General features: G+C 38.4%; 7 protein-coding genes and 1 pseudogene across 12 annotated transcripts in view; 5 read left to right on the top strand and 3 right to left on the bottom strand.

Annotated features, from left to right (window-relative positions):
• The first annotated feature begins 9,057 nt into the window (after positions 1–9,057).
• Positions 9,058–12,762, top strand: LOC115410450 (carbonic anhydrase 4-like). Its single transcript, XM_030122106.1, has 9 exons — positions 9,058–9,209; positions 9,471–9,605; positions 9,692–9,718; positions 9,814–9,984; positions 10,254–10,402; positions 10,479–10,574; positions 11,335–11,413; positions 11,499–11,662; positions 11,746–12,762. The coding sequence occupies exons 2-9, from the start codon at positions 9,533–9,535 to the stop codon at positions 11,932–11,934; spliced, it is 948 nt and encodes a 315-aa protein (XP_029977966.1). The 5' UTR covers positions 9,058–9,209; positions 9,471–9,532; the 3' UTR covers positions 11,935–12,762.
• An 8,146-nt stretch (positions 12,763–20,908) lies between these two features.
• LOC115439414 (carbonic anhydrase 4-like) lies at positions 20,909–24,937 on the top strand (annotated as a pseudogene).
• Positions 24,938–27,422: 2,485 nt separating this feature from the next.
• Positions 27,423–47,897, bottom strand: mmp25b (matrix metallopeptidase 25b). Its single transcript, XM_030122102.1, is given in 12 exon segments — positions 27,423–27,764; positions 27,767–27,915; positions 30,785–31,078; positions 36,287–36,439; positions 37,071–37,153; positions 37,412–37,496; positions 39,801–39,980; positions 40,123–40,415; positions 45,496–45,640; positions 45,755–45,887; positions 47,557–47,666; positions 47,785–47,897. Coding segments are annotated over 11 exon segments (1,731 nt in total). The 5' UTR covers positions 47,665–47,666; positions 47,785–47,897; the 3' UTR covers positions 27,423–27,656.
• A 3,106-nt stretch (positions 47,898–51,003) lies between these two features.
• Positions 51,004–59,142, bottom strand: pax10 (paired box 10). 3 transcript variants are annotated; one of them, XM_030122226.1, is made up of 9 exons: positions 58,947–59,142; positions 58,699–58,703; positions 57,921–58,136; positions 57,503–57,694; positions 55,648–55,730; positions 55,339–55,495; positions 54,910–54,985; positions 52,935–53,067; positions 51,004–52,831 (listed from the first exon to the last, which is right to left on the bottom strand). In XM_030122226.1, the coding sequence occupies exons 3-9, from the start codon at positions 58,024–58,026 to the stop codon at positions 52,733–52,735; spliced, it is 846 nt and encodes a 281-aa protein (XP_029978086.1). In that variant the 5' UTR covers positions 58,027–58,136; positions 58,699–58,703; positions 58,947–59,142; the 3' UTR covers positions 51,004–52,732. The 3 variants fall into 3 exon arrangements, with proteins under 3 accessions (XP_029978086.1, XP_029978087.1, XP_029978085.1); XM_030122227.1 differs by lacking the exon at positions 58,699–58,703 and having other exon boundaries at positions 58,943–59,142; XM_030122225.1 differs by lacking the exon at positions 58,699–58,703 and having other exon boundaries at positions 57,921–58,142.
• A 5,853-nt stretch (positions 59,143–64,995) lies between these two features.
• On the top strand, positions 64,996–72,486 carry LOC115410545 (prostasin). The gene is made up of 6 exons (XM_030122224.1): positions 64,996–65,272; positions 65,427–65,542; positions 65,714–65,793; positions 66,904–67,175; positions 67,809–67,969; positions 71,919–72,486. The coding sequence occupies exons 1-6, from the start codon at positions 65,227–65,229 to the stop codon at positions 72,171–72,173; spliced, it is 930 nt and encodes a 309-aa protein (XP_029978084.1). The 5' UTR covers positions 64,996–65,226; the 3' UTR covers positions 72,174–72,486.
• Positions 72,487–73,551: 1,065 nt separating this feature from the next.
• Positions 73,552–83,149, bottom strand: mapk7 (mitogen-activated protein kinase 7). Of its 4 annotated transcripts, none has more exons than XM_030122219.1 (7): positions 83,052–83,149; positions 81,194–81,474; positions 80,942–81,107; positions 78,132–79,690; positions 76,938–78,040; positions 76,250–76,380; positions 73,552–73,895 (listed from the first exon to the last, which is right to left on the bottom strand). In XM_030122219.1, exons 2-7 carry the CDS (start codon positions 81,468–81,470, stop codon positions 73,748–73,750), a joined length of 3,384 nt encoding a protein of 1,127 aa, XP_029978079.1. In that variant the 5' UTR covers positions 81,471–81,474; positions 83,052–83,149; the 3' UTR covers positions 73,552–73,747. The 4 variants fall into 4 exon arrangements, with proteins under 4 accessions (XP_029978079.1, XP_029978077.1, XP_029978078.1 ...); XM_030122217.1 differs by lacking the exon at positions 83,052–83,149 and adding an exon at positions 82,938–83,045; XM_030122218.1 differs by lacking the exon at positions 83,052–83,149 and adding an exon at positions 82,938–83,045 and having other exon boundaries at positions 78,135–79,690.
• A 2,650-nt stretch (positions 83,150–85,799) lies between these two features.
• Positions 85,800–87,818, top strand: vkorc1 (vitamin K epoxide reductase complex, subunit 1). Its single transcript, XM_030122228.1, has 3 exons — positions 85,800–86,107; positions 86,478–86,587; positions 86,822–87,818. Exons 1-3 carry the CDS (start codon positions 85,920–85,922, stop codon positions 87,031–87,033), a joined length of 510 nt encoding a protein of 169 aa, XP_029978088.1. The 5' UTR covers positions 85,800–85,919; the 3' UTR covers positions 87,034–87,818.
• Positions 87,819–116,633: 28,815 nt separating this feature from the next.
• LOC115410538 (uncharacterized) overlaps positions 116,634–126,004 on the top strand; it is a 16,667-nt gene continuing 7,296 nt past the window's right edge. Inside the window, 20 exon segments of the mRNA XM_030122215.1 lie at positions 116,634–116,673; positions 117,314–117,334; positions 117,461–117,623; positions 117,712–117,980; positions 118,773–118,995; positions 118,997–119,322; positions 119,797–119,959; positions 120,044–120,312; positions 120,420–120,565; positions 120,651–120,969; positions 121,828–121,990; positions 122,075–122,343; positions 122,451–122,596; positions 122,682–123,000; positions 124,109–124,271; positions 124,365–124,633; positions 124,741–124,963; positions 124,965–125,290; positions 125,746–125,908; positions 125,993–126,004. The exon segment at positions 125,993–126,004 is cut by the window's right edge and continues 269 nt beyond it. Coding sequence (XP_029978075.1) covers positions 117,598–117,623; positions 117,712–117,980; positions 118,773–118,995; positions 118,997–119,322; positions 119,797–119,959; positions 120,044–120,312; positions 120,420–120,565; positions 120,651–120,969; positions 121,828–121,990; positions 122,075–122,343; positions 122,451–122,596; positions 122,682–123,000; positions 124,109–124,271; positions 124,365–124,633; positions 124,741–124,963; positions 124,965–125,290; positions 125,746–125,908; positions 125,993–126,004 — 3,794 coding nt within the window. The 5' untranslated portion in view covers positions 116,634–116,673; positions 117,314–117,334; positions 117,461–117,597.

Here is a 126,004-nt window from a genome sequence, read left to right as displayed (position 1 = left end):
TTCTAGTCGTTAAAATGACCAAAATTACCCACTATATCTGGCTGTAAAGTGGAGTTAAGAACTTTAACTAAAAAATCCAGAATGTTTTGGAGCAGAACACTGAAGTATGTGACTTCAATGAAATAAAAATCATCAGTGGTAATGAAATACACTTTCCATATGGTCTTCCTACACTACAGCAGAGTCAGCATTTCAGATTCTTACCCCGCCCCCTGAAGGGGAGGCAAGGGGTATTGTTTTGGTTTGGTTTGTTCTTGTTTGGTTGTTAACACTATAACAGCAAAAGTATCGGTTGAATTCATACCAAACGGGTTATAGATTTGCCAGAGACCCAGAATAGATGCGATTACATTTTTGGAAAAGTAGGTCAAAGTTCCAATTTTTAATTAACTATTAAAATCTTTTTTCCCATTTACTTATGGATGGCTGAAATGTATATGCAGTCTAAGTCTATGCTGACATCAGCGCATGCATAGACATGATGACATCAGCTGGATCGATGCCAAAATAAACAACACTACACCAATTGTATTGGTGTATTAAGTGTTGGTTATGGTCTGTCTTAGGTGTTTGTTTGTAACATATGTGGCCCATAGTGTTCATTCAGTGTGTGTTGCTTGTGCCAGAAAGTCTGTAATCTGCATGTTGAAACTGTTTTCTTATTCTTGTCTTTCCTCCTCTATGACCTCCTCTCTGCTCCTCTCTCTCCCTGACTTTTTCTACTCCTAATTCTCTCTTCTGTTTACACCCCAGTGAATGCATGTTACTGACTTGACTTCTTTCCCTGGAGTCTCGTGCTTCATCGCCTCACAGGTTTCCCAGGATCATCACAGTTTTCCCAGGATCATCTCTGGACCTGCTGCTGTGGTCCTGCCTACTCTCCACCTTCATCGTCATCACTCACTTATCCATATAGTTATGATAGTGTTTTTATACAGTTCCATAGATGTTCTAGTTCAGTTATCTGTGCATCAGCTGCATCCATGCATCTCCCCCGACCTCCCCCTCTCCCTCGGTCCACTCTCTCTATCTCTATCGCCCTCTCTTTTCTCCTCCTTTACTTTCTCTCTTTAAACCCAACTGGTCAAAGCGACGGCCATCCTTCAGGAGTCTGGGTCTGCTCGAGGTTTCTGCTGTTAAAGTGGAAGTGTTTCCTCACCACTGTCACCAGTCACAAGTGTTTGCTCCTGGAGGATCTGTGGGTTTCTGTAAACTGCTTAAAATTTGATTTGATTTGATCTGTCTCTCCTTTATGTGAAGCACTTTGTAACATGTTGTTTTAAAAAGTGCTATATAAAATAAAGCTTACATACTTACTTACTTACAATACATGTGAGAGGTGGGGTTTGTTGTGCCTGGCACCACTTGTTCTACATCATGTTTAATATATATATTAGCGCTGTCAAATGAACGCGTTAACACAGAGGACTCCATCATCATGATTAATCTGATAAAGAATTTTAACACAATTAACCCGTCTGCAAGCAGAATGGACTCTGAATGTCTCTGGCAATGCATTTTGGGCAGTTTGTCCAAGTATAGTTAGCATCGCACTTGTGCAAATGGGCAGTTGATCCGGGTAGTGACAGGCAGCAGAACCAACCCATAAAGATGGAAGACGCTAAACAATGAGTTGGCTCTCTCACTGGGAAATTTGAGTACACAAAATAACAAGACTGCAACAGCTGTTTGAAGTTGTTTATTGAAACTGTTGAAATTGTTTAATGACGCGCTAAAGCTATACTGTATGATGTGGCATTTTTATATTTTTCTGTTGTCATCTAAAATGCTCCTAATAAGCATGTGTCAAACTAAAAATGTAAAAGAAATCCACCAGGTTTTGAAACTCAGCAATGTTTAATTCTCATATATTTCTGACAAAAAGTCTGAGCAATCATTTATTTGGTCGGAATAAAATAATTGTTCGAGCCTCGTTGAGCCCCTGTCAATCCATCCATTACCGCTGTCCTGCATCCGTATGGGTACCCTCTGAATCTGAAGTTTCACTTGCGCTGCTTCTCCTGTCAGACCGGCAGTCTCCTGTCTAGGGTTGTGATATGACTCAAACGCACCTGTTGAAGGGAAAAAAACAGGATCTTATAACAGACACACAACAACCTAAGGGGAATCGACAGACGAGAACCTGAGCTGCAGCAGTCACAGTGTGTTGATGAGAATGAAGGTATGGTGATAAGTACAGGAGTCCGGTTGTTACTTGACTCCACAGACAAGTTCCACTCCAAAGCCAACGCGGGATTCCGCATACCTGTACTTGGTGCCACACAGTGTAGGATATGATCGGATGATAAACTGTTATGGACTATGAAACCTCAACTGTCCACAGACAGAGTTCACTTCGTGCACTCACAGTACGGCCCACTCAGCCCACACCGCTAAGCCGGACTTTGGATTTACTAAAATGCTTTAATTACAATGTACTTAGAGATTTAGTTTTATTACATTACTATAAAATGTTAAGTATATTCACTAATTTGTAGACATAGTCGAAAATACGAAAAGTTTAAGTTGAATGGATTTAAATCACTAAGTTTGTTAGTCATGAACACACCTTTTTATCTCTGCATTGCATTATGGGTATTGGGCATGTTGTTGAAAATGTGTTATTTTTATGTGCAGGGTTCAGCGGGGCTGTGTGTGTTAGTGTTAATTTTGACTTAATGTGTGTATGGCAATGTTTATGGCCCTTTATGTGTTTGTTTTAATTTTTGTAGAGCTACACCAATGAGTGAGAGTCATAGGCAGAACAATGGGTTTCCTGTTCATCACTATATGCATCAGTGTATTGTATGCTGGTGTACTGTTAAATGCATCTATCTATCTATCTATCTATCTATCTATCTATCTATCTATCTATCTATCTATCTATCTATCTATCTATCTATCTATCTATCAGTATAAAAAGAAAATAAAACACCTACATCAACTGAAACTATCATGTGTCGTTCCATTCAAATCAAATGTATCTGTACATCTTCTGCTGTTCAAACAGTAATTTGTTGTCAGTTTGGATCTGAACTGGATGTGAACTACCTATATTACAGAGCCAGATTAACCCTTTATCGGGCAAGTGGACTATCTTTGGTAATTTCCACACATTACAAGACAGTGACAGCAACAGTTCTAAAATCATGTTCCTTCACCTTACGTGTGTTTCTGTATTTTTTATATTTACTCTCTTGGTTTTTTTTTTTTTTTTTTTTTTTTTTTTGGTTGTTTGTTTTTTTTTTGCCACTTACAGGTAAGGAACCAAATATGCTAACGTCCATTGTCTGTGATTTCACATAAAATGAAAATGTTGAAAAATTTCCCCAAAGTAATAAAGTCTTGTCAGGTCCTCCAATAACACACTGAGTTTCAGATTATCTCTATGACTGCCCTATAAAGGTACAACCAGATACTAAACTTCCAGTGTGTCTTCACAGACCTGGATCACGTAAAGTTTGGACTTCTGAGTTCAGACAAACTACAGTTATTGCATTTGGACCTAAACACTCTAATCCCACAGCAACTGTAGATTGTGGGCTGTGGCCCAGAAGTGGGTGTGTGTTTAAAAGAAAGAATTTTAATGTTTTGTTTTATAATAAACAATATCTGACATTTTGACACACATGATATACAGACATGCACTGAGTGAAAAATAGCCAAAAAGTGTACACTGCCTGTGTTTATATGCAAACTAGTATTGGTTATGAGGTGTATTCCTGTTTTGATTGCATTCAGCATGGGGTGCATACATGATGTACAGACAAATCTGGACGCTCATATCCCTGTATACATGATAAATACCTCTACACTGGTTACTCATCATTGCTGCTGTTGGTGCAGGTGCCTGTGATGTTTACAACATAATGTGATCATTAAATTTTAAGGTTACTGTGGCTGTTTAAAACTAGGCCACTTTAGTTTATTACAGATAAAGCGCTATAAAATGATAACATTGCATAGTGGAGTTGTCTTACCAGTGTTCATGTGCTGCCAAGGGGAGGAGATCAACAGATAAAAAGTGTTGTTTTTCTGTCACTGTTATCAACTAAGATGAGGTGGAGGAGGAGGAGGAGGATACACAGCATGTCATGATGGAGTTCAGTGACTGGTTTTAATGATAAAAGTATCATGACGTGTCTGTGTTTGGACTTGAAATGGTCAGCTTACTGATGCCTTTTCCATGTGGTCTGAGGTGTATATATATATATATATATATATAATATTTTTTTTTTTTTTTTTTTTTTTTAATTGTATTACTAAAAGACAAAACTCTGTGTCTCTGTTACTGCTTCCGTTGCCTCCATCATGTTTGTATTTCTTTCATGTAATTTGCAACTCTACTGTAATCTGCAACTATCAGTAACTGGGAAAAGGTATGTACATGCAACAATATGCCAGACATAACTGGTATATGACTTCAGTGAGAGTATCCAGGTTTCTCAAAAGGTTCTATCTGGAATTCTGAAATTGAGATACTTTGCATTGCTGTAACACTTCTGGGTCACTGTAATGTTGCCATTAAAAAGCAACTAAAACTTAGGTATATATATGTTTGGAAAGAAAATTCTAAACTGAAACCTATGCTGTTATTCTAGATGAGTATTGTTCTTTTACACTAGAACTGCCAAGATGTAGACATGGCACATCACATAAGACTGTCCACATTCACATGGTTAACCCATGAGACCCAATGCTTCTTCTGTGGCAGTTCCCAAATGCATTTCTCTATCTGTCTATTTACTCATTCTTAAGTGATTTATCACCAATTTAATATTATCCTCTGTATTTCGAATTTTTTCAGTGTAAATCATATATTTTCCTGTATTTATTTTACTGATCATGTTGATGTTCATTGAAAACTCAGATTAAAGTTATGATTTTTTATATCATAATCAGACAAAACTGAAGAACAAGTGACTTTTTCAACACATATATCATTAATGGAACAGAAACAAGCATCTCCATCCAAACTCCATGGGTTTTACTGATGAATCAGTGTTGTAGTAGATGACGGTGTTTCCATGTTCACTACGGAGCCTCTGAACGTCCAGATGGTGTCATATCTGATGACTATGAAAAGATGACAAACTGTAATTTTACAACCAATTATTTATAGGTATTGAAAGAATTAATGGATCAACAGGTATTAAACAGTTACATCAGTCGATGGTTTTGGTCGATAGTGGCTGTTTGGGTGTTTATGGGTTAAATTGTCAAAATCACTGATGCTTAATAAACTAGTTAAAGTTCAATATGTCTGCTTTATGCATGTGTGCTTATCTGTTGTATTGGGGTCTGCATTATGGTGGAGAGGTTTGCACGTCTGTTGTTGAAGAGGAGAGAGATAAATCAGGCCACTTACAGCGAGAGATTTTGGCTTAAGTAACATCAAGAAATGACAGGCTCCCAGCACTGAACCAAACAAACTTTACCTGAAAATCTCACACACTGAATCTTGTTACTCCTAGATGGGACACGGTTATCCTTTCCTGTCAGACGCCTGAAGAACTCCCTGAAAATAATCCAGTAAAACTGTCAAAACTCTTCAGCAAGAGCACTGACAGAAACTACCAAAGGAGGTCAAATTTCTCCCACATTAGCTTCTCTTCATCCGCTCTACAACAACCTTCTCCTTATTTACAAAGCCTTTAATGACAAATCTCCATCATATGTTCAAGGCTTATTTGGTCCTGTATAATCCAGTAGAATAGTTCACTCTCTGGATGCAGGTTTACTTGTGGTTCAGTTTCCAAAAGTAGAATGGGAGGCAGAACCTTTAACTATCACTTCCTCTCCTGTGAACCAGCTCCCTGTTTGTGTTGTAAGACTAGGCCTCAGGCTTTACTTTTGCTAAATTTATAGTTATGCTAGCTTGTGTAAACTGAATCATTTCATGGTTCTGCCAGGACCACTTTTGTCCAAAGAAAGTTCATTTCATCAGCTTGGGCTGGTGTAATGGAAAAAAAAACAAACAAAAAAACCCCCTCTAAAATCCAATATCACAAATGAAAATCACTGAATAAATCAGGCACCAAAGTCGTAAAGTTAGCCTAGTTGAGCTATTTTATTTATTGATTTTATTTTATTGGTTTATCTAATAGGGTCCATGCATATTTATGAAAATTGCTGTCTAACAAATATGCCCATGTAAATATGCCAGAATTAGTAAAAATAACTACTTTTCATCTGCAGTCCCTATAGGCAGGTGACAGAACAAGACATAAAATAGCCATCATTAATACATCACACTCGTTTGCTATAAATTAAAAACGTAAAAATACACATAATAATGATGACATGGACATCATCAAAACAAACAAACAAACAAACAAACAAACAAACAACAAATAGACATAGGATGATCACAGGGGCATTAGTCTATACATTCACCTCTATACTTACATACAACTTAACAGAAAAAGTGTGTGGGTGATGAAATTTATGTCAATTAAAAGTGAGTGCATCTCTGACTCTCTTGGAGCCACTGTTTTAAGTGAGTTTTAAGAATTGTATGTTGGTCACTCTCTTTTTTTCATAGAGAGCTGAACCTAACTTCATGAAAATTAGTCACAATTTACACATACTGTATGTGGAAAATCAAAGAAAGTCGCAGTTTGGGAGCAAAGATTTAAAGTCCTTGAGTTAAACAGATAAATAAGATTGCATGTTTGCGTCACCAACACCAGAATGGTTACAAACATTTTAACTTACTCTACAAGAACAAGATGAAAAAGTATTTAAAAAGTGAAAGTCACTTCACATTTGGTCGGGTTGAAGCAGCAGAGCACCTTCAGATCTTGGAGAAATCTGAAGCACAATGATGTCCCCTCTGCAACCTTCAGGTGTGTTGTCTTTATTTGTATCTAACAATCAGACACTTCAACAGTTTTACTTGACTTGTACAATTATCTGTTAAATTGATAAATATCATGTGTGCAAATGATCACATCATTCAAACAAAATCAAAAATGTAACTTGTCTCTTACTATTGACTGTAATACTGTTTTGTTTTTGTTTTTTTCACATTAGGTCAGGTTAGGTTCCATGGGCCCAACTGGAAAGGGGCGGGACTTCAGCTGTCTTATATAGCGCCAATAATGAGATTTGCCAACTGGAGATGTAAAAGGATCAATAAGCAGTAATCAATAATGGGTCCATGATGCTCACTAGTGTTAAATATAGCACTTGAATAGAGACTGGCACAGTGACCAAACTACACACATGTATACAAACAAACACACAGGAGAGAGAAGAGAGAGAGAGAGCGAGAGAGAGAGAGAGAGAGAGAGGAGAGAGAGAGAGAGAGAGAGAGAGAGAGGAGAGAGAGGAGAGAGAGAGAGAGAGAGAGAGAGAGAGACTTTAGTGTGGATATCTAGCTGTACACCTTCAAAAAAAGAATACTAAAAAATACTAATGTTGAAATAGATATTAACCCTTTCATGCATGAATTATGAGAACCTTAATCAAGATTTTTTTACTGAGTGTTTTTATTCCTCTTAAATTGGCATTAATTGTACAGCTTTTTATTTTTAATCTATTCTTGTATTTTATTCTTTTATTTAGGTTTTATCTATTCTTCTGTATTTTTATCCATCTATTTTATTATTATTATTATTATTAATTATTATTTTTTACAGTTCTATATCTTTTATTCTTTTCTTGTATTTCCCTCTGTTATTTATTTATTTATTTTTTTCTGGACAGAACTTCAATCCACTGGGCTTTATAAAAAGTTGGATTGGATTGGATTAAAAAAAACAATGTGTTTATTATTATTATTATTATTTTATTATTATTTTTTAATCTATTTTTCATGGAGTTGCAAAAATGTCCTCTCAGCTGGACACCATGCGTTTAATTTTTGAAGCAAAGAAACATGTATTTACTAATATGCTGAAAACTATGAAATAAAAACATTTTCCATGCTGCTAATCTGATGTTTTGTCACATTTTAACATAGTCTAATACTGGTCATTACTCACTTCATGGAGATAATGTGGAAGAAAAACAATCCTTTTTGGCATTAATGATAGTCTAATAAAAATAATAAGCAATTACTTTACACTCAAACATGTAACTGCAGATCAATTTTATCAAGAACAGCAAAGTTACAGTAATGGTATCAATTGCAGTGTATGGGACGATGCATGAGCATCCAATGTGTTGGCTGATATGAAACTAAACAACAAAATCCATGAATATACAAGAGAACAGCTGTAGAATAACTGTCCATGGAGTGACCACTATGCATGAAAGGGTTAGAATACTAGTCTGAAACTGTCGATGAACTGAATTAATGATATTATATAGGTTACAGCAGTAATCAGAGACAAAAAGTTCAGTTTGTCGTCTCTTATGTCCTCATGCATGTTTTTGTTTGACTTCTCCAACAGTTGAGAGGTCTTTTATCAGTGCAGCTGGTTATTTAAAGTGACGAGGGCTGTTTGAGATGATCTGATCTCCTCATTTTCACTTCCACCTCACATGATGAACAGAAGCATTTTTATTGACTCTGCAACTGTATGTCTTCATCATTAACTATTATTTTCACCTGAAACATTTGATCAGGATGTTCAACATGGCTGTGACATGTATGTAACCTAATTTTTATTTATTTTTTTGGTCGTCTTCATGGTAGGGATTAAAAAAACAACTATTAGCATCTTAACATGTCTTGAATCCAGGGAAATTGGTTTAAAAAAGTGAAAACTAAGACCGGATATTGTAAAAATGACATTCACGTGTGTCTGATTGATCTATCATTCTATCTGTGTTAAAGATAAATCTCACAGTACAAACATTACACGGAAATACCTATCAATGTACTTTGTACACTCAGTCATCCACCTAACCTCTTTCTTGAGATAACATCATGCATTAACGTCACTCTGCACTGGATGTTTATCAAGAAGGAAACATACATACAGTACTTGTTTTAAACATTGTATATGTTCACATGACAGACGCTGCTGTTTAAACTGACAACATAGTCACCCTGAACACCTGCACAGTCCTTGAAACCCTGAAATATCATAAATATAGTATTTGGACATTCTTCTTGCGGGTATGGTCATACTGAAAACTTATGATTTGGTGCCCAGATAGAGGCGGGTTCAGGGCAGATGCAGGTTGGTTCAGAAAAAAAAGAGGGAGGATGGGACTCCACAGGCATTAGTGGACACAGGACGACAGGTGTGCTCAAGGTAAGACTCTGACCTTCAAAGGAACCTGTTTTTTAGGAAGATTTTAGCAATTATTGGAAGCATTTTAAAATGTGATATTTGTTTATAGTGTGAATAGCCTGCTTATTTCATTGTCATTCAGCTTTTTGCAGTGTAAATATTATTATTTTTCTTATTGGACATTTTTATTCATTTGAACAGAACAACCTGAGTGAAGAGCAGGTTTTTGATTCCAGATAATTAAAAAATAAATAACTCACATTGCTTTCTTTTTTCTTGTAGCGTCCTATTGGAGCAGATCTTGACAAAAGTATCACAATTTAGGCCTGAAGCAAAATTTTCCCATGAAGTGGTTTATAGTTGCACTTGTTGTGTGCGCAACAGCACCCATGGTGTTTGGAGCCACAGGCAATGTTGGTGAGTATCAAAAGTAACGTTTTGTTTTAATACATGATCCCGATGAATGAATAAATCAATAACAAAATCATCCTCTCGTCTTTCAGAGTGGTGTTATCATCTGCCGGAGTGCAGTGAGTGCATCCACATTTTTTTTGTCTAAAATCTGTTGAGTGTGATACAGCTTAACATTCTGAAAGAGTTTTTTTTTTTTTTTTTTTTTTTGTAGATTACACCAAATGGCCAGAAATTGCTCCCCAGCACTGCAGCGGCAATCGTCAATCTCCCATTAATATTGTGTCAGCAAACGCCACAGGTGACTCCAGTCTGTGGGTGTTCACATTCTATGGCTTTGACAGCACGGCCGCAATGACAAAGATTGAAAACACTGGAAAGACAGGTGAGGAGTGGGTGAACACATCAGTCCTGCTGGAGGATGCCAGATGCTTTGCTCATGTTTCCAAACTGAAAAGGAAATAGTGTTTTTAAAAGGTTTTTATTTTGTTTATTTTTTTAAGAACATTCAAGTCATGTTTTTCTTGGCTCCATATAAAGGATGAGACTAAACTTACCTGGATTTCAGGGCCTTGTCAAAGGATCTGGGTTAATTTCTTTTCTCATTTGATGTCAGATTTTAGGTTTTACTTTTCCCTCTTGTTTTTATTTCAGTCAAAGTTACCCTTGCTGGTGGTGTTGGGGTTGAAGGAGGAGGCTTGTCTGAACGCTATGACAGTCTGCAGTTCCACTTACACTGGGGTAACGGCTCCTCAGTCCCTGGTTCAGAGCACACTGTGGACGGCAAACGCTATCCCATGGAGGTAGAGAAGACTTCTGCAAATATGAGCCACAAGTAATTTTTTCTGGGTCTCATTCCTGTTCCTTTTTTCCCCTCAGTTACACATTGTAAACCTCAAGTCCTCCCATCATGGAAACACAACAGCGGGTATCGCTGATTCTACAGGACTTGCTGCTCTTGGTTTCTTCATTGATGTGAGAAATGATGCATTTATTTAAATATTACATCCCAATTTAAAGCAGTGGTTCTCATCTGGTGGGTTGTGACCCAAAAGTGGGTCTAGATCTTACTCTGGCCAAGAAATAATGTTAACAAACCAATTCTGTGCTTTATTTTTTTTTAAGGAGTGGAGTACTGTCCATTCACACTCCCAACAGTAGGGGGCAGTAATGCCTATTAACACCAGACATTTCACAGCTTAAAAGAAGAATTTTCTGTTATCATGATGAAACTCTCGTATGAAAATGACTACATCAGATATGGTTTTATCTACATTGAGGACAAAAACCTCTGTGTATTTAATTCTTCAATAAGTGACTGAATACACTTAAAATTTCTTAAGTCTGTGCACATTTTTGGTTTTAGTTCAAATGTACCCAATTTAGTGTTCTAGGGAATATTTCCATATTTAGTATCGCCACCTGCTGGTCAGTTTTGTTTATCATTAAACTTGTCTTTTGTATTATTTCAGGTTTTAAACACCATATTTTATTAGATTAATTTGAGAAGTTTAACTGCTCTCAATTTGTCATTGAGGGCTGACGGTTGGTCCTGAAGCCAAACCAGTTGATAACCACTGATTTTAGAGCAACAACATGATTAGGATACAGCTGCATAAAGCATCTGGTCAAAAATTAGAGCAATATTAAGTACTTGAGACAACTTATGAGAGAACCTTTTCCCATCACTGAACTGTGAGGATAGATGTCAAATAACTCTATGTGCCCCCTTCAGGTCATGTCAGGTAATGCAACTGGCCAACCTGAAGCCTGGAGAAAATTGACTTCCTATCTGCACAACATTACATTGAAAGGTATGGATGAGTTTTTATTGGATAATATTTTGAAGTCAACACCTTGTCAGCTGCGGTCCTTGTGAAGTTGTGGTTCTTTCCTCAGGTCAGTCCGTTGCAATTAGCTCTGCAATTACTCTGAATCAGCTCCTGTCTGGTGTGGATCGCACAAAGTATTACCGCTACCTTGGCTCGTTAACCACACCAACCTGCAATGAGGCGGTGGTTTGGACTGTTTTCAAGGAACCTCTGAAAGTCTCCAAAGATCTTGTAAGTTACTGTACTTTGTACCTTCAAGAAGAATGTGCACCTTATCATCACACAACTAACCGGCTTCAATGTCTCATCTCCAGATTGACCTCTTCAGCACAACTGTGCATGTCGACACAACCGCCAGCTCACCTCTTATGATCGACGTCTACAGAGGGATCCAACCAGACCTGGCTGTCAGGACACAGAGTACTACAGGATCTGGTTCTACCTTCAAACCCAGCTACACTCTGGGGATTGTCACCCTGATTCTTGCACTTGGGAGGAATTAGCTGCACAAAAAGGGAATAACACTGACACTGATGTGGTTTGTCATCACCTCATGAAGTCGGTAAACTCACTGTTGGTGCAGGTATTGCTTAGTTTCACCACTGCTCCCTTTTTCCTCTTTTGATCATTTTTTCCCTTTGTGACTGTTTTGAACTTGTTTGAACAAACCTACATTCAGGGGTCTAAGTGATATATTCACTTGCGTGTAATTTTACTGACTAGTTACAGAATTTGTACTTTAAGATTTATGGACATCACTGATTAGGGTTTGACTGTGATGGTATTTATTTGCTTTTATTTACACATTTGTCAGAGGCTTAAAGTTTCATCAGTTAATATGAAGAGTTGTGGCGGAACATGCCTTTTTTTTTTAATTTTATGTATTGTTTTGGACAAATGTAATTAGAGCCACTTTAATGTACTGCCCTTAAACCAGGTACAGGTCCCTGAGGTGGGTCCTATCAGGCCTAAATAAGACGACCCACTTGGGGGAACTAAAGCTGTATTTTCATGTTCTGCCCTATTGCTGTTGTGTTGTACCTCATGTATTTGTTTGTCATTTTCATGTGATGATGAAGGAGCTAAGACTTAGCACCGGAAAAACATAAAACAACTCTCATAATGAAGTGTAGTCATATGACAAAACTGAATGCTGTAAATTAAATCTGTGCTGTCTTTGTTTGATGCGATGAAAGACTGAGGTGCCACTCAGTTAAATGAACACTATTTATGTACACAATTTATACCTTGAGCCTTGTATTGCACTACTTGAACTTACAAGGACTGTGAACTTGAATATGTCAAAATTAAAATATGGTACCAAAACTTTACTACTTCTATTTTTTTGTCTTTATTTCCTACCACAGACCAAAATAGTTAAACAGACTGTTGTGGATACTCCTCTGTTTGTAGACTACCATTGTGAAATTGCTTCAGTTCTATTTCATCCTTACTGACCACCAGAGGCGGTGCTTCAAGCACTGAATGATCATTGTTGTACATGTGCAGGTTGAGTCTTAATGACAACAAAGCCACCTGTGACCTCCAGGTGGCCCATGGGAGTCTATATAATCACGTGATACCGAAAGCTCAGTCCCTTTTCTTCTTCTTCTTCTTTCAGGTTAACTGAGTGCATGAATGATTGTGCTAAGCTGTTAGCTCTGTGTACATACCACAGCTTTTCTCATGGCTTCCTGCTAGTAGCCTCGTGACTGGCTTACGGTTGGAGCTGCAGGTGAGTCTCTCCCGTTTCCTGGTCAACCTGAGTCCTACGGGCTGACCGCTACCAGGGTCAGTATACAGCTGGGTCGCTAGTCGCATTTCCTGCTCAACCTGACTCAATCTAGCTGCTTGTTGGTTTCTTGTATTCGTTTACATTATGCTCAGAAATTTGTGCTGCTCAGCCTGTTTGGCCCGGCTCCCACCTGAGAATTGCATGATTTGTGCCCCCCTGCCTTGGAGTGGAGCATCTCAGGGAGGCGCTCTCAGAGAACAGGATTATACCCTGGTCAGAACTAGGTTGTTTAGCTGCATTGGAGCAGCCTACTGACTGCACAATCGCTATGCAGCTAAGCCAATGGCCGCCAGGACAGTCAGCATGGCTGAAGTGGCCAACTGCACAGGCACATTCGGTGCCCAAGAAGAGAGCCAGACTGGACAACACTGGGGGGTTGTCCACATGGCTGGATAAACTCACATCTGAGTTGGCCCAAATGAAAGCCCTCCTCCAGTCTTTCCAAGCTAATGCCAGCCGCAGCATAGCTCCTCCTCCTGACAAGGCCCTGAGGTCTAATCCTCGTTGTCCACAACTGCAGTGTTGTGTTACAGATGACCTGCTATGCAGGGCCTGTGACTCGGGAGCCTGTATGGGCCAGATTGAGAACTCCCTCTCCCTTTTGATGTTGGGTCTATCTTCCTCCTTGGAGTCAGTTCCAGTGGATCAGTCAACACAGACCTTGGTTGATGCACCCCTACAGGCGTTTGCTCTTATGACAAGAGAGCTTGGATGCATGCTCTCTACACTGGTCCAGACTTGGCGCCAGGTCTGGCTGGTGCAGTTGCTACTAACTGAGCCCTGTAGGAGAACCCTGAGAGCTCTGCCTGTGGTTCCAGGGGAACTTTTTGGCTCTGTTGCACTTGAAGCCCTGGAGTGCACTGCACAGGCCTCCCATACAAGTTAGCAGCAGTAGTCAGGGCTCCACTGACACAACCGTCAACTTATTGGCACTAGGGCAGCTGCAACTTCCTCTTGGAGGTACTTACTGCCATCTGCTCCATTTGTTGAGCCCCAAAGACCAGCTCCAAGACCAGCTCAAAACCAGGGAGACCAGACTGGATTTTGGACTTTGTGCCCATTTAGGGCTGTACAACCTGGTCAGCAACCCCCCAGGCCTTCAACAGGCCTGGGGGCCCACAGATGAAGCAATAGGGCCAGTAGTCGGATATTTTACCCCGGGACTGCTCAGCAGCTGGGCTGCCCACACCCCAGATTGCTGGGTGCTGTCAATCTTGTCCCAGGGATACCATCTTCAGTTCTGATGCCAGCCCTCTGTCCCTGGTCAGATCAGGATGACAGTCTTCTGTGACCCGGTGAAAGCACGGGCGCTGAACCAATTGTGCCTGTTGAACCAATTGTGCCAGTTCTAGATCTCAGGGGCCTGAATGTGTTTTTAAAGGTGATACTCTTTCACATGCTAACCACCAGGGAAGTGTTACAGGAAATTTCCCAGGACGACTGGTTCACATCAATCAACCTGAAAGATGCATATTTCCATGTCCCAATTGCACCACATCATTGGTGGTTTCTTTTTCTTTGTGTTCCAGGGGAGGCACTTTCAGTTCAGGGTCCTCCCATTCAGGCTCTCACTGTCTCCCATGGTGTTCAACTAATGTGTTGCGGCAGTCCTTTCCCCTCTACAGGCACAGGGGTTGAGAATTCTACCTTACCTAGATGACTGGCTCATATGTGCAGCAACCTGCGACCAAGCTGCCCGGGACACTCAGATGGTGCTCAATCATGTAGGCTGCCTGGGTCATAGGGTGAATATGGAGAAGAGCAATCTCACTCCTTCACAAGAAACGGTGTTTCTTGGCATTGCCCTGAATTCAGTTTCAATGACTGCTTGCCCCTCACCCCAGCAGGTCAGCAGTATTTTGGACCTGCTCCCAGCATTCCACTGTGACAGGGCACCGCCTTTTGTGCTGTATCTGCACGTTCTGGGAATGCTCATGGTCGCATCCAGTGTGGTGCCCCTAGGGCTGCTTTCACTGCGACCACTTCAGATGTGGTTAAACAGCCTGGGTTTGGAATCTGCACAGCAAGCACTGGTGAGATCTGACAACACCACTGTGGTCTTTCACATCAATCACGAGGGAGGGACCAGGTCAGGTAAACTGTTGCCCTTGACTCAGCAGCTCCTGACCTGGGCGACTACACTTTACCAGCCTCCAGGAAGCCCATCCCAGGATCACAGAACATGCCTACGGATTTTCTGTCTCATCAGAAGCCGCTTCCAGGGGAGTGGAAGCTTCATTACATTTGGAGAGTGTTTGGCAGAGGGGAAGTGGACCTCTTTGCCTCCAGAGAAGCAGTTCACTGTCCCCTTTGGTTCTCCCTGTCAGACAGCTCCAGTCCTTTGGGCTGCGATGTACTAGCACACAACTGGCCCCAACCTCTCCTCTACGCTTTTCCACCACTCACCCTTATTTTTCCAACTCTCCTCAGGATTCTTCAGGAGGGGCACAGGGTCCTTTTGGTGGACCCCTTTTGGCCAGCAAGGACTTGGTTTCCTCTGCTGTACAGACTTTGCTCCAGCCTGCCAATGCACCTCCCCTCCAGGAGGGATCTCTTGTCGAAGCTGGCGGGTCTAATTCTCCACCCTGACCTGGATCACCTCCAGCTCTGGGTTTGGCCACTGCAAGGCCTGGCGCCTTCTTCTCCTGATATGATGGGGAAGAAGGGTGCATGATGGCTAATGCACGGGTGCCATCCACATGTGCTGTATATGCTAACAAATGGCCACTTTTTTGAGAAATGGTACCATGGTAAAAGACAGGACCCAGTACAATGTTCAGTTCCTGACATACTGGCCTTCCTTCAGGAATTATTGAATCAAGGGTGGTCTCCATCCACCTTGAAAGTTTATATGGCAGCCATTTCCTGCTGGCTTCTTGGGCTGAATGGTTGTTGTTGTTGTTCAGTGGGGGGACAAAGAAATTTCACTGTTCTTGAGAGGTAGTAGATGTTTGCATCCACCCATGCGCTCTCTGGAATCGGCATGGGACCTTTCTCTGGTGCTTGAGGCCCTTCAGCCCCCCCCCTTTTTGGGCCCCTAGTGTTGGGGTAGGCCTCAAATGGCTCTCACTGAAGACTGCGTTCCTTTTAGCAATGGCTCCTGTAAAATGAATGAGAGAACTACAGTTTCTTTCTATAGGTGAGTCATGTTGCCAGTGGAACCCTGATGGCTCTGGTGTTACAATGTGGACTGATGCATCTTTTATTCCTAAGGTGGCATCAGCAGCAGGTCACACCCAGCCACACCAGGACCTCCTTCGAGCCTCTGTGCCCTGTCCATGTTCTTGAGGCATACATTGCTTCCACAGCATCTTTATGGGAAACAAATAGTTTGTTCATTTGCTACGCTGGCGCACGGAAAGGTCAGGCTCTTTCTAAGCAACGCCTTGCCCACTGGATTGTGGACATGATTGCTAAAGCCTACACCTTACAGGGTCAACCTCTGCCTACTGGAGTGAGGTGGTACTCAACAAGGAGCCTAACAACCTCATGGGCAGAACAGAGTGCCATTGAGTGTTATATGCAGGGCAGCCTCCTGCTCATCTCCAACACTTTTGCAAGGTTCTACAGAATGAATGTGGCCACACCCCATCTCCATACAAGGCATCCTTCAGCAGCAACCTTCTACATTTCACTGAGGTAGGTATTGCTGTAGTTGTTGTCATGCAGATTCCTCTTGGCCTTTTTGATATACATTATCCAGTGCTTGAAACACCATCTCTGGCGGTCAGTAGGGATGAAACAGAATGAGAGTTACATATGTAACTATAGTTCTATGAATCCCGGATGACCGCCAGAGCGCTTGGTCCCTCGGAATCCTAGTGCTCTCGCGAGATGATTAAGGGACTGAGCTTCTGCTATCACATGACTATATAGAGTCATGTGGGCCACTGGAAGGTCACAGGTGACTTTGTTGTCATTAATACTTGACCTGCACATGTGCAAGAATGATCGTTCAGTGCTCGAAGCATCGCCTCTGATGGTCATCCGGGATTCACAGAACCGTAATTACATATGTAACTCTTGATTTCATCCCTATTGTGGCACTTTGATTAAACTTGGGTCATCACTACAGCGGCAGCTTTTGAGAACTTGACGTATAATTTACAAACCATCGCCTGCCAAAAGCCTACTTACCTTACTTCCCTATAACCGATGGCTGTCAGGATGCATTTGTTCCTCATTGTGCTTTTTGACAGTACAATTATTTCACACAGAAATACAGTCACCACATCTCGCTTAAACACTCCCACATTATAATACTGAATACATATGAAAAAATGTGGCTTCTGTCAATAACTTTTAATAGACTTTGAAAGATTTAATTATTAACTTCAGGTATTATCAGTGGCACATCCTGAGACGATAAAGGCCTCTTTGATGTTAGCCTTTTTTCCAAAGCAGGAACTTAAACTTTACCTGGGAATTGAGGAGAAATAAATGGGAATGTTTCTGCCTGGGTAAAAAAAACTTGCCTCGACTGCAAATTTTACCTGAAAAGCTCCTACAAGGGGGCTAGGATTTTCAGATTCCGGGCAATTCTCGAGGGTGCTGACGAACACTGGTGGAAAACACTTGTAGTGATCAACACCCACAATGTTTAAGCCAGTGTACAGCTGCAAACTGGTTTATTCAGTTACTACAAACTTCACTTTATTTATGTTTTGATCATTTGTACTTTTGAGCTTATTCAGTTCACTCCTGTAAATGCATTGCAATAATCTGTTTCTGGATAATTAGACAAATATGCTCAAAAGAAAATCAGTGGGACTTGGAGTCAATGACTTGAATACATTTCCCAGAATCCTGAAGTTCTTTTACCCAGGTAAATAAAGGTTTACCTGGGTAAAAGGGGCTAATGTAAACTGAGTTCAACATAAAAATAAAAAGTGTGAAATTTTATCAACAGTGATATAAAACAACAGATTCCACCAAAGTGCATGTGTAAAGGTAAAAATATTCAATAGAATCCCATCAGCAACTTCCAATAAATACAAAAAAAGCAATTGTTGCATGAGTGCATTTAAGATAAGTGCTAAACAATAAACCAAAGGGAGAATAAAAATAAAAGTGCAGAAAATAAAGCTGTAATCCCATCTTCACACACTTCAAGCAAGTTCCAGACTCAGACTAAGGATCAGAGTGTAGATCAGGAGGAACCAGCCGCTCTTCACAAACCCACATGAATCCTTTAAGGAGCAGGTGCAGTCGCCACCAGGCTTTCTGGGATTCCTCAGAGCCGAGGTGGATTCAAGAACAGGACATCTGAGCCAGTCCACAGTGATGGACTTAGGTGTAGGGGTGTAAGAAAATATCGGTTCTGCAATATATTGCGATATTTGATTTCACAATACTGTATTGATATTTAAAATTACTGTATCAATATTTTTAGGTATTTATTCAAATTCAAATATTGTGGAGGTTCAATTCTGTTTTTTTTTTTTTGTTTATATTTTATTTATTATTCTTTAATGCTCTTTTATTAAATAATGTTAGTTCCTTTGTTGGGATTGCACAAACATAATGTTCCGATGTTAGTTCTGAACTAATAGAATATGAACATTTGAACAGGATCTTAAACTGTAATGTCTGTAAACCATAATTTAAGTTTGAACACAGGAACATTTTGTGATATAGCATTAGATCCTGTTGTGATCAAATAAAAAATATTTAGTATTTGTTCATATTTCTGGTGCAATTTAATTCTTCCTGGAAATAATCATTTTTTAAAAAGAAACAAATAAAAAAAATGCCTTTTTAACAGTATCATGATATATCGTGATATATCGTATTGTGATCCTAGGATTGTGATTTTTATCGTAATGCCAGATTCATGCCAATACACAGCCCTACTGAGGAGTGATCCAGTCCTCTTCCAGATCTAGTCCTCCCCTCTTCTGCACCCAGTAGAGGTTGTCCTTGAAGAAGTAGGTATCACCTGAAGACCAGCAGCAGCACTGTTATAATTATCTCATTTCTTTTTTTTTTTAATCAATTTATTTTTCAATTTTACATCATTTTATTTGCTACATTTAAAGAGGAATATTTTACCATTTATTTTACACATTTTCTCACCACAGCTGTTGTTTTTCGAATCATCCAATCAGTTTATTAATGATGATATATTACTGAATACTAAACCACAAGCTGTCTGAATGATTAGCACATTTAATATCTGAAGTACATTTTTATGACACTTCTTTTAACTTATTCATATGTGTATGTTTTTATCTTTTCCTCTCACTGTTTTATTCCAGTCTTATTTAACAGATATTATTGTTTTAACCCATATCTGGTATGCAATTTCTTTTATGGTGTTTTTCATTATTTGCTTTTTACTTTTACTCTCTGTAGTCAGGGGCACTATAAAGAAGAGAAAAGTGATGATTCTAAGGGCTTGACAAAGGTCCTAGAAAATAGATCATTAGTATTTTTTTCCCAAAATTATTTACCTATCACCATAAAAGACTGTTTGCTACACAAAATACTAATAAACCTTTTGTCTTTGCATTAGTTTTGATTTCTATTTGACAAAAGAAGATAAAATCTAGTCAGAAATGTGTGTTCTACACACTATATTATGATAATGCATTACTATTATACATGATTTACATGATGATCCATAGATAAAGCTAAAACCACCTATGTTACTCGTTGGACACTGGACAGTTTTAGTCATGATGTTATTCTAAGGGAATTATTATGTGATATATTATGAAATATACCAGCCAGGACAATGTGGATGAAGAGAAAAAATGACATTTATGCACATCCAAAAAGTAAAACTGTATTTTATTTGTATATCAATGTAAAAAAAAATGTAATCCTGTTATCATTTAAAAAATGTTAAAATGTAAAAGATGGCTCGCACCTTTATTGTCAATCACACACAAAATCCTGAAATCTATCGAAAGCAGAATATCGATTCATACAGAGTGTTATGAGTTTAGGGTTTGCATGGTTTGAGGCATTGAAATGGTGAAGCCCAAAGTGATATATTTCATGGGGCTCCACCTCCCTGGTGGCTCCTGTATGTATTTATATGTTTTGTTGTGTCAAAACTGTGGTGGATGATATGATTCAGAGCTGCTAACCTAGTTATTTCTTTCTTTAAATAGGATTTTCTGTACTGTTTTCTTATTTGTGGTTGAAAATATATGTATCACCCACTCAAAGGATGATCAAAAATTAGAAAAGTCTGAGTGATGTTAAAAATAAAGCATTAACATTGGACAAATTACCCACATAAAGTAATATTAGACATTCTAATGTATTTTTGCTGCAAATGCAATTACATGATTCAATCTGTGTTTCTTTCATTACATGGTAAGTTCCCTAAGAATGTATTTTTGCATGTCCTAATAAAATATTTAACTGTTTTTTTCCAAGAACACTGATCCCCTTTATGTTCACAGAACAATGTCTAACGGTTTAACTGACTGTCATGTGATGAAGGTGAAAAGGGTGAAATGAAAGATTTTTGTGGACACAGGTAAAAATAAATGTTTCTTTGACCTTGATGATTTTTTAGTCATAAAAAGCTGTGCAGGTATGGTCATACTGAAAACTTGTGATTTGGTGCCCAAGATAGAGGCGGGTTCAGGGCAGATGTTGGTTGGTTCAGCAAATAAAAAGAGGGGGGATGGAACTCCACAAGCATTAGTGGACACAGGGGTCAGGTGTGCTCAAGGTAAGACTCTGACCTTCAAGGGAACCTGTTTTTTAAGGAAGATTTTAACAATTATTGGATGTATTTTAAAATGTGATATTTGTTTATAGTGTGAATAGCCTTCTTATTTCATTGCCATCCAGCATTTTGCAGTGTAAGTTTTTTTCTTAATGGACATTTTTATTCATTTGAACAGAACAACTTGCATGAAGTGCCCGTTTTTATTTATTTATTTATTCCAGATAATTTACAAAAAAAAAAAACAAAAAAAAAAAACACATTGCTTACTTTTCTTGTGGTGTCCTATTGGAGCAGATGTTGACGAAAGAATCTCAATTTAGGTCTGAGGCAGAATTTTCCCATGAAGTGGTTTGTAGTTGCACTTGCTGTGTGCACAACAGCATCCATGGTGTTTGGAGCCGCAGGCAGTGTTGGTGAGTATCAAAAGTAACGTTTTGTTTTAATACATGATTCCGATGAATGGATAAATGAATAACAAGATCATCCTCTCTCTTTCAGAGTGGTGTTATCATCTGCCGGAGTGCAGTGAGTGCATCCACATTTTTTATAGTCTAAAATCTGTTGAGAGTGATATATCTTAACATACTGAAAGGTTTTTTTTTTTTTTTTTTTTCATAGATTACAACAGATGGCCGCAAATTGCTCCCAAGTACTGCGACGGCTGTCGTCAATCTCCCATTAACATCGTGTCATCAAAGGCCACAGGTGACCCCAGTCTGGGCGCGTTCACGTTCCATGGCTTTGACAGCACGAGCGCAATGACAAAGATTGAAAACACTGGAAAGACAGGTGAGGAGTGGGTGAACACGTCAGTCCTGCTGGAGGATGCCAGATGATTTACTCATGTTTCCAAACTAAAAAGGAAGTGGTGTCTTTCAAGGTGTCTTATTATTTATTTATTTATTTAAAGAACATTCAAGTCATGTTTTTCTTGGCTCTGTATAAATAGGAATGGGAAGATTATCCGATACGCCGACGCGCGTGCACGGCCCAAGTGCACCGGTAGAGAAGCTGCGCGTGAATGAAGTTTGGAATGATATCGTGTTGCATCGGTTATTGAATGTTTTATATCGATAACATTCGATCCATTCAACAGAATATATATATATATATATATATATATATATATAATATATATATATATATATTATGTATGTGTATATATATGTATGTGTGTGTATATATATATATGTGTGTGTGTGTATATATTATATGTGTGTGTGTGGTGTGTGTATATATAATTTTTTTTTTTTTTTTTTTTTTTACTTGCATTTAAAGTGTTACTCTTTATTTGAGTAGGTTTTCTTTTCTTCAAATCACGTTAATGTGCGCCGCGGATGTGTACACTGCACACCACGGTATGAGCTCCGCGGATGGTCTGTGGCACGAGCGCCGCGGATGAACACTGTAATCTCTGTACCTGAATCTGACAAGACTCAAAGTGAGGTGAACACCAGCATGTGGTTTCTGAACGTACATTTTACTACATCAGCTGCATTGAATACTGCTGTACATACCGGAGACACCTCCTTAACAGCGACATACATATTTAACAAAATAAGCCTTGATTGTTTGTGAAAATTTGAACCTGATTAGACCTCTGACTTTTTATTTGTTACTTTATTATTATTATTATTATTATTATTATTATTATTATTATATAATGTTCTATACAAATACTGTTCAGCATAAGTTTGATGTTGATGCTCAGTCTGGGGAAAAAAAGTGTTTCTCTGTGGAATTCTTTAGAATGTATGGCCAGATTTTGATTAATAAATGAGGGGAAAAACAAAAAAAAAAAACTACATATCTAACAGCACATCCCAGAATACCTTGCGCAGGTGTCACTTAAAGTGACAGAACCTTTTTGTATTCCCTACATTACAAATGGATTTGGCGAGGGGAGCAAGAAGTTGAGTATCAAAAACATACAGAAAAACAACTTGGGAAACAAAGTCCTAACCTTTCCACTGACTGCATGTGTTCTGAAATTACACAAAAGCCACTTTGTAAAAAGTCACGGTCTTATTTGATCAATAAATAATCAAGCCCTGGAATTGCACTGCATTTTTTTTTTTTTTACCGGAATGAATTTGTTGAATCAGAATGTACTTAATCGCTCTGTATCGTGATTTTGGTTTGTATTACATCACAAGATGCCACACATATATCTTTAATATATTGGATTGGAGATGCTGTATCGAGATGCACATCATATCGGCCTTACAACTAAGATTCCCATCTAGTTAAAGGATGAGACTAAACTTATGTGGATTTCGGGCCTTGTCACAGCATCTGGGCAAATTTCTCGTTCATGTCGAATTTAGGTTTCATTTTCCCTCTTGTTTTTATTTCAGTCAAAGTTACCCTTGCTGGTGGTGTTGGGGTTGAAGGAGGAGGCTTGTCTGAACGCTATGACAGTCTGCAGTTCCACTTACACTGGGGTAATGGCGCTTCAGTCCCTGGTTCAGAGCACACTGTGGACGGCAAACGCTATCCCATGGAGGTAGCGAAGACTTCTGCAAATATGAGCTACAAGTAATTTTTCAGGGTCTCATTTCTGTTCCTTTTTCCCCCCAGTTGCACATTGTAAACCTCAAATCCTCCCATCATGGAAACACAACAGTCGGTATCGTGATTCTACAGGACTTGCTGCTCTTGGTTTCTTAATTGATGTGAGAAATTATGCATTTATTTAAAATTACATCCACAGTTTAAAGCAGTGATTCTCAACTGGTGGGTCTCAAACCTGTTTTCAGTGGGTCTAGATCTTACTCTGGCCAAGAAATAATGTTAACAAACCAATCCTGTGCTTCACTTTTTTATGAAGCAGAGTGCTGTCCATTCACACTCCCAACAGTAGAGAGCAGTAATGCCTATTAACACCAGACATTTCACAGCTTAAAAAGTTTTTATTGTTATCATGGCGGATCTCTGGCATGAAAATGACTACATCAGATATGGTTTTACGTACATTGAGGACAAAACCTCAGTGTGTTTAACTCTTGAATAAGTGACTGAATACACTTAAAATTTTTAAGTCTGTGCACATTTTTGGTGTTGGTTCGAATGTACCCAATTTTGTGTTCAAGGGAATATTTCCATATTTCGTATCGCCACTGCTGGTCAGTTTTGTTTATCATTTAACTTATCTTCTTTATTATTTCAGGTTTTAAACACCATTTTATTAAATTAATTTGAGAAGTTTAACTGCTCTCAATTTGTCATTGAGGGCTGACGGTTGGTCCCGAAGCCAAACCAGTTGAGAACCACTGATTTTAGAGCAACAACATGATTAAGATACAGCTGCATAAAGCATCTGGTCAAAAATTAGAGCAATATTAAGTACTTGAGACAACTTATGATAGAACCACATTAAACCTTTTCCCATCACTGAACTGTGAGGATAGATGTCAAATAACTCTGTGCCCCCTCAGGTCATGTCAGGTAGCAAACTGGCCAACCTGAAGCCTGGAGAAAATTGACTTCCTACCTGCACAACATTAAATTGAAAGGTATGGATGAGTTTTTATTGGATAATATTTTGAAGTCAACACCTTGTCAGCTGCGGTCCCTGTGAAGTTGTGGTCTTTCCTCAGGTCAGTCCATCGCAATTAGCTCTGCAATTACTCTGAATCAGCTCCTGTCTGGTGTGGATCGCACAAAGTATTACCGCTACCTTGGCTCGTTAACCACACCAACCTGCAATGAGGCGGTGGTTTGGACTGTTTCAAGGAACCTCTGAAAGTCTCCAAAGATCTTGTAAGTTACTGTACTTTGTACCTTCAAGAAGAATGTGCACATTATCATCACACAACTAACCAGTTTCAATGTCTCATCTCCAGATTGACCTCTTCAGCAAACTGTGCGTGTCGGCACAACCGCCTTTTCACCTCTTATGACCAACGTCTACAGAGGGATCCAACCAGACCAGCCTGTCAGGACACAGGGTACGGCTGCACCACACCTGCAGGATCTGGTTCTACCTTCAAACCCTGCTATATCGGGATTCTCACCATGAGTTTGCACTTAGAAGGAATTAGCTGCACAAAAAGGGGGCTGACGCTGTTGTGGTTTGTCATCACTTAATGAAGCCGGTAAACTCACTGTTGGTGCAGGTATTGCTTAGTTTCGCCACTGCTCCCTTTTACCTCCTTTGATAATTTTTTTTCCCTTTGTGACTGTTTTGAACTTGTTTGGATAAACCTACATTCAGGGGTCTAAGTGATATATCCCTTGCGTATAATTTTTGACTAGTTACAGAATTTCTACTTTTAAAAACTATGGACATCACTGATTAGAATTTGACTGGTATTTATTTGCTTTTATTTACACATTTGTCAGAAGCTTAAAATTTCATCAGTAATGAGTTGTGGCAGAACATGTATTTTTATTAACATTGTACGTTTGTAGTATTCATTCATCATTGAACCCGCTTTATCCTCACTAGGGTTCCCGGGGTCGTTGGAGCCTATCCCAAATACTTGTGGGCGATGGCAGGATACACCCTGGATATGCTGCCAGTATTTTATTATCACTTTATTATTATTGTTGTTATTTGGACAGTGCAGTTGGAGCCACTGTAATGTACTGCCCTTAAACCAGGTACAGGTCCCTGAGGTGGGTCCTATCAGGCCTCAATAAGATGACCCCTTCAGGAACTAAAGCTGTATTTTCATGTTCTGCCCTATTGCTGTCGTGTATTTGTCATTTTCATGTGAAGACTTGGTACCGGAAGAATGGAAAACAACTCTCCTAATGAAGTGTAGTCACATGACAAAACTGAACACTGGAAATTAAATCTGAGCTGCTTCTTTGTTTGGTGCAATGAAAGACTGAGGTTTCACTCAGTTAAATGAACACTTATTTATCTATGCAATTTATACCTTGAGCCTTGTATTTCACTACTTGAACTTATAAGCACTGTGAACTTAAATATGTCTAAATTAAAATATGGTACCATAACTTTACTACTTCTTTTTTTTTTATCTGTCTTTATTTCCTAACACATACCACAAATAGTTAAACAGACTGTTGTGGACACTGCTCTGTTTATGGACTAGCATTGTGAAACTGCATCAGATTTCATCCCTGTTGTGGCACTTTGATTAAACTTGGGCCAACACTATGAGAGCAGTTCTTGAGAACTTGACACATAATTTACAAACCATCGCCTGCCAAAAGCCGACTTACTAAAGAGGGTGTGCATCTCAGTGACCTTACTTCCTTATAACTGATGGCTGTCAGGATGCATTTGTTCCTCATTGTGCTTTTTGACGTACAAGTATTTCACACAGAAATACAGTCACCGCAACTCACTTAAACACTCCCATACTTACAATACTGAATAAATATTAACTAAATGTAGCTTTTGTCAATAACTTTTAATGGACTTTGAAAGATTTAATAATTAACTTTACGTATTATCAGTGGCACATCCTGAGAAGATAAAGGCCTCTTTGATGTTAGCCTCTTTTCCAAAGCAGGAACTTAAACTTTACCTGGGATTTTTGAGGAAAAAATTGGGAATGTTTCTGCCTGGGTAAAAAAAAAAAACAAAAAACTTTTGACTCCAAATTTTACCAGAAAAGCTCCTAAAAGGGGGCTAGGATTTTCAGATTCCTGGCAATTCTCAAGGGTGCTGAAGAACACTGGTGGAAAACACTTGTAGTGATCAACACCCACAATGTTTAAGCCAGTGTACAGCTGCAAACTGGTTTATTCAGTTCCTACAAACTTCACTTTATTTGTGTTTTGATCATTTGTACTTTTGAGCTTATTCAGTTCACTCCTGTAAATGCATTGCAATAATCTGTTTCTGGATAATTAGACAAATATCAAAGAAATTCAGTGGCACTTGGAGTCAATGACTTGAATACATTTCCAAGAATTCTGAAGTTCTTTTACCCAGGAAAATAAAAGTTTCTGGAAATGTTGGTGGGAAAGGGGCTAATGTAAACTGAGTTCAACATAAAAATAAAAGGTGTGAAATTTAATCTACAGAGATATAAAAGAATGGAATATAAGAAAGTGCATGTGTAAAGGTAAAAATAATGGTAAAAAGGTAAAAAATAGAATCCCATCAGCAACTTCCAATAAATACAAAAAAAAGCTATTGTTGCATGAGCTCATCTAACCCATAAAGACCCAAACACACACCGACCAAAAGCATCTGTTGAACTAAAATGTTAAATTACTGTTGATCCACTAATCCTATCAAGACATGTAAATAATAGGTGTGAAAAACAGTTTGTCATCTTTTCATGGTCATCAGATATGACCCATTTGGATGTTCAGAGGCTCTGTAGTGAACTGGAAACACGTCATCTTCTACAACATTGATTCACCAGTAAAGCCCATAGAGTTGGATCAATGACAGTAGATGGTTTTATGTTTAGCCAATGATATTTTTTCTGAAAAAGTAACTTTTCCCTAATTTTTCTGATTTGATATAATAACCTTTGAATTTACTCTGAGTTTTTATGAACATCTACATGATCAGTGAATTAAATATGGGAAAATACATGATTTACACTGAAAAATCTTCAAATAAAGAGAATAATATTACAACAAATGGCAATAAATCACTTAAGAAAGGTTAGATATAGAGAAAAATCTTTGGGAACTGATAAAAAGTATGACTGGGTCTTTATGAGTTAAGATAAGTGCCAAACAAATAAACCAAAAGGAGAAAAAATAAAAGTGCAGAAAATAAAGCTGTAATCCCATCTTCATACACTTCAGGCGAGTTCCAGACTCAGACTAAGTATCAGACTGCAGATCAGGAGGAACCAGCCGCTCTTCACAAACCCACATGAATCCGTTAAGGAGCAGGTGCAGTCGCCGCCAGGCTTTTTGGGTTCTTTGGAGCTGGGGTGGATTCAGGAACAGGACATCTGAGCCAATCCACAGCAATGGATTTAGGAGTGACCTCTTCCAGGTCCAGTCCTCCCCTCTTCAGCACCCAGTAGAGGTTGTCCTTGAAGAAGTAGGTATCACCTGAAGACCAGCAGCAGCAGCAGCACTGTTAGAATTCTTTTTTTTTTTTTTTTTTTTATCAATTTATTTTTCAACTTTACATCATGAATCTTGAATTAAATAAAAGACAATATTTAATGCCAAACAGGTACACTTTTAAAAGTTATTTTTACTTATTATTTTCATGGTTTCTATGGAAGAGAGCAGTTTAAAAAACACAAAGAAAATCTGTGGGAAAAATACAATAAAACCTCAGATTTTAGATGTGATTCTAGATGTGATTTTAATCCATATTTTTGGAGAATAAATGACAGGTAATAATTGAAGGTAAAAGCCTTTTTTGCTCAGGTAATAACTGTACCACCAAACTCTATGATCATGGTATCCCTAATCTGTTCATGTTATGCATCAACATATTTATGTCAGGTGAAAGAGAGTAGAGAAGAGGCTGGAGGAGGTAGGGAGGAGAACCTGGAGGAGCTAGAGAAGAGGCTGGAGAGCTGAGAGGAGAACCTGGAGGAGCTAGAGAAGAGGCTGGAGGAGCTAGAGGAGGAGAACCTGGAGGAGCTAGAGAAGAGGCTGGAGGAGCTAGAGGAGGGAACCTGGAGGAGCTAGAGAAGAGGCTGGAGGAGCTAGAGGAGGAGAACCTGGAGGAGCTAGAGAAGAGGCTGGAGGAGCTAGAGGAGGAGAACCTGGAGGAGCTAGAGAAGAGGCTGGGCAGCTAGAGGAGGAGAACCTGGAGGAGCTAGAGAAGAGGCTGGAGGAGCTAGAGAAGAGGCTGGAGGAGGTAGAGGAGGAGAGGCTGTAAATTCACAGGTGAGATTAAATAATGATGGATATGTTAGTCATGAGCATAACTTTGCAGAATGTATTAAATTCTTGTATTCTCTTATATATTCAGATATGTATTATTGTGTCAATTACTGATTTGTTTTTCTGACTATGATTGTTTGCTTGTTTGATCAGCTCTACATGATGTGTAATTATGATTGCAAATGCAAAACAACATCACCTTTCAGCAGTGTTGGGAATAACAGCGTTAAACATAGCGGCGTTACTAACACCGTTATTTTCCAGTAACGGGTATTCTAATGAATTACTATTTGAAACATTACAACGCCGTTACCATTACCGGCAGTGAAATGTGGCACGTTCCAATGCACTGATATCTACCAGCTGTTATCTGACCTGACTCGCTCAGCCAGGCACGAGAGCTGTGACGTTCGCCTTCATGCTTCACCTGTGTGCCACATGAGTCTGAGTTGTCCACGCTGCCTTTACGTGAACAATTAATGACATCTGCGAGTTTGAGTTGTCCGCACCACACCCCATTCACTTGAACACAGCTACGTGTGCAGCTAATTTAGGGGAGGAGTTATCAGTGAGAGTCCGACTGACTAGACTGAAGACATTTACTGCTGTATCAGGGAGGAGGAGATATAAACGACTGAAAAAAGGAGATGAGGGATTAGTGGAGGAGCATTTCTTCCTATAAATGCAGGTATAAATTTATGTGGTAGAAAAGGGCCCTGGTGGACCCCAGCCTCACCACAGTTATGGTATTCTACCTGTCTGCTGTTCTGCTCTATGAAACTGGCCTGTGAATCACACTCAAAAATCAGTTTCCTTTTACATATTTGAAGGTTTTCTAAAAAGTAACGCAATAATTACTTTCCCTGGTAACTAATTACATTTATGAAGGAGTGATTCTGTTACTAATCCAATTACTTTTTTGGGAAAGTAACTAGAAACTATAACTAATTACTTTTTAAAAGTAATTTGCCCAACCCTGCCTTTCAGGAGTGCTGCCGTGGAGCACTTTTGTGTCCCCACCAGTGTCACAATCAAACCTACTCTCTTGCATAGAACAGTGTCTCACTAACGGTTTAACAGATCGTCTTAAATGTGATAAAGGTGAAAAAGGGTGAAATGAAAAGATTTTTGTGGCCACAGGTCAAAAATAAATATTTCTGTGACCCTGATTATTTTTTTTTTTTAGCCATAACTGCTAATGATTAAAAGAGCATAATAGAACACATGGAATATTGTGATTTATTTATTCATGTTCTCATTTTTTTTCATGTTTCTTTTACCTTCTTTTTAGTCTTATTTCTTTTCTTTTTTTAAGTCATAGTACGAACTAAGAAAAAGTCTCCTGTCTCCTGTGTATTTCTTTGCAAAACAAACATAATTAAATACTTATGTCTATTTATTTATTCTTCTTTCGGTTTTCTCCTTATTTTTCCTTTATTTTTGCTTATTTATTTTTCTTTTTCGAAATTTATGATGTAAACTAAGAATTTCATAATGTATTTGAATTCCGATTTTCTTTTTCTTTCTTTTCTTCTTTTTTTACATGAACAAAAAAAAAAATATTAAGAAGTTTCTTACTGTGTATTTTCTCTCTGCAAAACAAAAATTGCATGAAAAATAACATGTTCATTTATTCATACTCTGATTTTTCTTTTGATTCTCTCTTTTTTCTTTTTTTTTTAACTCATAATGTATATTGAAAATTAATCAATTTTTTTATTTGTTCTTATTTTTGCTCTGGTTTTCTTTTTTATAATTTAAACATGAAAACAAACAATTTAAGTTTGTTTCTTGTATTTTTTCTCTGCAAAACAATAACTAATATGTGTTGACTAGTTTCTACTCTACGATACCATTTTCTCTAATCAGGCTGACAGTCGCCTTTAATACATTCTACACGGTTGATTTACGTTCTTTAAAATTTCTAATCTCAACACTGATCGGTTTTTATTTATACATCACTGACAACACATTCGTCAGATATGTGTTTCTGATGCCAGTTCCCTGAGATAACCTCTCCGCGGTCTTGTTTACCTGTCTACTCACGACATCGGCATGTTTCTGATCTAAATCTCACCTTCTCCCCAGCTGATGACGTCATCCATGTCAGAGGGCACACCTTTCCACAGACTGTTGTCTCGTGGGTAACCGGGATCCAGCCGCCGCGTCACCTGCTGGTCTTTACGGCTCTCGTCAAACCTCCAGAACTCCCCTCCGCTGAACAGGTAGGTCTTACCGTTGTGGTCCCAGATGAAGGCGGCGTCCACTCGGTCTACCGGGGCCCCGCTCTTTGAGATCATGCCCCAGTCGGACAGAGGCCGTGGGTAGCCGCTCATGGCCACTGTGTCCTTGAACATCCAGTACTGAGAGCCTGGAGAATAACAAATGAGAATAATACATAACTACTACGCTGAAGTAGGGTTTAATTTACTTTTATCCCAATATTTAAATTTGTATTACTAAAATTGTTACTTTAGCTTTAAACGTAAGTGGAACTGACATTATTTTTACTTTGCATCATTGTTCTCTTTCCCAACATAAAAAACAGAGCTGAACTTTGATGTATAAGGTGAAAATACATAAAACAGGGTTCGTACACATTTTCAAGGTCAAATTCAAGCACTTTTCATGCACTTTTAACGATCATTTTCAATTTTTTTTCCAGCTTAGCACCTTAACACTGGGGTAAAATGCATATCTATAGGAATACATATACGCATGATTTTTTTTTCCTCACTTTTTTATCACAATGATGTACATTGTATTATGTTAAAAACATCTAAAATTATTCATTCTTCATTCATTTTCTGAACCCGCTTTATCCTCACTAGGGTCACAGGGATCACTTGGAGTCTATCCCAGCTACATAAACATCTAAAATTATGTTTCATAAAACAAAAAGTTTAGAAATTAAAGAACAACACAAGGTTTTATCTAAAAAAAAGGGAAGCCACTTGGTTTTTCAGACACACTTGCACTGAGGCAAAAATTAAGATAAAAATGTACCTGAGTCGACCTGAGAACACTCGGCAATTTTATTTTATATTTTTTTTATAAAGTTGTATTTTTCAAAATGTATCATCTCTCTGTAAGTAGCTTTGACTTAGCATCTAATTTGGCAGAGATAATATTAAAAATAAATGAATAATTTACATCAAAGAGTTAGAATTGCGAGCACTTTTAAGCACTTCAACTAAAATTCAAGCACTTTTCAAACCTTGAAAACACAACATTGAAATTCAAGCATTTTCAAGGATTTCAAGCACCTGTACGAACCCTGATAAAAAGATGATCCTTCATTTATGATCACTATGTAAATATGCTAATATCTTTAAATGTCATACAAACATTTTTATACTTTTAAGAGCGTTTATTTCTACCTGCCTTTCTTTTGCACTGTGATGCATATTGCTGCTGTAAACTGTTAAATTTCCCATGATGGGATCAGTAAAGTTTTATCTTTGTCTTTATCCATTTGTGGATATTATGGAATGAGAAAACCGTAAGGACATTCTGGACAATGGAGAGAGAAAGTAGTCCTTATTATACAGTAGTGGAAAAAAGACACTCTTAAATATCTCAAATATTATCATGAAATATTTATGGATTTTTTTTTTTTTTTTTTGTGGCTGCATCAAATAGACACAAATGCAAATGAATTCTTATTGTCTACTGTTAATAAGAAAAGTAACTAAATTCTTGACAGTTTCGACATGCCATGCCCTGGATGTGTCATTATCTTGCTGAAACATCCAGTTTCTGCCTCGATGGAACAGAACATGAGGGTTTGGAGAATGGAACAATACTTGTCACGGTTCGATGACTTAAAAGCGATTCTTAATAAAATATATCACAAATGTATGGGTGTCCAAAAATCCCTACTACTATAGTTGGAATCATTTTTTGATAACTAAGTTTACATACATTTTGTGTTTTAGCAAATCCACGTTATGTTATATTTTATATGCGTGCAAGTTTTCTTTGATTAAATGAATTTTTTTTTTCTCCAAAGTTTTTTTTTTTTTTAATTGAATTTTTTATTGTAACAATCATAACTGGACAATCGACAGCTAGCCCATCAGTACCACTATTCTGGGACTGTCAGGGCATAAAACTACTGGTCTGACATCAATAAAGCAATGCAGCTAATTTTTAAAATATACAGTACATTCCTTCTCACTTCAAAACTATGTATTTAGGACTCAAAACACCTGCTATCAAAATAGATGGATATTGTGGTGCCAGAAACCAGTATTTTAATCAATATATTCAGTTTATGTTCAAAAGTATCCATCCTGGTGGAGGTGAAGATTCTTTGGCTGTATTCTAGCTGCATTTACTCTGAAACAGTACATTTAATAATGATTCTGACACTTCTACATCAATCTCACAGGTGTTCCTTTTTTTTTTTTTTTGAGCCCAAATTTATAGAGTAAAAACACTATTGATGAAATATACTCATTCATTTTCAGCTGGTAGGAACAGGTTCATAGGTGTTAAATTGTGGTTGAGACAAAGCTATTCTCAATATGATCGTTTCTCATAGACTGTGTTATTATTATTACCTGTCTGTGCTTTCTTGGGTTAATTTTTCCCATAAAACCTCCCGTGGACAGGTGCAGGACAGCATTTAACACACACTAAATACAGTGCATCTGGTACTTATTCATAACGTATGTTGTTATATTCATGTCAAATAAATATATAAATCCAAATTTAATTCTTCTGTAAATATAGTTCATGAATATACATGTTTACATAGCAGGTATACTTAATAAAACAGCTGTCTGTACCTTTGAATGTTTGTGAGTGATGAAGTTATTAAGGTAAGTAATCAATGCTGTGTTATTGATGTCGTTTAATTCTCTTTTTTGTATAGTTTGTTTTCTATTGTATTGTTACATCTTATTAATATTAACCCATAAAGACCCAGTGCTAGTTTTATAGCAGTTCCAAGATGAATTTTTCTCTTTATTTAGCCTATTTTAAGTGATTTATTACTATTCATTTTAATATTAGCCTCTATATTTTGCATTTTTCCACTGTAAATCATGTATTTTCCTATATTTAATTACCTATATTTGATTTAGTTATTCATGAAAACTCAGAGTTAATTCAAAGGTTATTATATCAAAACAGAAATTCCATACACATTAAATGTATCATTAGAGTTAATTTTATTTATTATTACCTCCGCCAACGTGGGGTTATGTTTTTGTCGGCGTTGGTTTGTTTGTCTGTCTGTTTGTCTGTCTGTTTGTGTGCAAGATAACTCAAAAGGTTATGGATGGATTTGGATGAAAATTTCAGGAAATGTTGATACTGGCACAAGGAACAAATGATTAAATTTTGGTGGGGGGGGGGGGGTACAATGCTTCTAGTTTTCATCTGTTTTGGAGTTTTAGTAAAGGTAAAATTATCCAGGGGATGGATTTTTATGAAACATTTAATACATCTAACTAAATCTATCAGTTGAAAGCACATTTGATTAACCCATAAAGACCCAGAGCTACTTTTGTGTCAGTTTCCAAATGAATTTTTCTCACTAGTTAACCTTTCTTGAGTGGTTTATCGCCATTTATTATAATATTATCCTCTATAGTTTGACTTTTTCACTGTAAATCATGTATTTTCTGATATTTATTTTAAATGTTTATGAGTTAATTCAAGGGTTATTATATCAAAATGCAGAAAACTGAAGAAAAAGGGACTTTTTTCAGCAAATCTATCATTAACTGAACATAAACCCAGTGTGTCCATCCACTGTCATTGATCCAGCTTTGTGGGTTTAACTGGTGAATCAATGTTGTAGAAGATGACGGTGTTTCCATGTTCACTACGGAGCCTCTGAACGTCCAAATGGGTCATATCTGATGACCATGAAAAGATGACAAACTGCATTTTACGTCAATTATTTACATGTATTGATAGGATTAGTGGATCAACAGGTATTAAACAGTTTCGATCAGTAGATGCTTTTGGTTAACGGTGGAGGTTTGGGTCTTTATGGGCTCATTTCTGTGCAATAATTCCCAATCAGAAGTCAAACTCCATCAGTCATATTACAAACAGACTCGGTCCATTTTCCACTAATGCAAAGTGAGCCACAAATCTCAGTCCCTTTTGATAATAATAATTTGATCATTCTTTTGACACTGTCTTGACTCACACTCATTCACTTACTGTTGAACATTTATTAGGATGTTTGGAAATAATTGTGACATGATGATTCTTGAAAAAAACCCAAAACACTGCAGTTAATTCATTATTTCAGCTCAAATTACTCCACTCCAGTCCTGACTTTTTCTTGAATAAGTTACAGGCCAGACTGAGAAGAAGGGATGTTTATTTACAAATGAAAGAAAACATGAACGATGTTGGATACAGCGTACAATGACACACAGGTCATAGTACATTTTATATTTGACAGCTTCATTTTTTTGAAGTGTTTTTCTTACTTTGGGTTGGAAATCTATGTATCATCTACTTAACAAATGGTCAAAAAGGAGGAATGTCTTATCTATGTAAAAAAAAACAAAAACAAAAAAAAAACATAACATCTTTCAAATCATCCGCATAAAGTAACATTAGATATTCATAACTCAAGAGTACAAACACCCAAATAATTCATGAGTGCAGTTTTTATCTTCAGTCCTCTGGTGGAGCTCAAATCTAAAAATGATAATGTCACTTTAGACTCACTTTCATGTCATTTTAATATTTTCTTTCATTTATCCTTTAACTATTGTTTATTGTTCTTATTTACTACTGACTATAGTTACATTACATTACTTTTACTCAGTCATCTACCACTATTTTTGGTTCTCTTCACAATTATTTTCTTTTACTCTTGTGACATCAGCTCGTTTTATTTTTATATCGTCCTTGTCTTTGATTTTCGTGCTTTTATTGTTTTGTTCCTCTTTTCTCGTTATTTATTGCTACAGTTATTCTACGTTTTGGTTTGTATCACTTCTCTTTTTGTGTCAGTTTCTCCAAATTTTTATCTGAGCTTCATTTTGTTACAGTTTGGCCTAATGGTGGCGCTGTTTGCAGTTGTAATCATTGAATTATCTCTGAGCCTCCTGTTTTCACTTTGTCTGCTCTGAATACATAAAATACTTCTTTTATTTTTTGTTTGAATTATATCTATTTTTTTGTAGTTAGATTGTTTTTTCTGGTTTATTAATGAAGGATCAGATCACCTTAACTGCACAGAAACAGCCATTAGAAATATAAATGTAGTAAGATTAATGTTTACTTATACCAGAATGTCTTTATTTCTACTTGAGTCAAGAATACATCCCCTTCAGCCATGTCTGGTATTAAAAATTAAATTGGATGTTTGGTATTAAAGATCCAATTGTGGAAATTAAAGTGAATATAGTTTCTAAAATCATTGCCCAACATGTAGGAAGCTTATTTTCACCTCTATTTTTGTCTAAAAGTTTTTGTTTTATTATTATTACTATGACGTAGTTTATTGTAAAAGTCATTTTCACACCTCCTACCCTGGCTATGAATGATTTTAGCCAAAATTAGATACAAACCGCAGCTATGCAGGGTGTTTTTTTCTTACCACTAAAGAAGATGATGGTGCTGTCGCTCTTTCTCTCGTACACGGCGTCGATCTTGATTGATCCCGAAGGAAGGCCGATCCAGAAGTTTCTGACCAGAGCTGGATTGAGGGAGATCAGCGAGCCGTCCCGTTTCGTCCTCCAGAAGTTCACACCTTTCAAGTAAAATAGCGAAAATCTGACTTTTAACCCTTTCATGCATGAATTATGAGAACCTTAATCACAATTTTTCCTCCCTGTTTTTATTCTTTTTTAGGCATGAAAAACCCCCGGTGTGATTAACATTTTTATATGAACTTATTTTTCATGGAATTGCAAAAATGTCCACTCAGATGGATACGATACATTTAATTTTTGAAACCAAGAAACGTGTATTTACTGATCTACTGTGTGAAAACTATGAAATAAAAACACTTTTAATGCTGCTAATCTGATGTTTTCTCATATTTAAACATACTCTAATACTAGTTATTACTCACTTCATGGAGATAATATATAAAAAAAAAACCATTTTGTTAAAGACAAAATGCTAATTACAATCAGCAATTGATTTACACTCAAACATCTCACTGCATATCAGGTTTATCAAGAAAAGCAAAGTTACAGGATGCAAAAGTGTCCACTGTGTTGACTGATATGGAACTAAAACAACAAAACCCATGAATATACAAGAGAACAGCTGTAGAATAACTGTCCGCTGTAGTGACCACTATGCATGAAAGGGTTAATGTCAAAGAGAGAAAGGAGAGTGTGATGTGAGTGTGAATATTCTGTTGTGTTCTTTACCCTGGAAAAAGAAGACTTCTCCTCTGATGTTGGCCACTGCGTCAAAGCCTCCCTGACATCGACCGTTGAAAGGTGGGTTAGGCCTGAACCAGAGAAAAATCAGAGATGTTTTTTCAAATTTGAGTAAAAAAGGTGTAGTTTGATAAAAGTCCACAAGGTGATGCAATAGAGCCAACAGTCACATTGTATTGATCAGAAGGGCTTTATCTCCATCTACTGTATAACTCTGTGCACTGATGCACCACTTACAGTGCATAGCTGCAATATGAGTGTTTTATTTCCCCTGAATGGATGCTACAGTGGGGTTTTTTTATTTTGACGTTTCCTCTGGTTTAACTCACATTTGTGTCGGTCTCGGAGGAGGCGGACTGGGCAGGCGTGGGAGATCAGGATCAACACCGCCACTCGGCCTGCCATCCTTCACACCTAGAAGAAAATATAGTGACAGGACACAAAGTTGAAGAGGTGATGAAAGCTGATGACAGCACCAGAAGAAGAAAGCAACCCACATTATTCTGAGCAGCCAGGGAGTCTGAAACAGGATGCACACATTGTCTCAAAAAGACATGAGAGGAAGCAGTTCAGTGAAATAACCTACGCAAACAACTATAAAAAAAACCCAAAAGTAGTAGTAGGATGGCAATGTGATGCACACCTGCCAAATGACACAGATGCCTATTTTAACCGTACACTTTAAAAACCTGTTGAGAATGACTTCAAATGAATAAATAAATGTAACCTTCCATTAATAAAATATACTATAGCTAGATTCAACATGAGTAAATATGAAATAAATGTATTTAAATAATTTATATACTGAATGTGAACCAATGGAGTGGACTTTCATGTGGAAAATGAAATGGAAATTCTTTTATTTTACTAATTTTAACATAATTGGCTTCAACAATTTTGATTTTACCTCCCAATTTTGCATTTGTTTATGTAAGATCATTCCACTACAGTTGACTGTCTTTACTGGATGATTCTTTAAAAACTAAGAATTAACTGCATTTTTAGTTGTTTTTTTGTGTGAAAAATGAATAAAATTAAATAGAATTGCCTTGCTGCAATGCAAAACTGAATGGAATTGAACTGAGTAATTGTATATTGTACATTAGTGCATTATTAATAATTTTTTTATTCTTCTGTTTTATATGTTGCTTTTATGTAAAGCACATCACTATACTACTATAAAAAGTTACATACAAATAAAATGTATCATTGTTATTAATTTTATTTATTATTTTCATCTGTTTTGGAGTTTTAGGAGAGGTAAAATTATCCAGGGGATTGCTACTGGATTTTTATAAAACATTTAATACATCTAACTAAATCTATCAGTTGAGAGCACATTTGATTAACCCATAAAGACCCAGAGCTACTTTTGTCTCAGTTCCCAAATGAATTTTTCTAACTTGTTAACCTTTCTTAAGTGGTTTATCGCCATTTATGATAACATTATCCTCTGTAGTTTGAATTTTTCACTGTAAATCATGTATTTTCTTATATCTATTTTAAATGTTCATGAGTTAATTCAAAGGTTATTATACCAAAATGCAGAAAACTGAAGGAAAAGTAACTTTTTTCAGCAAATATATGATTAACTGAACATAAACCCAGTGTGTCCATTCACTGTCATTGATCCAACTCCATGGGTTTTACTGGTGAATCAATGCTGTAGAAGATGACGGTGTTTCTACGTTCACTACGGAGCCTTTGAATGGGTAATATCTGATGACCATGAAAAGATGACAAACTGTATTTTACACCAATTATTTACATGTATTGATTGAATTAATGGATTAACAGGTATTAAACAGTTTAGATCAGTGGATGGTTTAGGTCACCAGTGAAGGTTTGGGTCCTAATGGGTTAACCTTTTCATAAAGTTAAATCTACTTAATAAAATAATCACTTGATTAAATAATTAGTGACCATATTTTTCACAATACAGCCTGGTCAGATGCAGATTTCAAGAAAACCACATCATATTATCATAGAGCAGGGGTGTCAAACTCATTTTAGTTCAGGGGCCAATTCAGCCTAATGTGATATACAGTGGGCCGGACCAGTAAAATATATAAATAATAGGATAAGAACTTCTAAATAATGTCATCTCCAAAATTTTCTCTATGTTTTTTGAGTGAAAAAAGTCAAATTCCATAATGAAAATGTTTACATCTACAAACTGTACTTGAACATTACATGAACAAATATGAACAACCTGAAAATTCCCAAGAAAAATAAGTGCAATTTTAACAATATATGCCTTAGTTTATCATTTAAACAACATACAGATCACAGTGAATCTACAAATACACACAACATTTAGTAACAGGCAGAATATTGGTAAAATTCTACATACTTCTCCTAAGATATTTCAGGTTGTTGATATTTTTTTAGATTATTCACATTTTTTGTAAAAGGCTAGTCTGTAAATGTAACCATGTTTGTGTAATTTTACTTTTTTTTCACTAAAACAAAGACAAAAATGTGCAGTTTTCATTATTTATAAATTATTATGATAGTGTTTTACTGATCTGACCCACTTTAGATTAAATTGACCTAAAATGAGTTTAACATTCTTGACTGTTAATATCTTCAGTGTCATTTTTGCATTTCATAAATTCATCCCAGGGGCCAGATGGACCCTTTGGTGGGCCGGTTTTGGCCCCCGGGCCGCATGTTTGACACTGTGTCATACAGTGAACATGAAACCAGGCCACTGACCGTAAAGCTGCTGAATGGCTTGGCGGTCGTCGAGGGACAGCCGGAAGTTGTATACGTCCCCCACGGGACCCTGGTAATATGGCCTCATGATGGACGGATCAGTGGACGAATGAGACAGGCCCAGCGCATGGCCGAACTCATGCACCGCCACTGTGAACAAGTCAGTGGTGCTGCTGTCACCTGAGGAAGTGTTGGTGGATCACATGAACAGAAAATGGAGATTAGATGTTATTGACTAGTCAGCAAATACAAGCATGGATGAATTAACTAACAGGTTAGGGTTAGTGATTACCCATCTATCATCTGTCCAATCATACAATACCTCTAAAGGTCCAGATCTCATGATCATCAAAGTGTGTGTCACCCGCGATATCGCCCCCGCTGGGGAAGAACGCGTGGGCCAGGGTGCCACCCTGTCCGTCAAAAGGGTAGCCGTCGTCATGCAACAAGCGGGCAAAAGACACTCTGATGTCGCCTCCGGTGTTCACCCCCCCGCTGTCAGTTGCCACCCGACGAAAAGTCAAGGGGGCCTCATCACTCCAGGCTTTGAAGGCGTGTTTCAGGATGTTGTCCACCATGGAGCTGGAGATGGAGGAGTATGGGTAGCTGTGGACACTGCAGACCAGAGGAAACTGTATTAATGATGATGATGATGATGATGGTGATGATGATAAGGATAGACATTATTTCAAATGTAAGTAAGAATAAAAGATGAAGGTGAACAAAAGGCAAAAAGAAATCACCAGTTTAAACAGAACACTCCAATATACTGAAGGAAATATGTTTACCAAAAAAGAAAACATGTCACACAATGTACAAACTAGTTCATTGTGGCTCTTTAACAACACTTTATGTCCAAATAGGAGTAGGAAGAAACAAGTTTATCTTGCCCTGTCCTCAATTTTACATGACTTCAGCTAATGTATACAGCCCATATAAAGAAGAGGACAGTCATTAAAGTAAAACCAAGCCCAAAGTTTTGTGACTTATTAGTGTTTGTCTTAACGAAGTTTAGGTTAGATTTTCCCCCTGTAATTGCTCTCTTGCTTTAGCTCTATGATTTTAAGTTGTATAATAATAATAATAATAATAATAATAACACTGGTCAACAACAAATTTATTGTTTAAGTTTTTTGAGCTGATTTAGGATAATTTTGGTGTGCTGAATCCAAAAATCACATTAATTTTGCTCAATCAGGTCAACTTTCTGAACTATGCTACATATTGGCTTTTTAACATTTTTGCTTACATTTATGGGCATTTTCAGCATCATATGATACAAAATTCTTTCATATTTCTCGTAATAAACGAGTTCTGAAGATTTTACTTTTGCCAATTTATGATTAATGTTTTTTTCAATATTACAGGTGAATGAAATGGCTTCGAGTAGAAGATCTTGCAAAAATAAGCCTGACGTATTCTGCTACATCTGCGGTGAATACACCATTGTACCTAACAGGAATCCTGTTAGAAAATGATTTTTTTTTCTCTTAAAACCTATTTTGGGTGAGAACTATATAAAAAATCAACTGATAAAGTCACAAAAATGTAATCAATTTTGTGAGAAGACCAAATTTTTCAAAATCAAATTAGCAAAAAAACCTGACCTGATTGAGAAAAACAGATGTCATTTTTGGATTTAGCGGTGCAAAATGGTCCTAATTCAGTTGAAAAAACCTAGATGACTTGCAAAAAACATTTTTTGTAACCCAGTGTATATAATAATAATAATAAAAAAAAAAAAAAAAAAAAAAAAAAAATAATAATAATAATAATAATAATAATAATAATAATAATAATGACAATAATAATAATAATAATAATAATAATAATAATAATAATACAAAATCCTTCAGTCTCTTAGATTTCCTTGATTTTACGTTTTCTCTTCTTTACCATTAAATTGAATAACTGGCTTGTAGAGGTTCAACCCTATTTACTTCTCTTTTGGCAAGTACAGAACATTCTTTTCTTGTAAGGATTATTCCACCAGCGATGCAGTTCACCAATTCACAAAGACAAAATAGCTCCAATACAAATATATAATTAAAAAAACATTAATTAAACCTGATTACATTACTTACATTAAAACTAAATCTCATAGTACACAACTCACTGGGGGATGTCATCTCGAACTTTTGAAAACATTAGTCAACATTTTCACCATTTTCTGTTATTTTATAGAGCAAGCAATTCATTGATTTGTCAAAAAATAAAAAATAAAAAAAGAATAAAAATCAACTGATTAATCAACGGTAACCAAAAAAAATATATGTGCATACGCTATAGTAATCTGATTTATGATCAATTTCATTGTAACAGATTTTAACAGAGCAATAATTATTATCAATGTAATTTTTCTTATTGGTGGAATATGTAGACCAAAAAAACAATAGGATTTGGATTTTACACAACTTCTTGGGCTGTTTCATGTCGAGAATCAGATGATGTAAATCAAGCTGATTTACTCAACTGAAGCACAAAAAAAGCCTGTTCTCTTAGTAGGAAGTAGGAGTAAGTAGGAAAATTGCCACACTTCCCCAAAAACTAAGTTCCTCTTTAATCTTTTAACCCTAAAACAGTTGTTGGGACCTAAAGTCTTTGTCTTTAATGAAATTCATGGTGCAAAGAAATATTCACCCATAGTCAGTGCTCTGTTCTTAATGATCTACTACACCAGGGCCTATTCCCTTTGTGCTGACATCTGATGAGTTCGATCTTATTTTTCTTTTACTTTGACAGTGCTGTAGTTCTGATTATACTATTTTAAATGTATTATTATGTTTATTGTGTTGTTTTACTTGGTATTTTTATTTCACTGTTTTTAATTGTACAGCTGTTTTATGTCTTCTTAATCTATTCTTGTATTTTAGTCTATCATTTTGCTTTTTTATTCTTCTGTACGACACTGTTTTTAATTGTGCAGCTGCTTTATGTCTTTAATCTATTCTTGCATTTTATTCTTTTATTTTGGTTTTTCCCCTGTAAGTTGCTTTGGAAAAAAGCATCTGCCAAATGCATAAATGTAAATGTAAATAATTATAATCAAAACAATTATGAGCTTTATGGCAATGCACAGGATAGTGATGTTAAGCCAGTAAATATGTACATCTTATTCTCTCCGGTTCTCTCCAGTCTATATTTCATTCATTTAGATTTTGCTTCGGTATCATTTTACACAACAATGATGACAGTCATATCTGAAAAAATAATAGGTGTTTTGATAAAGAAATGACACTGTTATATTTTATATTACTGACTTTGAGCCATGTGACTAAATGAGTTACATGTAGTATTTCTACTTTCAAATTGTAAAGACCAAAAAAAAAAAAAAAAAACCTGACATAAAAGTATCATTACAGAGCTGAGAATAAAGAGCTGGGAAGTTCTGCCAAAGACAGTAATGTGTGGGATCGTAGAGATATGACCTGAATTTATTCACACAAACAGTCCAGTGGATTTATGTGACCACTAGAGGGAGTAGTGAGTCGGCCTCCCATGGTGAGGAAAACTAACACCATGGGTTCTTAGAGCAAAGTATCAGAAACTGACCAGATGGGATGAGAACTGTAAAGCAACTTTTAGAATCAAAGAAACTGACTAAGTGATAAAAGTTAAAAGCACTGTTGTGTTGTGAAGTTTGAATCCAACGCTTATGATGGTATACAGTTATTATGTGATATTATTATCTTTGCTACCGTTTGTTGATTGTTCAGACTAAACTGGACGATTTTGGACGATTCCAAACAGATCTTTAGTGCAGCTATTGACAACACAAACAGTGCAGAAAACAGGTGATTTATGGTTTTACTGTGGTTGTTTTCTGTCTAAAAACAGAGCTAAGCTAATAGAGCATTAATGTAAACTATCAGCTGATGAAGTTTGTGAAGATTGTAAGACACTTTTATTTTAACCGACTGTCAAAATAAGCAGCTGAGATTTTTAGTTTGAAGAAGGAAACTTGATGATACCATAATATAGATGTGTGGAAACCATGTCCTAGGTGAGCTAATGCTAAATGCTAGGTTATTGACACAGTGCAACAGTAAACTTCATCAAACAAAAAAAGTTTACAGTGAAAAAAAGTTTACAGTCATAAGTTTTATTGTATTTCTGTTTTTTTTTATTTTATTGTATTTCAAATTTCATCTTATTTCTTGCACTTCAAAAATTCTATGCATAATCAAATATTTTAATGTGCGCTGCTTTTATTTTATTTTATTGTATTTCTCTCAAATTTCATCTTATTTCTTGCACTTCAAAAATTCTATGCATAATCAAATATTTTAATGTGCGCTGTTTTTTATTTATTTTATTTTATTGTCTTTCTCTCAAATTTCACTTTATTTCTTGATGTATAATCAAATCTTAATGTATTTTATTGTATTTTTTCAATCAGTGTGAATCACTTTGGGCTACAATTTCTGTATGAAAGGTGCTATACAAATAAAGTTTATTATTATTATATTATTATTATTATTATTATTATTATTATATTTTATAAGTGGAACCATTAACCACAACTACAGTGGAGCAGCCTGTCAAGAAAACATAACATATTTTATTAAATAAACAGAAACTATAAAAGTCTGACTAGACAGGCTGGCAAACTGTCAATTAATGCTCAATATAGCAGAGAAAACAGCCCACGACGTACAGAGGAAAATATAACGCACTGCGTATTTTTAATCCCCCTCAGCCAAATGTAATGAAAAATTCTGTTGAAAGTTGCTGTCCTATAATTTACATTAGATTGTCTTTGTGTAAATGTGTGCAGATATATCAATGCATTCTTCAGATAATGCGATTATGTCGTTGAAAGGAAATGTTGCCATTTGACCTTGAAAAAGTAAGTCAAGGTCACCTATTTTCAGTAGGCTTCTGCTCCATGCCAAGATGCATCCACAGTATAAATGTGTGCAGATATTTCAGGGCATTCTTCAGATCATGTGATTACATCGGTGAATGGACAGACATACAGACAGAGGACAAAACGATTACAATACCCCTTCAGCCTGACGTTGGCCGAGGGGTAAAAATTAAGGATGGACCAGATCACTTATTAGAGATTACAAATAAAACTAATGAGAGAAGAATCACTCCTGGAAAAAAAATTGAGTGTTTTTAGAGCGAAGTTCAGTGTAAGAGTATGAATGTGAGAGTGAACGAATGATGAATCAATAATGTAAAGCTCTTTGGGTGCCTTGAAAAGTGCTATAAAAATCCAACCCAATCCATTATTATTATTATTATTATTATTATTATATTATATTATTATTTATTATGCAAGCCTGAGTGTCCACTTTTTTAAAACATGCTTTTACTGGAGATAATATCCTAATTTTATCTTATTTTTTGTTTTTATGTACCATTTAAATTCTCCTATCTTCTGTGTGTTAGTTACTACTTTGTATTTTATCAGTTTCTTTTGTGAAGTACTTTACATCCTTCCTACATAAAGATTATTATTAACATTATAATTACAGCTTTAAGATACTTCAGTATTGGCTTCACGCTGGAGCTGAAGTCTTAAGCCCTTGGTCTACACCGTCCATTTCCTGCTATTATTATTTTTTAATGTTAATATACTGCTTGACTGGCTACATAATGAAAACTATAAAAAGAAATCTGGTAAACCTGCAGCAGCTGTGAATGATCTACAGTCGTAATGAGTCATATGTGACAGGAAACACACCTCCATGTGAGATCTTTCTTATGCCATTTAAGGCCAGACAGAGCATATCGTTTCCTCCTCCTCCTCCTCTTCAGCATGTCCTCACTCCCCACAATATCAGGCAGAGAGCATCGTGGCTTGGACATGAGATCTAGAGTTTCTTGATCTGGTGGGAAAATGACCACATACATTATGTTGAAACACAAGTGGTAATCACAGGATGGCTGCAATCTCATGTGATGCAGGATATGTTAAAGTCTAAAAAAGTGCATTTTCTTACCGATCCTCCCCGTCTCTGGGATACCACCGAATCTCTGCATGACCCGAATGGCTTTCTCAATTCCCTCCTTTGTCTGTAATTTGCTTGTGCGTGGGTCTGGAGGTGGAAGGTAGCCATACCTGCTCAGCCAATCCTGGGCAGAAAACATGGATATTTAGTCTGTGGTTTCTCAAAAACAACTGACACCAACTGACACCACAATAAAATAAAACAGTTTCCTTTTGTGACACATCCTGTTGCTGTCATTTCACCGTTAAAACCTCAAAACCGTAAACCAAAATGTGAAATACCAGTGTCTCAGTAATGTAAATATACACTCATGTCACATATACACTGTCTCATGATTTCAGTCGATGCAAGGTGACAGGATTTGTTCTCTTCAAATGATTACATACTTGGTGCAGAAGTTCAGTAAGATCGTTCAAAACCAGCAAAAATCAGGTCTTCTGAAACCAGGCTCCACCCTGCTTTACACGGTTGACAGGAAAAGGTGTGCATAGCCCCTTAACTGTTGACTTTGGTGAGGTTTACACCATAAAGTAGGCTCACACAAAGGTCATTTAATGCTCTACACAGTCCTTTCTCCTATACCAACCATTTTCAATAATTCTCCCATTTTCATATTTTGACTAATAATATTTTACATTGAGCAGATTAGCTTATTTCCAGGTAAAGCCAGTTCTATAACATCCTTCATTCAGATTCAACATACAGAAACTTAATTTTTTTTCTCTTCCAGATTTTCAGAAAGAGAACTAAAACTTTAGTTTTTGCTCACATGACATATGATGTACACACGTGTGGTGTTGCGCAAATATATGACCCATTTATAGATTTATTTGAGGAAATGCGATTATCCTTTAAAAAAGCCATTGTAATGAATTCACTACAATAGTGTGTATGCTGATAAAGTAATGCATATTCAGGGCTGTTTATTTTCCTCAGTCATTTAGACTGATGGAAAAACTTTCTAAATTATGCATAGGATGTCTTCTGTCTGAACACAAATCTATGCCCTATACCATTATACTATGTGTGACACTCGTCTTAAAATCTTCAAAGACCTGCTCGACCACTGGTGACCAAAAAAAAAAAAAACATCTACTGATCTAAAATTTCTAATCACTTTTGAACCATTAATTTGATCAATACATATAAACAAGTAATAAAATGCAGTTTCTAAGGTTTTCAGATTTGATTCATTTGGACATTTACAGTGAATATGGAAACGGTCATCGTCAACAACACTGATTCACCAATAAAACCCATGTAATCTGATTAATGACAGTGGTTGTAGACGCATTGTTTTATATTCAGTTAATATATATTTTGCTGAAAAAGTTAATTTTGTTTCAATTTTCTCCATTTTGATATAACAAAATTTGAAATGATCTTAAGCTCTACTTAAATTTACTCCAATCAGTAAATTAAATATAGATAAACACCTGAGTTTCACTGAAAAATGCGGAATGCAGAAGACAATATCATAATAAATGATGATAAATAAATTAGAAAAAGTTAAACACAGAAAAAAAAAAAAAAAATCAATGTCTTTAAGGGTTAGTGTAAAGGTATGCTGACAAATGTTCAGTTTGACTCACATTTTTAACCTTAAAATACATGACATTAAAAGGAAAATTATTGCAATAAGTTTTTTTAACAAAAAAAAAACTAATCAATAACCAATTTTATGTTGACCATAAAGACATTGATAGAGTCATTTTGAGATCAACAAAATGCTCTAGATCCATGTTAACATCCAACACTTGTAGTTCCACATGTTTTGGTGCTTTTGTACTCACCACTGCTCTGCTGTACTGTTGTTCTTCAGCTGATGTGCTTCCCGTTAAGATCAGAACAATCCACATCAGAGCCAACTCCATCCCCATCACTGCAAAAATCCGCTCCATCTCTGTGGAAGTATCACAAAACTGGGTTCTTTCACTTCTCCAATCGCTGCACCCTCCTTCCACCCCTCCCCAAAGCCCCCAAATAGAAAAGAAAGAAGTAAAGAATGACACAAAGCTCACCGTTGTTTGCGTCTGCTCTGTGGTCCTCCTGGGACTAGGCTGGGCTCATCGATCAGTCAGCTGTGTGTCTGCCTTCCCTCAGTGCAACATGTCCAGCCTTCAGGGGTGAAAACTCATCACCGCCTCCACGCATCTCTGAACACGCACCGGTCATTGAACGCAACACAAGCGCATCCACTCTGCACACAGGTCAACGGGATCATCTGAAAAGTGTGCACCCCTGTTATCCTCCTCCATCCGGGTGAATATTAGACACGTTTTTATGAAACTAGCTAAACTCGTCATAGCTTGATACCACTTTGCAGCGTAGTAGGGGAGACCGGGTCTGGTTGTAACACTGAGTGCGTTTACATTCACACTAAAACTCTGATCACCATCCGATTTCTGGAGTTATCCGATTATTCACGAAATCATGTAAAAACATAATCTGATATGCCTTATCATCTGATAATAGACTGAAAAGGAAGTGCATGTAAATATGTCAGATGGGATTATTGTATTTACTTGATTTACTCCCAGTTATCAGATTTTTATGGTTATGTAAATGGACTCTGAAACATGTCACAAAAAAGAAAAGAAAAGAAATCATCTCACATCAGAACACCAAATAAATAAGTACATAAATAAAAAAAAAGAAAGAAATGATGAATGAATTAATTCATTCATTAATTTTGGTAGAAGTTTAAAAGAGACCAAAAGGATGTACAAAAAGAGAAAAATGACATGAAAAAAACTCACTGGTGTTTACAACATTAATTCAGTATAAAGACAGTGAGTGCAGTTTGAGTTCTTGTTTGACAGATATGATAAAAGATAGAAATTGTGATAAAAAAAACATATATATTTAACTTGAAAATATACTTATGTGAGTCAGACAAAACACTGGAACATTTCAGAACTGTTTTAGCAACAAAATAAACTCTGAAGATCAAAGAAAATATGTATCATAATAATATATATTGTGATTATATAAATATATCACTAGCAGTAATATTTATTGCCCAGTTCTACCTGTAATTAATTTGCATTTGAGTGAGAGCCCTCAAAATGTTACACAAGGATGGACCGATATATAGTCTGAAGTCAAGATGTCTTGATAACGTTTCACCGATGGCAGTGGTTAACCCTCCGGTATCCGGGTGCGCCTTTTAGGCACACTTTGCACTTTGTGTTAAAAAACTTCATATTATTTTTCACAATTTAAATAAGGTTAGAATTCAAAAGGTGTTCATTTTTGCATGATCTTTAAAATTCTGGCCACCAACTAAAATTTGCACAATGTAAACAAAAGAAAATTACAAGACAAGCATCTGTCTCCCAAGTGTGCCTAAAACGCACTATTTCTTCCATTTGATATGTATGATTAGGGCTGATCTTGATTTACAAAAATAAAATCAAATTAGAGCAGAAAGATAAATCAATATATATTTAATAGTTTGATTTATAGGTGTGCATTTTACACACATTTGGTGGCAGATGCTAGTATTTTTGAACATTTGGCCTAGTGCCAAAAATAATGAGGCAAATTAACCAATGTTGTAGTTAATCATTGACATATGCCAGGCTGCAAAAATCAGATAATATGTGATCCACTTTTTATGTAGTATATTGAAAAAATATATATATTTTTTGTGTTTTTTGCATCTAAAAAAATGGTTTGTTTACATTACAAACATGACATTTAGGGTTAAAAAATGTGACAGTTATTGAGTATTTGGTATTTTTATTTATGGCTCAAGTTGATGAAATAGAAAAAAGTGTAAAAGAATTAAAACAAACTGAATGAATTTTTTTTTTTTTTCACATTATTCCACAAGTGTGCCAAAAAGGCACACTTGGTGCTTAGTAAGGTCCTTGCTGGACGGGATACCAGAGGGTAAATATTTACGAGTTGTGTTATTTTAAAGGTTTTTTCATTAGAGTTAGCTTTAGCATTAGCACTTAGCACATTAGGAGCAATGAGCTGCCGTTGAAGGTGCATGACAGTCAACTCCAGATCTCAGTTGTATCTTGGACTGACAGGAAATTTACCATATGCATACCTGTATTTGATGGTGGGGGCACAGAGAGTTCAGGAAAACTCAACAAAGAAAGATCCTGGTCTGACTCTGAGTCACATACTCAACTTTCTGGCTGTGTGTCAGAAGTGCTGACCACCACTGTGCCACTCAGATATATGGTGTTCCTTGGAGTGCAAATGTGCTTTATTTCCTCTAAGTCATTTTTGTCTTTAAAGAAGTGTCTGTTCAGAATCTTCACATTCACCATGTAGGATCAGAATCTCCCCATGTAGACATACCCAGTCTGCCCTCATCATTTAAATGTTTTCACTTTTCATAGACCACAGTGGTTTTGGTTATGGTATTAAATTATACATTGAACTCAAATCAATGAACCATAAATGCTGCTGTTATGCCCATAGAAGTAATTGAGGTCTTATACAATCTTTGACTCTGCATTTATAAATATTAATAAATTGTTCACATGGTCAGCCACCTTTTCGATGAGGTACATTTTCCAGCTGTGTATTTGTGGACTTAAAAACAAATGCTTAAATGGATATATGACCATCTCTGAGAAGATGTTCTCATTGGATTATTGTATCTGTCCACGAAAGAAAGCCCAAACTAGTTTATTTGTGTTTCATATACTCTGTTAAACAAATGCAGAGTATCACATATCAGCCTATCAACACACATGAATATCAATATCAAGACTGAGTAAAATGAGCGGGAAATGATTCAAAAGAAGCACCAGGGTCTGTTTCATCAGTAGGTAGTTTGCCAGTGTTGCTGATCTAACTCTGTAATGTGTACAATACATTTAAGGGAAACTGATGATGCAGCATTTAGTTGGAGTACATCGGCATCTCACATAGCATCTTACAGCCCCATTATGCTCGTGGGTCTGTGCTCATTCTCTCTGCAAAGTATCAGTGGTATTATCTTTCTCCTCCCTCAATCCCTCCTCCCCCTCTGCCTCCTCTCTCGTCTTTAATTTCTGTCTATCCTCCAGGGTCCAAGTGAGTCATGCCATTAGCAAAAAATGCTGCCCTGCTAATGGTCATCCAGTTTCCGTACGTCCACTTCACATTGCCGCACCAGTGGAACAACATGAATGGGGATTTTTATGGACGCGCCTTTATGAAAATGTGTGAAAGCTGGACAATCGTATTTCTTATTTCTAAATATAGCATCACAAATAAAGACAAAGTGTATATTCATGACACACAGTTTTATTTTCATTAAAGGGATCCAAGGCCTTCACAAAAGGGTTGACTCTTGGTAGCTATACAGTACTAACACAACACACACGGCAACAACAGAACCAACACGGAGGACTTAATGTGAACAAGTGAAAAGACAAATAAATAAGTTGATAATTAGACAGTTCATATGAGATTGAACTGAGATGCATCAACAGAACCAATAGTCAAGAGGAACGTGAGCAGAGGTTCAAACCCTGCAAAGTACAGCAACAGTTCTGTACAATACTTTATTCGTTTCTGCGAGTAGCTGATTGTCTAGTGGCTTATTTTGGTCATGCACAGTTAAAAATGCGATTGCTATTGTATGCACAGTGTCACAGTTTTCCACTTGGATCTCCTCTTCCTCCAGCTTTGATTGTCAGTGTCTGCATTTGATGGTTTGAAGGCAGTTTTTTTTTTGGTTGATGTGCAACGATGCTTGATTGTCACTAGCTGATGGATATGTTTTTTAGTGGTATTAAAGAAAAAGAACCTGCCAATCCAAGACTTTTACTGCTTAATTCTGTCACGGATATGCTTCTATTATTAATAGATTTAATAAAAAACAATGACATTGTATCTATAACAAGAAAAAAATAAAGTTGCTTTATTGTAGCCTTTGGCAAGAATCTTTAATACTTGGAAATGTGTATTTTCATGTTTTGTTTAGTTTATCAGATGATATGATACTAATATCAGTACAGTGCCTCCCTAATTATTTACTAATAAATTTGTGCTTTCATGATGATTCGAGCCCACAACAAGCTACATTCTTCCTTCTCACAACCTCTTGCAATATTCCAGTTATCTTCATCATACACAGATGTCTGTACAAAAATACGCAGTTCAGTCTCAGTGTAGCGTTGCTGGCAGGATAGGCAGGATTTTACACTTTTTACGGTACATCTTCCATTTTAGTAAAAGTGATTGCCTTGAGCAAATCTAAAATCTTCACAGTAGTTTATAGCCTCACACAGCTTTATGCTTAGGGAACAAGCTATTATCACAATATCATAGAGCTGCTCAAGTAACAAGAAACTGTGGTTACACTTCACAGTACAAACACTGCTGCATTTACTTAGTACCACTGGATCACATTATGACATGTAAAAGACTAGAGTTAAATCATGATCTGCCAGGCAACATGACCTAATTGCTGGTTTTATGTAAACAGTGATAGATTTAAGTTTACTTAATTAACACTAGTAGCCTAATGCTTCTTTTTTGGATCAAGTACAAGCCAAAACATATGTTACAATAAAATAATACAAAAGTAGACCCTCAACCTTCGATAAGTGTGGGATTTCCACACAAACAATAACCTAAACCTGGTTTTTAGCCTCCTCTAATCCTGACTCTATTGTAATCCTAAACACACCTCAGCCTGCTCCTATTCTGATACTGACCTCACCCCTACAATTAGCACACTATCCCAAAATAATATGGCAATCTAAGCAAATACCAGTTGACCAGAGTACCGTCAGTGCAACCAAAGCTGCTCTTGGCTGAATTTGTAAACATTAATGCATATCGGGGTCTGCAACTCATCCAGGCCCACCTATACAGTAGCTCAGTCCCCGTGCTTCCTTAAACCCCGTGTGTCCCCCATATTGTTTCTTGACACTTTATTTTTTTTTTAAAAAAACATGCCTTTTTTTCCTTCTCGGTTTTGTCTTGCTGTTCAGCAGTGATGTCTGTCGTTCACTGTAATCTGGCCCAGTACTGACCCAGGTCTGACTCATTGCTCTGCTGCTCAGCTCCTGGAACCTGGACCGCACTGAACCCCAGGTGATATGAGACCTGGATGTGGAGGATAGAGAAACACAGAGCTGGTTTATCATAACTGTTTTTTCCTATATTCTGAGGGGTTTTATCAATCAGCATGAGATTCTGACGGTCTTACCAGTGTTGGAGTTGGCTGAGGGTGGGGTCTGCAGATGAGGGGAGGAGTACGCTGATGAGTCAAAGCTGCGTGGGGCAGAGGGGGATGGAGGCAACATGCAGGAGTAAGAGGAGGCCGACTGAGGAGGAATAGACTGAGAACAAACAGATAAATGCAAGAAGAGAAAAGGCATATGTTAGACTGACTTAAAATAATATAGCATACTGTCCTTTACAGTAGAACAGACTCTGAACATAAGAACTGTAGACAGTTTATACCAGGGGTGTCAAATCAGGTTGTCAAGGGCCGATCCTGCATGTTTTAGATGTATCCCCTCTTCCAACACACCTGATTCAAGTGATAAGCCTATCATCGAGCTCTGCAGAAGCCTGATAATGATTGTCAGTGTGCTGAGAGGGGACATATCTAAAACATGCAGGATACCGGCCCTTGAGGACTGGAGTTGGACAACCCTGGTTTATACTGTAGGGGCAGATGCAGACTGACGGCATGGCTTCAGTTGACCACATGGAGGTGCTCAAGTAGCGCTGTATGTAAAAGCAACAGGAGACGCAGTATTCCACCTCACAAAATGATTTAAACTTGCTTTCTGGTCATCATGTGAGGCTTGTCGGCACATTTTTTCTTCTTCCATGATGCACATTATTAGAAGAATTTTGATCCATGATTAGGTAATAATCATCTTCACTGACGGTAATGCATAGAAGAGACCATTTAAGACTTAGACATTGAACATTAAAATGGATTGTAATTTCATTTTCAGAAAATAGCTAAGTCTGCTTAAAACCACAGGTCCAGCAACTTTACAATATAAAAAGCCTTTTTTTGACACCCCCCTCTCCCTCCCAAAAAAAAAAAAAAAAAAAAAAAAATCAAAACTGTGTTTTTACCATGATGTGGTGAATGTAGTTATGATCAACTGGTATTTTAACTTTACATTTCCATTACAATAATGCAATGTTTGGTTATGAAATTATAAAAATAAAGTTAAAAAATGTTGAGATTGTATTATTTTTATCAGGGGTGCTATGTCCAAAACACAAAACTAATTCATTGTTCATGGAGGAAAAAATCCCCTGACATGTGTGACATGTAAAACATTGAAGTAAATGAAAAATTGAGTTTGTGCTGTTGTGTTGGTCCTAACGGAGCCTATGACACATATTATGGTTGATAATAAATTAGAAATTGTTTATTTTATGGCTACAGATGGGACAGTGTAAGATGACTTCCAAAACTGGTGGCAAAAGATTCAAAAGTAATGATTTCCTCGCGATATGTTCCTTATGTGTTTGACCAAAAACAGGCTAAAGATCCACCTTCAAGTTCATGAGCCACGGGTTGGAGACCCCTGACCTAAACCTGGTAAGTCATGCTGACTATTTGTGTGTCTTCTTGACATTAAACGTTGTCATGTAAAACATAATTTCAACTATTCTTCAAGTATGCAGCTATAGTTTTGAGATATGACCATCTGTTTAAAAATAATTCCTCCAGTCTAGAAAGAAATGCCCTGTTGTAGTTCAGTATCCATTTAAAAGCCCTGGAAGGGAAGGGAATGAGACCAGTAAAAGAATTTTCAAGGGAAAATATCCCAAGATTAACAGAGTGCTTTTGTTGCTTTTTATTTCTTAAAAATTCAGTATAAAATGAACATTCAATGTGCTTTTGTCTGACTCTTTTCTCTATTTTTAAGCTCTCTGAATGTGTTATTATTATGTAATTTGCTTCTTTTCTACCTTATCTGGACTGGAATCATAATATGAAATACAAAATAGTAATAGATCGTGTTGTTTATGTTGTTTACCAGTATTAATATCTGCAACCTTATATCATTTATTTCCACTTTCACAATGTTCTCAGACCCTGAGGTGGAGTAAAGCGGCTAATAAAGTGCTTATTCTCCAGGATGAGGGCCTGCTGCTTCGGTGAAGTATTTAAGGTGCTAATGAATGATGAATGATGAATGTCCAACCTGGACTCCAGATGAGAACACTGGACAGGGAGCTGTAGCGTGGCAGGGAACGACTCAGCCTGACTCAACATGGACCCTGGAGAGGACACACACACACACACACACACACACACACACACACACACAAGCACATTTACACAGTGTGATGCGAATATCTCCTTCTTGCAGTGGAAATGTTGTAATATAGATGTGCCCTAATGGAGAAACTCTAATGGTTTCCTGCCTGAAAATGTCAAGCATCGCAGCTCTGAGGTTTATAATTATCAACTGGTAAAATGTCTGCCAAGGAATATATAAATCATAAAAACCATAAATAAACTGTTGCTTTAAGTATCACTGATGTGCTGCATGAATAAACTAACAAACACTAGATTAATATTGTAAGAAATGATATAATGATTGATCTGACGTACAGGGGGCTGCGTTTACCTGAACTGCTGCCGTGCTGTTGATGATAGACAGATGTGTTGAATGAAGTGGTCAGAGGGGCTTGGCTCTGTGAACAGGAAGTAACACCCCCTGACCTCCTTTGATTGCGCAGCTTCTCCTCCCTCCTCCATTTGGCTCTTCGGTTGGAGAACCACACCTGTCAATCAAAGCGATCAGTCAAGCCTGTTCTTCAGCAACACGCCCGTATTTTAATTAGGAAAAACAAGCAAACATGTCTGTTGTGATTTATCAGGCTGAGCATCAGGGTTTTCACACCAGAAAAACCTCAACTGACACCGGTTCTTTTACCTGTATCCTGGCCTCTGGTAAATCAATTTTGTTCGCCAATCTCTCCCTCGCAAAGACATCTGGGTAATGTGTCCTTTCAAACTCTGTGGAAGATATTAACTAATGTCAAACACAACATTGTGAGTCTTAATCCAAGGTGGCAGGACAACTGGAAAGCAGCTCGCTTGATAACTCTCGCTGCACTATGTTAACATGTTTTGGATTAGTCTGCGCATCTGTCTTGGTACTACAAAAAAATTACTTGAAATAAATTTTTAATGACCTTTAATTCATTTATTTATCCATTTATTTAATTACCTTTCTATTTTGTAACAGACATCATCCCATTTCCGGCTTAATATCAGCCTCACTAATTATCTTTCCATGAAATATACAAATGCAGGAAGCTCAGATGTATCCTTACAACCATATTTGAAATATTTATCTGTTGCACTTTGTATAAATTATTTATCATCATGGAACACGCAGAAAGTTGAAATGAAAGGATTCAAGTTGAGAAGCTTCCTGAGCACTTTCCAAAGTGGGTTGACTAAAACTAAACTGAAGAAAACTCCTTATGGATTTCATTTTGCCATCATTTCCTATATATGTGCGTCTCTATCAGTTTGACTATTTAGCATACAGAGCTGCCATATTAAGCTGACACGAGGCCTTGATGTAAGCTACTTTCTGGCTCAGTGGTTGCTTGAGCTTATATAAATGAGACTTTGCGTATGACTATCATTTCTCATTGTGGCAGTTAATTTATAGTTGACAAACTGCTGACATTTTTGGTGTTGACAAGTTGAAACGAGAATATGCCTCACCCCTTTAACTGACAGTCTGAGTCATCCAGATGAACCTTAAAGTTTCAGGTCTTCCAATGAAGATGTGAATAAATTTAGATCTGCACTTTTGATGTTAAACATACTGATTAAGTGTCAACATAGCGATAAATAAATCTGTTAACTGTTTGTTTGTGATGGAGGTGGTTACACTGCATTGCAGCAGTAATGTTGTTTTTTAAACATATTGCTGAACATATTTATTAACACATTACCAGTCAAGTAAATAACTAGAGAATAAACTTCACACTGGTAACACATGATTAATGAATCCATATTGCACAAAGACAATACACAGTGACTGTTAAGTTAAGTCTGTCTTGCAAATTGTTATAATTGGCTTGGTTATAATTGGCGTCTATGTCAACACATGATTGTTATTGTGCTTTGGCTGTGCACTGAGGTCAGTGTACCTCATTAATGTCATTTGCACAGAGTGACCACAGTGATACATTTCCACTCGGCTGCACAGTGGACATTGCGTCCTTATTTAGCTCAAGGGCCCGCTGCAGCCATATCCAGTCAAGAGTGGCTCTCTGATCCCCCTCAGTTGATATCAGCCTACGAGGGCCAGATCCCACTGCATAATACAACCACTGTAATGATGCATTAGCAAAACTCTGCCTTGCATTAATACTGGAGGCGTCTTGGAGCAGCTTGAGGATGTTTGTGGAGTTAAATTCCATTCATGAACGTGCATGCATTTCCTTCAAGAAATTGATAAAATCTTGTCTTTCTGCAATTTTTTTAACTGTTTTAAATCAATAGGTAGCCTCAAAACATGGTATACACCTTGATTTTGTGAGAACTTGCATACAGTGTGGATAAAATCACATATTTATGCCCCCTGCCAGTTACCAAAAAAACTGCGAACAATGTGTAAAGACTATAATCCAATAACAAAGGTGTTGGCAGGGGGAAAAGCAGCAAGACAAGCTGCGTCATGACATACACTGGTCTTGCTTGCGCCCATGCAGTGCCGTGATTGGCTGGAAAGCAAGAGAGCCCTGTGCGTGCTTGCATGGCCTGACCTTTCTCCAGAGCCTCGATCTGCTCCTGTGTGAAACTGGTCCTGTTCCTCTGCAGCTTCCTCTTGAGCTGCAGTCTCAGCTGAGACTCCTCACCCTCGTCCCTCTCCACGGGGACTCCTCCCCCTCTACCCGCTCCTCCTCCTGCTTCTCCTCCCATGCTGCCCTCCGTGTCCAGCAGACAGCCCTCAGACACTGGCAGAGGGGAAGGTGACAAAAGAGATGTGTGAGCGACAACAACATTTCTAGAATGGAAAGTCACAATTTAGTTTAACAGACAGTCAGACATTGAAATATGAGGAAGACCGCAATGAGTTGGTGAGAAAACCACAAGTGCCAGGGTATTCTAGTTAAAAAATTTCATGAGATTTAACTAACACTGATGTAAAAGCAATGACGTGTTCTCAAAATATTCCCTTACCTGTGCTGTGTTGTGTCTGTACACTGGTGGGATCATGGTACCAGTTGTTAGGCCCACTCCAGTTTGAGCCACTCTGCAGGTTCAGCATGGTTAACTTCTCATACATACTACGAGTGTCCAAACCACCATGAACAGAAATAAAGGAGTCCCGTGTTGTGTCCGCCCCTGTTTACTGTCACCTCTGGGTCCTCTTTTCTGTCTTCGGTCTTCCAGTCCCTCTTCCTTGGTGTGGGGGTGCGAGTTGGGGAAGGAGAGAAGAAGGAGGGGTTCATATCGCATGAGTTCACACATGGTCGGCATTGTGGTGAATTAGCTTCATGATGACAGACAGAAATGGAGTTAGTTACATGCCCGCTGTCGTAACGTGTGTGTGTTATACATTGGTATGCTAGTATACCATGGGGAGCTAAGATACATTAGAACCCACTCTGAAAGCCATGACATTTATTATGCTACTTGCTTTTAGCTCTATCTTTGCTAGTAAATGCAAGCATGCATACACACACATATGCATGAAACCAGCCTTTATAAAAGCACATAAAGTGGTATTAATGTGCGCACATTGCAGCTTAATGAAAAATATCCACCATTCAAAATCTTAACCAAGTATTTTGTGGCTTTAAGGGGTAAAGAATGTCCAAATACATTCTGGTCTGCCTTAATAAAAATTATCGTGGGATGAATAAAACCTTCTCTGTTCTAGTCTCTCACTCTTGACTTGTGTTGAAATATCTCTTTTAGGAATTAGACATGGAAAGCTGGGTCAGATCTCACAAACTCCTGCTGCAGCACAATGTCAAAGGTCAGACTTCATTCATTAGGCGAAGCAGCCCCATTACAACCATCTAACCAAACCGATTTTCCATGAAATTCCGTGAATTGTTTTACACATACTGTTGGCAGCATTGAAACTTGTCGTCAATTACTAAGCATCCTCTGAAGTCCATATTATCGAAATGATCCGAGCATATGACCGTACACAGAAACCAGTGGAGATGTTGGAAAGATAGATTTTTGCAAACTTACCGAGTGTCCAGGTGTGATGACGCAGGGTCCTGTGTGTTACTCTCCTCTTAGACCTTTATTCCCCTGTTCCCCCCCACGTCCCTTGTTCTCCAGCTTTGTTGACAATACTGTGTGTGTAAAGGAGAGTGTAGAAGAGAGATGGAGAGAGTTAGACAGGGTGAGAGAGAGTGAAAGAGGGAGGGGGGGGGGCTCTGGAGAGAAATGCGTCTGCGGGCACTCTTGTCCTCCAAGCGATGGAGAGAGAGAGAGAGAGAGAGAGAGAGAGAGAGAGAGAGGAGAGAGAGAGAGAGAGAGAGAGAGGAGGAGAGAGAGAGAGAGAGAAAGAGAGAGAGGGAGCCACCGAGGGGTGACAAAGTGAGTCAACATCAGTGTCAAGTTTGAACTTAATGCCAGCAAGAGGAGGAGGGGAGGCCGAGAGAGTAGAGCATAAAGCACAGATAATGGAAAGATAGAGGATGATAAATAGATGAAGGAATTCAATTTTAGCCATAAATTGCACATAAATATTTAGCACAAAAAATAGCTAACTTTATTCTTTTTTTTTTTTACACTAAAGTATATGAAACCAGAGAATAAGACTGAACTGAGCTGAACCTTTGCAATTAGGGCCTCATTTTATTGATCCCTTTTGGATAATGAAACAGGAAGAATCACTGTGTTTAAAAAAAACCCACAAAATTCTCCACATGCATCAGCAAATTTCAAGAAAAAAATACTATTAAGAGTAAATTGTATCATAAAGATATTAAAATGTGGCTAAAACATAGAGTACATTTTTTAATCAATAGTTTGATGGTGTTTAGCTCACAAAGTCATTACAGAATAATGATAAACAAATGTTGTAGAATGTGAGTTATGACTAGATATGAATATTATTTGCAGTGTTATTAGGCTATAGACTATTAATCATGTAGTAATCTATTTTAAAACAGTATATTACTTTTTGTGTGGTATGTAAAATGCTATCATGTTATAGATGTAAAAATAATGGAACATATTTAATATTTTAGATATCAGATAAGTTTAAGTGAAGGAAAATTATACTTATTGATTAATCATGATTTTGCTGGCTTATGTATGTATCACAGAGCTATTTAGGTGTGAAAACAATGGTAAACTACTGCAAATAAATGAATTGTAATTGTCTTTACTCAAAAATGAACAAATGTTATGATTTTACAAGAGCCACAGGTTTGTTGAGGATTCAAAATAACTTAATTTAATGTACAATGTAACACAGGATTCACAAATAACCGTTTTTGACTAATGCAATTTTACATATATATTCTCTGCAACTGTCAATCAGCAATGTTAGATAACATAATCACATGTGTCACCTTATCATGTTTTTTTAGGCCTCCATGGCTGTACAGGTGCTGTAGGTGAGCAGGTAAAGTTACCTCAGCCTATTTGTTTGACACAAGGGCTAAAATAATGCAAGGAGTTTAAGTTTCAGCTTTGCTCAGAGCGCTATAAAGCTACCTGTATTGTTCCCTGAGCTCAGAGGTATTGTTGTCTGCTATAACACACTGAGCTTAACGCTACGGGACAATAAACAAAGGCATTGTCTGGCCCCAGAACAGGTCAGGGGAGCGCCATACTGAAACCACCTCAGTGATAGATACATGAGGGTCTGATGTGAGGTGTAAGTAATGACGCAGGTATGACGGTACGTATGGTAGAGTCAAAGAGTGAGGGCAGAGTAGAAACCAGGGGTTTAAATATATCTCTTTGCAGCGGAAAGGAGAGATAGAAGATGGAGGAAGGCAGAGGAGAGAGATAGAGAGAGTGAAGAGGAAGTATGTGACTTTGGGGTGGGTGTAGGGGCTTGGGGATGGGGAGGGTGCCAGCTTGTTTTATTTCCGGTTGACAAGACTTTGCGCTCCCTTTCTCTCTGTCGCTCCCTCTCTCTTTCATACTCTGCTATTCTTTCTCCGCTGCCCCCATTGCTCTGTCTCTCTGCCCCCTCTTTCTCTGTTACTTTCCTCCGAGACGTGCCTTGGAGAAAGGAGAAGACTTGACAAGTTCAAAGGTAAAAAGGAGTAAGAACAGTGACTGAAGATGCATTTGGATCTTTTACTTATAAGAAAAGTATTGGTAAACTATAAAAACTCTTGTAGTAGACAGAAATACAGATGTTATAACATAAAAAAAAACAGTAAAATAACTCATTTTTTGATGTATTTATCATTATTTACTACATTTATCACTTATCCTTTAACATATAAACAGCACATAAACTGGTGAATTAAAACAATGGCTATTTTTAGCTCCCTTACTGAATAAGTCAATCAATAATGAGGCATCATATGTTTTTAATGAACAATATCAGTATGTACTTATCTACTAAGTCATTTTCATATTTTATTTTAAGATGGAAAAGCGAGATATATGAAATTTCTTTTTGGAATATCACAAAGTGGACACTTTGAAGTACTGGAGCAATTGTACATTGAGTGTCCAAACTGCTTTATTAATTTCAAACTAATCCTAAAAACAAACTCATCCAATCCCACCCCCACTTGTTTTCTCGCTGGATACCCTTTTGTCTTATTTTTATTCAGAAATCATCATTACGTCTTATTGTGTTCCAGTTGTGTGAACGTGGCTTAACCTATGTGATCCCTATGTGCTGAGTGCAATAATGTGTGTGTGTGTGTGTGTGTGTGTGTGTGTGTGTGTGTGTGTGTGTGTGTGTGTGTGTGTGTGTGTGTGTGTGTGCGTGCGTGTGTGTGTGTGAGACGACGCGTGCTTCACTGCAAAGATTCATGTAGCTCCAGGACATGCATTTTTTTAGTGCATCTTGTTAGTTCATTCCTGTCACCTCTCTCTCTCTCTCTCCCCCTCTCTCTCTCTCGCCATCCCTTGCTTTTTCAGCGCTGAAGGGGGGATGGGGAAGGGGTGGTGAACAGGGTGGGAGGATGCGAGGCTGGAGGGAGGGGGGCAGCGGCGGTGGAGGCAGTCACCATGGTTACAATGCCATGACAAATATTCATCAAGTTGTTAAAATAAAAACAAACGGGAGTGCATTATAATTGCTCTTACTGACTGGATCCTATAATGTGCTCATATATTATGACTGAGAGGACAGGAGCGGAGGGGGCTCGCACACAAAAAAGACCCTGTTGGCGGTAAAAGTGAATATTTGGTGACCTGCAGGCATATGCGTGTGACACACAGGCTCACTCATAGTCGTACACGCTTTAGACTTTTTTGCGTACAACTTTTTATTTTTCCATTACCTGTTTATGGAATTCCCTGTGAGTACTTTCGTGAGTCTCTTCTCTCTTTTCTCTTTGTCCCTTCATCTCTCGCTCTTCCTTTGCTGTTGTGTAGCCCCAGGCGATACTGTGATGTGTCCTCCCTCTGTCCCTCCCTCCCTCTCCCTCTCTCTCTGTCCCTGTCACCTTCAATTGCTCTGTGAAACTAGACACACTGCCTGCGGCGGGGAGGGAGGGAGGAGGGGAGGGAAGGAAGGAAGGATAGAGGGAGGAGAGGAAAAAGAGATAGGGAAAAAGAGAGACAGACAGCTTTATAGACACACAGAAGGAATAAACATTTAGTGTCATGTTGAAAAAACACTAGATAAATGCTGTCCACATGTGCAGCAAACTCTAAAAATAACCACTATTTTAGGGCCGGAATCTGGTCAAAAACAACACAGTTTAGGACTGGACACAGCAGGGATCGTAGACAGCTTACACACACAGACCTATACAAGTTAGGGCAGAGTTTGACCTTTGACCTAGTATCCTCATTGTCTTCCAAACACTGTTGTGTCTAATGACAATGTGTTACATTTTTTGGGACATGTTACAACATAATTCTTTTCATATGAGAAATACCTGTTATGCTGGTTTATAAAAACATCCCAGAGCAGGGAAGATGGGAGTTCTCCTGAACGGTATGTTGCAGACAGTAAACACTTGTTATCTCAAAACAACTTCACAATGCATGTTCTACAGAATGACTTTAATACATGGGAAGTGTACTTTAGTATATATAGACATGAAACCTACTATGAGATTGTGGTGAGTTTCAAATTAATACTAGTGAACTAATTGAATGTTTTCTTGTGATTATGATAGCATTGTTTACACTGGTGTGTTCTAGTTGAATGTTTGAGTTAGGCCTGCACTGCTGTCACCTCATGACTGTGATTCTATATTCATATATATGATTTAATATATATTGTATAGTCATTATCATCTCCACACTGCTATGTCATTCACTGTTACCACTACACTGCCATTATACCATTCATATTGTAGTCTTATTGCATTATTGTTATACAATTAATATCATTAAAACTTGCCATGTGTGCTTTTTAAATTTTTTTCACAGATGTTTTAGATTTTTATATTTATTATTGATGTAGAAGTAGAGCATGTGTGCTGTATTAATTTTTCTGCTGCTAAACTGTTTCTCAGTGTTTTTTTTTTACCTGACAATGATGATAAATCTTCTATTCTACTATTCTTTTAACATCATTGTAAACCTTTGTCTCATATAAACACAAATATTGGAAAAATATAGGAAAGCAGGCAGTAAAAATGACATTTAATAATTCATATTACTGACTTTATTTTGTACGCTATGCATGCTTTTTTTTTTTTTAATTTTTCTATAGATCTTTTATATTTTTCTATTTATTGTAGATGTAGAGGCAGAGTGTGTTCCAAATAGCGAGCTGCTTAACTGTATCTCAATTTGCTGGAAACCTCACGTAAAACATGTACAAAACAAACTATGCAGAAGCATCTCAGTCCTTGCCAGAGCAAAGGCGATCTTAGATCGAAAATCACTTCAGATTTTGTATAATTCATTGATCTTACCCTATTTAAGTTACTGTTTGGAGGCGTGGGGAAATACATATACAAGTTCATTACAAAGACTTTTTATATTGCAAAAAAGAGCAACAAGAATCGTTCACAATGTTGGTTTTCGTGAACACAATCTAAAACTTTAAAACTCATTGACCTTGTGGAATTCAAAACTATTCAAATAATGTATAAAGCAAGGAATAACTTACTGCCAGGCAATATTAAAGAAATGTTTTGTGAAAGAGAGGGAGGCTATGATTTAAGTGGAAAGTTAAATTTAAAGATTCATAAAGTACGCACTACGTTAGAAAGTTTCTGTATCACCATCTGTGGAGTAAAATTGTGGAACAAATTGTGTTTGGAGATAAAACAAATATCAAACATAATTCAGTTTAAAAAAAAGATATAAAAAAATGATTCTTGAGAGGTTCAGTATTTAATAATGACTGTGAGGGCTATTTGTTTATGGATGATGTAGTATTGATAAATCTGCTGTAATTATTGAAGAAAATGGTTGAATTGTTGAGTCTGTTTGTATGACTGTACTGCCATGATCATATTGTTGCGTGTAATTCAATTACTGCATTATGCATTTGTTGTGGTTCGATGCCAAAATTAGGAAAATAGTATTGTTTGATTCTTGTATCAAGTTAGTGATAAAGGTGTAAAAGCACTGAGGGGTAGGATTAAATAAGTTTATACTTCTTCCTACTCCTTTTCGACCATGCAAAATTGAGACTTGTATGTGCTTGAAGATAGATTCTGTCCATTTACATGTTTTATTTTGTTTATTTTGTTTTGTTTTATTTTGTTTCTTTGCATGTTCGAAATCAATCAATCAATCAATCAATCAAAATCTAATCAAATGATTTATACTGGACAATGACAATAAAACTTATGTTCTTTTTCTGTTCTTTTACACTTATTGTAAACTCCATCTCAGATAAACGCAAATCTATAGGCAAATTGGCTGTAAAAGCGACATTTTGTTCATCCTAAGATATTTGCATTAACAATTCAGACCTGAAAACGGCAGTAAACACCACCCTTTACCGATAAACGACCCGAAAAAACAAACCTGAAGCTTTTCAATGGTTCTACTTGTAAAAATCCGCTAATTTCGTTGGCTCTAGCAATGAGGTAGGCGGGACAAGATTTCTGATTGGCTATAGGTAAGCGCGTATAGTCAGGTGTTTATCGTCGTCTTCATTAGGAATGTACCTGGAGCTGACGGTTACACCCGTAAAGGAGCTAATAATGATGAAAACATATGGACCAGCGACTTTTTAAACTAAGAGGATTTTATTTGTATGTACTAATCAGGATATATCAGGAAAAACAGAACTTTAGTGTGAAAACGATTTATCAGCTTTTTCAAGACAAAGCCGTTATTTTCTGAAGTGCTAGCTTAGCGTTATTTCAAAGTGAGTCTGTTTAAAAAAAAAAAAAAAATCAAAATGTCTCGCGACTTCCAGTTTTCTGCCATTTTCTGGTGCGCAACAGGTGAGTAGCCCACCTCCGCTTTTGTCCTCGCCAAGTCTGTTCTGTCTTTGCCTTCGTACCGACTGAACACTCGGTCAGTTCTACCTGAGACTCAGTGTAATGTGTTCCTGCTTTGGGGTAGTGACTTGGAGCTGTACATTTCGTTCAAATCCAGGTATTTTGGTGGTGGTCTGCGCCGAGGAATGTGGCCGACCCATGATAGTGGAGAACAGGATTGTGGGAGGGATCGACGCCACAGACGGAGCTTGGCCGTGGCAGGTCGACATACAGGTGGGTCCCTCTGCTACAGGTGCAGCGCCTCCATCCGTGGCTTAAATGTTGTTGCTTGTGGGTGGTTTGTCGGGGTTTAGTCTGTGTTTTGTTGGTGTATCTGATCTGCTGAGAGAAGGATTTGCCTGTGATGCTGAGGTGACTCACTCGTTGTCTCCCCTTGGCCTACAGACTAATAATGATGGTCATATCTGTGGAGGCTCCCTCATCACAAACAAATGGGTCCTATCAGCTGCTCACTGCTTCCCCAAGTAAGAAAACTATCCCCTGACCAGACACAGCACCTGGAACACCAGCCAAACACCAGCTCAGGGACTCACTGCCTCTTTGTAAACCCACTAAATGTACATCAACAAAATAAATAAACCAGGATTGATCCCATAAGGCAATCAGCATGAAACATTAGGTAGCATGGGGCATTTTGCACTTCTGTAATGTTGTAACAAAATGACTGGCCAATGTTTTGCAAAAATATCAACTGATGGACTAACTGAACAACAAAATGTAGGTCTGAACAATCAAAGCAATGTGTTATCAAAACTGCAGAAGACCAGCAACATCCAAATCACAGAAGATGCAAATTTTATTACAAGCAAAGCATGTCACACTTCACGATTTATAATTGTACGCTTGTACATCATATTCTCCAAATGAAACAGATTATTTTTGTCTCCAACATCATCATCTAGCTTATATGATTTTTTTTTTTTTCTATAAAAAAGAATGTCAGTAATTATTCATATCAATTAGCAATATGTCAAAATAATTGTAGCATGATTTTTTTTTTCTGCACACCTCAGGTGTAGTGAGTATAATCCTTCTATCCTACCGCATGTCAGAGAGCAATATTTTACTTTTTGCTTTACAGTTGCTGTTAATGTAAAATATTGAGTTTAACAATGCACTGAATGTGGATTGTAAGAGGCTGTTATAATAATGTTTGTTTAGACCATGGAAAACCTGATTTATTGGCTAAATCTGCACCATTCAGTGCAATAATAAAACATTCAGAGGTACTTTATTTTTAAAATTAATCTGTAAAATCTCCTTTTGCGCTGTGGTAGTTTCAGAAGAATGACACATTAAGATGAGATCATCTCCCACAGTTTGATACCCTCATTCGACAAAAGTTAGTCAGCCTTAATCTTTAGGTAGGGCTGAACAATAATATCAAATTCATTCAGTGTATAACAACCCTCAGAGACATTTCATCCCTAGGAATCCACCCACTTCTAGGATATTTGGCTTAAAGCATTCCAGACATTTTTACTGTGACAATATAAATGTTTCACATGTCAAATCTCTTCCTTGGTTTCCAGTCTAGCTGGTTTCAGGTGTGTTGTCCCTCTGTGTTCTTTCAGTCCGTACGATGTGAGCCCTTATATTGTCTACGCTGGCCGCTACCAGCTGAACAACTTCAACATGCACCAATCTGTACATCGTGTGAGCCGTATTGTGATCCCTGCTGGTTACGAGGAGCCTCACAATGGGAAGGATTTGGCGCTGGTGCAGCTGTCCAGCCCAGTAACCTGGTCAGATTATATACGTCCTGTGTGCTTGCCTGCCTCTGGCACCCTCTTCCCAGGTGGCATGAGGTGCTATGTCACTGGCTGGGGAAACGTCCGAGATGAGGGTAAGGGTCTATTCAGTCCTATATGACTGCATCTGTGCAGAATACTTCTGTTAAACAGATGGATGTTCCATAATAACTTTACTTTTCTAATGAATAATGTATGTTTTTTCTTTTTCCCTCCACCTGCTGTTGTGTGTAAAGGTCAAGGTGTCAGAAGGTATATGTGAAGTAGTTAATATTTTAAATAATTTAGCCTCTCATTGGTGCACATACCATTTACAGTTTTTCTTCAGTATCATTGTCAGCAGAGCATGCAACAGATGGGTTCCAGAAACCCAGCTCTTAATGGACATTAAAATTCTTTCAGCAAAATGGTGTTGTGATACGATCTCACCCAATTGTTAAATTTTGTCAAATGAAGGATTACTATTTAAAAACAAAGAAGTACAATACTTTATTCAATGTAAGAGTAATTAAAAACCAAAATGGGTGCCTACACAAACAAAAGACAAATGTCTATGGTCAAATGTATGTAGTATTCAGTCAAGATCTACAGTATGTAAAACACAAACACCTTGAAGTGCATGGGTTTTGCACTATAAATTTGTTAGTAGATAACTTTAAAAAACAGCCCTCACCTCTGCATTCCTGCTGTTCTTTAGTTTTTATTTGTCCCTTTCCTCCTCCTCTCAGTTCCTCTGTCAGGAGTGGGGACTCTGCAGGAAGTGCAGGTGCCAATCATCTCCCAGAGTTCATGTCAGGAGATGTACAATCTAAACCCGACGGAGCAGGTAGACATCCTGTATGACATGATCTGTGCTGGATATCAGGAGGGCGGCAAGGACTCATGCCAGGTACTTTTCAACCAGCTGTTGGTTTGGCACTTCGAAAATCTTTATTTATTCTTTCAATTGCTTCCGTTTTGACTGCCAAGTTTTATACTAAATAGGCCTATTAGTGACTCTGTGTAACAATACATGAATAAACACGCTCTAATTAGAAATGAGCTGACAGGTCAAAATCTTATATTACAAGCCCATTAACACAAACACTCTAGTGTAACCAAATAAACTAAACATTACTCGGTAAGTTCACATTCTCTGGGTATAGTCTCCTTTTATTTTCTCAAAACGTTGAATTACTTTTGAAATGGTTTCTTTTTGTGATGATTTTATCTTGACACATTTAAATGTCTGCAAATTTTTAGGGCAGTAATGTTTTTTATTTCTGCTAATTTGTTGAAACTTTTTTAAAGGGTAGGCCAATTGGTGTTTGTGATGGTGTTTTTTATTTTTACTGGAGAACACTTGCATATCTAGACTAACTTAGCATTTAACATTTAATATATTGACAGTTAGTTTAACCAGTGGCAGTGATTGACAGAAGAATGAAAACATGGGCCATAAATCATGATTATGATGTTCCAGGGGGCTTCGATATCTCAGACACTAATCACCCAATTCTTTAAAAATTTGACACATTTGTTCTTTACATGTGTCTTTCTTTCAATTTTTACAAATGTTTGAAAAGATTAAAAGTAAAAACTCAAAATGAATCCTAGGGCAGGCAGGGTATCAGTGAGCAGGAGGGGCAAAGTGTTGTATGACAGGCGGGGGTATTAGTAAACCCTGCTTACTTTATCACTTGGTTGTAGTAAATTTAATGTGTTTGGTTTTTGGTTTGCTGGTTGAACAAAACAAAAAACAGTGTACTATAAGAACTGGCAACAGAGTAATTATGTTTAAAGAATATACAAGATTCTAGACGTACTACAGTAGATGTTCTTTGTCCATACTTTGCAAATTAGACATGAATTCAATCTATACAATCACACAGTTAAGTGTTTCAATAGAGGGAAATACACAACTTAAACATTACCTGCATAATGTGTACAGTTTATCCTAAAAAAGGTGAATGAATAAAGAACTAATGTGAGCAAAGGAGCATGTGAATACAGACAAACCTGTGGATTGTAGATTTAGGGCTGGCATGGTCTGAGTGTCCTTGGGAGCACAAAGACCACCTTATGTTTGCTGGGCCGTTTATACAATCCCATAACAGCAGCACAGGATCCAAACTCCCATCCTCCTCATTTTCTTTGGCACAAGAAAATGTAACACATTTCGTAGATGAGAGCTTACTGTTATTGTAAGAAGGTATGAGAGGAAACACCAGCAGCTGTGTAGAGCAGGTTTTGTTCTACTTTAGAGCATGGAGTCGAATACTAAAAACTACTCGTATCATATACTGTAAATGTGTGAATGTGTCCGAAGCAATAGAGTGATGACAGGATGAGAGGATTAACCCACTGGATGAAAACAAGTTAGTTTTTAATCATCTAAGCAACAGAAATATACCATTTTCTGTCTTTCTGTGTGTTTTATATTGTCCTTACACACCTGTTTTTCATGCAATAAATGGGTGATGTAGGTAGTTTTGGGTTTTTTTTGTTATTAACCTACTTCCATTACTATGATGTTATTTCCTGCATGATGTGCTGTAAAGAGACCACCTTATATTAAAAAGAGTTTGTTTTTTTTTCACTTTGGACATATTTATCATACCCCCACCTGCCCAGAGGGCGATGGCATATAGATCTGCCAGTAATTCCATCTGAGATTTTTGTGTAACCCATTTCTTGAATACTATTCACCTGATTCTTTTCAAATTTCACACACATGCTCTTTATCCAGGGTTTCCACAGGTCATTAAAAAGCATTAAAAGTCATATAGATTTTGCAAAATTAAAGCCTTAAATGGCATTAAAAAGCATTAAATTTAATGTCCAGAGGCATTAAAAAATTAAATACACTTGATGGGAAAAAAACACATTTTTATTCATGATTTATTTTGATTATATAAACATTTAATAATTTTGATCAGAAGTATAGTGTGATGATTGACAGGCGGAACCATTTAATTGGCTGTTGTTTATGGCTGATACACGAAGTCACAGCACCGGACACTTGGAATGCAATGTGCTGTGAGCGTGCTCATGCTGTGGTGAAAGAGTGGAGGGAATATTAGCAAGTGTCGGAAAAATGGGAAAATGCAAGTTTCAGCAGTAGTGATTGGAGGAGGAACTATTCAGAATCTGGTTAAAGCCTGTTGACGGTAAACCATTGTGTATGTATAGATATAAACTGTATCTGCATTTGGACATGGGCATTAAATTTGTTTAAAGTGGCATTAAAAAGTATTCAATTAGATTTGCTGAAACCTGCAGAAACCCTGTTACCACTTGGAGAGGGGCAGTGCACAGTACATCTCAAAAAGATAAAAAGTTAAGACTTGGACAGAATAATGTTTGTCTTGGTTTGTCTGACCGAAAAAGCCCAGTTATTTAGTTTGATCTATTTTACAGTTATTTTTAATTTCAAAATCCAAATGAATCCCTGGGTATCCAGGGTATTGGTGAGCAGGAGGGCCATAGTGTGGGGCTCCTCTTACTTTTACACTTGTTTGTTTTTTAATAAGTTTGTGGAACGATAAGAGCGGAATATCAGCCCAGGACGAGGTAGTGGTTTGTAAGTTTATTTATGTGCTGCAACCCACACATACGGAACAGAGAGATGCATATTGTTTTATACTCCAATATGTACTGTGCTTTGTTTTGAATTTTATACAAACCCCACTTCTTGAAAAGTTGGGACAATTTTTTTAGTTTTATGAAAACTGTGATCTGTGATTTATTAATTTGTTTTGTTTTGCTGAATAAATTATAAAGAAAAGATATCTACTGTTGTTACTGACCAACTAAATTGTATTTTGTAAATATAAACAAATCCGTGTGCCTGCAAAAAACTTTAAAAGTGCGACAGACACTGAAAATTGTATAGTGTGTACAAGTAACGCTTTCCTGTAAGAATCAGTGGAATTGATTGACAGATTAATTGGTAACATCCAGCTTCTGGAAATGGGGATTGTATTTTTGGGTATGTATGTATGTATGTATGTATGTATGTATGTATGTATTTATGTATTTATGTATATATTTATGTATATATTTATTTATATATTTATTTATATATATATATATATATATACCATCGTCTGTCAAAAACATAGGGTCAGGATTTAACATGGGCTGCAGAGCTGTTTATTGGGCTGCTCTTTGAATAATACAGGACTATGATCTGATATATGAATTAAAGTAATAGTGTTTTCAGGTGTTAAATGTTGACCCATGTGAAATGCAGAGGAAACATAAGAGACATAGCAAGACAATGATGCAGCAATACATAACATACAAAATGAGGAAAACAATGCAACAATATATTAAAGATGTAACGTGATGACAGTGACGAAAAAGGTAAAAAGATGCAAAAAGATGAAAATGATGTAAAAGTAAAAGATGCAACAACATATAAAAAAACATGTTTTAACAAGAAAAAAGTAGAAAATGGACTGCCAGACACACTGTTTTGGTAAAGTCCAGGAGATGCAGAAAATATCTATTTTTGGGTCTTAAGCTGAAAGGGTGGGAGCCACTGATAAATAGGCTGTTGGAGGTTTACAAGAAAGCTAGTGTTGAGTTACTTGATCCTGCATACCTCTGTGAGGGATCATCCCACCCTTTATTTGCATGTTAAATGGGTACAGAAGAAGGGAACATCATTCAGGACTCTGCCTGGTTCAGGTTCCTGCAGAACTAGAGAAAAGGATTGCTTCTTATGAATATGTGGCTTTTCTTGTCTGTCTTTGGTGACATTCTTTTTACTTCTGTCTTATATGAGATCTGCTTAGAAATGTGCTTTTCCTACACAATAATTTACTGAGTCTGCGTTGTGTTTACCTCCCCAGGGTGACTCAGGAGGGCCCCTCGTCTGCCAGATGGTTAATGGGACCTGGGTACAGGCAGGGGTGGTCAGTTTTGGACTGGGCTGTGCTCATAGAAACCAACCAGGTGTTTATGCCAAAGTGTCCGCCTACTCAGATTTCATCCGCAACACGATACCAGAGATCCGGCTTTACGGGTCGGCTAATCGGAACTGGTGTGGGAGCACTGCCATGTTGGTTGGGTGTCTGTCCACTCTACTGACTCTGCTTCAAAGATAAGTCCCTTTGAACACCAGATTTCGTTTTGGTAGACCTTAAATCAGCACCAATGAAGGAGGAAGTGAATTCCAAGTCCAGCCTGGACCAAAAAAAGTCAAACTAGTCACTTATTTCTTTTATCTTGAGCTGCACATGAAGCCATATTGAACATGAATTGTAATAAAATCTTAGACATGTAAGTTTTTATCAACTTTGATTAAGGTAGTTTTGATAGGTTTGTATTTTACACCAGAATTATGAACTACATAAATTATGAGCTGAATAAATTATGTTTTCTGTATTTGAAATAAATGAATTTGATTGTTAAAGCAGGCTCAGTTGTCCATTCATCCTGTTTATGTAGTTATTCTGTGGCCTTGAACCTCAGGATGTGATACTGGATCTGACTTTTAACATTATGATTATCAGTGTCTGTACTTTCACCCTTTATTTGATAAAATATGAATAAATATTCAAATGTCCTTAATTGGCTTTGATAAAACTGCCTCCCTGTCTGTCATCACAACTCAGAAGTCTTGATTTTGTTCTGCTCACACATCCTGAGCAAAGCTCGTAAGGCTTCTTATTCTATTGGTTTGAAATATTATGATAAACATGTTCATAGCTATAGTCATCAAAATGTCAAATCAATATGTGATTTTTAACTTTAAAACATGACCCTTCTTCCTGACTAAAGTTTAAGAAACCACACAGTTACCTCTTATTTAAAATGATTATTTACGGTCAGAGCATGAATAAATCTGGAGGTAGAATAATTAAAGCAAGGTTGAATAAAATCAAATGACAATAAACTGAATATTTTTTAAAGTGTTTTAGTCAGTATGAACAAAATTAACTCAAGGATAAAAATAAAATGTTCATTGCAATATTTATTTCATTATATAAAATTAGGGCATTCACCATTATCTGTTTGTAGCCCAAGTTCCTGCAATGAAACACCTGAATTGAATGCGTCTAAAATACTCTATAGTGAATCAAGACTGAAATGGAAAAAAAGGGCAAAAAAAAAGGTGACTAATTTATAATATCCTAGTTTGGTGTGAAAACTTACAACACTGTTGAAATATAAATAAATTACACTGATTTGACTCAACTTACTAGTCTTTAAACTAAGGTTTGTATTGGAGTAATTCTGAATGTTGATGAAGACTTTAATTTTTGCTGCAAAGATATATTGATTTTTATAGAAGTTATGTCTCCTTGATTATTAACAAATAGTATCACTATCAGCTGCTGAAAAACACATCAGTCTGTCCATACTCGTACATGACGATGCCATTTGTTCTATAACAACCCAACTGGTCTTAGCTGAAATGTTTCTTATTTATGTGTCATCTACGTTTTACCACATTTATTAACATACCAACCACAAGCAGACTGGTGATGACAGTTTCTTTATTAACAAAGTGTGACATGTTGTCATGGTTAAAAAAAAAAAAAGAGTGCTTGGTATTTCCTGTTAAAAAGCTAACTTTTAAATTAATTGTGCAAGTCTTTGCTCAAGGCTTTCATGCTAGAAAATCTAATATTTACACAAGTCCAAGTGTTGCTCTTAAAATCCATGGAAACGAGGGTCAGGCATCAGGGGTAATGGTGTCAGAGAGGATCATGGGAGAGCCTAGTTGCAACTCCTGCTGCAGTGATTCCAGATCCGCTGGAGTCATGCGGTGAACCTCGCTCCAATCTGATAAGAGGGAGGCCGACAGCGGGGCGGAGTCGAAACTGATGGAGAAGAGTCAACACAAAACCTTCTAAGTGCCCCTTTTTCAAACAGGTTAGAAATATAATGCAGGCTAAAGCTCATTTAAAAAAATCTTGGAATCATTTAGAGTGTAGCTTAGTAAAATGGAACCGACTGTTCACTAACATAATCATGAACTGAATCCAGACTTTCAAGGACAGACAATGTGGGCCTCTGTGTTCTTTCACATTTTTAAACTGAAGTTTGCTGTTGTAATATAAATACACAAAATCAACTTGATGAGGCTTTGTTTCCTCCTTCAAACAATAGTTATTCATGTACAGTTATGGATATGTGGATCACATGTCAAATGATTGACTATAAATAAAATGTACCCATTTGTATTGTGGGAATATCAAATCTTTATTCTTTGGGTGTATGTTACAAAAAAAGGAGGTATATCACTTTAAGGTATGTTTTTAAATGACATACAGAATGAAACTACCATTTATATGAAGAGGGTTTGATGCAGCGTTATATTACCTATTTCTTCTGCAAAGCTGTGCCAGTTCTCCTATCATACCATACTTGTCATAATAACTTTGATCTAATGTGTTCTATGCACTTCTACAAAACATTTGTGTAAAACCAGGATTTGTGCACAGGCTCATGTCATTGGAAACCTGAATTCATTCAACATCAAGCTCCAATTGGTTTTTTCCCCTCAGTAATGCAAACACATCCCTGCTGGCAGACTTAATCAATGCTGTAAATATACTATTCTTAATATGCTTCTTTCATATTTGCTACTGTTCTCATATCCTTATATTGACACATTTTTCATTTACAAAACCTTGTCTTTAATTTTGATCAGTATGTTTTTACACAAGTGACTGATATCTCACATGTGGCCTTGAGTTAGAACTGAACATGTAGATAATTTCATAGTAAATACTGAGATATGGATTGTGGATGGAGTTTTGACAGGAAGTGGATCGATGCAATAACTCAGTATCAATGATATCAAGTTGGAATTTGAATTTTTTACAGATCTGATTGGAATATGACCAAAACATGGGCTATTTCTGTAATATAATAAATACACATAACTGGGTGATAATAAATGGCATCTGGATACATTTCCCAAAGCTTTTCATTTGGCCGGTAAGATTGGCCATTGGTCCTATTTTTTTTTAAATGGAATTATGCATTTTAAAACATTACCCTGTGGTTTACATAAACTGTAAATGCTATGCTTAGGTCTGAATTCTTCATTAATTCAACTCCACAGGTCCATTTTCAACCTTATTTCTGAGTAATGACACCAGAAAAGTCGTTTTGAGCACTGCGCTGGCCCTTTAAATGCAAATGAGCCACTTCACATCCCATACCCTCCAGGTCGTTGGCTGTGTGCTGCTCTGTCCCGTTCAACCAACAACTGAACATTTTAGGTAATCGGCTCAAAGTCTGGACATATTTTCAGTTTTACTACAACTGCTGCTGCTGACAATTATGGCATACTCAGAGAAATGTTTGTTGGAAGTCTTGACCTTATATGTGCAAATGTTGTGACGAAACAAGTTGTAGACCCCGCAAACTAAGAAGGAATTAAAACGGGCTGTAGAAATCCACTCAATTTTTGCCAAAATGAATATAAAAATAACTTTGCAGCACCTGGAGGGTTCAAATTCAAAGTTCTGAACTGTTAGGGTCCAAATACACAAATAAACGTATCAAAGACTAATAAAAGTGGGTTTAGCAAAATACGACTCCTTTAACTGATGATGGCTGTTAGACCAACAACTGTTAGATTGTTTTTACCATTTATATCTTTGTTGTACACATACATATAACTACAGCAGTGCAGTTTTATATGTTTATTTATTACTAGAATTGTTATATTTAGTATAGTGGATTGGCACCTGTTACATTGTTTTGCATTTTAATGTAGGGTTGTTTTTTTTTTGCCACTGTTGCATAATGTTTTGGATTACGTCATTTCTAGACAGTTTCTACTTTTTAAGATGCCCTTTAATATGTGAACAGATAAAAATTAATCCTGTTGGCTAACTCTGGCTCATTTACACTTATGTTTCTGTTAATATGCACTGTTCCTGTCAAAACAAATACTAAAATACTCGTCTACTGTGCAATAATTAATAATAAACTATAAAATAATTATTACTGGGACAGTGGTTTTAATTACATACAGTATCACATGTAATAAAATTCTGTGGTTTAACAGCGATTACAGTAAAGTAACTGCAGAAAGCACAGAGCCACATTTGCCTAAAGTTACTGGAAATAATGGTCACAGATGAATAGATAAAGCACGCTCTGTGTCACATGCTGGTTTTGTCATAGAAACCAGGCTGTTGTGTAAAGATAGACTCACCTGTCCCGGTCACAGTGTTGCAGATCTGTAAGAGATTGATTCAGAAGGTCATCCAGGTCAAAGCCCACGCCGTATCCAGCCCCACTGCCTTTAGGGGTGACTGAGAATACGGGGGGTAAAACATCCTCTACCTGCCAAGAGAAAGGAGGAAACACTGACTCAACTGAACTTTGTAAGTTAGACCAGTCAAAGGCAATGAAGAGACTCATTTAAACATGTGTGGGAATAATATTTGGAAATAATATAGGAATAAGGAATAATATAGTAAAGTGCCTATTTTAGTAAAGAAAACAGGACCTGTCAATTCTGTGCTTTGAAGCGACAATGATGTTTAATTCCAAATGTTTAAATGAATAATTAATATACTTGAGTAATTCTGAAAGAAAAATAAAATCACAAATTTCAACCTTTATAATATTGACTAGTTTCTTTACTCCATTGACAGTAAACTCAATAAATAATAAAACAATTAAAATATGTGAGATGTAATTTTAGACTTTGGGACAGAAGACTTTTGATATTTGTCATTTTCACCAAACAAATTGAATAATTGACAGCCACATAAGGCTCACGCACTGACAATAAAAATAATTCTTAGTCGCTACCCGCTGTCTTATGTAATATGAAAAAAAAAAGTGCTAGTTGCAAAACAGAAAGTAAAAAATAAATAAATAAACCTGAGACACACCTGGGACTTGGAGAGCTGCAGTGTCACTGTGTGTATGTCGGGGGCCAGAGACGGACCCGGCTGCCCAGTGTCAGTGAACCCTAAACTGGGATGAGGCTGAGCCGGGACGCCTAAAGTCCCACAGAGAGGGTTTGTGCTCTGAGGTCCTGGTTTCTCTCCTACAGTTGAACATAGCTTCTCCATAGGTCCAGTGTTTGCATTAGAGGGGTTCGGATGAGAGTTAAGGTTATTTTGGCTTCCGATATTCACATCTCCGTTAGTCTCTCTGGGAGGCGAGGCTTTGGTCAAAAAACTCTCTAGTGGAAGCAGCTGTGGTTGAGGTTGAGGTTCAGATTGGTTCTGTGTCTGAGGTTGGAGATGGGGCTGAAGGAAACTGGATGGGGGAGGCTGCACGGTCCTGTTTGGTTGCGGTTGCTGTGATGGCCTCGCATCTAACTGGTGCCCCCCCCAGCTGCCCAAACAGTTGAAACCACTGTGTCCGTCGTTCTCATTGTGAGGTTTGAGTGTGTTGTTTTTAACAAAGCCACCAGTCACAGTCACTATATCCATCCCTCCACTTACACCAACGACTATATCTGCTGGAGGTTTCCTCTGGCTCATGGAGAACACCAGCGGTGGCTGCTGGGTACTAGCAGGCTGAAACAAACCAGGCTGGTTAGGTTTAACATGAGAAATAACTTGCTCATGAGACAGTATTTTCCTTAACTCTGTTTTAACATTCAGTGATCCTTGAGAATTATCTGTCATAGCTACATTACAGTGTGAGTTCACTTTACAGTCCTTCTTCTTTCCTCCATCGTTATTAGAAATGTGAGATTTTTCATTGCGGCTGTCCATCATCTTTGTCCAACGCTGCAACAGGCTCTTATCATTGTCACTCAGCAGAACCCCGCCCAGTGAGTCTCCCTGTTTTCCCTCCCTTCTCTCCTTTTCTTTCATTTTCTTCTCCCTCTCCCTTGCTCGTTCTTGCCTCTTCCTCCTTTTCTCCTCTCTCTCCCGCTGACGTTCCTGGGCGGTGACAGGCCGACGCGACTCTGGAAGAGACGACAGGGAGGACGATGCACCTCCTCCTGCACTGGCGTCGAGTACAGAGGTCACTCCATCTGCAATGAAGACATCGATAAAGGCATCCTAAATGAAAACCACGTCACAAACCAACTATAATATGCAATGTTTTCAGCAGATAGAACTTACCACCCCTAGCTTTATTTCTGAGAGCTGATTTCAATATGGCTGCTCTAAGTGCAGCTTTGGTATCCTCTGATATCGGTCCCTCTTTTCTCGTCGCCTCTCCTGCACCTGGGGGAGGCCTGGCATTTTTGGACAATGACTGTGATAAGGACTGAGACAGAGACTGGGCTTGTGCCGCAGACAGAGACAGTGAAGGCACTGTGGTGGGTAAGGGTGTGAGTGTCTGTGCTGGTGTTGCAGAAATGGAGGTGGGAGCCTGGGTCATGGACTGGCTCTGGGTGGGCTGAGTCAGAGAGGCCTGGCTGCTGGGCAGAGGCTCCTGTGGCTCATTGTCTCTCATAGTTTCTGATGCTGTGTCCTGATTAGACACCGGCGTTGTTAAATCTATAGTCTCTGGCTGACCGCTATCTGAGTTGGCACTGGGCATGTCCACATCAACTGGGCCACTTTCAGTCTTAGTGAGGAGAGGCAGATGGGTCACATGGGCGGGGGCAAGGGAAACAGGCTGTTTATTAAAGGACTGCATTTGATTTGTGAATGTGAGCTTCCCTTCTGCTGGTGTGTGTATCCCACTGTCTTGTTGTTGTTGAGATTTAACTTCTCTAATTTGCTGTTGCTGTATTTGGGTTCCTTGAGGCTGTTGTGCAATAGGAACCAGAGCTGATTTGGTCAGGCTGACAGTGGAGGCCTCACTGCAGTGGACAGTGGTTTGGGGTGCCGCTCCTCCTGCTCCACCGTTTGCCCTCGCCAAGGGTCTGAACTGCAGTCTTTGACGGCAGCCCTGTTTATTGCGATGAAAGTCCTGGATCTCAATCAGAATTGCTTCTTTAATTTGTTCTCTGTTCATTGGAAGCTTATCAAACTCAAAGTCAAAAGCTGGTACGCAAATTGGCTCATCGTCCGGGTCATGGTATTTGACCAGGTAAGGATGCTCCAGCGCTTGTGTCACGCTTATTCGCTCACGAGGGTCAAAGCGCAACATGGCCCCCAGCAGATCCAAAGCCTCTGGCTCGACTTGTGGATAGAGTTTACTCAAGGGCACAGGAGACCGTGATGGAAGACTCTGAACATAGGAGCGCACCCTGTCAGCCCTAATGGCACAGATTAAACCATCAGGAGGGGTACCTAACACAGACAAAATGAGCTGGAGCTGGTGGACGTAGTGCTTTCCAGGAAAAAGCTGCTTACGCCCCAGCATTTCTGCAAAGATGCATCCTACTGACCATAAGTCAATCGCCAAAGTATAGTGATTCAGAGAAAGGAGGAGTTCGGGGGCACGGTACCATCGAGTCGCCACGTATTCAGTCATAAAGGAATGAGACTCCTCAGGGTGGGAGCTGAGACCCCTCGCCATGCCGAAATCACCAATTTTCAGCTCACAGTTCTCATTCACTAACAGGTTGGAGGGTTTGAGGTCGCGGTGGATGACATTGGCAGAGTGCACATACTTAAGGCCACGGAGGAGCTGGTAGAGAAAGTAGCGTGTGTGCTCTGGGGTTAGAGGCTGGCCAGAGTGTATGATCTGGTGCAAGTCGCTCTCCATGAGGTCCAGCACCACATACCTGCAGAGAGGGGAGGCAGAAATGTGAGATGAGCCCTACAGAGATTACCCAACTCCATACATTTGGAGCTGTTTCTGAATCACACAGTAGGGTTTGGTAGGGATGTGACAAAATATCAACATGGTATTATAGGGCAATAATTTGTCTTCTGATATGTTACCAATACACAAACAGAATACCAATGCTTTTATAAGCACGCACACACACAGGCTTTGAACAAACACCTACCAATTAAACTGGCCTAATGGCACACATGTTACAGTCAGTCTGTTTTAAGAGGCACTAAGCTTGAACTCAATGTACTTTTTTACACATTGTTTCATCTTGGTTCTAAATTCTGTAAAAGTAACACCTCAGTGCACTGAATACATAGTTAATTCCTCCTTTTTTCTTCTTCAGTTCAAGAGATCATTGTGTATAACAGAGGATTCTTTTATAATGGATCAAGATTTACACTGTCACTGTAGTACTGCATCTTTAGTTATTCTGATTCCCATCCATATGTTTTAGGGCAGTGTTTTTCAACATTGGGGTCACCTGGATTTCAAATGGGGTTGCCTGAAATTTCAAGTAATTTATAAAAAAATAAATAAATAAATAAATTACAAATAAAAAATATATTTTAATGATTGAATGTATATTTCATTATAATTAAAACACCACACACTTTTCCTAATAAAAAATCAAGTTCAAATAAAATGCAGGATATAATATCTGAGAGGGCATATCTTGATTGACTCAATCATGTGACTGCATGCATTACTACGCTTCAACCTGCCCGGACACAGTGGCAGTCAGAAAACCGGACCAAACAGAGAATAGAAAGATTTCTTCACCTGCCTGGACCCGCTAAGGCACCAAAAGGGTGCATTACATACATTACATAGCCTAAATATCGACTAAAATTAACTATTATTTGCACCATAGTATACCAAACTATTACATGATCAAAAACCAATAAATTTTAGCAAAACTAAAAAAAAAGCTCTGTTTTGAATGTCTGGGGTCGCCAGAAATTTGTGATGTTAAAATGGGGTCATGAGCCAAAAAATGTTGGGAACCACTGATTTAAAGTAATGATCAACAGCACTTAATACTCATGACACATCCAAATCATCCAACTGTCAGGCTTTTTTAGGAATAATTATTCATTATGATAGTAAGATTATCCAAATTCTAGCTTGCAGATGATGAGGAGAAACCCCGTGCATGTTTTCTTTGCTACTAGATGAATGTTTTAAAGGTACATACACAGATTTGAAGGCAGAGTGAGGAAGGTTTGGCTGCAGAATGTCCTTGATGGCGATAATGTTGTCATGTTTGAAGTGCTTTAGAATCTTCAGCTCTCGCAGTGTGCGTTTGGCATTTGTCACCACTTCAAATGCGTTGGAGATCTTTTTTATTGCCACCTGCTGACCTGTGAAAGGTGAAAATAAAAGTGAAGTGTGACTAAGTGGGCTTCCATATACAGAGGGAATTTTGTGTTCACCAAATGGTTCTTACCATTGTCCCGCCTCCTGGCTGAGGAAACTACTCCATAAGCACCTGTGCCAATAGTTTCTATAACATCATACTCTTCTCCTACATCAAACTTTACATCCAGAGAGAGGGCTTTGAGCAGAGCTAAGTTTTTTGCTGTTGTGCTGGTGTCTGTGCTGGTGCCTGTTGTCTCAACTCCACACTGGTTCTGGTTTTCTCTGCTTTTGTCAGTGGCCATTCTTTCTGGGGACATGGCCACAGCTTGAGCGTTTTTATCTTCTGCCCCCTCCTTAGTTGACATTTTACTGTAAAGAACAGAAAATGGCAAAGTGAGAGGAACAGTAGAGTATTCATGCAGGTTCTTAACTGCAGTCGATCACCCTAACATGCAGTTTGTCAGCACTGTTAATATATGTCAATCCCCTTAAAACAAGTGATGAATCTGTTCGATATTATTTACTTATCATGTCAAAAATGAGTAGCAAAATGTGCATAGGAAAAAGAAACTGAAACTAACTAACTAAATGTACAAAGGAATTATCAACTAAAAGTAACCACTCCAGTATTTTAGTTAAGTGTCTTTTCTATAGAATTAATTATTAATTGTGGTCAAGAAATTCATTATTATACAGATGTTTCTAAAGGTAAATTATTAGCAGTATCCCAGTAAATAAGAAATCTAATGATGCACATAAATGGTCTTGAACACAATTAGCTTCATCTGAATTTGTACTTACATGTACACAAAACTACATATTGATATTACATTAAAAGTAGTGCAGTATTTTTCTAATAATGCTTCAGGATGAGGAATTGTTTTCTTTAATTTGTAAGACACTGTTTAGGTTTCTGCAGAAAAAGTGTATGTTTTAATGCATTACTTCCCATCTGGCAATGCATTTTTTGTATCTCACCACATAAAGTCCCATTATTTCTCAATTTTCAGTGACTTCACCTTTTTTTCATACAACTTCTGGCAGTTCTATTACAAAAAAGCTTGGAAAATTTTGTTTTCTAACAAGTTCTGGCTTCTCTGACGGAAATAAATTAAGACCTGAAAGAGGATGGAAACAATTCCTTCATGTGTTACTATTTTTGTTGTTTTAATTTTACTCAGGGTTAGAACAGACCATTATTTGGACAGAACTGTGCTGCATTATTTGTTCTAACAGTCAGTTCTAAGTAATAAATGCTTTCATAATGGCAAGAAACAGGAAATTAACAAAGACAGAACGAGCATCACAACCCTTAAAAGTGTATGTCTGATATGGATGTTTTTCGCATTATGACTGTAAAATAACCAAAGTGTATATGTGTAAGCCCACAGAAGTACCCTGTACCCACACTGTTAAGGCCAAGTCCCCCAGGGGCCACTGAAGGGCCCACACCAGGTACTACAGTGGACACTGGGTAAATACACAGGCCGAGTTTCAGGATTTCACATATTCGGATTCCTGTTGTCTTACTAAAGAGAATACAGTGATCTAATTCTTATTAAATCACTGTAAACCTTAGACACAATGACTGTGGGAACGAGGCGTGACCAACTCCACACTCCAAAGGCCTGGCAGCCCTGTGGACCAAACCTGTAGCTCTCGGTCAGTCGACGTCTCAGGATAAAACATTTACCTTCAAGATGACAGAGGGCAAAACTACAAGGGGCTGTATTTCGAGAGCCCTTTGTTTTCCTACCACTTCTTAAATCAGTAACTGCACAATAAAGACGCAGCCTTACCCACTTTTTGACGCAGGGGCGTAGGCTAGTTACCTGAAGCTCAGGCTTTCTAGGAACGAATTACGCACAACCATTTGTTTTTTGGTCTAAACAAACCAAACAGAACAAAACAGAGGCGTGTTCCTCAATAACGTAACAAACTTTCACCTTGTAAGCCAACCACAACATCCGTATGTGTGTTTTTAATCCCGTGGTAGCACAGCAGTGTCTCTTGTTTTTGTCTGCCGCTTCCTTGTACTCTTCCGTGTTGTATTTGAGTGCCATGCGGTATGAGCCAATCAGATGAGGATACGACAGAGGGGTAGCCCAATGAGAGTGAGGGACATGATGAGAGGCGGGGCGTTACCACAGAGACAGCAGGTTTCTTTCTTTCTTTCTTTTTTTTTTTTTTTTTGTGACGCTTTTTCCAGAAATTAACTATTCCAGGAGGAGTTACACTGAGTCAACCTTACCTGCATTTTCCGTTGTTTGAATGTAACTGAACACAATAAATACGTCTAATGGAATATACTTTCACTGTGTGAGCTTTTGTTTTTGTATATTTGGCCAGTTTTATGTGTTTTAAAAGAAGAGGAATTACGAATTGTCTTGAGTCGTAATTACTTTGGCCTTTGGCAATAATTTATGCTACATAATCTACTTCCTACTGTAAATGGTATTCAAACAGTGCTCTTTTCCATATATTTTTCTGTACATACACTACCAGTCAAAAGTTTGGACTCACCTGTTTTTTCTTTATTTTCATGACTATTTACATGATAGATTCTCACTGAAGGCATCAAAACTATGAATGAACACATATGGAATTATGTTGATAAAAAAGTGTGACATAACTCAAAGCATGTTTTATAGTTTAGATTCTTCAAAATAGCCACATTTTGCTTTTATCACTGCTTTGCACACTCGTGGCATTCTCTTGATGAGCTTCATGAGGTAGTCACCTGAAATGTTTTCCAACAGTCTTGAAGACGTTCTCAGTGATGCTGAGCACTTGTTGGCCATCTGTGGTCCATTTCATGCCATTTAAATGAGAAGGTGAGTCCAAACTTTTGACCGGTAGTATATTTATAATTGCTGTTCACTTATTGTCCCTTTATAATTTAAAAAAAAGTTTGTATTTTTTTTTTTTTTTTTTTTTTTTTTTTTTTTACTTTTTGTATTTATTACTTTCATCCTTAGTTTTAATATCAATAACACTGTAACACTTCAAATTTCCCAGTCGTGGGATTAATAGTCTTCTCTTCTCTTCTCTTCTCTTCTCTTCTCTTCTCTTCTCTTCTCTTCTCTTCTCTTCTCTTCTCTTCTCTTCTCTTCTCTTCTCTCCTCTCCTCTTCTCTTCTCTTCTCTTCTCTATTCATTTTCAACCAAAAAATACATTCACAGTATAAACAACAATACCATAAAAACAGTATAATCAAACAACAAAAAAAGTCTATTAATCACACACACACACACACACACACACACACACACTAACAAACATTCACATACTTAAAACAGAAAACAAAATGTGTCTTATCTTATAAAAATAAACACTAAATAAATATTAAGATAATGACAGGTAATAGAGTACGATCCTGTTATTAGTTGCATTATAGTGGTATACATCTGTCATACATCTTGGTATTGTCTTGTCTTATAAAAACATATATTAAATAAATACATTACATAAGTGGCAACTAATAGGTTATAATGTTGATATTAATTGTCATTTTAATGGTATACAATGCTATCTTGTCTTGTAAAAACAAACAAACAAACAAACAAAAAACATTAAATTAACCCTTTCATGCATAGTGGTCAACACAGTGGACAGCTGTTTTATTTATTTATTTTGTATTATTTATTGGTTTATTTAATAGGGATCATGCATATTTATCCAATCCAATCCCATCCGACTTTATTTGTAAAGCACTTTAAAACAACCGCAGTGGACCAAAGTGCTGTACAGAAGAATAATTAAAACCAAAATAGAAGAATAAAGAATTTGTTGTTTTAGTTCCATATCAGCTGACACAGTGGACACTTATGCACCATCCCATACACCGACATTCATGCCATTACTGAAACTTTGCTGTTAATGCAAAGTTACATGCTAATGCTAATTGTTATTAGACTGTAATGAACTTTTTTTTTTTTTTTTTTTTTTTTTTTTTTTTTTTAATAAAAGTTGTTGTTTTGTTTTGCATATTATCTCCATGCAGGTATGTTAAAATGTGAGAAAATATCAGGTTTAGCAGCATCAAAAATGTTTTTATTGCATAGTTTTCTCACAGTAAATCAGTAAATGTATGTTTCTTTGCTTCTAAAATTAAACATACGGTGTCCTGCTGAGAGAACATTTTTGTAACTCCATGAAAAATAGGTTCATAAAAAAAATCAACTGCATTGTTTTGTTTTGTTTTTTTTCTTTTTTCTTTTTTTCATGCCTAAAGAGGAATAAAAACACTCAAGAAAAAAAACATCTTGATTAAGGTTCTCATAATTTATGCATGAAAGGGTTAATATCGTATGTGTGATAATGACAACTAATAGACAATAATGTTGTTTTTAGTAGTCGTCATTGTAGTGGTATAGAGGATTGTTGTCTAGATTGATATTTTGGCTATATACAAAGATAAAAAAAAAAAAAAAAAGAAGGAAAAGTTTTAAGTATTTCTGTCTGATTCAGCTGATAAAGTTAAAATATCACCTGAGAACACTATTTTGTCCAAAGTACACCGTTCATTGGAATGAGGAGAGGTTCCCCTCCAGGCCAAACAGACTAAAGTCCATAATAAACACACATCTGTCTGACTCAACATCTGCACTCAGCCGTCCAATGAACGGCCGCGTAAAAAATATTCTCGACCAATCAGAAGTGAGAACCCTCTGACTTCTCCACGTCTGCTTGGACACGTTAATGACGGCAGCGTGTTGGGACGGGACCTAGACCCTTTCACACATCCTGTAAATCTCGTGTTAAATAACATTTTCTCCCCCTCCACATAGACTTTTTCACGCCGGATTCTAATAATGTCTGTGGGTGGAACTCAGGGGCTGCCGACATGGGAGAGAAAAGTGCGCATATTTCTGTGCGTCTTCGGTTTTGTTTTGTCTATTTACGCTCTTCACGTCGAATTATCCAAAGAAAGAAACCCGGAGTACAGAGCAATGTGCGACCTGGGGGAGTCTGTGAGCTGCTCCAAAGTTTTTACCTCCAGGTATGTTTTTTTTTTTTTTTTTTTTATCCTTTTCTGTGCTCTTATCCTGCAATGTTGTGCAAACCTCGACCTGTAGGCCTCTTCATAGAAAGTAGACTGTTCTTCATTTTTTTGCACCCACCTTTTCCTTACAGGTAAACTGATTATTTTAAGCCAAATCCCTTCTTTGCCACGTGTTCCAAATTCCTCTGGCAGCCTGGACCCTCCTCTTATTTAACATACTCACAAAAGAAAATAGACTTCTCTCTTTTCAGTCCTCTTTTACATGATTTATGCACCTTTAACCTATTTGATTTTGTATTTTTGTCTATATTTCTGCAGAAAAAGGCTTGTTCTTATTGTCTGTGTGTCTTTTTTTTTTTTTTGACAGATGGGGACGTGGTTTTGGTTTGGTCCAGTTCTTTGTTGGCAAAGATAGCCCCCTGAACCAGCCCAACAGCGTGCTTGGCATCATATTTTATACTCTGCAACTAGGCCTGGGTTAGTCTGTCATTGTCTTCTAATTACAGTGTTCAAAGCAGAAACATGCCAGTTGCAGTCCAGCATCTACTCCAGTATGAGCTTCTACTTGAGTTGCATTACTACAGTTGCATTCTCTTTCAAATATGCATAGATATTATTTTATTTTTATAGCTACACAAATTACTGTAATTTTTGTTCATAATCTCAGACGTCTGCTGCTGTTTGACTGAGTTCTCTGTGTCTCTTTTACAGGATTGTCGCTGTCTAAGAAAGCTGCAGTGTTTCTGGTCCTCTCCTCCTGGGTGTCTGTAGCCGGCTCACTGTATCTCGCATCTATTCTCGCCTTTGTTCTGGGGGATTTCTGCATGGTTTGCGTGTCAACATATATTATCAACTTTGCATTGCTCTTCACTAACCTGAAGAGACGAGGAGCAATAGAAGGGATGAAGGAAAAGGCTGCATAGGACGTGTTACTTGTGAAATTCAACAGTATCTTCTTGTATTTTTTTTCTCTTGACCCAAAGCCACACTGGATCTGAAGAGCCAGTTCTCGCCCACAGTGTTTTTGCAGTGTTTACAGCTGCTGAGACAGAAAAATAGGACTGCATATAGAGAGTCTTAAGCAGTCTTCTGTGCATTTGTGAAGATGATTATCCATATTTGAACGCTACCTCTCATTGCATACTATTAAAAAGAAATGAAAGAGGATCTGAATTTAGGTTAGGAATAGGCAGAGCAGAACATTACCATGCAATTGTTCAAAGTAACCACCAGAGGGAGCTAAATGCATAGTATTTATAAGTGGTGGTGTGAATTTTAACCTTAGTCATCTGAGGGTTTGTTTTAGATGCAGGTTTGCGAAAAGGTACTGGATCATTTCATTGTCGGATCATATCAGTACATTCTGACCTGTGTCATTCATACATTGCCAGTTTTATTTTGTAAGCATCAGATGGAAAAGTGTTACAGGAAATATGAAGTGATGCAAAGTATACACAAAGAAAATGTACCAGCAATAGGTTCACATTGAGAATGAATGGTTACTGTTTTATGATTTTAAGACTCTACAGGACAACATGTAGTGTCTGGTTGGTCCTTGTCTAACCAGAGTTACTTATCACATACATGAAATGATGTGTGAAATAAACAAAAACCCACTTTGTAACTTACAGAGCATGGAAGTGTCTTCAAATCCATTGCTGTTCAGATTAAAAAAAAAAAAAAAGCTAAATAATAAAGTCATATGATACACTTTGTTCACTTTGGGTTTTTCTATGAATCTACTAATAACAGAATCCAAACAGTGCAGTCTTGTATTTAAAATGCCTTGTTTTAATGTGAAATAAGAAAATAAGATAGCGGGATAGGAATTATTCAACGAGCTAACATTTTATTGCTAAATTGTCATAGAAAAGACGAGGAAGTAAAAGGGGATTCAATCCAGTGAGAAAGAGGTGCATGTAAACGTTTCCATAAAAGGCCTCAGTTACCTGAGTGGTGACACATTTAATGCCCAAGGAGTCAGAAATGTATGCTCAGTATATATTGGAATGAATTTAAAGGGGAATTGTTGCTTTATTATTATTATTATTATTATTATTATTATTATTATTATTATTATTATTGAAAGTACAATTTTGATGAAAAAAATTAAAGGAATACAAGAAATAGTCATAAAACCTTAGAGGGAAAAAAAAGCGAATTTATTTAAAAACTATACTAATGACTGTATCAGAGGGTAAATACAAATACCCAGCTGCTAAAAAAGACTGTAATACACTTACTAATAACTGTACAGCAGATGGAGACATTCTGTCACAATCCAAATAGGAACGCTGTGTAAATACTTGTATTCAGTACAAGGTTGCTACAACCTGTGCTGCAAGAATCAAAAGTTTAAGTTTGCAAAATACCTGTAATGTCATGGCAACCATCATATTTCAGGTCCAATGCACTGCATGCAAAGAAAGGTCAAATTATATGAAGGAAGGCAAGGCAGGTTTATTTATACAGCACATTTCATGTACAAGACAATTCAAAGTGCTTTACATAAAAAAATAAAAGCATTACAGCAGGGGGCAGGGGAAGCAATAAAAAGTATAGACATTTAAAACAACAACAACAACAAATAAACAGATAAACAGATAAAAACTTTAAGCTTAAAAGAAACAGTGCAGATCTGAACTTCTGAATAAGAACTCTATTCAAATGCAGCTGCGAACAGGTGGGTCTTTAACCTGGATTTAAATAAACTGTTTCAGCTGATCTGAGGCTTTCTGGAAGTTTGTCCCAGAAATGTGGAGCATAGAAGCTGAACGCAGCTTCTCCGTGTCTAGTTCTGACTCTGGGAACTGACAACATACTGGATCCAAATGACCTGAGTAGTCTGGTAGGTTCATACTGGGTCAGGAGGTCACTGATGTGTTTTGGTCCTAAACCATTCAGAGCTTTGTAGACCAGCAACAGAAGTTTAAAGTCTATCCTCTGACGGACAGGCAGCCAGTGTAAGGACCTCAGAGTTAGACTAACGTGGTTCGCTTTTCAGGTGTTAGTGAGGACTCTAGCAGCAGAGTTCTGAATGAGCTGCAGTTGTCTAATGGATTTTTTAGGTAGACCTGTAAAGACACTGTTACAATAATCAAGCTGACTGACGATGAATGCATGGACTAGTTTTTCCAGGTCCTGCTGAGACATCAGATCTTTTATCCTTGAGATGTTCTTAAGGTGATAGTAGGCTGATTTTGTGACTGCCTTGATGTGTTTTTCAAATTTATGTTTGAGTCCACCACTACACCCAGATTTCTGGCCTGGTTGGTGGTTTTTAGGTCTATAGACTGAAGCACTGTGGTGACCTGCAGTCGTTTCTCTTTGGCTCCAAAGAACATTACCTCAGTTTTGTTTTTGTTCAGCTGAAAAAAGTTGTGGCACATCCAGTCATTAATCTCCTCAATGCATTTACCCAGAGCCTGTAAAGGGCCTTGGTCTCCAGGTGACACTGTGATATAGATCTGTGTGTCATCTGTGTAGCTATGGTAACTAATATTGTTGTTCTTTATAACCTGCACCAGTGGGAGCATGTTGATGTTAAAAAGAAGAGGCCCCAGGATGGAGCCTTGGGGAACCCCACATGTAATTCTTGTCTGCTCAGATGTAAAGTTACCAAATGACACAAAGTTCTTCCTATTCTCTAAGTATGTCTTGAATCAGTTTAGTACGGGGCCAGACAGACCCACCCAGTTCTCCAGTCATTTAAGTAATATAATGTGGTCGACTGTAACAAATGCAGCACTGAGGTCCAGTAAAACTAACACTGACCAGAAGCGATTTCTCATAGACTGCAAGGGAAGCTCGGCTTCCCCTAAAATTACGAATATTAAATGGTTAAATATATACAGTTGTGTTGACATTTCAATGACTACAAATGTGTTAGAATATGTTCATCTCAAAAATGAGTTTGTTCAGAATCAGCATTATCACAAATCAATGGACTCAATGTTGTTCACTTCTCATAGATTCCCGTGTCTCCGTTTTCTCATACGATCTCTGCTCAGTGCATTTGCCCGTAGACGCCAGGCATCCATGCACTTCAATGGGACTGAGTGGAACAGTTTCTTTCATTGCCTCAAAACTGGACAGTAATTGGATAAATGCCACGATGTTGTCTCACCCCCGGATACTCAGCGTCTCTGGGGGTGAATGGAGCTGTGGGCGGAGCTCGGCTGGATGCTGGGCTTCCACGTACTAATTGGAGGATCAGTTGAAAGGCTGAATCCTGTTTGATTGACAGCTATTTTGAGATCTACTCCTTCACTTGACAGAGTTCAGTTTAATACTGTCACGCATTCTGCTTGTGAAATGGAGAGAGAAACCACTACGAAATTACTTGTTCATTTCTTGCACTGTAAATAAAACACACTCATTGTACTTCCTTGTTTCAATTTAACATAATTTCAATGTTTTCTTGTTTAGTTGGTACAATAATGTCATTGACCATTTTCTTATAAAGGAACGGAGGGCCGAGTTTATGTTTAAATAACTTGACCTTCTTTTTTATTTATTTATTTATTTTTTTTATGTAAGCCAACAATGAGCTTCCCCTGTCTGAAAGACGAGCAGCCGCCACTGACACTGACATGTTTCCATTGTCTCTATTCAAATAGATGTCATTCATCACTTTAGTCAGAGCAGTCTCAGTGCTGTGGTGCTGTCTAAAACCTGTCTGGAAGACGTCATGGTAGTTGTGTTGTGTTAAAAAGTTGTTTAGCCGATGAAAAACAGCTTTTTCAATTACCTTACTTAAAAATGGAAGATTGGAGATCAGCCTGTAGTTGTTCATTTGTGTCTTGTCTAGATTGTCTCTTTTTAGCAGAGGTTTAGTTACAGCTGTTTTCAATGGCTCTGGGAAAACACCTGACATTAAAGACGAGTTCACAATCTGTGACAGATCTGACTCCAAAGTCTTTGAGACCTTTTTTGGAAATCTCATGGGCAGAATGTTCAAACAACAGGAGGAGGAATTCAGTTGACTTAAGATGTCCTCCAGAACTTGGCTGTTAATGGGATTAAACTGCATTATAGTGATTGAACTGGTTTTCAGTGGACACAGTATATTTCCTGAACCTGCTGCGGATGAACCAAGTACTTGTCTAATATTTTGGATTTTGTCTGTAAAGAATTTGGCCAAGTCATTGCAAGCCCTGGTGAAATAAAGTTCAGGTGCTACTGACACAGGCGGGGTTTGTTAGCCTGTCGGCTGTAGCAAATAAGGCCCGTGCACTTTGACAGTTGTTGGTGATAATGTCAGAAAAATACAACTTCATTGCATTCCTTAAGTGTAAGTTATAAGAGTGAAGTTTCTCTTTCTAGATGTCATAATGAACCTGTAGATTTGTTTTTCTCTGTCTGTGCTCAGCTTTCTGACACTCTCTTTTTTAGTTTTTTACCAGAGTTGAATTTCTCCATGGAGACTTTTTCCTTCCAGAGATAATATTCACCTTAGTGGGAGCAATGGAATCCATAATATTTAGCATCTTAGCATTGAAGCTAGTGACAAGCTCATTGACTGAAACCCCTGTTAGAGAGAAGACCTGGTTAAAGACCTCATTGGTGTTTTTGAAATTGGAAAATTGAAAAGGAAATTGGTGAGTTCAGGTTTACATAAATAAAACACTGTAAAAGCTAAACATAATGAACAGGATGATGTTAATATAACAACAGGCTGACAGCAACATTTAAAGCATGTTTGCCATTTGGTTTGTAGGGAATATCCACAAAGGTAAAGGAAATAAGGTAAATCTGAAAACTAGGAAGAAACAATCACAGCTGAAAAGTCGAAGTTCAACTGGCAAAGAAGTTACAGCAAAGTGAACAAAATGCAGGTCAACAAAAACTACAGTAGTAAAGCTATAGCTTGGCAAAATCTGAAAACAAAGAAACTAAAACAAGAGACAGAACAACAGAATACAACAAAGAAAGCAGCCCACTATCAGTCACTTTGAATTGACCTGCTCAATAACAGTGAATCTTACACAACAGATAAATGAACTGGACTGAACATGCAAAGAGGGTCAGGAGGACTACCAGGATACATTTCTTCACCTCTTACCATATAAGGTCCTGTGTTCTTAGTGTTCTTAACCTGTCAGCCTTCACACATACATGTATTAGCTTCAGTTTGCACATACATCCTAGACAATGGACTTTAAATACCAACTTTCAACATACAGTTGTTCAAACAGCAGGAGGTTGTTTCACAGGATGTCTCAACTAAGGCAACTAATAGAACAGAAAGAAACATTTATCACCTTTTTTGTGTTCTTCATAGACTTGCATTCAGAAAAATTATATATATATATATATATATATATATATATATATATATATATATATATATATGTATATATAAAATGATTTGTTTTTTCTTCAGCAGGTAGAGTTTCAAAATTACAGTTGATACCAAATAAAAAACAGACAATGGGGGACAAAAGGAATGATAACTTTTCATTTCAGTGGCCGTTTGCTCTTCCTTAGGCAACTGTGCGGTGTAAAGTTATGAACTTAATATTAGCCCTTTACCTGGAAATCAGGAAGTAGACATGTCTAAACTTATAATAATACTAATAACTAGAAGCACTCGGAGAGCGCAGACCTCCGCCAAGGCTGATCAGTGGGCCCCCCCCGTGGGCCCCCCTACCCCTGATCACCCCCAAAAGTTAATCATTTCTTCCTTATCCCATTTCCAACAAACCCTGAAAATTTCATCAAAATCTGTCCATAACTTTTTGAGTTATGTTGCACACTAACGGACAGACAAACAAACAGACAGACAAACAAACCCTGGCAAAAACATAACCTCCTTGGCGGAGGTAATAATTTGATAGTGTATACAACCAGTGGAAACCTAAGCAGATACACCAAAAGTATTGGCTCACCCATCCAAATAATCAGAATCAGGTGTTCCAATCACTTCCATGGCCACAGGTGTATAAAATCAAGCACCTAGGCATGCAGACTGCTTTTACAACTAGAAGCACTCGGAGAGCGCAGACCTCCGCCAAGGCTGATCAGTGCCCCCCCCCCCCCCACCGGTGGGCCCCCCCACCCCCGATCACCACCAAAATTTAATCATTTCTTCCTTATCCCATTTCCAACAAACCCTGAAAATTTCATCTAAATCTGTCCATAACTTTTTGAGTTATGTTGCACACTAACGGACAGACAAACAAACAGACAGACAGACAAACAAACCCTGGCAAAAACATAACCTCCTTGGCGGAGGTAAATATTTGTGAAAGAATGGGTCGCTCTCAGGAGCTCAGTGAATTCCAGCGTGGAACTGTGATAGGATGCCACCTCAGCCAACATGTACAAGTGGGCCCCATATGGGTTGCAAAGGGGCCGCATGGGTAACAAGTGGGCATGGGCTTGAACTGGCAAAACTGTCTGGGTCCCGTATAGTTTTAGTAACATGGGTCCCATATTGGAAGCCCATGTGGGCTGACTATATGGGTCCTATAGGGGATATGACTGGGCAAAGTGGGCAGTGGGGTGGAAGTAGGCAAGTTACATGGGCCCCATTTTGGTCATCTAACATGAGTCCCACATGGGAAGCCCATGTGGGGCAACTCTAAGGGCCCCATAGGGGATATAAGTGGGCAGCGTGAGAATGGGGTGGAACTGGGTATAATGTACTGGGCCCCATATAGTTCATTCAACATGGGCCCACATAGGAAGCCCACGTGGGCTGACTGTATGGGTCCTATAGGGGATATGAGTAGGCTAAGTGGACATGGGGTGGAAGTAGGCAAGTTACGTGGACCCCATGTTGGTTACCCAACTTGAGTCCCACATGGGGAGCCCATGCGGGCCAACTGTAAGGGCCCCATAGGCCATGTAAGTGGGCATGGGGTGGAACTGGGTATAATCTCTTGGGCCCCATATAGTTCATTCAACATGGGCCCACATGGGCTTCCCATGGAAGAAGTGGCTATTTCTCATGGACTGCAAGGGAAGCTCAGGTTCCCCTAAAATTACGAAAATTAAATGGTTAAATATGTACGGTTGTGTTGACATTTCATTGACTACAAATGTGTTAGAACACGTTCATCTCCCACGAGTTCGTTCAGAATCAGCTTTATCACAAATCAACGGACTCGATGTTGTTCACTTCTCATACATTCCCGTTGCGCTGTTTTCTCATTCGATCTCTGCTCAGTGCATTTGTCCGTAGACTGTGGGCGTCTCTGGGCTTCAATGGGACTGAGTGGAACAGTTTTTTTCATTGCCTCAAAACTGGACGGTAATTGGATAAATGCCACGATGTTGTCCCGCCCCCAGACGCCGGGCGTCTCTGGGGGTGAATTGGGCTGTGGGCGGAGCTCGGCTGGGCTGGACGCCAGAATCCCATGTGCTGATTGGAGGAACAGTCGAAAGGCTGAATCCCGTTTGATTGACAGCTATTTTGAGATCTACTCCTTCACTGACACAGTTCAGTTTAATACTGTCTGTGAAAAGAGAGAAACCACTACCAAATTACTCATTCATTTTTTGCACTGTAAGTAAAACACACTCATTGTACTTCCTTGTTTCAGTTTAACATAATTTCAGCGTTTTCTTGTTTCAGTTACATAATTTAATCATTTCTTGTTCGAGTTTAATATTGTTGTGTCGATAGTTAAATCAATCAAACTGTTGGCTAGGTCGGAGTGAAAGGAGCATCTCTTGTTTAAAAAGGCTGAAGTCTTACACCTGCAACACAATGGGCCAAGGCAATCTAAGCAGAGAAGACACTGGTCCAGTCCCTGGAAAAGACGCCTACTTGGTTCGATAAGGTGACTGACCATTTTCTTAAAAAGGAACGGCGGGCCGAATGTATGTTTAAATAACTTGGCGATTTTTTTTTTTTTTTTGGATGTAAGCCGACAATGAGCTTCCCCTGTCTGAAAGACGAGCAGCCGCCACTGGGTGGAAGTAGGCAAGTTACGTGGGCCCCATTTTGGTTACTTAACATGAGTCCCACATGGGGAGCCCATGTGGGCCAACTGTAAGGGCTGATCTGTGGCAGGAGGGTTTTTTTTTCTTCATAGCCTGATGACAGTTAGACATATTGTTAATCTCTAGAATTTATTCTAATATTTTCAGGGTCATGCAAACACAGTGTAGGCTGCCTACAGGTACATCTCAAAAAATTAGAATATCATGAAAAACTTCAATATTTTTTGTCACTCATTTCAGAAAGAGAAACCCATATATTATGTAGAGTCATTAGACATAGAGTGAAATATTTCAAGTCTTAGTTATTGAAATTTTTATGTGTATGGCTTACAGAGAATGAAAACCCAAAATTCAGTGTCTCAGACAATTAGAATATTGCATAAAATCAATTTAAAAAAGGATATTTTAAACTGAAATGTCAGGCTTCTGAAAAGTATGTTCATTTCTATTTGAGTAAATCAGTAGGTTACTTCTATTTTTACCAGTATTTTTTATACAAGTATCTGTAGGCTACTTTTACTTCAGTCCAGAATGTGAGTAGGCTACTTTTGCCACCTCTGCCTTCCAGTAATCTTGACACTGGTGTTAGTGTTGAAGCCAGTGATGAATATACAGCCCTACAATCAAGGCAAAATATCTCAATCACTACCTCTATCTCTGTGAATGGTGTTTTTTTTAATAAGGCTAAAATATCTAAACAAACATCTGTTATGGAAATGTTCAACTGATAACCCACACACAAAGAGGAGGAGAGAAAGTTAGAGTTAAAATAAATAAATGCATTTATTGAGAAGTCAATCACAGAGAAACTCTGTAAGTGAAGTCTCCCTAAACAAGAGAAAACTAAAGATTATATAGAACCAAATCCAACCCCCTCAAACTATGATGTCATTCCTTACGTACATCGTACCACCCCATACTACTCCTTCTCTGCTCCGTGAAGAGGTCATGATGACCTCTCCACTCTAACCTTGCTTGGATCCAATCTGGAGTGCAGGCGCCATCCTCTATCTACAAATTCAGACATTTAGGTGTTTGGGTTTTAACTCAAGGCAAGAACTCCGTTCCTGGGTTGGGGGTGTTACAGAGTGGTAAACATCACACATAATGAATAATGACTCAGCATTAAAAGAAGATGTACTAACAGTATAAAATATAAAGAGTATAAATATAAAAAGTAAATTTTTCCACCACATTTCCTCCCTTTTGATTATTCAACCGAATCAATCATGCAAAAACATAAAATTTACGTACGAGTATCAATAAATGATTATAAATGATTATCAACCCAAAGACAACCTAATTAAGCCATATTTCTCCAGATATTCTCCAGATAAATTATATGTAGCCAAATTTCCAGACTTTGTGTCTTTTTTCTTTTTAGATCAGGTTTGACATTGGAGGACAAATAGCAAAATACTATGAAAAAAATACTATAAACATCCACCCATGATCTATCTGCTTTTGGACATCAGTCAGAACAGTAATTTCCAGCTTCACAATTTTTGTTCATTTGACAGGATTACACGTTGCTTTCTTCATACACCATCAAATCATCATCAAGATCATCTAAGTCATCAAAATCATAATTATCATCATCGTCATCAATCACTTCATGCTATACCATACTAAAAGTACCAATCACACTGCTAATCATTGAACGTATTATTGGAATGATGCAACAGGATAATCCGAGGAGTAATACAAACACACCAAAAATCACAGCAATAATTTTCATCAACATTGCCTTCCATCCCCCAGACAGCAGCCAGCCCCAAAAATCCCAGCCTGTTGTAGTGTATGCAGTGTTTTCCTCATGTAGGACTCGTCTAGGGTGATCAAACTGATTGTGGAAACATCAGGTACATAGGTACAACACTGGTCGCCAATAAGATGACAGACACCTCCCTTTTCGGCCAATAGGAGATCTAAAGCTGCCCTATCCTGTAATGCGACAGTGCGGAGAGCTTTCATCTCACTGGTCATTAAACCGCTGTTCAACAGACGCAGTGAGATTCTCTAGCTCCACAGAAAGTTCTTCTATGTACCAAGCTAAACAATCAGGGCCGTACATGGGAATAATACTGATTACAAACTTATGGCCACCTGAAATCTGATCCCGTTTTACACGGGTGTGAGGCGGTGACATAACTGGGCTGATGGTCAATTTGGAGGTAGCTGGAACCAAATAAGAGAGGTGACATGTACCTGCCCATCATGCTGGGAGATACAAATAAGAGTGTTGACCACACGTCCACACCATATCTGTAGGACAGCCATACCCATAATCAGAAGGAGTTAGAGCTACGGTGGCATTATATGTGGTAGTAACATTAAAAATAAAATAAAATAAAATAAAAATATGAGGTCTTAGCATCATAATGTGTCAGTGGGGATGGTGTACCTAGTAATGCCGTGAGACTGTAAAGGACTATAACTGGAGAAAAGTAAATTTATCAGCCCTTTTTTCACAATTTGCTAACCCGCATGCTACCTTGAGAGTAATGTTACACCCAGATGTGTGTCCCAAATTATACCGTGTGTGTTCTGTGACTGGGGAATGGAAGCAAAACTGTGGAGTGAAAAAAAGATTAGACAGATCTCTGAGCCGAAAAACAACATTTTTCTGTACCATAGTAATATTAGTGTCTCTAGAGAAATTTCTTGGATTTCTGAAGGAAGGTCACGTTGGGTCTCAACCTCAGCCAGGGGTACGCCGTGACAGACGGCCACTGTCCATTTTATCATTGTCAATAGTGTGTGATTGATCGAGAGAGGATAAGGAGCGAACAGAGTATCTTCATGTGAGCTGTGTGGCATCAAACTACACACATAGCATGATTGATTAGTGACACGTCGTGTCAGATCACGTGTAACTCGCCACCATGTGTTATCGCTATAGTCGTGGTGATCAATGAGGTGGAGGTCACGTCTGTGACATCCCCGAAGCTCCTCTGACCCTAGCTGTCCTCCGACAGACCAGGGCGCAACAGGAATGTGATGCGGTGGTGAAGGATCAGATACCTGATAGAATGTGTCCATGTACCACATGTACAGGCACAGGAGGGTGATGCAGGTGACAGCTGACCCTTTGATCACCTCCGTCGTTGTCGAATCAGTGTATGTGTGGGGCAGGGGGTCTTCAGTCACTCGCCAGTGACCAGGCAAAGGATAAGTGTATATGAGACGTCACTGGGGTCGTTACCACCGCTAGGTTTCAACCAGCGAGTCTTGTGAGTGTGGGTGCGTGATACAGCTGTGTCCAGCTCCGGTGTCCAGTCGTCCAGTCTACGCTGTCGATCGATGGTCCGGCCCGTCCTCGGCTGCAGCAGTCGGCGGTTCTCCGAAAAACCGCTTACAGTGGATCGCGTGGATCCACATGGCACGTTCAGCAACCTTGACCGCTGTGTGCGTCGTCAGGAGCACCTGGAAAGGGCCTCGCCACCTGCGCTGTTTCCAGTGCTTTCGTCTGAAGTCCCGAACCAGGATCCAATCCCCCGGCTGCAGCGGATGAAGCAGCCCCTCTGCAGGAACCGGTAGTGCTGCTTTCACCAGTACCTGTACTTGAGAGAGTTCAGAGGAGAGTTTTCTACACTAAGACACCATGTCATGCTCCAACAATGATGTCAACCCGGTTGGTTGGGGGGCCTGGAGACCTGTATATGGGGTCTCCCAAACATAGTCTCAAAAGGACTCAGCCCACTTCGACTCCTACGTCTCATTCTCATTTGCATGAGAACCAGAGGTAGGGCCTTGACCCAGTTAAGGCCTGTTTCCTCACAACATTTAGCCAGTTTTGATTTTAGGGTGCTATTTTCCCTTTCAATAGCCCCCCCTGATTGTTGATGGTATGCACAGTGTGTTTTGAGGTCAAAACCTAGCATTTCCCCTAACTCAGTTAGTGCTGTGTTCACAAAGTGGGACCCATCGTCTGATGAGATCCTCTTTGGGATCCCCCAACAAAACAAAACAAAATTTCAGTTACCAAAGCTTTAGCCACTGCAGAGCTGTCTGCATGCTTTGCAGGAAAACATTTATCTAACATTCCTCCCTTAGACACATGATCTACGCCATGTGTCAGCTTAGCAAACCAGGGGAAGAAATGTTTGGGCCAACAAGGTCGTCCATCAGCTGCCTCAAGTGAAACAAAAGACACAAGCCTGTGAAGAAGGACAACAAAGGAGAAGGTCATCAACATACTGTAAAGGAGCAACACCTGGTGGGAGGTCAAGGTGGGACAGCGAGTCGGCCAAAATCAAATTGTAAATGGTTGGGGCCTCGCAATACCCCTGAGACATGCGCGTCCATGTGTACATTTTGTTTCTGAACTGAAACGCGAACCAATATTGGCTATCTGCATGCACGGGAACAGATGTGAACGCGTTCGAAAGGTCAATGACAGAAAAGTGAGATGCAGACGGCGGAATTTGTGATAAAATCGTGTGTGGATTTAGGACCGTGGGTATGCGTGGAACCACGGCTTTGTTTACCGCCTGTAGGTCTTGAATAAACCTCCATGTGTCTGGGTCAGGAGGGGTTTGCACTTTTTTCCACAGGAAAAATTGGGGTCCTGACCGGTGAATCAGGACATGGAACTATAATTCCCACATTCAAATAAGCTTAGAACTCGGACTGTTTTTGACATGGCCTGTAATCAGATCGCGGGGTAATGATGACCGGTGGGCAGTTTCGGACGAGACCCACATCATGTGGACCAGTAGCCCAGACACCAGGTGGGATATCAGCCAGTTCGGGTGGCACGGAGACGGGTGAGAGGCCTGTGGGAGATGTAGACATACAGGTGAGCTGAGCGCTTCATCATTTAACAACTGTACAGTTTTCTGACAGTGAAACACTGATATCATGCTCTGTCTGTATACCCCCAGTCGGGGAGCGAACATGATGGCCGGGTCAGAGGTGGGACACAAATCTGACACCTGCAAGGCCTTTTCCACAAACGGGCCCACGTCTTTCCAATCTGCATGGCATGGTTTGGAAAGAGCAACATGCGTGGTGCAGCACCAAGCCTGTAAAAAGAATGTTGGTTATCAGTCAGTGACACAGACAATGCACAAAAAAATATGAATCCCAAAACATGTAACCAGTTGTGAGCTTATCAGACTCTGTGTGAAAAAACTTTTCTTCATATGTGGGGTCAGGGCCTCCAGGACTGAAATGAGAAGCACAATATAAATCATTTGGGGGTGAGACATAAGCGCCAGGCTGAAGTCTGCTGTCACTTAGCTCGACCCATTTTTCTGTAATTTGGGGGGAACAGATTTTCCAGTGGTATACAGAATCTGGTAACCCAGCAGCATACCTAACCATTGTGTGTGCGTACACACAATGTGAGTGGAGATCTGTGCCTGCGACTGTGTTTTGTTGAGTTATCGTTAACCCCTCTGGACCCGATTCAAGTTTTACCCCCAATTTGCACATCAAATCCCGCCCACACAAATTAATGGGACAGACGGGTGCGAGTAAAAAAAGAATGTTAGAAAGTACATTCTTGTGAAACACATGTCAACGGAACAGTAAAGCTCTCTCTGTCCTGTTTACCACCAGCCGACACAGAAATAATAGTTTTTCCACTCAACTTTAGTGTAGGTGTTAAGTCTACATGTCTGATCACAGAGTATGTAGCTCCACTATCTACTAAAAACAATAACTTAAACCTACTTAAAGTAAGATCAACCACAGGGAGCTTCTGATAGGAGTCAGTACACAGCTGAGCGTGTGTGTGTGTGTGTGTGTGTGTGTGTGTGTGTGTGTGTGTGTGTGTCACCTCCTCCTCCCTTGGGCAGTGCAGCAGAAGCTGTAGTGGGTGTGGAATCCGTGTCTGGAGACCCGCCCTCCAGGGCCACGAGCCAATCCCCTGCCCTGTTCCCTCCACGTGGCTGTCTCCGCCCCGCCTTCTCTGTGGGCAGTCCCTTTTCCCATGTCCTGGGTGGCCACAGAGGTGGCCCACCCCTCCACATGTCAGACCACCCCTTTCCGGGTGTAGGTGGGCCTCGAGTGTTCTCCGGTCCCCGCCCACGCTGTTCCCCGGGGGGGGGGGGGTCGGGCAGACCAGTCCGGAGTGTCTGATGAAAGTGACCCCTGCCCTGCGTCTGGAATCTTCCACTGTCTCATCAGGCCTGTTTCAGGTGTCTCCATGCAGACAGACAGCCTCAGGTGGGAAAAAACGTCCGGCAGAGGCTAGGGGTCATCTGTGCAGCCAGAAGCCGCCTGAGTTCGGACCCGGTGGGTCTGTGTTCATTGCAGAAAGTCCCTCGGATGGATCAGGTAGATGTTTCAGTGAATGTCCATGCCCTGAACACCACAACAGGACCGGCTGGTCCGCTGACTTCCACCGTGGGCATTTGTGCAGCTGTGCCAGAGGTCAGTCCTCCCCCCTGCCTGCAGCATCAGCAGCGGGGGTGGAGTCGGGTTGTGTGGAGTCCGGCTCCGGTGGTGGAGAAGGCCGGGGGTCAGCAGACCTGGGGGGCCTGCTGGGGCCCGTTGACGTTTGGCCGGTTCTGGAATTACGGCTGAGTGTTCCGGGAGGGGGGGCGGGTTCTTGCGGCGTCTTTGTGGGTAGGCGTCCAGACCCGGACACCAACTTCGCTGCCTGCACAGAAACACAAGGGGGGGGGGGCATATGGTATATGGTAAAGCGGCGGAGCTCAAGCTCCTTGACAATCGAAAATATAACTGTTTAATCTGTATAATCTGTTTTATATCTGTTTTTATAACCAGCAGCATACTTTACCAGATCTTACAGACGTAGCACAGACGTCGCACAAAAATACAAGGGAAGTATAAAGTTATCAATACAAAGAAGTGGTTTAAATATTCTAACAAATTAGGCATAAAAGGGAAAAAAAACACAGCTAGATGGTGTCATCTACGGTTACACATGCCTCAGTTTGTTTTTGCTTCATTCACCACATCTCAAAACATTTGTTACAAATTTCCTATTGTTTAAATTCCCTGACCTTGTTTTTTCTCTCTTTGCCTCCCTTTAACTCATTCAGTTTTTGCACACCCAAAGTTGGCGTTTTAGAAAAAATACCCATGTTTACCCAATAATCAGCACATTCAAGCACAATTTCCCCATATTTTCTTTTTACCCATGGGTTTTGGAATAGGGGCCTCTCTGTCCACACCCCCGTCACTGTGCCCCGGCCGGTTTCCCATTTTTACACTTAGAACGTCTTCTAAGTGGTTTTTGTTCCTTGGCGAACAAAATACTAAAAAACCCTGATTTTTCTTTTCAGTTGTCAGCGAAAAAATCACCTAAAACGCTTTCAAGTTTGTTATAAACTTTACTCTACTGTATTTACATACAGTAGCAACCTTATACGATTTTTCTTTTTGGTTGAAGGCAGGCGAAAAAATCTCCCAAAAACGCCTGTACTCTATTGCATTTGCATACACTAGCAACCTTATACGATTTTCTTTTTGGTTGAAGGCGAAAAAATCTCACAAAAACGCCTGTACTCTATTGTATTTGCATACAATAGCAACCCGACTCAGGTCTATATATATATATATATATATATATATATATATATATATATATATATATATATATATATATATATACATATATATATACACACACACACACACATATATATATATATATATATATATATATATATATATATATATATATATACTTATTCTTATTTTTTATTTATTATTTTTTTATTTTCATTTTTATTTTTTTATTTTATTTTGTTCTCTCTTTTTTTTAATATATATATAAACCCGAATCGCACGCCACTATTGTTTCAGTGACGTACCCAGTGACGTGAGTTTGGAACACAGAGAGTAAAAGCCCCAACACCCCAAACTGTAACTTTCTCACCGTGTGTGGCGTTGAACTCAGTTCTGATTCCAGTGGTGAGACGGGCGGGGCTCGGGGCCGGTCCCCCGTCTGCGGTGTCGTTTTACCACGGGGCTACAGCCGCTTTTTGGCCCGTAGGATGATCAGTCCACCAACCTCTGTTCCCCGCCCGACAGCACACATGGAATCCTGCCGACAACGCCAATTTGTTATGGAAATGTTCAACTGATAACCCACACACAAAGAGGAGGAGAGAAAGTTAGAGTTAAAATAAATAAATGCATTTATTGAGAAGTCAATCACAGAGAAACTCTGTAAGTGAAGTCTCCCTAAACAAGAGAAAACTAAAGATTATATAGAACCAAATCCAACCCCCTCAAACTATGATGTCATTCCTTACGTACATCGTACCACCCCATACTACTCCTTCTCTGCTCCGTGAAGAGGTCATGATGACCTCTCCACTCTAACCTTGCTTGGATCCAATCTGGAGTGCAGGCGCCATCCTCTATCTACAAATTCAGACATTTAGGTGTTTGGGTTTTAACTCAAGGCAAGAACTCCGTTCCTGGGTTGGGGGTGTTACAGAGTGGTAAACATCACACATAATGAATAATGACTCAGCATTAAAAGAAGATGTACTAACAGTATAAAATATAAAGAGTATAAAATATAAAAAGTAAATTTTTCCACCACACATCAAACAATGACTCAAAATTATATACGAAGATGAAATTTGTTGCATAGTTTCAGCGTTAAAACTGATCAAATAATTGCTGTCTGTGGTTCTAAATGGGCTGTGGCAATAACTTTGAAATATAATAGCTTGCAGCAACATGTTGGGGAAAAAACAAACTATGAAGTAGTTCATTTTTGGAACTGTGAACTTAGTTCAAAATATTTAATTATTAACTTTGAACTGAACAAGTTAACTTTAAAATTTGTGTTTTGAACTTTAAACTAGTTCATGTAGAAAGTGAACACTGTGTGTGTGCTGGTCCCGCAGTAGAGCAATGACAGTGTCTCCCCAAAAATTATGCAATCAGCAGTGCCGCTGCAAATAATCCCCACTTCATGGACATTTAAAAAAAACTTAAAGCAAGAGGCTCTGAATGTTTGTGTTGTTGTGATAATTGTAATTATAATATTTAATATCATATGAAAGGTTAGTGTACACTGTTTGACTGTGAGGGAAATAAAACAGGAATCTGTAAAATGGATTTATTTTATCTGATTTTATTTTATTTACTTATCAAGCATTTAAAATGTGAAAACTGTTTTACTGATGACAGGAAATAAAAACAATGTAGTTACTATGGCACAGCCTGTTAATTCTCTCAAAATGCATTTATTTGGTGTCAGTTATTAAGTTTTTCATGTGCATGAAACAAAGTTGTGATTTATCAGACATTTATTACTTCAAAATGGCTAGTTTACATATTCAAATCAATAAAATATGATGTGGAAACTTCAGTTAGGATGGTCAATTGGAATGTTAAATTTCTGTTCTGACAATTTAACTAGACTAACATCTAACAGTCACAATTTAACCTGAAATTTTATTTTTGGTTGGTGAATGTTAACCACACAGTATTTACCTGTGCAAAAACAAATTATAAAAAGCACCTCCTGTTGACTTCTCTGATTTCTCTCAATCATTGTCTTTTGTCATATTTAAATTTGTCCAGATAACAGTTCTTCGCTGTTGGAAAGTGTTCTTCTTTGCCACGTAAGTAATTTGAATGTAATAGTTTGCCATATATGCAGAATTAGGGCTGCAGCTATCAGTTAAATTATTTTTGTAATCAATCCTACCAGTTATTTTATTGATTAAGTAATCTAAGAAATTATTTTGCCTTATTAAATAGCAATAAGAAAGATGAGGAAAAAATACAAAAAACATATGTCCCTGAAAATGAACAGTCAGTTGGGTTTTATTCCTAGACATTCCCTTTAAAATCAGAACTAATCCAATTTATTGCATTCGGTGCATTTAACTTCAGTCCTTCTAAAACAAATAAATGAAAATAATAGTAATAAAGTAAAGTTAAATTTCCCTTTTGCACCCCTTAAAAAAAGTAATGTAGAGATCCCTCTCTGAAAAAATGTTCCCCTCCTAAATGTAAGGATTTCCCAATCAAATTTTTTTCCTCCTGAATCTGAATCATTTGATTTTAAGTATCTGCCGATTAGTAGACTAATTTTGTAACGATTAATCTTTTGACTATTTTTTCAATTAGTGGACTAATCTAAATGACTAATTAAAACAAATAAATAAATCAAGTGTGGCTGTGTGTAATGGGGGAGGGAGGGGTCCCATGCGATGTGGCTCTTTCCTGCAGGTCTGTACTAGGCACTATGCAGAATTCAGAATACTGGTATGTATCTGTTGCGAGTTCTTGTCAATCTTGTCTTCTGGATCCCGTAGTGTGTGAATGTGACAGCGTGTCTCTAAATGGGCTCTGGTATAGTGACAGTTTTGGCTGTAAAATGTACTAAATGATGTTTTGTGTAAACTCTGGATGTTGCCGCTTCAGGACACTTGGATTGGAGTGGACGAGCAGTATGGAGGAACGTTACAAAGTTTTTGTGTAGTTTTATGGACCGTTTCTTCTCATTGATGTTCCATATGTGGATTTTTGGTGCAGAATGAAAACTCCATGAGTCTCCAGCTACACTTTGAGGAATGAAACACTACACCGAATTTCTCATCAGCATGAGGGTGAGTCAGTAATGATTGAATTTAATTTTTGGGTGAAGAATTCCTTTAATGTAAGCCTTTTTTTTTTCTCCTTTTGACTCATCCCTAGGTTGCTGTGGTTGCAGATGTAGGGGGCACAAGGCAAATAATGGAATACATTCTGTCAAACCAGCTGGGATTGGTTGGAGTATAACATGGTTGCCCGTCACGGGAAAAAGGGGTTTAAGAACTTGCATCTTTTCAATGTTGTGTATGGTAAGTAAATTAGAGAAGTTCAAATGAAAATCATTTGTTGAAGAACATTCAATCTCTGTATGCAGTCCTTACTAAATTTTATGGACTTCCATTTTTTAAAAAAATACACACCAGTAAGTTTTTGAGCATGGTGGCGGTTTCAAATTAAAGTACATTAAAGGAAAATATCTCTCAAGATGAATATGCAAGGGATCTCTTTTTCCTGGACTGCCCTATTTAGAGAATTGCTCATCTAATTTTTAAATAATGATACTGAATAAGCTTAAATCGATATATGCATATAAATAGCAACCTTTTTACATAAATAATGCTGGTTCTACTGGCATTGGCAATCTGAAGCCCTTATTGTACAATTGAAGCCTCAATTTATGTACATAAGTTATTGCTTTTGTTGAATTTAGGCCTTTTAATGTGAAAAAATGTGCATCATTTTATTTTATGACTATTTGCATGCTCCTCACAAAGCTATTATATATATTTATTATGATTATGAGGGAGCATTATAATAAAATGTTTTCAGTTTAAGTACTTCAAAAATATTTTCTTTTGCTAAAAATCCATCATGATTATACATCATATCCTTCATACTTTATATGGCCCTGAAGTTGGCCACTGTCTAATTCTAAATGGTATTTAAAAATAATATGTTTTTAATGTTAACTCATACTGTCAACCAAATTTGTTTTACAGAGGCTCTTAAGAAGAATTCACTGACAGCAAAGGTGAACCAGCAGGAAGCGGAGAGGGCACTGTCAAAATGGTTCATTGGGGCAAGAGACAGAGGAGGACGACAGGCATCCAGACAGTCAGTGCCAAATTAAACAGTATTGAGCAGGGGTGGAATATGACTGATGGTAGAAAATTTGTATTTAGGTACAAATAATGTTACACTTTTAAAATATTGTTCAGTTACAAGTAAAACAACCAAAGTAAAGAAACTATCTTCAACACTAATTTGTTTCATTACATTGTTTTCTTGCCAATGTTAACTAAAAAGTTTGCAAAATGTTGACAAACTGTTGCATTGTTTTTTCTGGAACAGTTATTTTCATTACCATTAAATCTGTTGATCAATTTTTCTATTAATCAGCAAAATATTTGGTACATAAAATATTCGAAAATATTTGACCAAAAACCAGAAAATTTTCATAAATTCAAAGTTTAAATCAAAGAAATTGGCCATTTTTTAAATTAGTTAGAGCCTGACTCAAACTGGTTGGTGATTACATTTTTTATTTATCTATTTTTATTTTTTTTTTTGTTCTGATTAATTGTTGCAGCTCTTGGTTGGATGTTTATTCAAACACTACTCAGTACTCATTTGGGTTTTTTTAAAATAACTAATTAGATTACTTTGTGTAATGCATACTCTTTTTACCCTTAGAAGTACAAGTATGACCGAGATTATTTGGAAAAACAGTAATTTAAAAATAAAATTTGTAACTTTTCAAGTTCAAGTTTTGATCTTTAATTGTAAAAAAAAAAAAAATCAAATAAATACAATTGTGACTTAATTCTGATATTCTTTGAGGTGAATTATTTATATTTAATTTCAACTTATTTTCACATTTGTGGGGAGGTTGTCTATACATAAGTTTCTTTTGCAGTTTAGACCATTTCTCAAGTCTGTTTGGATGTCAGCTTATGTTTGATTGACGGCTATCTTTAAAGCCCCAGCAGGACCAGCTAAAAAAAAAATTCCATTTCAAGTGTATGCTATATTTGGAACATCTTTGCTGCTTTACTTTCTCATCAGTAGGGGTGGGTGATATGATCCAAAACTGATATCACAATATTTCTCAGAATTTTTGTGATAAGAATATTATTGACGATAACACTTAATATTAATAATTTCTTGTTCTCTCCAGCGTTAATTTAAAATTACTGTTCCTCTAGTTTTTAGTAGCTCTTTACTTTGTTAATAATAATAATAATAATAATAATAATAATAATACTAACAATACATTGCATTTATAAAGCACTTCTCATTCAACAGAATCTCAAAGTGCTACAGAGAGAAGTAAAAAATAAATAAAAAATAAAATACTGTATCAGGATTAAAAGACTAGGTGAATAAAACAGAGCATCATGGTGGCCCATAAAAAGCCTGTTGTATATTATCCAACAGATTATCATTTGATGGCACTCATCAGTTCATGTCATGTCCGGTATGATCCTGTAAACTGTTGTCTGAAGCAGCTCATGCCTGTTAGCTTTTGAGTGATGGGTTTTGTGTGCACATAGGTAAAATTGCCATGTTCAATGTTACCATATAGGTTTGTGAATGAGGGAGGCATGTATCATTTTATCTGAAAATTATTCAAATCCTTTCATTCTGGTCAGTGAGGTAACATTTTAATTAATGTTTTTTTGTTTTGTTTTTTTATTTTATTTTGCAAATTTGTTTTTCGGCCAAGCCAATGGCCCATGTGGGTCTAATGCAGGATAAAACCAGGTTTTACATGGGTCCCAGTTGGGCAAAACGGACAAGATCCATCTTGGTCCCACCTTTAAGTCCTGTGTGGGTCCTACATGAGGACAACAGCTAAAATTATTTGCAGGTTCCATGTTGGCCCCATGTTAACTGACCATGTTAGTTTAATGCAGAATTACACTAGGTGTTAAGTGGGCTCCATCGGGGTAAGATATGCAAGACCCATTTTGGTCCCAGCTTTTAGTCCTATGTGGGTCCTACATGGGGATAACATGAGCTGAAACATAGTTTGCAAGTGGGATTGTCTGTGGGTTCTATGTTGATTGCATTCTTGCCCATGTGGGTTTACGGCAGAATTACACTAGGGTCATTCCATGGCAATTCAACCAATGGTCCCCACATGACCCCCTCAGAAAATTCTGAAAAAAATCACACCTGTTCACCTACCAGATAAACAAACACATCCAAAATTTTAATGTCATATCTGTAATAGTTTAGGAGATACAGCCCTTTGAAAATAATGTTTTTTATTTATTTATTTATTTATTTTTTATTTTGCAAATTTGCTTTTGGTTCAACTTTGAGGAGCTCTTTGTCCTTAGGTATTCAAGCCACACTGCTGAAACTTACTGTCTGGGGTGAAATCCCCCTTAAAAGACCATATTTTGCATCAAAATAATTGTAGGTGTCTTCATGTTTGGTCCATGAGGCCTTGAAATCAGGCCAAAAGGCTAATTCTTCCAAATGTCCTCTCTCTTCAGGCTTGCACTGTGCCATAATGGATGAATGTAGAGACCTAATTTTTTTTGCATGGATTCTTATGGTCCAGATGCAACAATATACTGCAAAAAGTCTACATTTCAACAAAAAGTGTGGCTGTGAGGCAATGGATAAAATGGGTCGATTTCAGTTTTTCACAAAAATACTCTTTATTTGAGCATCCAAATTACCATGTGGCCAGTTAATGAAAATTTGAAATTTTTACCATGTCTTCATATATGTTTCAAGATGTTGTGCACAAAATTTTAGATTTGGAATAGAGCTGGTTCTATTTTTAATATTTTTTTACTGCATGATTATATTTTCTTCAAATTGTATACAAACATAAGTGTAAATAGCATTTTTAACAGTATAATGGCATTGATTATTGCACAAGTTATGATAATACTTGAGATATTTGAACTAGGGTGTGGAACTGCATGATGGTTCAGACAGAATAATTATAGATTTCCCAGAACTGGCTCAGGTTGATGCCTGTAGTAGAGACTTCTGGGAAATTGGATGGAGCTGGTCAGTTGACCCAATTTCACCAGGGTCAATGACAGAAATGTAGCTAAGATTTCCCAGAATCACCAATTTTCAGACAGCCTGTTTGTCTTGATAATGTCTTACTGTGACATTCATCCTTTAAGATCAATCCGACAACACATTTTTTTCCATGATGAATAAGTTTGTTCAGGATTATGAATAGAATTCCTAAAATTAGGCTGGCCAGCATCATAAAAATTCTGGGAAATCTTAGCTACATTTATGTCATTGACCCTGGTGAAATTGGGTCAACTGACCAGCTCCATCCAATTTCCGAGAAGTATCTACTACAGGCATCAACCTGAGCCAGTTCTGGGAAATCTAATTAGTCTATCTGAACCATCATGCAGTTCCACACCCTAGTTCAAATATCTCAAGTATTATCATAACTTGTGCAATAATCAATGCCATTATACTGTTAAAAATGCCATTTACACCTACGTTTGTATACAATTTGAAGAAAATATAATCATGCGGTAAAAAAAATATTAAAAATAGAAGCAGTTCTATCCCAAAGCTAAAAGTTTGTGCCCAACATCTTGAAACATATATGAAGACATGGTAAAAATTTCAAAATTTTCATTAACTGGCCACATGGTAATATGGGTGCTCAAATAAAGAGTATTTTTGTGAAAAACTGAAATCGACCCATTTTATCCATTGCCTCACAGCAACACTTTTTGTTGAAATGTAGTCTTTTTGCAGTATATAGTTGCATCTGGACCATAAGAATCCATGCAAAAAAATTTGGTAGCTACATTCATCCATTATGGCACAGAGCAAGCCTGAAGAGAGAGGACATTTGGAAGAATTAGCCTTTTGGCCTGATTTCAAGGCCTCATGGACCAAACATTAAGACACCTACAATTATTTTGATGCAAAATATGGTCTTTTAAGGGGGATTTCACCCCAGACAGTCAGTTTCAGCAGTGCGGCTTGAATACCTGAGGACAAAGAGCTCCTCAAAGTTGGACCAAAAGCAAATTTGCAAAATTAAAAAAAAACAAACATTTTTTTCAAAGGGCTGTATCTCCTAAACTATTACAGATATGACATTAAAATTTTGGATGTGTTTGTTTATCTGGTAGGTGAACAGGTGTGATTTTTTTCAGAATTTTCTGAGGTGGTCATGTGGGGACCATTGGTTGAATTGCCATGGAATGACCCTAGTGTAATTCTGCCTTAAACCCACATGGGCAAGAATGCAATCAACATAGAACCCACAGACAACCCCACTTGCAAAACCATATTTCAGCTCATGTTGTCCCCATGTAGGACCCGCATAGGACTAAAAGCTGGGACCAAAATGGGTCTTGCATATCTTACCCCGATGGAGCCCACTTAACACCTAGTGTAATTCTGCATTAAACTAACATGGTCAGTTAACATGGGGCCAACATGGAACCTGCAAATAATTTTAGCTGTTGTCCTCATGTAGGACCCACATAGGACTTAAAGGTGGGACCAAGATGGATCTTGTCCGTTTTGCCCAACTGGGACCCATGTAAAACCTGGTTTTATCATGCATTAGACTCACATGGGCCATTGGCTTGGGGCCAACATGGAACCCGCGGACAATCCCACTTGTAACCCGTATTTCAGCCCATACTGTCCCCATATAGGACCCACATAGGACTTAAAGCTGGGACCAAGATGGGTCCTGTCTGTTTTGCCCAGGTGGGGCCCACCTAAAACCTGGTATCATCCTACCTGAAACCCACATGGGCAGATTACTTGGGGCCAAGGTAATGCCCGCGGACAATCCCACTTGCAACCCATTTCAGCCCATTCTGTCCCCATATAGGACCCACATAGGACTTAAATCTGGGACCAAGATGGGTCCTGTCTGTTTTGCCCAGGTGGGTCCCACCTAAAACCTGGTGTCATCCTACCTGAAACCCACATGGGCAGATTACTTGGGGCCAAGGTAATGCCCGCGGACAATCCCACTTGCAAACCATATTTCAGCCCATACTGTCCCCATATAGGACCCACCTAGGACTTAAAGCTGGGACCAAGATGGGTCCTGTCTGTTTTGCCCAGGTGGGTCCCACCTAAAACCTGGTGTCATCCTACCTGAAACCCACATGGGCAGTTTACTTGGGGCCAAGGTAATGCCCGCGGACAATCCCACGTGGGGTGCGATGTGACAATCCCATGTGGGGCCCATTATTCAGCCCACTTTTTGCCCACATGGGCCCCAAATAAAAATGTTGGCTGGGACCTGTGCAACAAATCCAGTCGTGAAATTTCCTTGCTCCTAAATATTCCACAGTCAACTGTCAGCTGTATTATAAGAAAGTGGAAGTGTTTGGGAATGACAGCAACTCAGCCACGAAGTGGTAGGCCACGTAAACTGACGGAGCGGGTTCAGCGGATGCTGAGGCGCATAGTGCGAAGAGGTCTCCAACTTTCTGCAGAGTCAATCGCTACAGACCTCCAAACTTCATGTGGCCTTCAGATTAGTTCCAGAACAGTGCGCAGACAGCTTCATGGAATGGGTTTCCATGGCCGAGCAGCTGCATCCAAGCCGTACATCACCAAGTGCAATGCAAAGCGCCGGATGCAGTGGTGTGAAGCACGCCGCCACTGGACTCTAGAGCAGTGGAGGCGCCTTCTCTGGAGTGACCAATCGCACTTCTCCATCTGGCAATCTGATGGACGGGTCTGGGTTTAGCGGTTGCCAGGAGAACAATACTTGTCGGACCGCACTGTGCCAAGTGTAAAGTTTGGTGGAGGGGGGATTATGGTGTGGGGTTGTTTTTCAGGAGCTGGGCTTGGCCCCTTAGTTCCAGTGAAAGGAACTGGGGATACTTCAGCATACCAAGACATTTTGGACAATTCCATGCTCCCAACTTTGTGGGAACAGTTTGGAGCTGGCCCCTTCCTCTTCCAACATGACTGTGCACCAGTGCACAAAGCAAGGTCCATAAAGACATGGATGACAGAGTCTGGTGTGGATGAACTGGACTGGCCTGCACAGAGTCCTGACCTCAACCCCATAGAACACCTTTGGGATGAATTAGAGCGGAGACTGAAAGCCAGGCCTTCTGTTCAACATCAGTGTGTGACCTCACAAATGCGCTTCTGGAAGAAAGGTCAAAAATTCCTATGAACACACTCCTAAACCTTGTGGACAGCCTTCCCAGAAGAGTTGAAGCTGTTATAGCTGCAAAGGGTGGACCCACGTCATATTGAACCCCATAGACTAAGAATGGGATGTCACTGAAATTCATATGCGAGTCAACGCAGGTGAGCAAATACTTTTGGCAATATAGCGTAGAAACATCTGGGATAATGATCATCACATCAATATTATATACAGGAAATTTTTTATTATTAGCTCCAGTTTCTTCGTGTTTATTTTTTCCATCATTTCCTCATATGTGTTCGAACCAAGTCAAGACACTTATTATTACAGCTCCTTAAATAGATTTCTTGTGTTTTGACTAACCATTTTAGAAAAAAAAAAAAAAAAAAACTCTAAAATTGTGCAAGTGGCTGAGAGACCAGAATTTTGTTTTCAGTTCAAGGAACAGTCACATAAAAATAAAAAAAAAAAAATGCCATAACCTCTCATACTGTAAACATATAGTAGCCTGTCTATTATATTTATAGGCAGCACTGTTCCATTACTACTTTTATGTTTGAGAGGTAGTATTAATGCATTACGCTGTTGATGTATTTTCCATTTATTTTTAAGTTTTTATAATTGGATTCTTTAATATGACAGTTTAATACATGACTACACTGCAAAAATCTAAATCTTACCAAGTATATTTTTCTCATTTCTAGTCAAAATATCTCATCACACTTAAAATAAGACATAATCACCTAAAGAGTAACCTTTCAGTGAGATATAAGAACTTATAGTACAATAGATCTTGAACATTTTATTTCAAAAAATCTAACCAAGCCTCCTGCCTGTCATATCTAAAGTTTTAGAAAAAATTATTACAGAACAACTTCAACAATATCTGGAAAGCAAAAATCTTTTGCATCCCTTACAATTCGGCTTTAGACAAAATTATTAACGGAAACCGCTACTTGTCTTTTTCTAGAGCAAGTTAAACAATCACTTGACAAAGGCAATATTGTTGGAGCTGTGTTCCTTGATTTAAAAAGAGCTTTTGACACTGTCTACCATGACCTGTTAATATTTAAACTTTCATCTTTTCATTTCTTTAAACGGTCAGTGTCCTGGTTCCAGTCATATCTGCAGAATCGCGAACAATGTGTTATCATCAATAATTATAAATCCTCTTTCCAGGAAATTCAAACAGGAATTCCTCAAGGAACCATCCTGGGTCCAATTTAGTTTGTATATCAATAATCTTCTTGAGGTTTGTCCAGAAGTCAATTTGCACATGTATGCTGATGACACCGTTGTTCATGTTTCAGGGAAAGACTCTGTGGTAGTCAATGAAAAACTGAACCAGAGTCTCAATAAGGTCTCCTCTTGGCTCCAGGACTCCTGTCTCACCCTTAACACAAAGAAAACCAAGTGTATGTGTTTCTCCATCACAAAAGCTTCAAATGCAGCTCTGCGGGTCCAAATAAATGGGCAGAGCATTGTACAGGTGTCAGAAGAGAAAAATTTAGGAATTATTTTAGATTTGCAATTAAATTTTAAAAGCCATGTTAAGAGAATGTGTAAAACTGTCGGATCAAACATTAATTGCTTCAAGCTCATAAGGAAATGCTTAACTCTTGAGTGTGCACAAATCTTCCTCCAATCAATGATTCTCTCTCAGATGCACTACGGACCCACTGTGTGGTCACAAACTAGTCAGGAAACTTGAACCAGTCGAACACCTCTACAACTGGGCCCTGAAGGTCTTGTACCAAAAGCCGATTAGATTTCATCACTGTAACCTTTTATCTAAATACAGTTTTATATCATTTACTAATTTTATTAATTTTAACATAGTGAAACTGCTTTTTAGATGCCTTAATGGACTGGCCCTGAAGCCTCTGAGTGCCTGTGTGCGTCGGCCGCAGAGTTGTGGCAGGGTCACCAGAGCAGCCTCAAATGGAGACTGCAAGGTGCCCTACAGAAAAACTGCCTTTTCTTGGTCTGCATTCTCCGTGAAAGGAGCTAATCTGTGGAACCTACTCTCCGTTGAAATAAAATCTTTGACAAGCTTAGATTCATTCAAAAAACTTCCAAAAAATAGATGTGCCAGAAACAGCAGTGTACTCATGTTTAATGCTTGTATAATGTTTATCTGTTTCTTTGCTTTAACCTGATTATTTTCTTTCCTATACCACAGTTTTGTATGTAAGAGGTCATGGTCTCTCCATTCCTCTCTGTATTTTAACTTTTTATAAAAGCCCATCTAGGGACCGGTGCTGCAAATGAGCTTTTGCTATAAACACTATGATGCATGCATAGGATTGCTGTGTTACAGTTGGTCAATGTCTTTTGTATCTGTCCCTGTCAAATAAACCAAATAAATAAATAAACCAAGATAATTTTCACTTGTTGCACTGGCAAATTTTTTTTGCTTAATTCAAGATTGTTATTATTTTTTTTGCTTAATTCAAGCAAAAAAATCTGCCAATGGAACAGGTGAAAATTATCTTGGTAAGATTTTTTGGAATAAAATGTTCAAGATCTATTGTCTAAAAATAAGTTCTTATATCTCACTGAAGTTACTTTTTAGGTGATTATGTCTTATTTTAAGTGTGATGAGATATTTTGACTAGAAATGAGAAAAATATACTTAGTAAAATTTAGATTTTTTCCGGTGTACTGATCCAAGTCTCACTGAAGCAAAGGTAAAATCATGCAAAGGTACAACATATTTGTACTGAAGATGATGGATGTTAGATGTTGCAACATTTGAGTACCTGTGCAGTGTTTTTTGTTTTTCTTTTATCTTACATCATATTACCTAAGACCTGTCATCAGTGAGCCACTGACGTGTCTTGTTGAATTCCTTACTTTTGTGTTGAATTCCTTTTATCATTTGGTGATTTTTCAGAAATTGCATTCACAGAAAAGAACAGCAATGATTAAAAAATACACTGGTGGACATATGTCTGTTGGTGCTGTGGTGGCACAGATTAATGTTTCCCATCAAACAAAAACTCATCATTATTTTTAAATGGATCATAATTAATACAATAAGTGGTTTATGTTATAGATTGACTAACAATTTTTTGGGATTATAAAGTGAAACACGAGAAAGCACTTTTCTGCCTTAATGAACTTACATAGTAGCTGAAACTAATTTGATCTAATATAAAACTTATGTATTTTTAAAGATGTTTCCTGTTTGTCATGAAAAGAGTATCACATAATGCCTGTAACAGTGTGACAGGTAGTTTTCAAGGCACTGGTGACATAATGAGACGATGTTGTGTCTAAAAATACCATTACATCTATTCATCTTTACAGTACATGTGTAAGCCAAGGTGCTGAAATACATGAATGTTGTACAAACAAAGACAAAAGTCGCAAATCTTTTAAAAGTTTCCACAGGAGGACATTTCTCAATTAGGGGACAAGGAAGGTATTTACACTCATCTGCCATCGCCTTTGTAGGACACAGGGTAAGTGATTTATGTAAGATGATACTTTTGTTAAGTCCTATTTCTGTTGAGAAAAGGCACATGGTCTGTCATTCTATCTGCGGTTGTGTATGTGCTTATTTGTGTTAACAAGTAATTTTATCCCAGATATCAAATAAAACACAGACTAGTATTTTAATTGTCTTAAATGGTTATCTTACATAATTTCACATTTGTGCATCCTGAGCTCATATTTAATTCTAAAGGATATACATATGTGGGGCACTGGCTCTAAATGATGTGCATGTAAAATTACACCACCTCCTACTGGATTCCTTTGGTTATCTTCCCTAAATTAGAAAAGGAACAAGGAAATTGTCCGTGTTGTGGCTCAACATGAGGGAGGGAGGGTGGGGGGGTGGTTCCATGGATATGTCACACTTCATGGTAGGTGATGGGTCAAACCCAACGTATAAAGGGTGGCACAACATTGCTGTGCAGTCACACAATGGCTTTGAGGAAATGGATCAGCGTGGTGACTCTGGCAAGTCTGTTTTGTGGAGGTAAGTCACACTTTGATTGGATCGGAGTTTTAAGGATAAAGCTTTACTTAGTAGACAACGAAAAAACACGAACTTTGTACAACCATTAATGTGACCTTTGACATCAGCCTGATTTTATATTCACTGAGAATTTTGTTGTGTGAGTGTGGTGTGGCTGTTGGATGCTTTATGAACTGGTTATGGTCATGAACAGAAAAACTTTTACAATAGAAACAGGCAGATTTCTTCAATTCCAATTGCTTTAATTATACTCTACCTTCAACTTAATATTGCCATGTGCTAAAAAACACATTTTAGGTTGTTTTCAATTGAAGAGATATATTAAGATATATTAAATTAAATATATGAATGAGAGAGCAGAGAACTAGTACATCAAATTTTTAACATAAAAAGTTTTCAAATGACCATGTCATACAACAATTGGTTACAGCAAAAACAGACTGACAAGTATTAGTAAAGGATGGTTTGGACAATAACCATTTATAGGGTGTACCACTAAAAGGGCTACAATTACTCATTTACCGCATACCAGAGGAAAACAAATGCCAAATCTCTGCTTATTCTGGGCAGCAACTGAAACATAATATTGTTGGTATTACATAATACACCGACTGACCCATTGATATGTTATCTTTCCCAGATTCAAAGGCGCAGCTTGATGGTAAGTTCAAGATATTGTTTTCTTTCAGCGCTTTCAGAGAGTGGGTGTTGTATTTATCAAACATTATTTCATACAATAGCTATTTAGTGTTTCCCAACTGTCAACACCCACTTGTCTGGTTTGCAGTGTGTGGCATCACTCCTCTGAACAACAGGATAGTTGGAGGTGAAGATGCTCCAGCTGGAAGTTGGCCCTGGCAGGTCAGTCTGCAGGTATTTGGCAGACATATTTGTGGAGGTTCCCTCATCAGCAGAGAGTGGGTGATGTCTGCTGCTCACTGTTTCTCCAGGTTGGTAATTTTAATATACTGTACATGTGATGTACTGTACAGGTATGCTGTTTTATGAAAACAGAGTTTTCTGTCATTCCTGTTTCAGCACAAGTACATTTGCATGGCGCATTTCCCTCGGTCGTCAGAACCTACAAGGCACAAATCCCAATGAAGTTTCCAGAACTGTTGCAACAATCATCTTACACCCAAACTATGACATTAACACCAACGACAATGACATTGCTCTGCTCAGACTGTCCTCACCAGTCACCTTCACAGACTACATCAGACCTGTGTGTCTGGCAGCCAGTGACAGTGTGTTCAACAGCGGTACTGATAGCTGGGTCACCGGCTGGGGCGCAGTCCAGGAGGGAGGTGAGTCCAACTGTACAACTCAAAACCTGTTTTTAACAAAGACATTATCAAAGTGTGGTTTAACTAGAATTAGATGCAGTGCCGGCTGGTTAAATAATTTTTTGGTGGAGTACAGTATTCAGCATTCAGTTTTCGGCTGCACTATAACCACATATCACCACTAGGATGCGCCAAAACACATGCAGCGCTATTTTAAAATTAATTTAAATCAGGGCAACATGGTGGTGCAGTTGTTAGCACTCATGCCTCACAGCAAGAAGGTCCTGGGTTTGATTCTAACACCAGTCGACAGGGGGTGGGACCTTTCTGTGTGGAGTTGGCATGTTCTCCCCATGTCTGCATGGGTTCTCTCCAGGTACTCCGGCTTCCTCCCACCATCCAAAGACATGCACTAATAGGTTAATTGGTTAATCTAAAATTGCCCATAGGTGTGAATGTGAGAGTGATTGTTTGTCTCTATATGTTCAGCCCTGTGATGAACTGGCGACTTGTCCAGGGTGTACCCCGCCTTCACCCCTATGTAGCTGGGATAGGCTCCAAGTGACCCCCGTGACCCTAGTGAGGATAAAGCGGGTTCAGAAAATGAATGAATGAATGCACATTATACATGGTTTTTAAGGGATGTATCATGTATAGCTTGTTTATTTAAATATTAATGTTTTTGTGAAATTATTTCAGAAGAGTCCTTTCATCTTCTTCATGTGAGACAAGTGGGGTGGCGCCCTACCACCCTCTATAGACGAGCCCCCACTGGGTAGATGTGTGACTTGTCTCTTCCTGTCTCTCTCTCAGTATCGTTACCTTTCCCTGGAACTCTACAAGAGGTGGAGGTTCCCGTTTTGGGAAACAGACAGTGTAACTGTCTTAATGGAGTTGGCACAGTTACAGACAACATGATCTGTGCAGGTCTTCTGGAAGGAGGAAAAGACTCCTGTCAGGTAGGCTGCTTCTACTGTTATGTCATCAATTTGGTGAAAGCAACGATTTCGACAACACTCAGACGTGTCCTGTCCATGTCCTCAGGGGGACTCAGGAGGTCCAATGGTTAGTAAGCAGGGCTCCGTCTGGGTCCAGTCTGGTATTGTTAGTTTTGGTTTTGGCTGCGCTCGGCCCAATCTGCCAGGAGTCTACTCCAGAGTGTCCCAGTACGAGTCCTGGATCAGCTCCCACATCACCTCCGATCAGCCAGGCTTTGTCCAGTTCAGCTCCAGTGGGTTGGACACTGACAGCAGCTACACCTGTCCTGGTCTGCCTCCTCCTCTTACTACTACTGCTCCTGCTACAACTGCTGAACCAGAACTTACAACCACTGATTCACTGTCCATTCTGTCCAGTGCTGAATGTAAGTAATCTGAAAGCAGTTCCAGCGATATATGTAGCATTTGTCCGATTTCTACTTAATTATCACTAAATCAGTTTCATCTGTGATGATTTCTCAAAGTCAAGTTTTTAACTCCTTCCTCTGTTGAAGTTCAGGTTGAAACAGTTTTTCTTTTTCCAGCCAAAATTATTTGGTCATTTAAACCCTTTCACTTATAGTATAAAGTTACTTTAACTAACATGGATTAAATCAATTACCTTTTCTGAGCAACATATTGCATAATTTTAACATCATTGAAATATTTATAATTTCACACATTTAACATTTAAATGACAACAAACCTTTTAACAGTGTCATCAGTAGTTTGTATCTCATTTATCCCAGTGCAAAGCATCGTGCATTATTACATTCACCTGTTTGTCCAACACATGGCTTGTAAAATATAACCATTCTGCTGGTCTTAAACATCCACTTACATGAGCATATTTCCTCCAGTGTGTGGCATCACTCCTCTGAACAACAGGATAGTTGGAGGTGAAGATGCTCCAGCTGGAAGTTGGCCCTGGCAGGTCAGTCTGCAGGTATTTGGCAGACAGATTTGTGGAGGTTCCCTCATCAACAGAGAGTGGGTGATGTCTGCTGCTCACTGTTTCTCCAGGTTGGTAATTTTAATATACTGTACGATGTACTGCACAGGTATGCTGTTTTATTAAAACAGAGTTCTCTGTCATTTCTGTTTCAGCACAAGTACATATGGATGGCAGATTTCCCTCGGTCGTCAGAACCTACAAGGCATAAATCCCAATGAAGTTTCCAGAACTGTCGCAACAATCATCTTACATCCAAACTATGACAGTAACACCAACGACAATGACATTGCTCTGCTCAGACTGTCCTCACCAGTCACCTTCACAGACTACATCAGACCTGTGTGTCTGGCAGCCAGTGACAGTGTGTTCAACAGCGGTACTGATAGCTGGGTCACTGGCTGGGGTACAGTCCAGGAGGGAGGTGAGTCCAACTGTACAACTCAAAACCTATTTTAACAAAGATGTTGTCAAAGTGCGGTATAAACTGGAGTTAGATGTGTGACTTGTCTCTTCCTGTCTCTCTCTCAGTATCGCTACCTTTCCCTGGAACTCTACAAGAGGTGGAGGTTCCTGTTTTGGGAAACAGACAGTGTAACTGTCTGAATGGAGTTGGCACAGTTACAGACAACATGATCTGTGCAGGTCTTCTGGAAGGAGGAAAAGACTCCTGTCAGGTAGGCTGCATCTACTATTATGTCATCAATTTGGTGAAAGCAACGATTTCGACAACACTCAGACGTGTCCTGTCCATGTCCTCAGGGTGACTCAGGAGGTCCAATGGTTAGTAAGCAGGGCTTCATCTGGGTCCAGTCTGGTATTGTTAGTTTTGGTTTTGGCTGCGCTCGGCCCAATCTGCCAGGAGTCTACTCCAGAGTGTCCCAGTACGAGTCCTGGATCAGCTCCCACATCACCTCCGATCAGCCAGGCTTTGTCCAGTTCAGCTCCAGTGGGTTGGACACTGACAGCAGCTACACCTGTCCTGGTCTGCCTCCTCCTCTTACTACTACTGCTCCTGCTACAACTGCTGAACCAGAACTTACAACCACTGATTCACTGTCCATTCTGTCCAGTGCTGAATGTAAGTAATCTGAAGGCAGTGCCGGGGATGTATGTAGCATTTGTTTGATTTATGAATAATTGCTTATTTTATGCAGGATGAATTCTCAAACTCATATAATGAACTCTTAGTTCTGTTGTGCTACACGTTTAAGCAGGTTTTCCTTTTCCACATAAAATTAAATGGTCGTTTAAACCCTTTCAGTGATGGTATAAAATTACTTTAAGAAGGATTGTGTTCATTACATTTTTAAGTAACATGTTACACAATGTTACCATCATTCAAATAGTCACAGTCAGCTTTATTGTCAGTTTTGCCATACGTACAGCACATACAGAAGACCAGAATTGCAACACTCTAAGGCCCATGGTGCAGCAGGAACATAATAATGATAATAATATAAAAAATAGAATATAAATATGAACAGCAAGGGGTTGAAGAGACAATAAATAAACAATGATGTGGAAACAGTAAAGCAACAGATGAATTATTGAGTTAAAGTGACAGGTGCAATGTAAAGTGGCTGGAGCAGTCCCTGAGATCAGTGTGTGTGTGTGTGTGTGTGTGTGTGTGTGTGGGGGGGGGGGGGGGTGCAGTTTATTGGGGATGTCCAAGATGAGGAGAGGGGGGAGGGGGTTCAGAGTTCAAGATAGATAGGAGACACTGAATCTGTACATGCTTCCGTATTCAATATTTATAATTTCATGAATTTAATACAAATACACCTTTTAACAGTGTCATCAGTAGTTTGTATCTCATTAATCCCAGTGTGAAGCATCGTGCATTATTACATTCACCTGTTTGTCTAACACAAGGCTTGTAAAGTATAACCATTCTGCTGGTCTTAAACATCCACTTACATGAGCATATTTCCTCCAGTGTGTGGCATCACTCCTCTGAACAACAGGATAGTTGGAGGTGAAGATGCTCCAGCTGGAAGTTGGCCCTGGCAGGTCAGTCTGCAGGTATTTGGCAGACAGATTTGTGGAGGTTCCCTCATCAACAGAGAGTGGGTGATGTCTGCTGCTCACTGTTTCTCCAGGTTGGTAATTTTAATATACTGTACGATGTACTGCACAGGTATGCTGTTTTATTAAAACAGAGTTCTCTGTCATTTCTGTTTCAGCACAAGTACATATGGATGGCAGATTTCCCTCGGTCGTCAAAACCTACAAGGCACAAATCCCAATGAAGTTTCCAGAACTGTCGCAACGATCATCTTACATCCAAACTATGACAGTAACACCAACGACAATGACATTGCTCTGCTCAGACTGTCCTCACCAGTCACCTTCACAGACTACATCAGACCTGTGTGTCTGGCAGCCAGTGACAGTGTGTTCAACAGCGGTACTGATAGCTGGGTCACTGGCTGGGGTACAGTCCAGGAGGGAGGTGAGTCCAACTGTACAACTCAAAACCTGTTTTAACAAAGACGTTGTCAAAGTGCGGTATAAACTGGAGTTAGATGTGTGACTTGTCTCTTCCTGTCTCTCTCTCAGTATCGTTACCTTTCCCTGGAACTCTACAAGAGGTGGAGGTTCCCGTTTTGGGAAACAGACAGTGTAACTGTCTGAATGGAGTCGGCACAGTCACAGACAACATGATCTGTGCAGGTCTTCTGGAAGGAGGAAAAGACTCCTGTCAGGTAGGCTGCTTCTACTATTATGTCATCGATTTGGTAAAAGCAACGATTTCGACAACACTCAGACGTGTCCTGTCCATGTCCTCAGGGGGACTCAGGAGGTCCAATGGTTAGTAAGCAGGGCTCCGTCTGGGTCCAGTCTGGTATTGTTAGTTTTGGTTTTGGCTGCGCTCGGCCCAATCTGCCAGGAGTCTACTCCAGAGTGTCCCAGTACGAGTCCTGGATCAGCTCCCACATCACCTCCGATCAGCCAGGCTTTGTCCAGTTCAGCTCCAGTGGGTTGGACACTGACAGCAGCTACACCTGTCCTGGTCTGCCTCCTCCTCTTACTACTACTGCTCCTGCTACAACTGCTGAACCAGAACTTACAACCACTGATTCACTGTCCATTCTGTCCAGTGCTGAATGTAAGTATTCTGAAAGCAGTTCTGGAAATATATGTGGCAATTGTCTGATCTGTAAATAATTACTTATTTTATCCAAGATGAATTCTCAAACTCATATAATATCTTTGTTTTGTTGAACCTTAGGTTTATTCAGTTTTTCCTTTCTCGGCCAACAGTAACTGCCCATTTAAACCAGTGGTTCTCAACTAGTCTGGCTTCAGAACCCACTATCACCTCTCATGAACAAGCTGTGACCCAAATTAATCTTTGATTGAACTTTGCAAATTTATGTAATGAAAAGATAGTGTGTTTAAACCTGAGATAATACAGAATATCACAGTGTGAAAACACAGAAGACAAGTTTAATGATAAACCAAACTGACCAGCAGGTGGTGATACTAAATTTGGAAATATTCTCTTTAACACTAAATTGGGTACATTTTTACCAAAACCAAAAAGTGCACTCAGTTAAAATTTTAAACGCATTCAGTCACTTATTCAAGAATTAAACACACTGAGGTTTTTGTCTTCAATGCAGGTAAAAACATATCTGATGTACCTATTGTTATACCCAAGTTCCACTATGACTGAAATAGAAACTTTGGGGTCTTCTTTTATGCTGTGAAATGTCTGGTGTTAATTAGCATTACAGTGCATTACTGCCACCTACTGTTGAGGAGTGTGAATGGATGGCACCCAGCTCCATTAAAAAAAAGAAAATAAAAAAAAGCACAGGATGGGTTTCTTAACATTATTTTTTTGCCCAGGCAAAGGCCTGCTACCCACTGGAAACAGGTTTGTAACCCACTTATGGGTTATGACCCACCAGTTGAGAATCACTGATTTAAACCCTTTCAGTGATAGTATAAAGTTACTTTAAGAGAGATTGTTTTCATTACATTTTTTAGTCTCACATGTTCCACAATTTTACCACCATTCAGATATTTATAATTTCACAAATTTACACAAATAAACCTTTTAACAGTGTCATCAGTAGTTTGTATCTCATTTATCCCAGTGCAAAGCATCGTGCATTATTACATTCACCTGTTTGTCTAACACATGGCTTGTAAAGTATAACCATTCTGCTGGTTTTAAACATCCACTTACATGAGCATATTTCCTCCAGTGTGTGGCATCACTCCTCTGAACAACAGGATAGTTGGAGGTGAAGATGCTCCAGCTGGAAGTTGGCCCTGGCAGGTCAGTCTGCAGGTATTTGGCAGACAGATTTGTGGAGGTTCCCTCATCAACAGAGAGTGGGTGATGTCTGCTGCTCACTGTTTCTCCAGGTTGGTAATTTTAATATACTGTACATGTGATGTACTGTACAGGTACAGTACACTGTCTTGTTAAAACAGAGTTTTCTTTCATTTCTGTTTCAGCACAAGTACATATGGATGGCAGATTTCCCTCGGTCGTCAGAACCTACAAGGCATAAATCCCAATGAAGTTTCCAGAACTGTCGCAACAATCATCTTACATCCAAACTATGACAGTAACACCAACGACAATGACATTGCTCTGCTCAGACTGTCCTCACCAGTCACCTTCACAGACTACATCAGACCTGTGTGTCTGGCAGCCAGTGACAGTGTGTTCAACAGCGGTACTGATAGCTGGGTCACTGGCTGGGGTACAGTCCAGGAGGGAGGTGAGTCCAACTGTACAACTCAAAACCTGTTTTAACAAAGACGTTGTCAAAGTGCGGTATAAACTGGAGTTAGATGTGTGACTTGTCTCTTCCTGTCTCTCTCTCAGTATCGTTACCTTTCCCTGGAACTCTACAAGAGGTGGAGGTTCCCGTTTTGGGAAACAGACAGTGTAACTGTCTGAATGGAGTTGGCACAGTTACAGACAACATGATCTGTGCAGGTCTTCTGGAAGGAGGAAAAGACTCCTGTCAGGTAGGCTGCATCTACTATTATGTCATCGATTTGGTAAAAGCAACGATTTCGACAACACTCAGACGTGTCCTGTCCATGTCCTCAGGGTGACTCAGGAGGTCCAATGGTTAGTAAGCAGGGCTCCGTCTGGGTCCAGTCTGGTATTGTTAGTTTTGGTTTTGGCTGCGCTCGGCCCAATCTGCCAGGAGTCTACTCCAGAGTGTCCCAGTACGAGTCCTGGATCAGCTCCCACATCACCTTCGATCAGCCAGGCTTTGTCCAGTTCAGCTCCAGTGGGTTGGACACTGACAGCAGCTACACCTGTCCTGGTCTGCCTCCTCCTCTTACTACTACTGCTCCTGCTACAACTGCTGAACCAGAACTTACAACCACTGATTCACTGTCCATTCTGTCCAGTGCTGAATGTAAGTATTCTGAAAGCAGTGCCGGGGATGTATGTAGCATTTGTATGATCTATAAATAATTACTAATTTTATCCACGATGAATTCTCAAACTCATATAATAACATCTTTGTTCTGTTGAACCTTAGGTTTATTCAGTTTTTCCTTTTTCAGCCTAAATTAATTGGTCATTTAAACCCTTTCAGTGATAGTATGAAGTTACTTTAAAAGATATTGCATTTATTACATTTGTAAGTGTAACATGTTACACAATTTTTACCATCATTCAAATATTCACAATTTCACAAATTTACACAAATAAACATTTTAACAGTGTCATCAGTAGTTTGTATCTCGTTAATCTCAGTGTAAAGCATCGTGCATTATTACATTCACCTGTTTGTCTAACACATGGCTTGTAAAGTATAACCATTCTGCTGGTCTTAAACATCCACTTACATGAGCATATTTCCTCCAGTGTGTGGCATCACTCCTCTGAACAACAGGATAGTTGGAGGTGAAGATGCTCCAGCTGGAAGTTGGCCCTGGCAGGTCAGTCTGCAGGTATTTGGCAGACAGATTTGTGGAGGTTCCCTCATCAACAGAGAGTGGGTGATGTCTGCTGCTCACTGTTTCTCCAGGTTGGTAATTTTAATATACTGTACGATGTACTGCACAGGTATGCTGTTTTATTAAAACAGAGTTCTCTGTCATTTCTGTTTCAGCACAAGTACATA

Source organism: Sphaeramia orbicularis, chromosome 19 (assembly GCF_902148855.1).
Source record: "Sphaeramia orbicularis chromosome 19, fSphaOr1.1, whole genome shotgun sequence".
NCBI classification, from domain to species: domain Eukaryota; kingdom Metazoa; phylum Chordata; class Actinopteri; order Kurtiformes; family Apogonidae; genus Sphaeramia; species Sphaeramia orbicularis.
The sequence above is the reverse complement of the archived record's forward strand: the minus strand, read 5'-3'. Positions and strand labels throughout refer to the sequence as shown.

What these genes read in the sequence shown, in the direction of transcription:
- vkorc1 (XM_030122228.1), top strand. Translation starts at nt 85,920, where the DNA reads ATGTCTGTGGGTGGAACTCAGGGGCTGCCGACATGGGAGAGAAAAGTG. An exon ending in TCCAAAGTTTTTACCTCCAG is followed by an intron (nt 86,108 to 86,477) that starts GTATGTTTTTTT and finishes TTTTTTTGACAG; the next exon opens with ATGGGGACGTGGTTTTGGTT. An exon ending in TACTCTGCAACTAGGCCTGG is followed by an intron (nt 86,588 to 86,821) that starts GTTAGTCTGTCA and finishes TCTCTTTTACAG; the next exon opens with GATTGTCGCTGTCTAAGAAA.
- pax10 (XM_030122227.1), bottom strand. Translation starts at nt 58,026, where the DNA reads ATGTATGAGAAGTTAACCATGCTGAACCTGCAGAGTGGCTCAAACTGG. An exon ending in ACAGACACAACACAGCACAG is followed by an intron (nt 57,695 to 57,920) that starts GTAAGGGAATAT and finishes CCCCTCTGCCAG; the next exon opens with TGTCTGAGGGCTGTCTGCTG. An exon ending in TACCAGAGGCCAGGATACAG is followed by an intron (nt 55,496 to 55,647) that starts GTAAAAGAACCG and finishes TTTGATTGACAG; the next exon opens with GTGTGGTTCTCCAACCGAAG.
- LOC115410545 (XM_030122224.1), top strand. Translation starts at nt 65,227, where the DNA reads ATGTCTCGCGACTTCCAGTTTTCTGCCATTTTCTGGTGCGCAACAG. An exon ending in CATTTTCTGGTGCGCAACAG is followed by an intron (nt 65,273 to 65,426) that starts GTGAGTAGCCCA and finishes GTTCAAATCCAG; the next exon opens with GTATTTTGGTGGTGGTCTGC. An exon ending in GCGGCAAGGACTCATGCCAG is followed by an intron (nt 67,970 to 71,918) that starts GTACTTTTCAAC and finishes TTACCTCCCCAG; the next exon opens with GGTGACTCAGGAGGGCCCCT.
- LOC115410450 (XM_030122106.1), top strand. Translation starts at nt 9,533, where the DNA reads ATGAAGTGGTTTATAGTTGCACTTGTTGTGTGCGCAACAGCACCCATG. An exon ending in TTATCATCTGCCGGAGTGCA is followed by an intron (nt 9,719 to 9,813) that starts GTGAGTGCATCC and finishes TTTTTTTTGTAG; the next exon opens with ATTACACCAAATGGCCAGAA. An exon ending in TGAAAACACTGGAAAGACAG is followed by an intron (nt 9,985 to 10,253) that starts GTGAGGAGTGGG and finishes TTTTTATTTCAG; the next exon opens with TCAAAGTTACCCTTGCTGGT.
- mapk7 (XM_030122217.1), bottom strand. Translation starts at nt 82,978, where the DNA reads ATGGTTGTGCGTAATTCGTTCCTAGAAAGCCTGAGCTTCAG. An exon ending in CACTCTGCCTTCAAATCTGT is followed by an intron (nt 79,691 to 80,941) that starts GTATGTACCTTT and finishes CCCTCTCTGCAG; the next exon opens with GTATGTGGTGCTGGACCTCA. An exon ending in CAACACTGTGACCGGGACAG is followed by an intron (nt 73,896 to 76,249) that starts GTGAGTCTATCT and finishes CTTCTCCATCAG; the next exon opens with TTTCGACTCCGCCCCGCTGT.